Source organism: Perca fluviatilis, chromosome 13 (assembly GCF_010015445.1).
Source record: "Perca fluviatilis chromosome 13, GENO_Pfluv_1.0, whole genome shotgun sequence".
Classification (NCBI taxonomy): Eukaryota; Metazoa; Chordata; class Actinopteri; order Perciformes; family Percidae; genus Perca; species Perca fluviatilis.
In genome coordinates, this window is record NC_053124.1 from 5,591,289 (window position 1) to 5,722,195 (window position 130,907).

At 42.3% G+C, this 130,907-nt stretch overlaps 3 protein-coding genes across 18 annotated transcripts in view; all 3 read right to left on the reverse strand.

The window, feature by feature from the left end:
* Window positions 1-290: 290 nt before the first annotated feature.
* On the reverse strand, window positions 291-63,873 carry epb41a (erythrocyte membrane protein band 4.1a). 16 transcript variants are annotated; one of them, XM_039819582.1, is made up of 22 exons: window positions 63,723-63,873; window positions 49,093-49,415; window positions 47,604-47,891; window positions 45,371-45,475; window positions 45,108-45,150; window positions 44,950-45,025; window positions 43,690-43,908; window positions 43,119-43,206; window positions 39,280-39,432; window positions 39,045-39,142; window positions 38,751-38,926; window positions 37,337-37,584; window positions 35,149-35,223; window positions 32,406-32,453; window positions 28,765-28,827; window positions 28,605-28,652; window positions 25,682-25,852; window positions 8,329-8,457; window positions 7,323-7,439; window positions 6,526-6,606; window positions 6,172-6,291; window positions 291-2,098 (listed from the first exon to the last, which is right to left on the reverse strand). In XM_039819582.1, the coding sequence occupies exons 2-21, from the start codon at window positions 49,405-49,407 to the stop codon at window positions 6,193-6,195; spliced, it is 2,640 nt and encodes an 879-aa protein (XP_039675516.1). In that variant the 5' UTR covers window positions 49,408-49,415; window positions 63,723-63,873; the 3' UTR covers window positions 291-2,098; window positions 6,172-6,192. The 16 variants fall into 16 exon arrangements, with proteins under 16 accessions (XP_039675516.1, XP_039675517.1, XP_039675514.1 ...); XM_039819583.1 differs by having other exon boundaries at window positions 7,323-7,424; window positions 35,149-35,226; XM_039819580.1 differs by having other exon boundaries at window positions 291-2,056; window positions 35,149-35,226.
* Window positions 63,874-90,957: 27,084 nt separating this feature from the next.
* Window positions 90,958-106,284, reverse strand: ccn2b (cellular communication network factor 2b). The gene is made up of 5 exons (XM_039821129.1): window positions 106,132-106,284; window positions 99,262-99,478; window positions 97,154-97,405; window positions 94,381-94,637; window positions 90,958-92,136 (listed from the first exon to the last, which is right to left on the reverse strand). The coding sequence occupies exons 1-5, from the start codon at window positions 106,183-106,185 to the stop codon at window positions 91,831-91,833; spliced, it is 1,086 nt and encodes a 361-aa protein (XP_039677063.1). The 5' UTR covers window positions 106,186-106,284; the 3' UTR covers window positions 90,958-91,830.
* Window positions 106,285-130,571: 24,287 nt separating this feature from the next.
* Window positions 130,572-130,907, reverse strand: part of stx12 (syntaxin 12) — a 10,767-nt gene continuing 10,431 nt past the window's right edge. The window contains exon 10 of the mRNA XM_039819270.1: window positions 130,572-130,907. This exon is cut by the window's right edge and continues 390 nt beyond it. The gene's annotated coding sequence lies outside the window, so the exon portion shown is untranslated.

The following is a 130,907-nucleotide window of genomic DNA, read 5'->3' on the forward strand; positions in this document are numbered from 1 at the left end:
GTAGATGTAGAAAATTAAAACCTTAGGGCTTAGGGCTAGAGATTTAGATATTTTAATGGAATGAAAAGGGATTTTATTAATATTTTTCTTTCCTCGTTTGTCTCGGATTTGTGATTTTTAGATGTTCTGAAATGTTAGTGTAAAAGTTACTTCAACTTTAGCAAATTATAAAAAAAAGTTTTAGAAAACTATCTACATATTCAACCCTTCTGTCCAGTATGAAATATATGTAAACCATGAAATAAAATTAAAGAATGAGAAAACTAGCTAGACACACAACACAACTCAAATACAATGTCTCCATTTGTGTTTATTCTGTGCATGATGCTCTTTTATTAAGTCTTCCTGTGATGGTAAAGTGAGGGTTCACAATAAAAAAAAGAACTTAGAAACGCTGGCTTGCATGTTTCCAACAAGTCAAAGGAGTATCATGGGGCACAGTGAAAGAACTACAACATGTTGAGCTGTACAGAATATTGTGTTCTAAAAAAGCATCATGTTTAAAAATTGACAAAATATAAACTACATATGCCATATTAAATATGTCTGATTTAAATGGGCAGTGTGTACTCAAGAGGAGGTTAAATATGGCCACCCAGACTTATTTATTGTTATGTTATCACCAATGTAATGTTTGCAGTGTGTTTGCATGAACTCAATATGCAGACGTCCTCACCCAGAAAACGGCTGACCATTCTTTAACATATACACCAGGATTGGGTTGCACAAACCCATTTCTAAGTTTAAAATGCTACAATAACTTATAGAAATAATGGGCAAAACTAGTTAAGTTAAGCTGGATTCATCCTAAAAGCTTTGTGCAGGCACCTCAAATTCACTCGATGGCTGAATGTTAACAATTAATGAGTGCCAATAACTATATTACCCAGATAACCTTGTTAATGTGTTGATGTGACAGTTGAAATAACTGGAGTATTGCCTTAATCAGGTTATAATCAAATTACAAGGGTGAAAGTAAGGGCTTCATGATGCATATCTAAGCTTATGCAGTTTAATGAGGAACTATTATCCTGTGCTCCTCGCTTCACTTCTCTCCACCACTGTCATGTTTGAGTTTACTTTCATTTGAATTCCCTCTCTGTAGATGAGTACACACTGCCCATTTGGTAGAAAAGTAGAAATGTGAAACATGTGCAGAAATGCAGAAATACTGTAGATGCTGATGTCATGCTCAGACTAAAACTGTATCTGGAATGCTCTCAGTACAAAATCCTGAAGTTACATACGACTGTGTTGAGTAGATCTAAAACATAAAGACACAAACAGAAGACAGAGGTGGGAATAAATAAAGTCAGAGTCATTTCAGTACACTGCTGTCTCCTGTTCTGGTGACACGAGCACGACAAGAACAACAAGAACGACTAAAACAATCAAAAGATGGGAAGATCACCCAACAAATCATTGAGTCAGAACTTTAGACACGTTGAAAGGAGTAACTGCCCCTGTGGTTTGATAAAATCATTCTTTTTTTTATACATAAATTGAAAAAATATTTTTTTCACATTGAGAGGGAAAATAAAATATTTACTGTACAAGAAATGACACCAAACTTGCACTAAAATTTGAGAGGGACCCTCGAGTCCTGACGAGTATAATCCCAAGAAAAATCACCCACAATCCCTTTGTCAATGCTGTTTGGAACACACTGTTAAAAAACACTTGACCTTCAAGTTATTGATAACCAATTCAGATGGTAAGAAAAGCTGTAGAAAAATAAAGTACCAGTAATCTCAAGATTAAAAGACCAAATGCCCTTGGAAATTTTCCTAAACTCCCCAGACAAATTGGAGAGGAATAAACCCACAAATGCTGTACTTTATTTTCTTTCTTTTTTGTCTTTAAAAAAGTTTTTTTTCATCAGTCCAGCGGTTGATCTTTAGTGGAACCAGAGGGGATTGTGGGGAATACCGGGACGGTTCTCCTTCAGGCCAAACTCCGCACTCGTGGAGGGTTAAGGTTCAGAGTTCAACATCGGAGCTTGTTCCCTCTGATGGTCTGCTGGTTCATGTCCAAGGCAGGGCAGTGGCTGTGATGGCTGGGGGGGAGGCGAGGGGGAGAGTAGGGGCAGATAAGAGAACTGAGGCGTGGTTGAAGAATTGGTAGATTGACAGAAAGAGAGATGAACAGATGGCCAGAGAAAGAAAAGAAAGATATTTTTAGTGGATTTTAACAGCCAAACATCAACATATAAATCACATATTCAATTTCATTTATAGTGTCAAGTTATCTTAGGACACTTGAAGCCCAGTTTAGACCAAAGATTCTAGACGAGACGAAACCCGTTTTAGGAAAAGTTTCAGCGGTCTGACATCACCTATTTCAACAGCCAATAGAGAAGTCAGATGGACGGAGGCTCATCGAGCCGCGAGCACGGTATGTGGTGGAGCGAGCTAGAGAGGGACTGAAGAGAAGGAGCTGCATTAGAACAACGCAGAGAATCAGAGAAATAAAACTTTTTCTCGGTTTGATCTCTACTAGAAATGCAGCGTTGGCAAGTATCTCACATCGCTATCCTCATTCATATTTTAAGTTGTTACAGATGGTATCCAACTAGCCTGACAAGCCAGACCCACATCAAGATGTTGGGTCTGGGAACTCACCATTGACATGGCTCAATCGGAGGGGCGGGATAAACGGTTGTCTTTCAAAATCCCTCTGCATGCAATAGGATAGCGCTACAACCAGGCAGAGCAACGAAGAAGGTATCGAAGCTAGTTGATAGATTAAACTTTTGCCGTATCCGGTCGGCAAAACTCCAAACACATCTTCCTTTTTAAAGAATGAAATCAGTGCCGTTCTTTGTTCTTTTCTCAAAGAAAAGCTGAACTCCCAAGTCTTCCAGAAGACCACTGTTCCCAGCAGCAGCAGCAGCAGCCATAAGCCCCGCCCACCGACTCTATACACGATGTGATTGGCCTGATCAGAGTTTGGTTTTTCCAGCTCGCAAGTCAACGGAGAGTGCCTAGACTGCAAATTAAATTTGCTGCCGCTAGGGTGCGTCTAGATTTCTAGACTAGGTATCCAGCTGCAAAAAAGCCTGAAAAGTCGGACATTAGAACGGAAGTACAAAGAGAGAGGGGTTGCTCTGGAGATGATACACCGTCTCATTAGTGTCTCGTCTCATTGGTGTGAACTGGCAGCTTACAGAACGCTGCAGACCAGAGACTCATCATGAGTCTTTGGTCTGAACTAGACTTTACAGACAGAGGAGGTCTAGACCACACAGTATAATTTACAGTATAATTTACAATGACCCAACAATTCCCCTAAAAGCTATTATTTGGTTGGACGTATGTGAGCATGTGTTTTTGGAACAGGAACTGTGCAATGACAAATCCACAAGAACAGACAAGAGCACAAATTGAGAAAGGCCTGTAGGCCTCTATCAGGGCCAGACTGGGATAATTCAGACCAGGCCACACATTCACATGTTAGCATGTTTCTTTACTTAAAACACTAACCATGTCCCTTTCTCATAAATATATGTGTAGTTTGGCAGCATTCAGCTGCACGGTGCTCCAGGGTTTTTGTCCTTTCAATGCGCTCCCTCTCAGCTCCACCTGTTTCTCTCTTGTAAGGCTCTGGCTTGTAGATGTGTCGTATGTGTACATGCGTATGACCAATCACATGATGACAGCCAGGGATCATACAATGTAGCTGTCCCGTGTTGTTTTTACTTTGATTTACCCATTTCATTTAGCATTTCTAACACTGACTGCCTGTGTGAACCGCAGGATTACACAGACTACTATCGCCATTACTTTCCTACTTTTACTTTGGCAAGTTTGCTCATTACCATGCCTTCCTGGTCTGTCAAACTAACTGAGGGCTTCAACCCCCACCTAGACTGGGAGGTGTGTTTACATAACAGCCTGTCAGCCGGCTAAATGGCCCCACTTTCCCAGCATGGATCCATTTAAACCACATAAACAGGCTGACAATAAAGCCACATGGCCACCATTATGGAACATACGTCATGCTTGATGTTGGCACAGACTGTTACCATACAGATTTACTAAGAAAATGGGGGTGCCCAAATGTGCTGCAGCTGTAATAAGTTTGCAAATACACGGAACACGAAAATGCGAAATAATCTGCTGTGAATATTTTGTTGTTCAATAAAAGGTTTTAGTAACGGCTGGTTAGGATGTCGGTAGGACAGCTTGAGGTCCTTCTGGGGACGCTGCTGAAGAGAGAGAGAAAGTGACGGGAGATGCGTTGTGGGCGGACGAGAGAGAGCGATCGGAGCAGAGGAGAGTTAACGTTTAGCGGAGAAGATATCGAGTGAATGTTCAGTATGTAGAGTCTGCAGTTGGAGCTCCTCCAGACAAAACTAATCCTTTTTACCGAAATCAGTTCCTTTAATTTCCAACATGGCGTCAGTTTCTTTGTGACACAGTCCGTTATAGTACATGGCCTTTGACCTGCAAAACTCCTCTCCATTGCATCACCAGTCATCATGTATCAAGTTTACAATAATAAAGATAAAACATGAGTTTGAATTTCATGGATTCAGCATCCCACTGACTGTAAGAAGGCCATGTAAGCTCAACATTATGTTACAGAAATGTCACTGATCCACGATCAGCAAGTGATGTGTTGTTGTGTCAAGAGTTTGAGTCAGACCAGAGGCAGGATGGTGAAGGTGGGTTCAGTGTGGACAGTGTCACGGCACGCTATCTTCCTATTGGCTGTTCTGCATGGCTGTCAGGGTGGGATAGGTGGGGCTTACCTGGTCACAAAGCCACTACAGTTTTGAGGAAGGGAGACGTGTTTGAGTGCCGCCAGAAAGTCGATGGAATCCCCTTTTTCCTCCATTAAGTTGTGTTACAGTTATTGTCCGCTTCTTAAAGGTCCCATGACATGGTGCTTTTTGGATGCTTTTATATAGACCTTAGTGGTCCCCTAATACTGTATCTGAAGTCTCTTTTATATAGACCTTAGTGGTCCCCTAATACTGTATCTGAAGTCTCTTTTATATAGACCTTAGTGGTCCCCTAATACTGTATCTGAAGTCTCTTTTATATAGACCTTAGTGGTCCCCTAATGCTGTATCTAAAGTCTCTTTTATATAGACCTTAGTGGTCCCCTAATACTGTATCTAAAGTCTCTTTTATATAGACCTTAGTGGTCCCCTAATACTGTATCTGAAGTCTCTTTTATATAGACCTTAGTGGTCCCCTAATACTGTATCTGAAGTCTCTTTTATATAGACCTTAGTGGTCCCCTAATACTGTATCTGAAGTCTCTTTTATATAGACCTTAGTGGTCCCCTAATACTGTATCTAAAGTCTCTTTTATATAGACCTTAGTGGTCCCCTAATACTGTATCTAAAGTCTCTTTTATATAGACCTTAGTGGTCCCCTAATACTGTATCTAAAGTCTCTTTTATATAGACCTTAGTGGTCCCCTAATACTGTATCTGAAGTCTCTTTTATATAGACCTTAGTGGTCCCCTAGTACTGTATCTGAAGTCTCTTCAGCCTTGGTGCAGAATTACAGCCACTAGAGCCAGTCCCACAATGAGCTTTCCTTAGGATGTGCCATTTCTGTGTCTGTAGCTATTGAGGAGGAGAGGGGGGGGGCAAGGTGGAGGGTGGGGGTGTGGCCTTGACCAACTGCCACTTTGCTCGTTTGAAAGCCATGATGTCTCTCTCTCATGGGCGGGCCAAATTCTCTGGGAGGGCAAAGCAGAGAAAGGGGAGGTAACCTTGCTCCTTATGACCTCATGAGGAGAAGATTCCTGATTGGCCCATCTGAGCTTTCATTTCCTCAAAGGCAGAGCAGGATACCCAGGGCTCGGTTTCCACCTATCACCATTTCTAGCCACTGGGGGACCGTAGGCAGGCTGGGGGAATGCATATTAATGTTAAAAAACCTCATAAAGTGAAATTTTCATGCCATGGGACCTTTAAATGTCTACACATGAACTGTCCATGGAGCACCGACTAACCAGTGTCGGAGCACGGAGAGCGAGCAGATCGAGTTGACGGATCGGAGCGGCGCCGGGCAACAAGGCGTCAGGTAGGCCTTTTTCACCTTACCTTTAGCCTGGCAGCCCAACGCCTATCTGTGGAGATTCATATATGACAAGTAATGACAGGATCAAGTATTCCCAGGGTTGGGGTTTATGCCGTGACAACGCTCACCTTCCAAAGGATCAGTGTGTCTTACTCTGGGCTGATCTCGGTCTCCTGGTGCACGACCACTTTGGTAACAGACATGTCTGGGTGCTGCTCCTTCGCCTCTTTAATGGCCTGAGCCAAAGCCTGAGCAGCGGAGGAAGGACAACAATGCAGGCTAGTTAACATGATTAATGAGTTTCATTAAAATGACTTCATGCAGAACAGATTTACTTGATATATGAACACAATTGCTCTATGAGGCTAATTAAGCCAACAAATAATTCCCGCTTCGCATATCAGGTACATATGCATTTCAGCCAGAAAATCTATAAAGCACCTGCTTCCTGCAAAGCTTCTCCCATCATTTACATTCCTCACCTTGTCGTGATCAATTTCAGTGTCTCCAGTGATGACGATTCTCTTCTCAATGCGAGTCTCAGAGATCCCTCCCTTCACCGTCTGCAACAGTCACATGATGACACAAGATAAATATCTAGAAGCTAAGAAAAACACGCACACATTCAAATCCGTCTTTATTATCCCTCTGAATTTTGGATGACAACAGAATCCACCCTGGCAGAAAAGCCTGACACGACTTGTTGATCAGCCGTAAGACCAGAGTCTCTCTCTGAAATAAGGTGGATCCAGGCACAGGTTTGGAGGACGATGCAAAGGAACATGGATGTATGCAAGACGCGCACAAAATATACCAGTAGAGCAATGACATATGGCCCTCTAATCTATCTATTGTTCATTTGACTGCAGGTTTTTAGGATAACTCATGTTGCACCGTGTAGTTTTGTGTCTTTCATGGAGGTTTCTGAAAAGCTGAGGCATGCTGCTGGGTGTGTCTTTTATTACCCAAACGGACAAAATATCAGACTAAACAAAGGAACCTCAAGTGTATTCTTGTCTCAAACCCCTGAGTATAATATGGACAAAAACACACAACTACGTTTCAAATGTTCACATAGACATCCACAGGAAAACCCGTTGGAAGCGAGTGGAACAGAGGCTAGCCGGCAGGGCGGGACACTCTCCAGCAGGGACTTACGCAGGGTGTAGTGAAGGGTCAATAAGTGATGAAACAGGGATAAGTAGCGTACAACATGGTGGTGAGTGGCTGTGCCGATGTGTGCTGAGTGAGTGCGCGGCTGTTGGTGAGCTTTGCATACCTTGGTGATCTGGGTGGTGGTGGTGGTGCTGACGGTCTCCGAGGTGATGGTCTGGGCACTCAGCAGCACTGCTGAGTCCCTCTCTGCCGGGCTGTCCACTGACTGTGGGAGAGACACCTTTTGAAGGGTTACACAAGAACCTCAAATCAATCAATTGAACATACTCAATGGTCTCCTATCTGTCATGTGTATGTGTGATTGATGTCATTGAGACATTCTAATCCTACTTGCCTGGGTATTGAACGGTTTTGTTATCAACCAAAACAATGCCGGCATTGCTGTTTTAAATTGGTTTTCTTCTTTACTCTGACATTTTCTGATTTAAATCAAACATTTCTCATTATGGGCTGGATTTAGTTCTTGTACAGCTGCTTGTGTTTAACTACTTACATATTTGAGATTTTTGTATATATATTTGTATAAAAACATCTTTAACGTTTAATTAGGTACCAAAAAATAGCGTTTTGGTTCTGAAACTCACGTAAAGTATTAGTTTTACCAACTGGGCAAACGGGGCACCTGTCCTGGGGCCCCGGACCCTCGGGACGCCCAAAGGCTCCAGGTCCAATGGTAAATGGCTGCATTTATACATCACTCTTATCCAAAGGGCTTTACAGTGAGTCTCTCATTCAGCCATCCATACTCACACAGTGATGGCAGTGAGCTGCTATGCAAAGGTTCAGTGTCTGGCCCAGGGACACATTGACGTGTGGACACTTTAACATAAGGACAGGAGTAGCCACAGCCGCCCCTTGGGCCTTTAGTGGGCTCATCTTTGGACATAATATATGACCGTTTGTACCAACCTAAAGGAGCCATGGATGGAAAAAGTGTGTAATGTTCCTGCCTGTTGATTGGCTGAGCTTAGACTGATTTCAACAAACTGGCAGAGGTCCTCAACAGTCAACATATGGAAACATGTTTACAAGCACGTCTTTACAAATAACTGCATTGCATACAATTTAGACTTTTATTGCATTTAATCAAAGCCCAGAATTCCCCTTACCTGTGCTGACTCGTATGTGATGGTCTTGGTCTCAGTGTGAACTAAAGGGATGTCCTTGTAGGTCACAGTTCCTCTCAGGGAGTTGGTGACGTCTGAGATGGTGATTGTCTGGGTCTTTAGCACAGGAGACTGGAGGGATCAGATCAACAGTCACAAACTAACTCTCTGAGGGCTCCATCAAGAGGCAGGAAATCTAGATTACTCATGAAGTTACTATTGTAACTTTAGTTATGGACTACATACAATGAGTTAGGATTTATTTTACGCTGATCTTTGTTCAAGTGTGTTAACAGCACGTTTGACCACTGTCTTTGACATTATGTTGTGTTCATATGAAGCCGTCAGCGGGATAAGCTGCACTTGTCTTAACGTTTGTGGTGAATCAACTAGTCATCTCTAGTCATTAAAACCATTTGAATTGTAGATTGATCTGCCGCCTACATCAATACTCAAGCTCACTAAGGAAACTCTGATCACCAGTGTTGGGAGTAATGCGTTACAAAAGTAACGTAATTACAGTAATTTTACTGTCCAACACTCAACACTGCCGAGAAGTTACTTCCTTCCAAGCAAAAGGTGCTGTGTGTAGAAACACGGAAATTCAGATGTAGGTAAAGTAACAACATTAAAAGCAATTTCCAAGCAACTGGTGACAACATACACAATTAACACACAGAATACTGTTTTAAGCTACAAATATATGATAGAGTTTTCTGTACCTTAAGATCAGATCTGCATTATTTGGCTACATAAAGAGTAGGTGGACAGAGCAACCTGTAGCAAATGGCAGAGGTTGTATCAGATGTACACCAAATGGGTGACAGCAGTGACTTTCACACATGGGGGTGTCATGTGCATACCCAGTACACTCTAGAGACATCATCATAGCATGCATGCAAGACAACAAACCTATAAATTGGTTTGTTCTGACCAGAAGACCACAATTGTATTATACACATTCAAATGTACACGTCATGTACACGATTTGATGCATTTATTATTTTATAGTACCTATGACAACCTTACTGTAGCTCTAAATAATATTGGAAAAGTCACAATATACCAAGAAAGATCAGATAAGTAAGAGAAAGTCCATCAGTAGACAATGAAAAACAACTAAAATGTTTCTTTAGTATCACAGTGAACAGTACAGGCTTATAGATTCAGAATGATCCAAAAGTCCGATGACACTGAATCATCAGCAGCTCATACAGATGTGCACACACCCTCCTATTGGCTAAGTATGTGTACTAAACATGCGCAGTATTTTATGGATTTATTTAGTTGAATAGCAGTGTTGTAAAAGTAGTAAAGACACATTACAGCTTGTATTATGTTAATCCCACCAACATTTCAAAGGGTAAACATTATACTTTCCCAGAGTTCATTTAGATCCAGTCACACTTTGTCAAAAATATGCAAATGGTCAACATTTCCTGTCATCATTTGAAAGGCTAAAACAAAACCTGAAACATTTCTCAGGAAACTCAAGAGACGTTTGGTTTGGCCTGATATTGTGGAAGTCACACAGAGCAGAAAAATGATCAGGTGTAAGAGGGAACTAAAATGACAGATGAAATGGTCCACTGAGATGACTCTACTTATCTTAGTGGACCACACACAAGTGCATCTACATACAGTACTTCCAGCATTAACAAACAGACCACAACAAAACTTCACCACATGTACTGTAACCATGCAGTTAAAGATATCCAACGGTCTTTCAGCGTCCTGAAAGACTGTGCTGTTTGGACACATACACAGAGCAGAGCTAAAGCTAAATATGCAACTTTTCAAAGAAATATAGCTACTGTTGGCAGAATGAGAATCACAGTATCCTGCAGCATCCACCATGTGACAACGTTGCTACTTTCCAAAGAAGCCAATAACTGGATCAATAGTTAAGAGGAGGCTGTGAAAACATAGCCAAGAGAGCCTTTATTGTAAGCAGTGCCAGAACAATAACCCAAAATTTGGTGCAGTTACCACAACAACACTTTTTTTATCTTAATGTTTTACTTTTACAAATATGAACATGTTTTTTTTTTACTAAAGGTTTTTAGAAGTCAAAGTTCTAATTGTTAAATACAAGCAGCAATACTTGGACGTTGTCTTAATAAAAAAGTGTAAAATTAGCAAAATTGTGATTTAAATCAGGAAATATCTGATCAAAGAATAAGCAACAAGGTTTCAAATCTGACTATACATCCAATGACAAGTTTCAGTACTTTTCTGTAGTTTTTGCTATTTGGTGCCATGGACACATTAATGTCTATATCACACTGACACTGAACATTAAAAAATGTCATGTTGTAGTTTCATATCGTAAAATGTAATTGCAGAACAGGACCTCATGTGTGCTTGGGCTGCTATCTGTAAACACAACAGATCATATGGTGTCCCGGTTCTGCCTGCTTACCATACAACAGGAACAAGAGTAAAGGAAGAAGTAAGAGAAGAGATCAACCAGGCAACTGATAACTCTGTCAGCTAACTTTTTTATGTAGCCCAAGTTCACTTTTAACCTCAGATCATATGGCTGCTGTTCTGCTGCTGTTAAGTTTTAAATGACTTCCTGTCTCAGACAGTATCTGGAATGTACTGTATTTATGCAACGATATGTTGGACAGCAGCAGCCGAGTTGAGTCAGGCCGCCTGAGTATACAGCTTTCTAGTACTGAAGCGTCTCAATAGGGTACACATAGAGCTATGGAATGGTAAGCCCCAGAAGGAAAGCATGCATCAGTTAGTCACCACCTGCACTTCTTAAGTTTGTCAGCCAGTAGCCAGGAGAGTTTGTAACACTGTTTAAGGCTGTAACGCTTCCATTTAGATGACTGGCAGTTAGCTGGTAATAACAAAAGCTGAGTAGATGGGAGAAGGCAGGAGCCTTCGTCAGTGTAGGAGTGCGAACATATGGCTATTTCCTGGAGGTAGTACCAGTGTAGACCCGGTGAGAATCAAACTTGCCAAAGAATCATTTGTTTATTTTTAAAGCCAGTCCTGTTACTGCTCGCTGCTGGAGACAGAAACTACACCAAGAAAGTTGACTTGAAGCCGTTATTCTTGTGCAACAGTTCCACCTGCACCTTACTGCCTCTTGTCACCAGTATCAAGACATGTTGTCAATGTCAAACATTCTACTGGCCAAAGACCAAACTCCAGTGGTAGTTCTCTTTAGTTCTCTTTGGTCTACAGTAGCAATTTCCATTTTGGGAGATTATAGTTACACTGGTCACTAAGTATGTACAGTCATGTGAAAAATTAGGACACCCATGCTAAAGTTGACTAAAAAGAGGAATAAAAAAAATCATCTTTTGGAAATTGATCTTAATGCCTTAATTAAAATAAAATGAGTAAAAATCCAACCTTTAAGGACACCAATATTGTTTGTGAATGAATAATGTATCGTAAATGAATAAATGTTCTTCCTTAAAATACAGGGGGCATGAGTAAGTACACCCCTATGTTAAATTCCCATAAAAATTCCCATGGTTTTATGTCAGTTAGCCTAATAGCTGGTTTGATTTGCATTGAGAGATGGAAAGTACCCCATTTCAATTCCAAAGGCCAAGGGAACTTTATCAGGATGCATAGTATCCTGGATCCATGAAATAACTGGCCTTTAAAAGTAAAAATCTGCCTGCCTCTATGGGAATTTAACATAGGGGTGTACTTACTTATGCCCCCTGTATTTTTTAATTAAGGCATTAAGATCAATTTGCAAAAGAAGATTTTTTTATTCCTCTTTTTAGTCAACTTTAGTATGGGTGTCCTAATTTTTTCACATGACTGTAGTTATTATGGTGTTTCCACACAGAACGTTTACATTTTTTTAGATAAAAGTGCATTCAAAGTAAACTGCGTTAGTAGACAATGAACTTAACCTGTGTCTTTAAGAATCCACGTCATAAACATACAGAGACTAGAGGAAATTAACAGAAAGAACTGGAGTTTCTGGTGAGTTCTGATTAGCCTGATCGCTATCGCTGTACCATCGCTACATTGGCTGTTGCGGGTGAATAACACAGACTGCACAAACAGTCCAGTGGTCAGATTTGTGTTAACAACACAAGGTGACCACTCATTTTATGTTTGGTCTGAACATCTCTATTGTCGATCAGTTAATACTCTGAGCAGGTTTAATCAGAATTGGATCGGGTGACAGTTAATATGATGGGTTCTTCCTTTCTGGACTCTCAATGTCTCTGTTCCATTCCATTCCAGCTCTGTCAAGATGGTATACAATTGTTAAACAGCACAAATTTAATGCCAAAGATCACCAAAGTTGACTTTGCTTCGCAATAGGATCTGCTGATAGTCGTTATTTTATTCAAATTAACTGAAAAATCAAAAGTTTTGCTGTCATGAATGCTGACACTTAGATGAATCATGAGTCTTTGGGCAGGATTTCAACAAGCTCAGTCTGTGCCAAAGAGAAAAGTTGCATATTATAGCTAGGCATGCAAGCAACACTTATCCTGTTAGGCTCACAAAACCCTTTCAAAACCCACTGAATTATGTCAGAATTACAACTGCACTCCCAATACTATCTTCTTATCTGTAGCCGTGAAAGACTAATGGCTCAGTAATTACCTAAACTACAGGCACAAAGCAATTTCCAGTCATGATCACTGTTCTCATCCTCTGGAAGACTACAAAAAGAAGGACTCTGCTTTTATTATCCCATTCTGACATTGTTGTATTATCATCTCAGCATCACATCATAGTTGTGTCTACATGGTTGGCCCAATCATGGATCTGGGTTATGAAGTCAGAATCAATATGTGTCCCTCGACATGTTACTGGAAAAAGTATAAAATTGTTGTGATGCATTCCTGAGTAATTCCTTTTCTCCACTAATGGATTCTTAACTTACACTTGGCCTGATTGTCTGCTGATACTTGGTCCAACATTAACAGGGCTAACGCATATCAGTCTCTACTAAACTGCACAAAGATTCTTAACAGAGTCTGAGGGCCAGATGAGAAATGATTCTGATGCCAATATTTGTAATGTAGCGAGGAGTTTAACAACTGCTGGAATGGAATGTGAACGCTGAGTCGGAGATTTTATGTCATCTTTGATTTCTTTCAGTAACTGTAATATTGCATGGCTGCTTAATCTTTAACGCTTAATGATTTTGTGTTCACTCAACTGAAAAAGTGTGATCCTTGTGGCAAAAATCTTTTCAGCTCGTCTCCTTGGCCTATGTCTTGGTCTTGCTCGGATTACTGCCGCCATTTCACCAGGAGCCATATGCGAGGAAACCCGCTTGCGGCTGGTTTACACCTGCTTTTAAGAGGCATAGAATTTTCACCGCAAAATAGAGTGGCGCTTTCACGGGCGTTTTTTGTACATACATAATTAAGCGCACTACGCTTCTCCTCCCATCTCTTTATGGGAAACTCCCACTTTTCCCTTGACCCTCCCGTGAACACATATGCATGACACGGAAAAGCTCATTTTGCCATTTTCAGTTCCCACGACAGGCAATCTGCATTTTTACCTCAGTGCGGCCTGTTTGTACATACCTCGCTACGCTTTTAAGCGCACGTTGCGATACAAATACGCCTGAAGTGGGCGCACAAGCGTTAGCACATCTGGCCCTCAGAGCTTTGGTCAACTGACTGACTATATATATTTGTTACCTTGCCACTTAACTAAGAGTTGTCCAGGGGCTGCATAACAGAAATGTCCAACGTGAGATCTTAGTATACTATATTTTGAAATTGAACATGCAACTTACTATGTTGCTGTAGTACACTCACTGGAAATCTACTCAACAGCAGAAATGCTAACTCCTAAGGAGAAAATATGTACAATGCAAGCACTATATGGAAGGTATTAGTAACAACCTTTTCCTTTTCCTGCACAATGCTATCGTGAAGGTTGTATAATCATGTTTCATTTACGAGAACACAGGGAAAAAAAATATTTTGCTGATTTCTTTAAGCGAGACAATGTAACTTTTGAGATAGGAAATATCACTTCCTGCAAGTAGCAAGTCCTGGCAATACATGTTTAATTCACTTTGCTTTAGGGCTTTAGCTGTTACAGTCTTACTTGGTCTGGTATGCCCAGTAGCATTTGGTGGTTTGGCAGGTCTGTTAACCTTTGGACTCTCCACATGATGAAGCAGAGTGGTCAAGGCTCTAGGAAGAACCATACTTCATATTCAAAGAGTCTGGAGGATGTGTAAAGTTTTTTCTTTTTGTTTACCAACCAGAAACCCAAGTAGTGTACGACTACTGGGTGTACTAGGCTACTACTAGGTGCCCCGACTGTAGTGCGCTTCTCAGTTTACTTTTCGGCGCAGTACTACTAACCAGAGCGAAGTAAAATTCTGCCGCTGCTGAGAAACTAGTCCCTCAAAATGTAATGCGATCATTGAGATGCATGGGTAGTTTTCTTTCTAACATTATTCTATCAACAGACCTTTACATCGATAGTCTGGCGTTATAATTTATTTGCCTCGGGTGTACTGTGGAGTGTGTAAGACTGCTTTTAATGGCAGGCTAGCAGATAATGTTGACTTACATTAGCCTAGCACCAGCGAACTCTGCAACTGGAAAGACTGGGCGAAAAGTGTTGAAAACGGTCTCCACTGATAAATAACACACTGGCCAACTTGGAAATGAGGTCCTATGTCCAAAATTCTGAACCACACCTTTAAAGAGATACTTTGCCGATTTGAAACCAGCTCTGTGTCATCTTTGTGTGTTTGGAAAGTGCTTTGCTGCTCTGCTTCGTGCACTAGCGCCACGCAGGGAAGCCAATCACCCTTCATCTGCACACACTGCTATGACACAGAACCGGATTTAAATCAGAAAAACATCTCTTTAACTACATTTTGTTGGGTAATAGGTTATATGAGAAAAAAACATCCTGCGTGAGCTGGTCCCAGATGCAATGGTATCTCTGTTTGTCCCTGTCCTGCTATTTGTTGTATTTTGGAAAAATGTAGTCCTCATTCCCAGAGCCTGTAGGAATTAATCTCTAATAACTCATTTTCAAAGTAGTACTCCCCTCACTCGTGACTGATGACAGTATGTTACTTCCTTGATGAAAACTTACTAAAAAAAAAAGAATCTATAATAATCCGATAACCCTGTCCAAAATAATAGGCTGCTAAGCCATGAACCCTACAGATAGTGATTGTATAGGCTAGTTTTGTACTGAACAAAATGTGACCAATTGGAGCAGCAACACACTGAATGTACTCCTGAAGTGAAGATAGTCAGAATCAGTGCAGAATGTTGCGGTGGTGTGAACGGTTTTGACACTTGCACTTGACTTAGGGGAAAAAAGGGAACAAAGTACACAATCACTGACTGTGAATCTTTGAACCAAACTGAACACAGTGATTTGTAATTTCTCTACAAGCCTCTGTGTTGCTTGTCCAAGTATGTTTTTCTATAGTAAGCAGATTAACAGGGTTATGTTAGAACAACATATCAAGCTGTACTGTATTGTCAGGGTAACCATCTACTCCACAACACAACAGCAATGCTACTCATTTGTTTCTATGTCTTCTACAGGGTTCAATACCTGCTTAGGATGCTGACTTTTTGCCTACGACTAGCTTCAGGTTTTGAGCATGATACAGTATTGTGTATGTAGGTATGGATGTATCCTTGGTCAAAAAGAAGTCAGCAGAAGACACCACCTCAACCACCTCAGGTAAAGTTCATCAGTGAGCCTGCTGGAGCGGATCAAATCTGCCTGGGACAGTTGTCATTTCAGGCGGCAAAATTGACGGTTTTGGTTAAAACTGACAAGACTGATGTGCATGTTGCTCTGTTGTAAAGGACCCGCTGTCTCAAAAATTACTAATGACTATTTTCAATTAGAAATCTGCCTCCATTATCATTGAAAAACGCTTGATAGGCGTGGCAACAGTAACTAAGCTGGGGCGGAGCTTAGCAACAGTCAACTGCCACCCGTGGCCACAGTGACTGTTGTCCAGGAAAAGTTACATAGGCTCGCTTTAAAGACTCAAATTTATTGGTGCCATTTCAGGCTGAACTGAGGCACATGAAGGCTAAGGAAGGAAACTGCGCATAGAACCAATAGAAATAATGACTTCAAGGTAGAGGAACAAAACAGAAGTTGAATGAAGCAGTCTGTAGGTGGCTGAGGGCACCTTGCAGGATAAATGTTCAGGGATCTAGGGACGCATTTGTCTTTAAATGAAGGCGAGCCACAGCATGGTCAGGGCCATCACCAGCAGCCCTGACAGAAAGAAAGACATCCGGGAATGCTTGAGCCTGGCTGGGTTCAGCTCACATGGGTTAACCAAGCTCCTCCGCTCATCTGGCACATTGATAGCCACCTTTAGAGTGTGACCATGAGCTTGTTCTTCCTCCTCCTCCTCCTCCTCCTCATCATCATCATCATCAACCCAATCAACTTCACTGTCCTCATCCTCTTCTTCCAGCAGGCAGTCCCGTGCGTACAGCGGGGGTCCCACTGGCGCTGGGGACAGACTAAATGCTCTTACCTTGTGTCCGAACAGAGTCGGCCTCCCTCGCTGTGCTCAGCAGCAGCAGCAGCAGGCCAAGAGAGACAGATAACAATGAACAGACACGTGGGATATGGTCAATTGACAGGAGAAGGAGGAAAGGGGATAGAAGGATGAGGGAACGGAGGAAGGGGATGAGGAGGGAAGGAACAGGAAAGGGATGCGCTGAAGGCTGTGTAGCATGGGGACATGCTTTGGCAAGATATCCCCTGCAGCTTTTAAATGAAGTTGTTTGTGGTGTTGTCTGAAAGAACAACATTAACATGAACAGACAATTCACGTCTCAACGCAGTTACTCCGTCTGTTAGCTTTGAGAAGTCAAGTAAACTCAAACTCACATTATGACAAGGTTATGATGCTGGGTGGCTTACAGTCCTATCGAACTAAATACATCTGGTTCTTACTTCTATGTGTTACTACTGTGACAGTAGTGTCGCAGTTGACTGCTGAACTTTCTTTTCTTTTCAGTTACACAATTACTACAACAGAAACAGGATTTTTAGAATGTCTTAAAATGCAAGACTAAGAGACATTTCTGGTTTATATCAACTTGGATCTTATTTCAGTAGCTTATTCGTAGTTATTCTATCAAAAAACTTTGTACACCCCAAAGTAATTTCCAGAATCTAAGAACATTGTGACATTGCACGAAAAGAGCCTGAAAGGGCAAGAAACATCAGAAGATTAGACAAGTTACCAACAAGCCAGATTATCCAAACCACTTAATGTGTCGGTAAAACAGAAAGGATTAGCCATGCCCTAACCTTCAAATAGGGGTTACCCAGGGTAAAACCCTAATCCTGACCTCGAAATAGTATTGTCGCTAATAATTCCTTTTTGCACAGTAAAACTGTGAGTGTGCACTACACACTAGGTCAAGTATGGGAGGTCTGATTACAGATTTACAGATTGTAAAGCCCCTTGAGTGATATTGGGCTGTACAAATAAAATTGACCTTACTTGAAAGAACCAGAGAGTCATGTCTCTAAACTATAATTGTTTGCAATTTGTATAATAATTTTACAGATGATGTATGGGTTCTCTTCTGAATAAATTTGGCTAACCTTGTGGTTTGTTTCCAACCTGTCTGGTCATCTGACAGCTTCTATTTCTTGACTTGTTAGACTCTTTTTTAGGCCCCGTTCATAGATCTCACCAATTAACTTGTTGAATACAAAGTTGTAAACTGGAATTATGTAATTATATGAAGTTGTTTTAGGATTTCAGGCCCGATAAGCTCTATTTGTTAGGCTACAATTACATCATTTTTCACATGCAACATGAAACAACAGTATGCTTTCAAAAATGTCATGTATAGGGTTGGGTAACAAGACCCGGTGCTAATACGGCACCGGTGCCTTAACGACCGGTATCTACCGGACCTAATAGCGGCGGGGTTTTCTGTGCCTCATTTCAAATGCTTGCTCTCCTCTCTGATGCTCCGAAACAGACGTTAGAGGGAACAGAAGCATCACTGCATGTCACGCTAGTTAACACAACACTTGGCAGCAGGTAATGTTAGCCTAACGTTAGCTAGCAGCTACGTTAAACACGGTTAAAATGCTGACAGCTAAACGGTGTGAAGTGTGATTGTATTTCACTGTAGAGGAGTCCAACACTGGGACGTTAACAGCCTGCAGCTGCAGCTGTCGAAAAACCACACAGACGGTGCGTTCACTTGAAACTCGCCTCACCAGCCTTGTGGTACATTCAAAGTTATTGTAAAATACACTTCTCTCTATCTAGTCGTTTTTTGTTGTTGTTTACCAGCAATTTACTAGTGAAATAAGTTTTGACCATATGGCCTTAGCAATAAACAAGCCCTTCTTAAATGTCACGACTGTCGTTTTGTGGTCCTTTTTAAAATTGTACTTTTTAAAATCTTTTTTTTTGTTTTAAAAGTATCGTTTTAGCACTGGGTTCGGAAAGAAATCCAAAAGATACCCAACCCTGGTCATGCATTTTCTTTGCATTATATTTTTACACAATCTCTGCTCTTGTCCCATGGCATAAGTAGAAAATCATCTTGACTCTTTGGTAAGTTGATTACCATAACCATTTTGCTATTTTGTTAGTAAACGTGGACATTTCCTCTCACTATGTTTTCTTTATTTTCTTAATTTAAAGTTCCTACATCAATTAACAAAGACGAGTTGATTTGTTTGGATGAATGTTAATTACTGAATGATGTACATCACCTGATTACTGACCTGAGTATTGACCTGATTGGCCAGTTTGAACTGGAGAGGCGGGCTCTAATCCTGTTTGTGTGAGTGGAGTGAGGGACTGTTTTGTTTGAAGAGCAGCACCAGAACAGTTTGAGCAGTGTAAAGAGGAGTTCCCTCTCTGTTGTTCTATGTTTCATGTTTTTTTGAAGACTGAAAGTAAAGGTCTAGCAGTTTTTCGGAGCAAATCTTCCTGCCAGCGTGATGTTTTATCTTCTTCGTGATTTCTCTGAGCTACAACACAACACAATGCACATTACAACATAGTGCAAGAACTGCTGCCTGGAGAAATAATCCTGCCACAGAAGTTCTTCTGTTTCTGTACTCGCCAGTTAGGTGGCCAGCTGTGAGTTAGAGCTGGTTGATATGAACTGTGTTGAGTAGCAAATAGGTAAGATATTTTTTTTATTTATAATGATATTCTATGAACACGTTGGAAAGCTGCCAGGCAGATTCAATAGAGTTGCAGAGGCTACCGTTGGGAGGGGTTAAAACCCTTTTCATTCCATGGGTCACCTGATTTTGAGGGTACATTAAAGACCATTTGCTAAACCCCTCCCATAAAGAGCGATTGTCCAATCGCAGTTAAGCAACTGGGTAAGACTTTAGTGTACTTGAAGGGGTGTGCATAAGACTGACATGACACAGTCACAACTATGACATGACACTGGACACATGACCACGGATGCTACTATATCAGTATTTAAAGTGGCTCTGTCGGACTCTTACCTAGATGGCATTGCTAAATGTTGATTCATCCTCATTCTCAAAGAAAATCATATAAATGATGTCTAATAAAGCATAGATGTAATCTCTGTGTTGCTTGTGCAAGTTCTGCTTTGTGTTACAAAGAAAAGAAACTGATAATAAGATTGCATTTTTTTTGTTACTATTTTTTGTTCTATAATATTAGGACGATCTAGCTCTAATATGCAGTAAAAAGAACAATGTTGCTTCTTGATTTCTGTGACTTCTACATGGATTATTAACTGGTGAGGATGCTGACTTTTTGTCTGGGACTTTAAACCTTTAAAGGACAACAGCCACTGAAGGATTCTGTCGTTTGTAAAACGATGGTAGAGACAGTCTCCAATCACTTTTGACAGAAAATCTGCTCCATGGTGGGAACAGGAAAGCCATTCTCCTGCAGCTAAAATGCTAGCTAGTGCATTCCATGTTGGCACTGCAAAGTCTTCTAAATGCCAAAAGGAAGAAAGACCATAACATTTCATCTGCTTTATAATGTGTCAATTATCTTCAGCATATTAGATGGCAGGGAGTATTTTTAAGCTAATTCTGCACTGGACACAGTGTGGCTGATGGGGATGTACTGCACACAAGGTAAGAATCTGAGAGCTCAGGGAGAATCTGGGAACAGATGATGATGCAATGGAGACTATTTCTATTTTTCCATCTTATATGTCATCATAATTCCTAGCATTCAGCAATAATATGAAATTACTAAAATTGTGCCTCAGGCTTTCAGCAAAAAAGTGCTGTTATGGCTGGATTCTCGAGTATTCAAAAGGAATATGTGATTATTGTGCAGGACCTAATGTCTGGGATAGAAACTGTGTCTTCAAGTTGTGGGTGGAGGAGAGCCGAGAGCCGGAGGGAAATACTTGCAGGTCAGAGGACTGAGATCCTCTCTGACCGTCAGGGTCATTGTCTGAACGCACAGGGAAGGGGGGAGGAGGCTGTGGGGAAGAGGAGGGAGTCGGTGGGGATTTGACTGGGGAAACAGGTCCAGACTTTAATGGGGAAGGGGAAGAAGATGAGGACAGAGGTGGCAGAGAAACAAGACAGAGACACAGAAGAACACATAAAAGACATCCAGGGAGGGTTGGAGGGTGGGACAGATGAGGGGAGGAGGGGGGGGTCAGTGCTACTAATCATTGGTCTTTAGCTTGTTTTCTTGTGTTCTTTTGCTCTCCAGTCTTTCACTGATCATCTCAGGCACAAGAGTCATGCAAATACATTTTCAGGATTAACCCAGCAGATGAAGCAGGATGACGAAGCTCGCAGCAGCCATTCAGAGAGCGAAGGCAGATCCAGCACAAAGGCGCCAGTATGCTTCAAACAAAAGCGGCTGTCAGACTGTTTACCGGTGCCACTTTCCAATGTGGTCCAACAATTTTTGTAAGTTTTCCAAACCAACAATCACCACTTCACAAAGCAATTGTACAGGTGTGTGTAAGTAACGGAAAATGTAGGATTTACATTCCTCACAACCTATTTATTTTCATTTTTTACACGAGCACATGAACGCCAGACTGTCCCAAAGTGTGCGCCCTTGTCCCCGTTGATATGAACATCATCCCATGTCTGCTTCTATGGCTGCGAGCTTTACACCGTGGAATGTCAAAGTAAAAACACTTTATACGCAGTTGGTTTGAAGCATACTGAACCCTTTAGGTTGCAGCCAAGCACAATCTGGTAATACTGGAGAGCTGTCTGTTAAGAGAAGGCCATGGCCATAGCCTCAGGGTGCCATTCTTTATATTGCTCATAAAGAAACGCTGGACAGTGTCCATTGACTGCAGCCAGACTCCAGTAGCTTTACCTCAGACATGCCCCCAACCACTCTGTGTGCAGGTACTGAGGACATCCTCCCCTGCACACAGACGCACACACCCATACACACACACACACACACACACCATCTCCACATCAGCACATTTAGAAAGATTGTGTGAAAAGGTGTGTGTATCTCTGAGACTACACTTCCAGTCATGCTACAGTAGTGGAATGATATGGAGACAGCCAACAGCACCACTCAGTGGACACTTCTAGATGATGAAATGCATTGTGGACATCTGCCATATTCCTCATGGACAACAAGATATTTCTTTAGTTTTTCTACACATATGTGTGTGTTTTGCCTATAATATTCTTCCATGCAACATATTAACATTTAAAATAGAGGGAACATACAGTGTGACTCCTGATAACACCTGATAACTAACCATACAAAGTAAGCAACTGCCCCTGGGCTCCAGACCTTCAGGGGCCCCAGATCTTCTGGGGCCTCAGACCTTCTGGGTCCCTGACCTTCAGGGGCCCCAGACCTTCTGGGTCCCAGACCTTCAAGGGCCCCAGACCTTTAGGGGCCCCAGACCTTCAGGGGCCCAGAAGGTTGTCTTTGTGGTGATAACTGGGTGGTAATTTGATGAATTACATGAATGAATACATATCTGTCTATATCACATGTGTCAAACTCAAGGCCCGCGGGCCAAATCCGGCCCCTTGCACATTCTGATCTGGCCCGCATATCAATTTAGGTTCACAATAAATTTTGGCCCACATAGTTGTACGCCAAACCAAAAACATGGGAAACAGTTTTTCAATTTGCAATTACGTAACACTCATAGCAGAATTTGGCAAATCTGCCGACTTTGAGAATCAGAAATCAGAAATTCCCCCAGAACCAGAGAGTTTTCATATTCAGGCTGTGAAAGAGCTTGTTGTGACTCGGCTGTGTGGTAGCCTACTTAGAAAATGTAATCATTGTTTTGCTCGATTTGCTAAATTCTAGAATGGCTTTGGAACTTTTTTGCTCACTTTTTCAGGGCTTTATGTGGACCAAACTGTAAGTAAGAAGACTATATGATACATGCAATAATTGAGTCAAAGATATTTGACTTTTTCAATTAAATAAAAGCATGTCAATAAACTATACATGTCTGGCCCTTGGTGTGATTCTCTTTTTCCAGTGTGGCCCTTAGTGAAATTGAGTTTGATACCCCTGCTCTATATGGTTCATTCTGTATATCCATATTTATTCTGTTTTTATCATTATATATTCTGTTAATACAATGCATATATCTATATTATATTATTCTTACTACTAGTATAATGTCAATATCTGTACATGTTGTTCATACATTGTTCATATTACATAGCCATATTTATTCTGCTCTTATAACACTGCAATATATTTCTGTCCAGCCTATGCACCACCTGTCTATCACATTACACTTTTCTGCTTTTTTTTTGCACTTCTGGTTGGATGCAAACTGCATTTCGCTGTCTTTGTACTTGTACTCTGCACAATGACAATAAAGTTGAATCTAATCTAATCTAATTTTCACCAAATCTTGAAGTACAATTTTAAGGAGGGGCCTTGAGTTCAAATTGAACTTGAATACCTTAAATATTTAATTTGATATTATGGATATGTGTGTTTAAAGGCCCTGCGCAAACACAAACACAAACACACACACACACACACACACACACACACACTCACTCTCTCTCTCTCTCTCTCTCTCTCTCTCTCTCTCTCACACTCGCTATGCACACACTAGCTACTGTTACAACAGGGTGGATTATACTGAAAGCATTTCCACAGCCCTGTGAGCTTTAAAGCTTGCGCGTGGCATCTTACAAGTAGTTTTCTTCTCCTGCTCTCATTGGAGTATGTCACAGCAGCGTAGGGCACATAAAGCCCACAGGGCCACGAGTTTCCAACCCTCACTGGGTTACATTTTGTAGCATTCAAATAAATTGCTACTTTGAGATTTGAAAAATGTGTTCTATTACATTGTAATATCAAATTGAATTCCATTCAGCCCTAGCAGACATTTTGACAGTAAAAGCCCAGGTGCTACTAATAACATTACCGCTGGCTCTGTTCTATTCAAGTATCCCAGTAAGCCATGACTGTGTGAGCAGCATGCATAACAGCAGGATCCTGAAACTGATGCAGCTAAATGGAATTTGTTATTCGTTTGATTATGTACCTTTGTGCTTTTCCTGTGACATACAAATGTCAGTAAATCGACTTGACTTGTTGAGCGGCTTCAAATGATCCCAGACTACCTACTGACTCACAGTACACTCAGGGCAGAGCAGCTACCAGCGCAGAAATACTGCTCGGTTCCCGGCGCTCTGGGCAAAATGGGTTGGGGGAATATTTGGTGACACCTCTTGTTCCTGAGTTAAGTTTAAATGCACTAATTAGCTGTGTTTACATGGACCCTAATATTCCACTAATAACCAATAATAGCCCAATCAAAATCAAAATACCTCATGTAACAAGCTGAATAGGAAGAGACTGGCCTGAAGGGTTTAGAGGGGTGCCTGATACACCTTCAATATGAAAATATTAACGCCTAATAACCATGTAAACGCCTAATCCAATGTTTGCCCCATGTGGGTGGAACATTAGTGACGTTGCTTCTGGAGAGACAGAAACATGGTGGGAGCTAAACTAAACTGTTGTTGGAGAACGATTTAAGAAAGATTTAAAGTTCAACAATCCTTAAAGAGCGGGTTACATGCACAGCCAGTGGAACCAAGTCAAAAAAGTTCAACTGTTATGAAATACTTTGTGTAAATGCATATCTTATCGATCACTTTATCAAAACTTGAAACACTTTTATGTAAACAGTTCAGTTGGAATCTCTAATCAGAATGATTTTAATGGGGCTGAAGGAATATTGTCCATGTAACCACAGCTATTGTAAGTGGCTTTGGGCAAAAGCATCTGCGGAATGATTGTAATGTCAGGAGTCACAGAGCTCAGCAAGCATTCTTTCTTAAAAGATACACGGCTGGATGAAAAATCCCGGAGATCATTTAACTACACTGCTCTGAAGGCCCTCTATTTGTACGTCCAAGACTGCTTTACTTTTTAAATTATGGTTAACATTATACAAATTGAGCAAGTCAGGGATAAATCATCAGGCATTTATCTTTAAAAAAAAAAAAAACAGATGCTATGGCCCCCATGGCTTATTTTTGTAAAGGTAAAAAAGGGGAGAAAATCTGTGAGCACAGACTATTAAACCAAATTAATATACAAATTAATAAAGTGAGTGTACAGATTGGCTCTGTTTAGGAATCGGTGTGCATGTACTAAACTGTGCAAACATACTGCCAACTGAGCTCTGAGTTCAGGGGAATCCCTGAACATCCAAACATTTTTAAATAATGCAATAAAGTATTACATTTGATTGCATTCATTCTTGTTATTATTTTCCCCTACTACAATATATGACCCTCAGAGGGGTCCGTGTAACGCTTACCAGTTCAATTTTCTAAGCACAAACAGACATTTGGAAAAACAGAAAAATGGGTTAAAAAAATTGGATCTATAACCTGTTTTTTACTATTTTATGTTTTTATTCAGAGGATCAGAAATTTTGAAATTTAGAAAATTTCCAAATGTCCGTTTGTGCTTAGAAAATTGAACTGATAAGCGTTACACGGACCCAGAGGGATCTGTCCAGGTTTGATAAAATGCATGAGACACTACCTAGCTCCTACTGTGAGCCTGATGTCTATCTCAATCACTGTCTCGGTCCTAGTGGGTTTACTTCCTGGGAATCTAGCTAAAGCTTTCATTAGTGGGGAATTGGCCGCTAGTTTGTTGGCTAGCATACAACGTCAGGATCAATCTGACATTTAAGCATGTTAGCATGAGTCAGATGAGAAGAATGTGTCCAGCACAGAGACAGGACAGGGCTGTGGAAGCAGGGGAAGCTGCTAGCTTAGCATATCACACCAACAGACACAGTGATTTCAGTCTACACTCTATGTGATTCCCTGACACCGTGGATGCTATCAGCAATGCATGTGCAGCGTGTGTTCCTGGACTCACCGCTGGCTGTAGCTGGCCGTTGATGCTCACCGTGCGGAATGGCGAGTTGGTGGACAGGCGCTTGTCCCACTCACTGGGCCGAGGCTCCGGCACCGACTCCATAAAACTCCTCTTCAGCTCACTGACGCTGGTGTGGTGACGCATGATCTCGGTCTGGGTCTTATCCAGGTCCTTCAACCAGAACGCAACAGTCAGAAGAGGAAGTGGGAACAATGACGGTAGGATGATAGACAATGATTGAATCAGATGTGAAAGAAAGTAAGAGGGAAAAGAACATAGGACCATATCGAAAACAAACATATACAGTTTATGGGTAAAGAAAGGTGACAAAGATTGGAAAAAGAAGCCAGGACAATCTGCCAGTCTTTTAATATGTTGATAAATGATTATGTGTGATATTTCAGAAGTCTGGACTTAGATGGAGCCTGTCTATTCCCAATCACATGCTGAGGTTGTGGAAGAAGACATTTTTTCAGACAAACCAGAGTGTCTCCTGTCATCCATATAGTTTGGAGTTTCTTAATCTCCCTTGTCCGGGTCATGAGATCAGAATGGAAGCAGCAGAGGTGCAGAGGATCCTGATTACTGCTGACCTCCCCGGCTCACAGATTATGGCTTTCATCAATGTCCACAACGACACAGGGAACACAGGAGCTCTCCTTTATGGCCTCAGATTTGTGTCATATATTGTGAGTGCGATAGAACAAGCTCAGGAGCAAATTATATTAGATCATACGCACATATATTAGTCCTTAACGCACCTATTCAACAACCCAGAGTTGTACAGGCAGCTGTGAGCGTAAAAGAAAACAGGAGAGAGAAAGAATGGCGCCTGCATATATAAAACTAAGCATCATGCGAACAGAGCAGCCGCCAGGCGTCATAGAGTGTCTGCTATAGCTGTCAATCAAGGTAAACTAAGGAGGTCTGTGGGTGAGATTGCCTTGAAAGTGACCAATCATAAGAGGGCCAGTGCCTCCCTTGGTTTCTGCCCCCAAAGTCATTTCCATTTGCGTCAGGTGACATTCTTTGCCTCTCCTGTCTGTGTCTGGCTCACAGCTGCCTGTACAACTCTCAGTTGTTGAATTGATGCACGAGGACTTTAATCGTGTAAGTGGCTTTAAATATCTGCTCATGTAATATCATTTGCTCGTGAGCATGTATTATTGCGACATATGACACAAATCTGACGCCATAAAGTGTTTCTCTGAAAAACCTGCTTATAAAGAGTGAGTGCGTCAGAACCAAAGCAGGGAAAGTGAATGGTGTGCACAGCCGGACAAAGGCAGCATGCCAGGGAAAGGACAGGCAGTCTGCACACTGAATACTGCAAGCTCACAAAGATTTCTGAAAATTAAGAAAGAAAGTGCAAGAACTGAAAACGCTGTGGCTTTTAACATATAATCCAACATTATACAAATTTATTTCCTGCTGTTTTCATGGTTACATATATGGTGTTTAGGCTCCAGTGTTTAATTGTATTGTTATTTAGCCCCATGTGATCTCCTTACAGCAGACAGAGCTACCATGTTGTCTATATTCTGTATACGCCCACTTTGTATTCACGTGGATGTTGACCTGGTGAAGTTTGCTGTATTCAATGTGCAGACTTCCTCTTCTTCCTCACTGAATCATAGCTATATTCCTATGCTCTTCTTAATGATTGAACAGCTTAACAACGACTGAATGCTCTGATGCAATCTTGCTGGAAGCTGAGCTAGGCTTAAGCCGTCCTGGAGCGCCAGAGAGAGATACAGCAACATCTCTGTACACAGAGAGGAAACTGATCTGTTCTTCAGAGTTTGATGGTTAGCAGGCTATTTCCCAAAATGTTGTTTTAGTCGGAAACAGCAGTGTGATAGTGGGTAAACTACTGCACACTTCAATGACTTTTTTTATAGGTGCTATGCCGGCAGAATGTGTGGCAGACTGAACTGGAGAAGCAAACAGTACAGACACATGAAGAGAGGGCTGACATGGACCAGTACTAAAATGATTTAAACCAGCACAGGATGGCACACAGCACAGACACACACACACAGACACACACACACACACACACACACACACACACACACACACACACACACACACACACACACACACACACACACACACACACACACACACACACACACACACACAACGAATCCAGTAAAGCATTGCAGGGGAGTTAGGTTCATGTAGCACATTATTCAAATGAAACTAAACTATAACCATGAGGACCAATGAGAAAGACTCTGTAGGTGACATCACAGACATACATGAAAATCATTCCCCCTGGCTGATGAGAACCAGTAGTTGCTTATAGCTTATATACATTTTGAACATCTACATACATCTTTTAAAATTGTATGTTTTTGACCACCATAAGGCTTTTGTATTTGTCTTAAAGACAGATGGAGTGCATTCAGTGTTTCCCCTGGAAGACTTAGGTGCACGTGTTCAGTGGGGAGTTTAAGCATCCTACCTCAAGAAAATGTTACGTTTTTTTATTTTAAAAAAGCGTTTTCACATCATTTTGGACAATAACTATTACCATATCTGTGTTTAAAACATTGGAAAAGCTAGAGCAGATAATACATAAACAAGACGCAAAAAGCTTAAAGCCAAAACTCGCTAAAGAAGTCCACTGGGGACCGACTACAATCATTAGATCTGAGGAAAGTCTATTAGTATGTCACGGCATCTATCTTCCTATTGGCTGTTCTGCATGGCTGTCAGGTGGGGTAGGCGGGGCTTACCTAGTGACAAGGACTGCTAGCTAAGAGGGAAGGATTGAGAGCAGCGGTGTTGTTTGTTTCATCACCAAGCTGCAGTACCAGTTTAAAATTTTTTAAAAAGAGACCTTTTCCAATTATGTTTCATGAAATGAAAACATGAAATGACAAAGACAATGTCAATGTGAAGTAAAGCTACTTGCATGAGAATCAGAGAGGAAAATAGTGCATGCCAAGCCTTTAGGGTTAAGCTGGAAACATGCAAGAAATGAAAAGAAAACAGACGTGTCAAAGAAAAAAGGAAACCAACAGCGGCATGCAGCAAACAGCCAGAACAGAGATGTGAAGAGTGAAGATACCAACCTCCAACATTAAATTGCTATGTCTGATATAAATAGTTTCACCCTCAAGTTTCTTAGCTCTTTTCTGTGGAAAATCAGGAAAAAGGAAGAGCTGGTTGGAAATATTGCAGAATTCATTCAAACATTTGAATATTTGATTTGCAATGGACTCCAATGGCATGAAGCACACAAAATAAAAGAGCTGTGGGGCTGCAGTTCCCAGTGTGGCCAGCCCAGTGGGGGAAGGTGAGGAACTCAGCCACACACACACACACACACACACACACACACACACACACACACACACACACACACACACACACACACACACACACACACACACACACACACACACACACACACTCGCTGATGGAGTGGAGTCACATGCTGTGCATGCACAGTCTGCTGCAATGTACAGGAGCAGCGCTGTGTATCTGCTATCACTGCAGGAATTGGATTCTTTAAAAAAATATATCACATTCCCTTTCCCTTCATTATTTTCACATTTCAATTAGGGGTCTTTCACTTTTCATTTTTTTCAGCAGGGACAGCAATGCCACATAAATAGCCACTAAATGGCAGAATGGTATACAACATCAGTTTGAATTTCTCTGAGTTTTATTTAGAGGCGCAATTGAATGCACCATTAGTTTAACGAGGGTCACATGACTTCAGAGAAGCAGGAGGATCTGCAGAGAGCAATTCAGAGATTTGATCTGCGGAAATCTCTGCGTGCATATCACAGGAAAGTGAAGAGGATTTTCTGCAAGAAACGTGAGGAGATTTTGTGCTGATGTCCGGGATTAGTTTTGATAGTTTGTATTTTGTTTAGATCTTGTACACTCTGAAAATCCTTAATAAACAGACCTTGATAAAAAAAAAAATTTAAATCGTGACACCCCTAATTTTAATATGATGACACGATTAATATTATCATCCAAATTCAACCTGCAAATGCTCAGTTTTAGGCTGACATGGTCTCTTATTCCCACAGAGTCATTTGAGTGGTGAAACACGTGGTGAACGGAGCATCAGCTGCTGAATGTGTTCAACTGTCTGGACCAGCGTGTCTCTTCAGTTCATCACACCATAAAGCTACTGTTGGGGAAAAAAAGTTGTGACATGTTGAGAATCAAGTCAGAATTTTTCCAGAAAAAGACATAATAATAATAATAATTACTTAATATAGCTTCTGATTTTATATTTCAAGAGTAGAACTGTGTATGATATGCTTAGATTGGGTCCATTAGACCAGTGGTTCCCAAAGTTGGGTCCTCAGCTAAAAAGAGAATACTTTTTTTACTAAAATGTTCACTATAATTCCATCTATAAGTAAGACAATGACAGAATGTATGACTATCATGGGTTTCATCACCTTCTGTAATAAAACATCTAAAGCATGGTGATGGTGGCAGTAGCTCAGACCGTAGGGAACTGGGTTGAGAACCGGAGGGTTGCTGGTTCAAGTCCCAGTACGGACCAAAGTACAGAGTGTGGATTGGTAGTTGGAGAGATGCCAGTTCACCTCCTGGGCACTGCCAGGTGCTCTTGAGCAAGGCACTGTACCCCCCCCCCAACCCTGCTCAGGGTGCTGGTCTATCACTGGCAGCCCATTCACTCTGACATCTCTCCATTTGTGTGTGTGTTTCTGGACTGTGTGTAGTAAATTATAATTTCCCCACTGGGGATCAATAAACAGTATAAATTATAATTATAAAGACCCTGGGATGGTACGTCGTGGTCTAATCTGTGTCAGTTGAGGGGTTCTGGATGTGTTTAGTCTAAATGTGCATTCCTGACTGTCCACGTCTACTGCTATTTTTACAGCCAGAACACATATCTGAGGAACAATAAATCACTGTGTCTGATACAATCAGTCTGGGCTGTCTGTCTGCTCAGGGTCTCCAGGCTGGGACAGTGTCTTCAGGCTGAGACCGTGTCTAATGTCTGCTCAGGGTCTCCAGGCTGAGACATGTCTCCAATCTGGGACAGTGTCTAGTGTCTGCTCAGGGTCTCCAGGCTGGGACAGTGTCTTCAGGCTGAGACCGTGTCTAATGTCTGCTCAGGGTCTCCAGGCTGAGACATGTCTCCAATCTGGGACAGTGACTAGTGTCTGCTCAGGGTCTCCAGGCTGAGACATGTCTCCAATCTGGGACAGTGACTAGTGTCTGCTCAGGGTCTCCAGGCTGGGACAGTGTCTTCAGGCTGAGACCGTGTCTAATGTCTGCTCAGGGTCTCCAGGCTGACAGTGTCTCCAGCCTGGGACAGTGTCTAATGTCTGCTCAGTGTCTCCAGGCTGAGACATGTCTCCAATCTGGGACAGTGTCTAATGTCTGCTCAGTGTCTCCAGGCTGAGAAAGTGTCTCCAATCTGGGACAATGTCTAGTGTCTGCTCAGGGTGTCCAGGCTGGGACAATGTCTAATGTCTGCTCAGGGTCTCCAGGCTGGGACAGTGTCTAATGTGTGCTCAGTTTCTCCAGGCTGGGACAGTGTCTAGTGTCTGCTCAGGGTGTCCAGGCTGGGACAATGTCTAATGTCTGCTCAGGGTCTCCAGGCTGGGACAGTGTCTAATGTGTGCTCAGTTTCTCCAGGCTGGGACAGTGTCTAGTGTCTGCTCAGGGTGTCCAGGCTGGGACAATGTCTAATGTCTGCTCAGGGTCTCCAGGCTGGGACAATGTCTAATGTGTGCTCAGTTTCTCCAGGCTGGGACAGTGTCTAGTGTCTGCTCAGGGTCTCCAGTCTGGGACAGCTTCTCCAAGCTGGGACAGTGTCTCCTTTTCGGATGCCATAAACATGGCTTTCATTGAAAGCCATGTTTATGGCATCAGAGGTGCCCTGGTGCATCGCCCATGATGCACCAGGGCACTGCTGGAACTAAAACATTTGATTTCATTCCACTATCCTAATTTATGGCAATAAAATGACTGTCACCTGTCTACTATGATGGGGAATTCAAATAAACCTCTTATTCTGACTTAGCATAAAGTTATGACTTTATGAAAATATTGCAATATTCTTGTACTGTTACGGCTTACTTCTCACACCATTACGATGTTGATCACAGCAGACACATATTTATTAACTCTGGGAGTTCTATGTGGAATATACTGCTAGCTTATAACTATAAGGCACCATGAAAACATCAAGTGTTGGCTTTATTGTTATCATTTTCCAATTTGGATAATGTTCCTACAGTACAAAGGTACAACCTGCCTCACACACACAAAGCCACAACAACATCATTTATGGTCACAAATTCCTGGACGGACCGATTCAATCAGCTAAAATAGCTCTTTTCTTAAACAGAGATCCAACACATGAGAATGTGACCCGAACAAAGGTATGCTCCCTCTTACCAACCCCATGTTGTGAACAATATAGCTGCATGTTTGCTTCTGGAGAAGGAGAAACCATGTTTTAAACAAGAAAACAGCTGCAGGGAATGGCAGTGACACAATAATAACTTGCACAATGGATTCATTTCTCTATGGTTTGGCCAGGCTCTTGTACATGTATGGGACACGAACAAGCCTTCACAGAAAGACACACAGCCAGAAATCATAAAGCAATCAGGAGACTAAAGCACCGATTGTCTCTGCAATGGAAGAGCAAGTGAAAATTCTCTTCATGTGAAAGTGATGAAGGGATGAGGATGATGCTAACCTTCCTCACCCGCACCATCTCCGTCTTTGTTCTGTCCTGAGGAGAGTGCTGCTCCACCATCACAGGAGAGACACAGTTACTGTTTGTTAGGCTCCCACCCCAGTCCACTCAGCAACAAAGCATTTGTTACACAGTAAACACGGCATAGACTTCATTCACTATGGACAACTGATGGAACATAGGACTTCATCATCTCAACTATACTGAAGACATTTTGTTTTTCCTTCAGTTTTAGTCAAACACTGATATTCATGCAAAAACATTTCCAGTTGTATAGCATAAATTTTAAATAATGGCCAGATGACCAACGTGAACAAATAAAGGCGGGTTCTAAGGTACTAAGACTGCTTATGATAAAGTCAGCATAATGGACATTTCCACATCTTTTTAGCATTTCTCTTTTTAGATGAATTCCAGTCACTTCTACTTTGCCCTTCTTTTGACTGGTGTTAAATGGATACTTTTATTCAACCAGTTCTGTATCATAATGTTGGTAGTATGTGTAAATGGCCAATGGTTAACTTCCATCCATCTTACCAGGGCCCAGGCCAGACCTCCCCGCTCACAGGACAGCACAACAACTCTGTGGGCCTGTTGCTTCAGACAAACTACAGACTGGGCTTCAAAATATGGACACAAAGAGGACAGAAGTAGATCGAGAGAGACAGCTGCCCGCTCTCTCAAAATATAAACCAAGATTCTGTTACTGTACTGCCTACAGTATTTCTCCCCTCTGAGGTTTGCTAGGGCTGCAACTAACAATTATTTGGATTAGATGTTTTAGTCTCTAAAATGTCATAAAATGGTAAAAAATGTGGAAGATGACGTCCTCAAATGTCTTGTTTTGTTCCACAACTCAAATATATTCAGTCTACTGTCACAGATGAGAGAAGAAACTAGAACATATTCACATTTATCACAATGACATCACATGTTTATACATAAAAAAATGACTCCAACTGATTAATGGATTATCAAAATAGTTGGAGATTAATTTAATAGTTGACGGAAATATATTCCAGCTCTTCGTTTAACTGTTACATGAGACTGATGGTTACCAGCCAGCCACCATTCTGTGTCAATACAGACAGGCTCGATGTATTACGATGGGTAACGTCAGCCAGCAGCGGGAGCGTTACTAGGCAGGTGTGGTGCAGTGCATTCTGGTAGTTGTAGGTTTTCTACCTTTTGATCATTTAAACGTTTCCGTTTATGTGCAAAGGGCAGGCAGACGTTGGAAGCCCCTAGACACCTAAAGCTAATGTCAGGTTTTCCAGAGTTGGGGTTCTGCCATTCTGTCATTAAGTTATAATAGTGTTAATTCTCGCAAAAGAGAAATATAACATAGTATATAACGTGGTAAGAGAGTATTTAGATATTAACATAGTTCAGTATGGTATGAGCTATGATATATAGTGTAAGCTGTAATGTAATACTAACTGTACTTCTTCTCATACTGTACTATGTTCAATATGTTATTTTTCTTATTTCATTTTATTTTGACGTCTCTATTTCCCTGAACTTCTTTCTGTCTCTGTGCTGCTAAATGTTCCCTCTGGGTTCAATAAAGGCTTATCCCATCTTATACTGATCAGAAAGGATTTATGGCAACATTAGATGTTTAGATTATTTTACATGAATGAGATCTTGCACTTTGATTCTTCTCACATTCCATTTGCTGGATTTGATAAAAAACAGACATTTTGTCTGGCCAACAATAACTGAACTGACTGCTCCAGTAAGATGTATTATATCACAATATATATGCTGATGTCAAGATATACAATCACATTTATGGTACTTTAGAGTTTTATCCATACTGCTGACTCCTCTGTAGCAGGGGACAGATTTTACGCTATGAGCCACCGGAAGGCTTTTAATGTGAAAAACCTGCGCACAAGTAGGCCTGTCACGATAACAAATTTTGCTGGACAATAAATTGTCCCAGAAATGATTGCGATAAACGATAATATTGTCGTTCTGAGACCATTTTCATCTAATATAATGATAATGGCATAATAATGCAGGTACACCTTTTCAAAGATCAATAAACTTTGATTTCTAAAGAATATTTAACACTGGAACTGGAAGATATTTTAAATATCCACAATAAATGAACAAAACAACCAAAAACAATAAATAGAATGGACTCTCAGTCTCGGTTAACATAAAATGCACCGGAATAAAAACCAAACGTAACCAAAAACAATAAATTTTTTCCGGCCATGATAATTTCCATTTAAAACTTATCGAGCTCATTTTTATTTATCATGCGATTAATTGATTTATTGCATATTGCGACAGGCCTATGCACAAGGTATTCAAAGCGATAAAAAAAACAGCAACAAGAAGCACCTGGAACTAATGAGCAGAGTAGTGAGTGTGGCAGGGCTCTGCTGTGGAGATGAACATTATGCTGACTGCAGCAGTCACCGTGTACATGGGGAAACATGGAGGGGGGGAGGCGGAGCAGAAAACAGGGAGATAAGGTCTTGATTCTCTCTGTATTTCTTAAATAAAAGGCCACTATATGATCGTTTACAGTACGCATCATACATAGATTTCTCTTTCTTTGATGCATTTACCTTACTGAGTTAAACTCTTTTCTCCTGTGTTACCCTCAAAGACACAGTGCATGCTGTTTTGCCAAATATTCTGGCTCACTATCCTGTAGCTTTAGTTTTGTCTAGATCCAAGCGGTTCCAACACGGTTTCAGGCTGATCATGCATCAAGCAAACAAACCTGGCTCTTTTTCTCTCTCTTCCCGTTGGCGGTGGTGACAGAGGGCGTGTGTCTGCGCTCTCTCCGGGCCACTGTCTGCTAGCACAGACAAAGCTCACACATCAGGATCCATTCCTAGCACAGCCAGGGCTAAAAGCTGTCCTTTTGGTCAACACCGGCTACACTGACACTAAATCATATACAGAATGTTCCTCCCATCATATACACTACAGTGAGGAACAGGCTCCATGTGAACACTTAAAGCAATAGTTATAGTTAGCAATAGTTCAACATTCTTTTGCAAAGAATGAAATGAGTGCATTTATCAAAATGCGGAAAACTTGCTTTGAGATCAGCCATTAGCTGTGACTTGCTAAAAAAAAGAGGAAATGTTAAAAACCTGTAGCAATGAAGCAAGAGTTACGTATGCAACTACGGTTCTATGAATTCTGGATGACCATCAGAGGCTTCCATGCAGCCCAATCCAGTGCAGTGGCTGCTTGTTGTGAACTGAATAATTGTGCTTTTTTTATGTATTTGCATCTTTTAATCTTTCTATCTTTCTTTTATTTCTCAATTGTTTCTCTCTTCAAAGACAACATGTTAATGGAGAGCGAATGCATGCCTTCACAACAGAGAGCAGCCAACTGCTAAACAGGGTGAGCAACACTCCGATCCAATCAGCTCCTTCAGTAACCAGACACCGGTGAATAGTTCTGCTGCTACACTGACAGAATGGGCGAGCGAACGATGTGGAGCGGCAGTCGCGACAAAGGAAGTTTACCCACCAGCAATTACACACAGTGGGGAGCATCTGCTCTGGAATCACAACTAAGAAAGGAAAACGCTTTAACAAGTGAAAGCAATCGTCAGGGAGACATGGACTTACTATAAAAGAGGTTGTCTACCACTGAGGGAAAAAATAAATAATTTCATAAATAGCCGGCTCCGGCTAATGTTTTGCCGATCACTGTAGGTGCTAACACTTCCACCTCAAATTGAACTTACTTTAAAGTGCTCATATTATGCTATTTGGCTTTTTCCCTTTCCTTTATTGTGTTATATATCTTTTTTGTGCATGTTATAGGTTTACAAAGTGAAAAAGCCCAAAGTCCACCCCAAAGGGACTTACCATCTCCAACAGAAAACACTGTTCACAAACTGCTCCAAACAGCTCTGTTGTAGTCCAGCCTTTACTTCAGAGACAAACGTGGTCACTTTGTAACACATGTTATAATGCTCGCCTAGCTGCTAGGGTGGCACGCCCTCATACTCTGCTTCTGACTGGCTAGTAGTCCTTACCTAGCTACTGAGCATCTGCGACTCCCAACAAAGATGGAACAGAAGTGAGATGCCTCACTCTGTAGCTAAAACAGAGAGCTCAACGCACAGGGTGAAAAGAGGAGCTGCAGCAATGTGCAGTACAACAAATATATGGTGTTTTTTGAAAATTAAACCATGTAAACCTATTGTGATATAACCTATAAATACAATTACTGTATGAACCTGAAGATGAGCACAATATGAGCACTTTAAAACTAAGAGAAAGAGAATACTTAGTGTTCCAGTTGAGTCAGTGTAGCCGTGATGGTCTAATTGCAGCCTTCAGAGCATGAAACCGTAGCTCCAACCACACTGTTACAGGGCTACTAGCCCAGAGTCTTTCCAAAGCTTTTAGTTTCATCCTGCAGTCCTGGATTATTGCAAGAAGATACAAGGGACATCTTGATGATGGCATGGGCTGCCCGACATCATCCCAAATCACATGTGACGTTGTTGATATTAAATACTTGACCTACGCAGGATGGGTAACAACTATAGTGTAAAGCACTGCCTCTGGTGGTCAGGAAGAATTCATTTTTAGGCAAATTACATATCCGTAAATGGTAGCCTCACTTCACACATGCAAAACCACAGGACTTTCCTTCTTGCTGCACCTTCAAAGTCAAACTCAGTCACTCCCATTGGGCCAGGCACATTCCTTACATTTTACTGTAAACATATGGCACCCATACAGTGAGCATACATAGGACAATTGTATATTTGCATGACCTAATCTGACCAGTGGGATTGTATTTCTTTATTAATACCGTCTTCTCTGTTGGTGATCAATGACTGCATGGGCCCTGTCCCCTCCCCTTTTTGTTCAATAATGTACAGAGTGAAAACTTGAAGCCCATGTGCTGGCGTACAGGCGTGTGTCCCCTACCTTGATGTCTGGAGTGGCCTCTGGTCTGGGGCTGTGGCTTTTGGTGTGTTCGGCTGGCTGACCCTCTGCCTTCCCCGCTGCCTTCCTGTCTGCAGAGCGCTGGCCTTTGGTTTTGGAGCCGTCATGGTGGTCAGAGCGTGGCAGGGCGGGCAGCAGCGGCAAGGGACTCCCCTCCCCCGGAGACACCGCACACATAACAGGGGCGCTGACCGGACGAGTGGATTTATTGTCGGGAGTGGATGCCATGGCTGGTGTGGACGGAGAAAAATCCAAAAGTTATCTCTGCCCAATAAGTGGGTTAGGCTCATTTCCAAACATTAACAACTGATCATGTCCATCCATTTATTTTCAGACACGTATCACTGCTGTTGGCCATGTGGCCCAGTGAGACAGATTCACTAAACCCATCTGGGAGAAATGTATGGTGGCCCCTGAGACTTACCAGGCTACATGGGCTATATGAATGAATGAATTAAATGTTTACTTTGTTTTACATTATAATAAACAAAGCATGACCATTTGTTTGAACATGCGATTAACAAAAACATTATTAAACACGTTTACACCAATCCATTTCACACGATAAAAGAGGAACAGGCTTGTTCCATGCAGTGTTCAGGTGTTACAGTTGACTTCATGATAATATGTAGATATATTATTCCAATCAAATCATAATTTTTTTTTCTTCTAAATTAGTTGAGCTACTCCACGATCTTTCTAAGAACCCCCTGGCAACGTTACCGTTAACAGCTAAAGAGTCAAGAGCCGATGTTTGCATTTACAGTGAGTGCACTGATGATAACGTTACGTTAAGACTAAGAGGCAAAACTCTGCATCATGTCACTGATGTTACCACTTAACGTTACTGACTTACTCCTCTTCATCCATTATGGGACATAAATCTCTCTATCGCATTTATACCTTGGCAACATGCTGCGAATCTCCCTGTGACAGGTGCATCTTGTCTAGCAGCTCCTCCAACTTCTAGACACACCAGCTAGCAGGGCCAATTCTAGCTTTTTGAGAGCCAAAAGCACAGCACTGTTGTTGCCAACTGGGCCTTTGTTTGTGGTGTGACTGATTCACCTCTAGTCTCTTATCTTTTCAGATGAATTTAAATAAAAAGGTTGATGATTGATCATATAAACGTTTTCAAAACATTCAAACTACTGTGTTATTTCTGTTTCAAAAGGCAGCAATAAATAACACATTAAAATTAGCAGTGAAATTAATTAATGTATAATAATCATGATAATCGTGAAACCGTGATTATTTTTCAGACTATAATCGTACCAACAAAATCTATAATTGTTGCATCCCTAGTCTGAACTGGGCTTAAAAGAACACAAGATCCAGGGGGTAGCCATGATGTCACAGGCCTACACCTGCACCAACAGCAGGGGGAACAGTGTACCTCCATCCAGGCTGCGGGAGTTCCTCTTGCTGGACGAGCGCTGGAACAGAGGAGCCGGTCTGTCGATCAGAGAGCTGGCCTGTCTGCTCTGAGCCTGAGTCCGGCCGCTGTAGCGGAACTTGGAGCCCAACGCCAGGAACTTCCTGGGAGTGGTGACCATCTCAGTGGAGGTCAGCCTACGGACACAGATCATTGAGACTGATCTTCTGAGCTGACTCTGGGTCAGAGAGCAGCAAGCACATTCAGTTCCTTCAACTCAAACACTGCACAGCCATGGGAACACACAACACCTACCTGAAGAAGGTGTGATGCTCCACACACACCTTCCACAGCTTCTTGGCTGCCTTGTAATTGGGTAGTTTGAAGCCAATGGCACTCTCATACTGTTCCACCTGTTGAAATGAGAAACACAGACCTGCTAGAAAGATGACTGATGAGATGAGCGGTATGGTTCCCTTCATGGTTAGGGCGAGTTGAGTGTTGAACAACGGACTACAGATTTGACAGGTGATAGGAGAACATGCTGTACCTCGGACGGTCGGATTTTGATGAAGAAGCTGCTGCGTTTGTATGAGACCTTGAGGACTTTGGGCCAGGGGAAACGGTTGATCCTCAGTTTGTCTTTGTAAACCATCAGACCACTGGAGCAAACCCCCAGCATGATGTCAACGCCGTCCAGATCCTGGCAGAAAGATGTCCATTAACAATCAACAGGATAAGGCACACTTCATAAAGCTAAGAGCCTTTAAGGAAATGACCGACAAAGATAAAGAAAGATCTTAAATGGGTGATCAATAAAAGGAATTAATTAATGTGTGCTTCAGACTGTTGGAGGATTTGATCCCGGTGGTGGATAGCGCTGTCTGAAGAACAACGCATGGCATCGCAGGTTGACCTCAGAAAGCAACAGTTTTATCACGTTTCCTCCATGGATCAACACATTCTGGCTACAGTCCCTTTTAAACTTTTCTGTCTGTTTGATGAATGTGATCAGTGGTTCGCAAACTTTTTCTGCAGGGCCCCCTTTTTGTAGATACAAATATATTTTTTGAGATCAGCTGTTTCTCCGTAAAGGGGCGAGAGAGAGAGAGAGAGAGAGAGAGAGAGAGAGAGAGAGAGAGAGAGAGAGAGAGAGAAGTGTGTTTCTCCGTGTAGGGTGTTGAATGAGCTTGGTTGAAAATCCAAAAAACAGCTAAGACTATACTCCTGCTTTTTGAAATATATTTGTATTAATCCAAAAAACAGCTAAAACTATACTTCTGCTTTTGAAATGTGTTAACCCAAAAACAGCTAAAACTATATTACTGCTTCTTGCAATTAGAATCTTGCTTTTGATCTTGGTTTTTGATTTTTGAGTTGCTTTTAAGAATTATATGATTGCTCAGAAATATAATCATGCTAAACGTTGTGTTACTGATATTATTATAAACATGCTTAGAGACATCTTAGTGTGAATTACTGTGTATAAACTGTCTGCTTGAACCTGCAGCTGTAGAGAGGAAATGTCTGCAAGAGGCCTTAGATGGACAAATTGCATTGAGTAACTGTCTGCTTGAACCTGCAGCTGGAAAGAGGAATTTGGGTTGAGGCCCTGAGTGCACAAAGGGGAGAGAAAGGTGGCTACATTGACCTGGTGATGAACTGTTCCGTTAGATTGTATGTTAGATAGTAAATGCATATGCATATAGGAAATATCGTCACATGAGATGTTTTTACGTATGTCCAGCCTGACAGCTGCATTAAGATTGTATTGCCATGTAAGGTAAAATAAGATGGTAAAACACACCTCACTGTGATGTGGGGTTGAACTCCATGAAATGTGTATATAAATATGGGTGCTTCGCCAGCAGGGAGTGGCTCTTGGCTTGGTGTCTTGGAGCATTTTGAGTGATTGAACTTAGTTCATTTTTCCATTTATTCATTTTTTTGCTTATTTGTTTTATCTTGTTAACTTTTTGCTTCAAATAAAATAAAACCACCTGTGTTCGTCTTGAACAAGGGGACCCAAAAAATCTTTTTTGCCTTTTTAGAAGACTTTTTTTTCCTTTTCCTCCACTTCACCCGTGTGAGCGGGGGACACCCCGAAAGGGGAAGTCGAGACTCCTCTTCGTGTGGTTTGCAGCAACCCCGGGGACCGATCTGACAAGCTGACCTTTGATCTTCCAGCTGAGAGGAAGCTTCTGTGACCAAGGCAGAAGTGGCTGTCAGAACGTGAGTAATCAATTGAAATTATTTGGTTGTAAAGATCTCCTGTGTGCTGTGTATTTCACATACGGGAGACATCTAGGTTGTCAATCAAAGCCTTCAAAACGAGGACCCTTTAACACGGGTGTGTGTGTGTGTCTCTCTAAAAATAACCTAAACCATAGGGAAGTATCTGAAATAACTCCTTTTAACATAGGCTTAACCATCCGCCCCGCTGACAGTAACTGGTGTTGCTGTACGGCAGAAGAGGGCATAGAAGCGGGGGTTATCGAGAGGGAGAAAAAGGGGTTGGCTTTAAAAGAAAAAGTGATACGAAGTCTCGATAACTGTCACATCGCTCTACAAGGGATAGTCAACGAGACAATTCGATTGGACCGGGTGATTAGCAGTGGGCTCCTGAGATGACCTGTGGTCACCACTCTCTATTCTCGTGTCTTTGTTTGGTAGTTGTGGTGTTTGGTGTGGCTTCATCGTCTGCTTCATGTTTCCCTGCCAGTCCTTTCACAGCCTGGTCCATGCAGCAGAACCATGCAGCATTTATTCTTTCATTATTATTTAGCTTCAATTAACAAGCATCAAATAAAGTGTAACCTTGCAACAAGGGTGGAGTGTGTTGCACTGAAATTGGTAACTTCATTTTTTATTTTCAACTTTTACCATGCATTGGTGTCTAATGGGAATAAGAGTATTTGTAATTGGTCCAATATGGAAATGCGTCCACTAAAAGTTCAGTTTTTGCCGCTGACTGCCTCAGATTATTATTCTAAGTGTCTGACAACATTATGGAAAGGATCCCTACAGAGATAGACCTTTTTGTTAAAGAGTAAGATCAATTTTGTTTAACATGAAACAAAAAGGATCGCCATCACCAAACGCACCAGACTCCATGTAAATAATCAGGACTTTTAGCGTGTATAGAGCCAGCATATCTCCACATGTAAATGGGTGAATTAAGGGTTTATTTCACCCAAACCAGAGCGGTGATTGTTGGAACAGTGGAAAGATGAACCAAAACGGCTTTTTATTTTGTTTCTGTCCACTTTGAATGAAGTGTGTTTTACCATGCTAAAATAACTGATTATGTACATGGAGTCTGGTGGGTTTGGTGATGGTGATTTAGGGGCTGCTTCATGTTCATAAAATGTGCTGTTCAACTTTATAAAAGCCATCCAAATAATGTTCATAGGTTTACAAAACAATTATGAACAACTATAACAAATTATTTATAACTACATATCTACATTGGTTTTACATTACATTAAACTAAAATAACAAATTATAGCATTACTAATAATTAGTAAACATTATTAACCATAATTTCATTGTTTGTTAACAGTACAATAACTATTAACTAAAGTTTAATAACTATCAATTTGCCAAATTAGGTTGTTATAAAGTGTATTTTTATTTACACAAATACATTTTACATTTGAAGCATTTATTCTCAGACTCAGTCAAAGTGTTCCTAATATACCAGTGGTGATCAGCACACAGCATGTGTTCAAAGTGTTTTCTATTGTTAGCTCTGTGGGAGGAGAGAAGTTGTACTCTGCTGTGTGTGCATGTTCAGCAGCTGTTTTATAGTGCAGTGTCAGCATCCTCCACCGGGGGGCAGTACAGCCCTCTACCACAGGCGCTTAAATCCCTCTCTGACATAAACACATTGACCTGATTTCCACTGTAAAAGCTCATAAGTCACATGTCTTCCTGCTTTTCCAGGCCAGGTGTGTATGCTCCTCTGATGCATGAGTGGTAAAGTGCTAACAGACATCTATGCACTTAGTTTTCATGGAGCATTGGAAGACTGAATCCTATCACACCCAGATTAAGTGTAATGTATGTTGTATTTGAAGCACCCAGAGAGTTTTTACAGTGGGGAGATTGGGGGGGTCCGAGTATGGCCGACGATAGCGTACGGCTAATTCACCGTTGTTAGCTTCCTGTTGCCGACTCTTGTAAAAACAACGCTAAAGTAAATAGTTAAAACCATATACCGTTAGAAAGGTAACACCATTAACTTAACTGAAAACATTACAAGATGATTTATATTCGTATTTGAACCGATAATTTGATTGAACTTTAGCCAAAACGTGTCCGAGTCTGGACGCAGTTCCGTTACTTTGAGGCACTTTGTCGAGCATTTGAGAGCAGCTGAAGGCTCACCTTGGCCTGGTGCAGGTCCACTCCGTACATGGACAGTTTCTTGGCGTTCTCCAGGAACATCAGGTCTGCCTGGGCCGGACTCATTGACCTGCACAACACCACAGCACCAATCACGCACAAGCTGGAGTTACTGAGACTGTGGAGATCATTTACATCGAGGAATCCAGACAGGAACAATCAGCAACCACAGCACCTCCATTCAACCAAACCTCTAATTCATCCTTTATTTAAGCCTCTCTTGTTAATAATTACATGGAGTTACTTATGTGAATTAAAGTGCATTTACATAAGCGCTGTCATTTTTCAAAATGACTTAGTGACTCCATTTATGCTTTAAAACCTCTCTTTGTACTTCACAACATTTATCTTACTGCCATATTTAGTTACATTCAAATTTAAATTGGATTTACACATTATAAATGTGGATGTATTAGAGATTGAAATTAAGGTTTTTAAATGTTGCTGAAACTATAATGAACTATACTCATTAGTAATTTTACTTCAATTTATGTACTTTTCCTTGTGTACATTTTGAATCCAGGGTAAAGAGAGAGAAGCCCAGTGGTCTGACCTGTAGGTACGGTGCAGCTCCATCATTTTGTCCTCCAGCTCCTTGGTCTGACCCTGGGCCATCTTCATCTCCTTAGCGTAGTGGCTGCCGTGCACCTCGGGGTCGTACTCGCCCAGCTCCGACTGCAGGGCGTAGGAGCCCAGCAGGGACAGGGTGACGAAGGAGCAGGGCAGGCGGCCCTGCAGGATGTCCTTCCGCAGCTGGAGACACAGGTAGTACCTGCAGAGCACAAACATCTGTATGGAACTCCGCATTCATAATAACAGATAGCTGTATACCAAACTAATAATCAAAAGGTCAGCAATGAGCTTTCATGCTCAATTCCTCTCTCAGCTGCACATCACTCTAATGTTGGATTCATCAGGGTTGGTTGGGATCTTATATTTAATCCCCCTGGACGAGTCTGTCCAGGTCAGGTGTTGGAGCCTGAACAGTATGGCTCTTTTTAAACAAAGAGAAACTTTACAGCAGTGTGGCCTCTGAACAAAGAAAGGCCTATTTGGAGAAACCCCAGACTGAAACGCAGGACGGTGAAGTAGTCACCCAGGTGCTACTAGTTTGAATCCAAACACTGGTGTTCCCTTGGAGGGAGCTCAAGGAAACCACAGGGGTCCCTAACCATGTGACCCAGCGGAATAAAGGGACACCAGGACATCTCTGTGTCTTTCCACTGCGACTCCGTCACTGAAAAGGCACACCACTCTGCTAAAGTTTGTACTTTTAATTAGCAGATTTCACCTCATTGACAGATAGATAGATAGATCTTTATTGTCAACGCAATTCTGTTGGAGCCATCCTCTCAAAAATAGCAGCATAGATAAAAATATAAAAAATATATATAATATATATATATATATATATATATATAACAGATTGTTTTGTGTTAAATGTAGTCTATATGGACAACGTTCCATTTCTAGAAATTCTGCCGGATGCCCCTCATTTCGGCCGGATGTCGGTTGGGGGTCGGTTTTATTTTTATTTACTTCTGTATATAATTTGTTGTGTTCTGTGTTGCTCTGGTTTGGTTGATATGTTTTTTTTCTCTGTTTAAATCCAAACTGTACAGAATGAATATTTGCATGTAACTTGATTCAGTTTTCAATGAAATATGTTGCAAAAAAGTACATGCACTCTTAAAATCACATAAAAATCACAATAAAATGCCATTCTTTCCTTTCCTATCCTCCTCTCATCCTGTCCACATTGGGCTTCTGATATAATACAAACTCTGTTTTTAGGTAGCAGCTGATTACTTACCTGGTTATGTCTTCAGACAGCTGGGCCGGGTCTGGTGGGTAGAATTTCACATTGAAGGTGAAGTTATAGTTGGCCCCTGTGGGAGAAAAGGAAGATGTGATGACTACATGTAAACATGTATCAGAAACTTGAAAATGAGAACAGAAAGTTCCACTCACCTCGTACCTGCCGGCGGATTTCCTTGGTTAGGTCCATCCACGTCTGATCGAGAAAATTAGGGATTGATATCGTCAAACACTGTTCAGTGTAACAAGTTCTTCCACACCACAGGTTGATCTCATCTCATCTAATCCCATCTAATCTAATCCCATCTAATCTCATCTAATCTAACCATTGATGACATAAAATACATAGTCTTAATCAATGGCTGAGGTTGGGATGTTGTCATACTAGCTAATGACTCATTATTAATCCAGCTGACCTTCATGGTGGCTGTCTCCGTGACGACCAGGCCGTAGTAGTCTTTCTCCAGCAGGTTGAGGTGGTCACACACCTTCAGGAACAGCTCCTGGCCTTTGGCATGTTTCTGACATACAGAGAACAAGACACATTAAACACCAGGGAGGCTGAAAAGTGTGATACACACTCTCTGGTCCCCCTTTTTGAAGAGGGGAACCACCACCCTGGTCTGCCACTCCTTTGGCACTGTCCCAGACTTCCACGCAATGTTGAAGAGCCGTGTCATCCAAGACAGCCCCTCCACACCCAGAGTTTTCAGTATTTCTTGGATGGATCTCGGAGTTGTTTGACTACATCAGTCACTTCCACCAGGGAAATTGCCCCTCCAGCTCAGCCCTACCATGGAGTTGGATTCAGTTGAAGTCAATAGCGTCCCATACTTGTACACAGCTTAGCTGGTTCCCTGTTTCCCCCTGCTGAGGTGGCGAACGGTTTTCCAGAAGCACCTTGGTGCAGACCAAAAGTCTTCTTCTCCATGTCTTCTCCAAACTTTGGAGCTGCTTTGCCTCTTTCACAGCAGAGGCTGCAGCCCTTCGAGCCAGTACCCTGCAACTGACTCCAGAGTCCTTTGAGATAACATACTGTATCTCGGGGTAAACATCAACGTAGCGTTGCTCAGCTGGGGGCTTGTGAGTATCCCCACACCCGCCCGGCATGTCACCCTGGGCAACTCCGGAGAAGAAAAAAGTCTGAACCCCTATCCAGGTGTACGGTTACAGAACCTGTTGCACTAACTGCATGCTCTTGGGGGGATTGTTAATGATTTGGTCTAAATTTTAGTAATTATCTGTAAAATTCCTTGATATAACTGTTGTTATGATTTGCTACTATGAATAAAATGGAATTGAAATGAATTAAGACTGTGCGTAAAGGGTCTGGGTCTGGTCCGTCGAGGCCCCTGACCTTCACTGCCACCCGTGTGGCAGTGCACCCGACTCCAGAAGTTCCGCCCACAGGTGGTGGGCCCATGGGATGGAGAGGGGGGTGCCACCAGGCACTCGCTGAAGAGCCCTCCATCTGGGCCTGGCTCCAGATGGGGGACCCGGGCTTCCTCCGGGCAGGGTAACTCCTCCTCTTCCTCGATGATTCATAAGCCATTGAACCATTCTTAGTCTGGCCCCTTGCACAACACAGCCCTCAGGTTCACAGGAACACACAAACCTCTTCACCACGATAAGGTGATGGTTCCCGGACAGGCGTACATGTGATATAGAACCTTTTGTAACATTTCAGCTAACAGGAGCATGTTAACATTAAATAACAGAGGTCCAAGAATCGACCCTTGCTGAACTCCACACATTGTTGGGGAATTCTCTGATGTAAAGCTATCAATCAATACACAAAAGTCTCTGTCTTGAAGGTAGGATTTAAACCAATTCAACCCAGTGTTCAAGTCGGTCTATTAATATATTATAGTCAACCGTATCAAAAGCTGCAGTAAGGTCCAATAACACAAGGACGGAGACTTTACCAGATTAATGTCATTATTACCAACAGTCAGAACCTTGACAGAAGCAGTCTCAGTACTTTTTTACATTCAAAGCTTCCGTCGAGGATTTTGAATGAAGCTTTGAATGTCTGTTGGCATATTTATTACATAATCACAAAAAAATACATCCAATGAAGCACCAAGCGAATGTAGATACATAATATGATCTTGATTTTTTTGACCGTGGTGAATAAAAATGTGCATAAAAGTGCGATGACTGTGAAAAAAGTGTTTATTGTTTTAAGCCCCCAACATATCCTTCCAGGCAGCACTGCCTGCAAGGCACTTGGATTAGGCAATGGTCGCAGCGCTGCCTGGAAGGAGACGTTGGGGGCTTAAAACACCATCTAGCAAAAAAAGTGCCGTCAACTTGCCCTGAACCTTGGGCTCTGATTTGCTCCTATTCTTTGACAGACACACTCAACAAATAACCCATTGACCAAGAAAAGTAAGCAGAAATAATCATAAGCTGCAGGCCTAATAAAAATGATACATACATTAAAATAAACCCGCCTAATCGTGCTGCTGGAACACTAGATGCTTTATAACGTGTATATGACCATTTATGACATGTGAATACTTTTAAACTGATATGTCCTGATACTTTTGTTCATGTATCAAAATAAAATCATTTAACCAGCTGAAATGCAATTTTCCTTTTGAGTGTGCATAATATCTGAAAGAATAAAAAATAAAGCGCTCTTACATCCAGCTCACACTGGTAGAGTGTGTCGTCCAGCAGCGCGACAGTGATCTGCATGCTCTTGGCTTGGCGTGGAGCTCTGGGAGCTTTGGCCTCGTCCTCGGCCATCTTCTCGCCCTCCTCCTCCTCTCTCTCACCGCCACACTCCTGCTCCTCCTCCTGCTCCTTGGCCTCCTTCTCCAGGGCAGCTTCGTCTCCTTTCTCCGTGGCGTTGTCTTGGTCCTTTCCACCCTCCTCCTCCTCCTCCTCCTCCTCCTCCTCCTCAGCTTCTTTCTTCTCTACCTGCACAGCCTGACAGAGACACTGTGATTAGCAAGCAGCCTACACTCTAATGATGTGTCCTTGTGGCTGATTTAGTCTTATACTGTATAGATATATTTAGAATTAGACTATATGTTACCATTAAACTGGCATACATTCAGTTAACAGGCGTTTTGTTGACCTGTCCGCACTTTATTTAATTTTTTATGCATTACTTTATAATTTCAATTGTGCACTGTGTTCTAATATGTATCACAATGTATGATTTATTTTAAGCACTTTTAGATTTTTATCTGTGAAAATAGCTATATAAATACATTTTATTTAATTACTTACTTACTTACATGCATATGTACCGGTCCTTTTAACAATGGTTGTTAAGTTATTATGGACAGTAGAGATCACATAGAAACATTGATTCAACAGCTGCTGCAGCTCTGACACATTCATCAATGGATGCATGACCATTTGGAACTATTTTGGAAATATCGCTCTTATTAAATAAAAATCAAGGAAAATTGGCCGATTGTTGTCCTGTTACTTCTGTTGGATGATCCGACGGACGGCTGGGACAATGGTTTCTGCTCAGCCTCATGAGTTGTGGCCCACACAGATCAGGGAACAGAGAAACGCTACAGCAGCACACTGCACCTTCTGTTCGCTTTCAAATTGGTTTTTTAAATTTGAATTGCCTTTGTGTCTCTTGTTTTGGGGAAGTAACCTTTTTCTGTGTTCTCTAAGAAGTGGAGAATAAAGACGTAGCCTAATTTAATGGGAATATGATTATGAAATGACCTTTTAAGATTTACCACTCTCTTTCTCTTGTCTAGATCAAACTGTGAGGTCTGCTCTGTCTTTATTGAACAGATAGAGATGTGCGGTGGAGGAAAGACAGACAGGCAGACAGAGAGGCAGACAGACAGACAGAGAGACAGAGAGGCAGAAAGACAGACAGACAGAGAGGCAGAGAGACAGACAGAAAGGCAGACAGACAGGCAGACAGAGAGGCAGACAGACAGACAGAGAGGCAGAAAGACAGACAGACAGAGAGGCAGAGAGACAGACAGAAAGGCAGACAGACAGACAGACAGAGAGGCAGAGAGACAGACAGAAAGAGACAGACAGAGAGGCAGGCAGGCAGGCAGACAGTCAGACAGGCAGTCAGACAGACAGGCAGACAGGCAGACAGACAGACAGAGATGCAGACAGACAGACAGACAGACAGACAGACCTGAAGCTCGGCGCTGCTGACTGAGTGCTGGTCCAGCGCTGCCTCCCCCTCCGTCCTCAGCTCAGGTTCGGGGTCGGCGATGGGGGCTTTAGCTTCTTCTTCTCCCTTGTTGTCCTTGTCTCCCGCCTCGCTGTCACACTGCGAGCGCCTCTTCAGGAAGGAGGAGAAGAGGCGGGAGAGGCCGCGGCCGGCAGAGTTGCGGTTCCGAGGCCGGAACGGCTGCTCCTCCGGGGAGGGGGGAGGCCCGGCGTCCTGGCCCGCTTCCTCCTGCTGCCTCGGCTTCTTCTGCTGACTCTCGGCCTCGTCTGTTGTCATGGCAACAGCTGTGGAGACACAGGACAAAAATCATGACTGGACCCAACATGTCCTCCTACTTTACTGATTAGTCTATTCCACCATTTCCTTTCAAATCACACACACACACACACACACACACACACACACTTAAGGTGAGCGCAGAGAATTTGTCAATAGACCTCATTTACATGAAATGATACCTCATTTTGGAGTAAAATAGGAAAACATTCTCAATTGTTTTCAGTATAATTACGATCAGAGGAATATAACTTTTGGATTATATCAGACTGGTATGTCAAAGTTTAGCCAAGATATCCCCAGGTCAAAATTAATTAAATTAATGCAACTTTATTCACAAAAAAACAGAACGCAAACAAAAAGGACAAAACTATTTCATAGTATAGTATTGTCTTGTCCCCATGAAGGGAAAGACACATCCCAGGTTGACTGCAGCTGTAGCTTTGGAGTGTGTGTGTGTGTGTGTGTGTGTGTGTGTGTGTGTGTGTGTGTGTGTGTCTGATTGTATTGACCTGTTTTCCATCATGGCCCGATCAGCATCACGACTGCTCCTGTGGTTAATGTGTGCTCCCATTCACAGTCCAGGCGTGTGCACACTCACAGACCCTTCATCTGCATCAGCTGACAGCTACAGTACGTAGGCCAAATTTAATTTCAGGATTTGGATATTCTTTTATATGTTTTTTGACTCCTTTTTTAAATTCCCTGCGTTTACACGTGTTTTTAGGATGTACAAAATATGTTTATCATAAAGACTTCTTCTATACAGATCATAGCGACATTGTGAAATATTGGTCGTTGGCAAAAAAGCAATATTAATATCAGTTATCATTTTGGCCAACATTTTCTCTCTGTGCATCCCTAATTTTAGGGGTGCACGATATATTGACTCAGTATCGTTTTTGCAATATCACTTTTGAAAATGTCCCGAAAAGTATTTGATATTCCGTTTTCCACTTTGTGGAGAGATGCGCCGATCAATTTAGAGCCCTCACATTTCATAGGGCCAGTTGCCCAGTCACAAGTGCACAGTTCAACAGTGTGAGTGAAGAGGGAGATAGAGAAAGTGGGAGTGAAGTGGGAGATAGAGACAGCGTGAAGAGGGAGATAGAGACAGCGTGAAGAGGGAGATAGAGACAGCGCGAGTGAAAAGGGAGATAGAGACAGCGAAAAAAGTGAAAAAGTTGTGCAAGCAAGTGTGTGGAGCGAAAGGAAAGTGAGAACATGAGTGTGACTTAGGGAGACGACGAAACTATGGAGACTGAAGAGGAAACATTAGTATCCAACAATAATGCCAACAGATGTTCAATATCGATGTCAATATCGTGCAACCCTAGTCTGTTTGTTGGATTAAATCTTAAATCCAAAAGTGGCAACACATGACAGCTACAGCAGCTTGGGAAATGGCAGTATGTGGCACTGCAATTGATGAATTCACTGTTTATCAGACCACGAATGAGACAAGTACCGTCCCCACTGGAGATCCACCAACTCTGTCACACAAACCAAAAGATGGGAGAATAGGTACTAAAGAAAAGAAAACATTGTTGAAAGGCCCAATGGCGTCAGCTCTGTGCTGTTGTGTGTGATGCTGCAGGTCATACTCTGCTCACACACACACTTACGTCATCACACTCACTCCAAACCAATGGTGTAAATTCATCACTCACTCAGCAACAGAGTGATGGAGTTTCCCAATCAGAACAGCCTCAGACCCAACAAATACAAGTGTTTTCTCACGAAACACTAACCCTCACTGGATCATTACTGCATCAGGCGGCAGCTTGAAAATAATATTTCTAAAAATAGATGCAAAATAGCACATTTGACAGCGCTAAGAGTCCTGGTTTAGTGTGGGTTCAAGCTGTTGGTCATCTATCTAGCTGTGTGTGGTGTGTGTGTGTGGGGCTGGGTGGGTTCTTGATGCTATTAAAGAAGTGCTAAAGTGTCTGGTGGAGCTAGTGGTAAATGTCTTTTCATGACTGGGATGGACTTATGGTCCACACAGCCCTTCCATGCAGCACGTCAGCCTGATTTAACACACAAAAAAAACAACGTGGGTAGATTTGTAGACGTGTCAAAAAAGAAATCCAAGCCAAAGACAAAGTGATAATAAGCAGCAGCTGAAACGGAGCGGCAGAGACACCCAGTGGACACCGGGTCCACTGGGTGTCTGCAGTTTACTGTTTCTCTACTCCCTAACCCACCAGATGGAACCGTGACATCATCGTGTGCATAATGCTGCTCTAAAACAACACATGCAATCCATTTTTCAAAACATAAGAGATGACCCTGTGTTGATGGTGAATTCAAGTGTGCAGTATGGGTCTATTTGTCTGCTTGTGTGTGTAGGAGTGTGGTACTAAGGTACTGTACAGAAAGGATATATATATATATATATATATATATATATATATATATATATATATATATATATATATATATAGTATGAACAGAGAGAGGACATGTTTTTTTTTCTATTGGCTGTAGGGAGGCAGATGTTTTTTTCTCTCCAGTGTTTCTCACAGATTTATATTTTATTTCATCCTTCTCTTGTGAGGTTTATTGTCAAAAAATAAAACACAATTGTTCCTATTGGCCGCCAGGCTGAGGAGGGTGTGACATTCACACAGCCTGCGTTGGCTGTCAAGACGCAGCGGCCTGCAGCGAAAAAGTTGAGACTTACAGTGCATCTCATGTTGCATAAATTGCATCCCCGAGTCCTCCACTTTCCTCCCTTCCTCGCGCCCCACCGAGGAGGCACGGGAGAGACGCACGATAATCTTAGGAGGAGAGAGGCAATGAGCACATGTGTTTTAGAGGGATGAGATGTCCTTTTCTCTGAAGCGTTTTTGAGGCGGTGTGAGTCCCGTACAGGAAACAGGAAACATCACTGCCTCTATCTCTGCCACAAGAGAGTTTTAAAACACCAAACACAAGCACTGAACTGCCCAGGAGTTTGTGGAACAGCTGTTCAGTCCCTCAGTCCCTCCGTCTCTTTTCTTTCTCTCTTTCTCCGGGAAATGAAGCTGCCTTCGAGTGCGCTCGGAAACGTTCAGATCTATAAACCATCTGACGGAAAACAGTAACTGTGAAATACAAAGTCTACTTGTGCTACATTGAGGGTTAAAGAACACAACAGGACGTCACACAGATGTTTCCTGTCTGAACGCAGCCTAACCTGCGTCACAGAGCAGCCAGGAGTTTACAAAGCAGAAGTGGAGGACAGATTGAGGAGAAGAGTCGGAGGAGGAAAGACATTTGTTGCTGAGTGTTGAGACCAAGAGTCCCTCTCCCCCCATCAGGTTGTTCTGGTGTTTGATGGCCGTGTCTTAGGGGTCTACGAGTGAACTGTCAACGGAGCATTGTGGCTGACCGGGACAAGGAGCGAGCTATTGTACAGACGGAGCGCAGGTAGGCCATTCCACCTTCACCTTTAGCCTGGCGCTTAGCTCTGGGGTTTAATGTGCACGGCTGCTAGACCTGCTGGACGGCCCTAGACCTATCCATAGTACCACGTTTTCCCAGGGTTATTCTGTGACAATAGACCAAATCACTAATCTATTCATCCAGAAAATAATCCACAGATTAATCCACACTAAAAATAATAGTTAGTTGCAGCCCTAGTTAACATTATCTGTTGTGTGTGTCATTTTCCCACATCTTTGTTTATGTCCTATAGGTGATGTACAGTATAATAATAATAATAATAATAAATTGAATTTATATAGCGCTTTTCATGGACTCAAAGTCGCTTTACAGGGCAGGGTAGATTATAAAAACATAACAAAACAAAACGAGCAAACAAAACAAGTAGAACAAAACAAGATACAGATGAAAAAGGGAGGGGGGCAGGTGGACTATGGGTAGGCTGAGGTGAAGAGATGGAGTATGTGTATCAGCTGAGCGTGAGACCAGGGCTTTGGGCCTCAGTAAGCTTCAAGTGTGCGCACTTATCTCCTTTTGTACCATTCATCATATTAAGATAAGTGCTGGGACGATATGTTTTTGTCACGATACGATTCTTTCCTAAACATGGCTGTCGATTGGATTTGTTTTGCAATTTTCATTTACAGTGATTCTAGAAGTATTGCGATTCGATTTATTGAGTATTGGGATTTTCTTTTCCTTCTTTAACAAAAACTAAAGTTGAATAATACCCTTCTAGAGACAATATATCATGAGACATTTTCTAAGAAGAATGCACATCACATGTGTCAACAATGTCAGTCTGACATTTATTTACTTTGTAAAGAAGAACATAACATGTTTCTGCTTTTTCTGCTTTCGCTCTGTTTCCCTGGAAACGGATATGATGTATAGTCGCTGTCGGCAGTGGCGTATAAACAGGAAATATTAAGGTCAGTCATTGGTAAAATATCAAATAAAAGATACTGTATCTGGGGAAAAGAATCAATTTGAAAAATAATCACAAACAAAGTCACGAGACATATGTGAATCGGTCCCCTCCCCCACCCCTACTAAGATAACAAAGAGCAGATGGGCAGTGAGACAAGGACAAGGCCATGACTTTGAGTGGGACCTTCCTTAACAGCTATGAATACTATAGACCTTTTTCACGGCAGACATGTTGACATGTCATAGTAGGAAAAGCACAGGTGTATTCAAAACCATTCATGATGGCTGCATTCCACTTAGGCTACGTTTACACGTGGCTGGCTATTTTCATAAACGGACATTTCACCCTCTCCGTTTTTAAAAATAACATTGTGCACACCTTTCAGTTTTCAGAAAAGTGTTTGTTTACAAGAACCGTGTATATGCTGTCAAGCGCATGCCAAACCTGTAGGTGGCAGTGTAACGAGAAGCTCAAGCCCACGTTAGCCAATCAGAATCCTGAAAATAACAACAACAGCAGCAAATCACTTCCTCTTTCTCTTTTGAACAAAGATGAAACCTCAGTTTTTTTCTCAGTTTTCATGCAAACGAAGTTTTCCAAAATCTCTACTTTGGCCGGAGTTTTTAGAAAGAATAATTTTCAGAGGCAAATTTTCCGTTTGCGTGTAAACGAAGGGCACAAACGAAGGGAAATGTCTCCGTTTTTCAAAATAACCATGTACATGTGAACGGGGTATTAGGAGAAGCCCTGGTATTGTGCATGCTGACTCACTGAAACAGCTTACAGGGACACTTGATGAAACTGAGCCATTGTTAAGGTTATCAGTTTCAGCTGTGCTTTTCGGAAATTCAAAGCCAGACTGTCATGGCGGCCGTTCAGAATACGATCTCATATTGTACTAAAATAGTCCATTGAAACATGTTTCTGAAAACATTTTAAGCGAGAAATAGGCCATGCAGTTGCTGAATCTGTCTTCATTTCAGCTCAACAAAGGGCAGTTGAAAAGATTTTCCTCAGATTTTGAGAGACTAAAGTCACCTCATTCCGCTCCCCATTTCCAGGTGAGTCCAGACTATGACAAGTCAAAATATCTGCTGTGAAAAAGGTCCATTGCCTTCAGACGTGGTGCAGCAATATTTTGTGAGCCATTACTGTGTAGCTGAACACTGAAATGTTTCATATGCTCAGGCACTGATAGGATGGAAGCTGTGGCGGTAGAAACACAGCTCGCCACCACATGAAGTTAGAGACGCTGCTGGCAGCGCGCAGTGCTGAGTGGACGCTGGCACAGCCGCACACTGCTGACAGGGCAGAGAACAGGGAGAGCTCCAGGTGTACCAACGAGTGCACAACAACAACTTCACCTACAAACAGCAATGTCCACCTTCTCACGCTTCTCCTTTTTACCTGAAAGCAGAACTGCAACACTTTAAATCTTGTTTTTTACCAGATATGTGCCTATAGGTTTCTTTGAAATAAATCATTCAGCAAGAGAAAGGATACAAATTGACTAATCAACCAATTAGTTGACTCATGGACTCAGAGGAGCAGCCCTACTTGTTATGGATTATGACTATTATATTTCTGTGTCATGAAAGAATAAAATGTGATTAACTATTCAGCTGAACTATGAAGTGTTTGCAGGCAGGAATCTCTAACACAGAAACGTTCTAAGTGCTAGTCGAAGGCCTCCGTTTTATTTCGGGCGGATGCTTCAAAGCCATTACTGCACCTTAACTAGAACACGCCAAAAAAATCACAGGTTCAAAATAGACTCAATTTGGGTTAGCAAGTTACATTACAGAGCAGCTGTCTCACACAAACTCTATTACAGTACATGTTACACAAAGTGCACACAGGCTGCGTAGGAAGAGCGGAACGTCTACAGGCAGCATTATCAAAGCGTTTCACATAGGGTTGGGTATCTTTTGGGGATTTCTTTCCGATACTGTTGCTAAAACAATACTTTTAAAAAGGGGCCGGTGCCTAAACCGATACTTTAAAAAGATTTAAAGGGGTGATAGAATGATTATATAGGGTATTTTACACTGTTCCTTAAGGTCTCCTAATGGGGTATTTAACACTGGTTGGGCTGAAAATTGCCCGAATGCTATTTTATTAGGCCCTTAGCTACCCTGTGAATATGGCTCTATTTGGAACAAGAGCTTTTCTTCCAAATATGGTATGCTCATGAATATTTAGAATGAGCTGCGCGCTGATTGGTTTGAGCAAACCACATAGAAACACATGGGAGACTCGACAGCAGGTCTCATATTTCAGACACTGCAAAGTTGTTTGTCGGGCTATTTCGTTATAAAATTCACTTCTGAGACTTTTTTAAGCGAGAAATCAACTATATAAAGCTCAAATATGGGCCGTTTCACGAAAATTGATGGCTAATTGCATATTTGGTAAGACTGTGTGTCGGAGTTCAGCGGCCGGTGCTGCCTGTGGTGCTGCTTCGCCGCCTGGCCTGCATTCTTTCACAGACCCCGGCCTGCTTTGAGCTCGATTGAGCTCCGTCGCGGCTGGCAGCCCACAGCACTCCATACCCGCGCAAAGTCACCCTTTTTTGGGCTAATGGACTACCAAACGTTTTTATTGAAATTCATGCAGTTCAATGTCTCATTGTACTCTGAAATGTAAGAATACAACAAATGAACAATTTAAGTTAAAAAAGAAATCATGGAATCAATTTATAAACCAAAATGTATTCTAAATTTTTAACTCATCAAAGTAGCCCCCTTTGGCAGATATAACAGCTGAACACACTCGTGGCATTCTTCTACAATGGAAATCAAATATTCTTCAGAAAGTTCTTCCCAACTCTGTTGCAGAAGTTCCCATAAATGTGTGGCACTTGTAGGTTGCTTTGCTTTCACTTTTCTGTCCAGTTCATCCCAAACCAGCTCAATGGGGTTTGGTTCTGTGCAGGCCACTCCATGTTTTTAAGCTTACCATCTTGTTCTTTTTTGCTAGGTATTTCTGGCATAGCTTGAAGATTTCAAATCTTCAGTCTTCAGTAGTCCTTTGACAATGTTTCTTGGCCCAGGCAAGCCTCTTTTTCTTATTCTGACGTCTTAGCAATGGCTTTCTTGCTGCAACTTGACCTATCAAACCTGCAGCTCGAAGTCTTCTCTTTACAGTTGAAACTGAGACTTGCTTATTACGACCACTATTAAGCTGTGCTTGAAGCTCTTGTCCTGTGAGCCGCCTATCACGCAAGCTGTTGACTCTCAGAAACTTGTCTTCTGATTCTGTTGTGGCTTTGGGTCTGCCAGACCTCTTCCTGTCAGAGTTTCCCCCAGTTTCTAAGTGCCTTTTGATGGTGAAGAATACTGTACTCACTGACACCTTGACTTTCTTCGCAATTTCTCTGTAGGAAAGACCAACATTCTTAAGTGTTATGATGGTCTGTCTCTCTACCACTGTTAATTGCCTTTTTCCACCATTTTTATAGCAACAAACTGCTTTCTGCAGTACAATACTGTTCAAATAATGCTCACAAGGGTATGGTACCACAGTGCGTTCCAACAATACTTTTATACAAACAGAGGGGGTTGTAAGTAATCCAGACAAGTTGGAACACCTGTGGGAATTGGTAGCACCAACTTTCAAAGCTTGATCAACCTCCATTGCTGCAGAACAGCTTTACATTGTTAACCCATTTCTTGTTCCCTGAAAAAGGCCTTTTTGTAAAATTCTGAAATGTACATTATTTTTCAGTTTTGGGTAACCTTACTTTTTATTTACCCTCAGGCAGTTCACCACTTACCTTTGTACCATTTCAAGCTATTCATTGGACTTGAACTGGTGAAATTTCAATAAAAAACAAAAAAAATTGGGGTGATCTAAAACTTTTGACCGGTAGTGTATATATATATATATATATATATATATATATATATATAGACTCGTCAACAACTTTTTTCATGCAATTATTGCTTTTTAAATCTAAATTTATTCATGTATTTCTATTTTCTTTTATTGGCGCATATACGTTGGGGAAACGTATGACGAGCTGCATGTCCCCTGCCCTTTGCCATAATGTACAACGTAACGCATGCGCTATGCCTTATGTGCACGCACTCAAATATACAAAAATGCATTGATAACAATAACTTCTAACAATAACTTATTTCAGCAGTAAAGTAAACAACAAAAACAACCACTGTAAGGGTATTTTACAATAACTTGAATGACTTGAATAACTTGTTTGTGTGGTTTTTTCGACAGCTACAGCTGCAGACTGTTAACGTCCCGGTGTTGGAATCCTCTACAGTAAAAATACAGTCACACTTCACACCGTTTAGCTGTCAGCATTTTTTCTAAGTTTAACCTAGCAACTAGCTAACGTTAGGCTAATGTTACCTGCAGTCAAGTGACATGCAGGGATGCCTCTGTTGCCTCTAACGTCGGAGCATCAGAGAGCAGAACAGACATTAAAGTGACACCGAAATGAGGCACCAAAATCCCCGTTGCTATTCAGTCCGGTAGAGCCCGGTCGTTTATGCACCGGTGCTGTATTAGCACCGGGTCTTGGTACCCAACCCTAGTTACACACACAGACAGTAAAAGAATGGACACAGCGACGCCATATACTTCCACGGAGACCAGTGAAGTCACTTTTCCGGTGATGGTTGAGCGTGCTGCGCAGCCTCCAACTGAGAGAGACGACGTAGATGTGACGTGAGCAACCTGTCTGAAAGTTGGAAGTCTTCTGGTAGCTAAGAGAATGCCAAGAGAAATCTCAATCATTCCCAATCTTGCAGAGACGAGAGCATAGGTATATGTAAGAAGATAACATAAGCACAGGCTAATTATTGCTAACTAAAATGCTAGTTAACATCAGTAATTAAACTTAAACAGCTAATGTAAGTCAAAACTGCCTGCGAACTTCTCCTGACTATACGGTAATTTATCTACTGTGCGACAGAAAGTCGCGTGGTTATGACACAATCGTTAGCCTATTTTTACAAAAACGTCTGCTACGGGGCCATAACGTGAGATACAAGGTAATGGAGCCTTTTATACATTGTCGTGTTTCTTTGGAAATAAACAATGGACAAATAGAGTCTTTAAACGCTTCAGATGTAAAGTTATTCGCTGTCAAAGTGATGCCAAAATGAATGGCAGTCAATGGAATGCTAACGGCAGGTGATGGCTTGTTAGCTTACAATCTCCCCATAGGAGGTATGCTTTCCAGATGCTTGCTTACCCCCTTGGTTACACAGAGCTAGTCTGTGTCAACAGAAGTACATTTCCCCTCCCTCTCTCTCTGTGTTTCTGTTCTCAAACTCTCTTCAGGAAACAACAAACTTCGAGCTAGCAAGCTACACACTAAAAATGTAAAGTTTTGAAGAAAATGTGGATGGTGCAAAAAGGCAGGCCTGCTTGGTTCTTTCGGGGAATGATTGTAAAGATTTAGAAAGAATATGCTTAGGCATAGGCGCGGGAAGTAGGGGTGCTGGGGGTGCGGCAGCACCCCTTATTGGCGGCAGCACCCCTTGTTGGCAAACTGCGATCAAGCCCGTATTACCCAATGGGCATTAATCATTATGGTGATAATTATCCAATCAGAATAAAATAAAAGTTGTTTAATGTAATGATTGGGAGAAGGCCGCATGCACTGTGTAGATTGGCTAAAGATAAAGGTGGGTGGGCATAGAGCAGGTTGTTTACATCGCACTGATCCAAGATCAGCTTTCTAAGAACGAGTTGAGATTGAAAGAGTGGAATTAATTTGTAACTGATCCCCGGTCAGATTGGGTTGTATCAGCGAGTGAAAGTTTGGAAAAGGGAGAGAAAGAAGCGGCTGCTATAAATCCCGCGAATAAAGAGCTGGGAATGGAGGAGGATGCGAGAGCTAACGTTAGCTTGAAGAATGTGCCTTCTACCAGCTACACTCAGCCACAGCTAACGGTGGCTAACGTTAACTAGCGAAGTTGTTGTGGGGAAAAAGACAGAGATGAGGCGGGGTCACAGCAGAAATAAAAAAAGAAACCTAAAAAAAAGAATTAATTTTATATTATATAAATAATAAGAAAAAAACAAATTAATAGAGGATAACACCCCCCTGCTGGAAAGACTTCTCTGTGCTTAGGGTATTTCCTCTCTAACTGGGACGTTTTGGGACCGATTGGTGGGATTGCTGTTGATGAAGTACACACTGGTAAGAGCCAATGAGGTTTAACCATGTATCAGCTAATTTAAATAGCTCACGTTACTGTATTGTGTCAACTTCATTTAATATTGTATGTGGCGTTTTATTTTGCAGGGTACAAATGTTCCACCAAAACAAGTTCCTTCCTGAGACTATTTAGCAGAACTACCGCTGCTGCGTCTGGAGATTAGCGCCGCCCAAGACTATTTGGGATTGCTTTAAAGTTTTTTTTTCCTCCTATCCCAGAATGCATCTCCAACTGTGTAACAGACAGCAGACTGACAGTTTTGCTATTCTTTAAGGCTTATAAGTGGTTGGGCTGAAATTTGTCTAGAAGAAAACAGGTCAGCAAAATCGAAAGTATTTATGTATCTGGGGACCATTACTCCATAACCAAATTCCATGACAACCTAAAAATGTTGTCGAGATATCTGGACAGAGAGACACACTGACTGACCACAAGACAGATTCTCACTGATGGAAGTTAAATAAAGCAGCTCTGCTGCTCCACATGCTAAAGGTTAAAAAATGTTTTTTAAGCTGCTGTGAGGTCAGGAGTCAGTCCGTCTACCCAGCCCTATACACACATCCACAGAGCACACAACACACATCACTGCTTTCCGTCTTTATCCATCCCCACGGTTAACATTCAGACAATCTTCTGACACTCAGCTGATGGAAAAGATATTAATTTCATCATTGAGCACCAAAATATCCAAACCCTCACTGGCTTTCTGGGGTCAAAGTAGCGATGTGATGACAGTATCTGATGAAGGCCAACCAGTTTTAATATTTCAAATCGATTCTTAGATTTGGACTTAAAAGGTTCAAAGGTTAAAACTAAAATGCATTTGTAAAAAGTGAAAACATACTTAAGCATCTGTATTTCTAGCTGCATGGTTGCCTGAGTCAGAGTGCTGGAAATGAGCTTAAGGACTGAAAGCGGCTTTAAAATTAATCGGGCCCTGTGTGGGATTAAAGGCTGCTGCGGAGGCCATAGGAAGCTGGATGTCTATCAGTCACCACTGGATCCACACAGCAGCTCTGCAAACAAGCCACAAACTGAGTAGGCCTGACCCACATGAAATCAGAGGTGGGGATATTTGATGAAAGACACGAGTAAAGAAAAAAGCCCTAAAACACAAAAACAGAGGGCTGAGGCCTAACACAACATCTGTGCCGTGTCACCCCTCTAACTAGGCCTCAGGGATTCAGATGTCCTGTGATGGAAGCAATCAATATCCAGAGTCTACACATCTGTGTTTAAAGAAAAAATACACTGAAAGATTAGGGTTAGGCAGTTTTAGGGAACCATTTGCATTCTGACTAGCTGCTTGCAGCCATGTTATAAGGAGAATACCAAAATACTATCTTATTGCCATTTAAAGCAACTATTTTACCTTAAAATAACAGCTTAAAAATCAATGTGATGCTACTCTGACAGGGCTTGCACCCTCTTAGTCAACTAATCACAACCGATTAGTCAACTGAGATTTAGTCGATTAGTCATTTTTTTATGATTTTCATGCTGAATGATTCATTTCCAATAAACCTATGAGCACATCTCTGGTGAAGGGATAACCTTGTCTGATTGTTCAAGAAGAGCCACTTTCCCAAACTTGGAGCACCAAATAGTTTCGAGACCTGGTGCAGTGTGAAAGTGGCCGATAGTTAAAAGACATGTGAGATACCCAGGAAGTTTGTCACAAAGTGCTTTGTAAATAAATAGAATGCAGAAAATGACTCCAGGTATTTATATAATTTGATAGCTTATAGTTACTTGTAGAAGCTGATTACTTTGCTTTGATGGTAAAATCGGAAAAAAGCTCAGTAAAGTAAAAAAAAAAAAAAACATTTTAAATGTGCATTAGTCGGTGTTTATGCAATAAAGAAGACCTTAATCTATGATTTAAGTCAGTGGCTTCTAAACTTGGGGGCGTGGCGACAGAAACATTGCTTGCGTGGACGAAGAAAGAAAAAACTCTGTGGTTTCATACAGTATAGGTCTACGTTAAGATAAGACCTGCTATTTTGCCAGTCAACTGTGCATTTACAGTAATAATAACAATACTAATAGTTTATAAAGAAAATTAGAACGTTTATGTTAAGGATGTCACAAGAACCGTTACTTTGGTGCCAACTCGATACCAAAATTCTGAAAACGTGACTCGTTTTTCTACAGTACCGTAGGTACCGGGAGATGTGATTCTTCCTGTTCTACACGGTACTGTCCAACAGAGGACAGGACTGTCTGTGGACATGTTGTTACACTGTTTATATGCACAAAAAACAGCGTAATGCGTTGTTATATACTGGTATTGCTAACAATGGGTAAACCTGGCTAAAGCTAACCCCACGGTGAAATCCGACTTGTTTTAATGGAACGCGGTCAACTCAGGTGTAGTTTATATCCACGAAGTTCCTCTTCCGGGATTGCTCCATTCCGCTGGATTTCACTCATTTAGGCCGGATGTCCGTCACCTTCCTCTTTCTTTGTGTCGGCGTTCTAACCTCCGGTGGATTTCTGAGGACTATGGTTAACTTCTCCTCAGATCTCTGCAGGGTAAATCCAGACAGCTAGCTAGACTATCTGTCCAATCTGAGTTTTCTGTTGCACGACTAAAACAACCTTTTGAACGTACACACGTTCCACCAAAACAACTTCCTTCCTGAGGCTATTTTGCAGAGCTGCTGTTGCTCCGTCCGGCGCTTAGCACCGCCCAAGATGATTGTGATTGGTTTAAAGAAATGTCAATTAACCAGAGCACATTTTTCTCCCAACAATAAGGCAGAAAGAAACAGCCTAACTGAACATGCTTGCTGTCTGGGAGTTTCAGGTGAACTCGTGGAGAGGTTAGCGTACGCTGGCTGTGTGCCGAGGTCAGGCTTCAGAGCAGCGGGCTGGGGCTCCAGAACACTGACCTTTTCTTCAGATTAAAAAGGAAATCTCACTCTCCTGCCCCCTCCACTCCACAAAAAGGGTGACATGACACTGTCCCAACCCCCCCAAGTGTTATCCTTGTTATCCTAAAATAGTTATAGAGTTATAAAAGGAGGACATGGGAATTATTGTTTTTTTTTTTTGTACCGTGGTATCAAGAATCATGAAAATGTACCTGGTATTTGTATGGATGACTACATTTCTACCATCATACCATCCAGAGTTGCCACTATTGTTTTTTTTTTTAATAATGTTCAAATGTTTAAATAAAGGAATTCATGTTTAAGTAGCCTGTTATTGTTCTTTTTTTTTTTTTGCACGACTTTAGTATCGAGTATCTTGTGCTTTTGATGGTATGATTCCGAGTAGATTGTTGGTATCGTGACATCTCTAGTAGCCTATATATCGCAATATAATAAGAATCAAAGCATGGCCGAGCGACTAGAAGCAGCCCTGCTGACTGTCCACAGCCAACCGTCTCCGTCAGGCTTCTACCGTGCGACTGCCGCCCCCTCCATCGCTGCTGGACAACATGGAGAAAAAACAAAAAACCACCCCCTGTACACCTTATGATTTCTGATATAGCCTACCAAACCATTTACAACGTTAGCTACAATTTATTCTTTCAATACATTCATTTTGTAAGAAAAATTATGAAAATCCTCGCTGTACATATAAGATGCATTTACAACACTTTATCCCGGGTTGCGGACGGGAATGGAAGCAGTGCGCGTGAAGAGTGGAACAATAACAGTGGCGGTAGGTGTACCTGTCTGCAAATGGCGCTGAATGTGAAAATGTCAACAAACGGAGCGTGAGCAGCTGCCAGCGTGCTGGCCGCAGACACTCACCCTGTGTTCAGAAGAAAAAGATGCTCCGCGGTCACTAGTCCCGTCCGGCTTCAGACGAACAGAGCGGGGATTCACGAGCGGTTCCCAGCGGCTTTAACAATGTGTTGAGGTACCAGCCGAGCAGACGGCGCGCGGTGGGTTCCTGCGCCCTCAGTGTTGTCTGACAGACAGCCAGGAGAGGCGCAATATAATCATAATGCATGAACCCTCCCTAGCTGTGCTCAGCCGCTGAAGCTGCACACTATAGTTTTTCTCAGTGATAGTTAATAGTGATAAAAAAAGATAGTAGCCTAATTGAACCTTGAGTTCAACTTTTTATTTTTTTGTCAAACTCTTGGTTTAAAGTGCTCATATTATGCTTTTTGGCTTTTCCCCCTTACCTTTATTGTGTTATATATCTTTTTTGTGCATGTTAAAAAGTGAAAAAGCCCAAACTCCACCCCAAAGGGACTTACCATCTCCAACAGAAAACATTGTCCACAAACTGGTCCAAACAGCTCTATTGTAGTCCAGCCTTTACTTCCGTGACGAACGTGCGTCACTTTGTAACAAAAAGACCCAGAAGACGAGGTCATAACAGTTCACCTCTTGTTAAGTCTTTATCCATGACGTTCCACTTCCGGGATTGCGCCGTTGCCGACGGAAATCCCACCGGATTTCACTCATTTAGGCCAGATATCCGTTGCCTATAGGCTTTCTTTGTGTTGGCGTTCTAAACTGCGGTGGATTTCTGAGGACTAGGGTTAACTGGTCCTCAGATCTCTGCAGGGTAAATCCAGACAGCTAGCTAGACTATCTGTCCAATGGGAGTTTTCTGTTACACGACTAAAACTACTTTTGAACGTACACATGTTCCACCAAAACAACTTCCTTCATGAGGCTATTTAGCAGAGGCACCGTGGCTCCGTCCGGTGCTTAGCGCCGTCCCCAAAACGATTATGATTGGTTTAAAGAAATGCCAATAAACCAGGGCACGTTTTTCTCCCATCCAGGAATGCTGTGTGGGCTAGCCAGACCCTCCTCCGCAGCGCTGTGAAGGAAGGTCTGGCAGTGCGAGTCTACCTCTTGTGATATTAAATTCAACACGTTTGTAACAGTAAAATATTATATATATATCTGATCTGTGGACTGAATCACCAAGACATTAGTGATTAAAAATCACTTCCTGTAGAGAAATGGCTGAAAAATATGTGAAATCAGCAAACTTGTTTCTTTCTGTTGTCATTTTCAGCCGTAACTGTAAAGATATTCAGTTAAACCCGTAGGTCCAACCTATCTGTGGTCTCTGCTGTCTTATTTTCTGTCCCGTGTTGCTTTGCTAGCGTCTTTGATAAACCAAATCAAGTTTGGGTGGTGTGATTTTCTTTAGTCTGTGGACCAACAGGTAGATTAGCTCTCCAAGCTAACGTTAATCCAAGTGTTGACATATGAAAGCATCAAACATGCCTTTTAGGCAAGGCGAGGCAAGGCAAGGCAGCTTTATTTGTATAGCACATTTCAGCAACAGGGCAATTCAAAGTGCTTTACATAAAACATTAAAGAGCAGTTAAAAACAAATAAAAGCAGATAAAATACAAGAATAGAAGTTACAGTGCAGTATAAGAAATTAAACATTAAAGAGCAGTTAAAAACAATAAAAAATATAAAACCAGATAAAATACGAGATTTTAGCAATCCTTGCCGTTCCCGTTTAGATGAACTAGTGCAGTGCCCGTTCAAAATGGCCTCCAGAAAGTTGCAGGGAGCTAAACAGATCTATTGCTGCTTGTAACTTTCTCCAGAAGCATTACTGTGAAATAACTTACAGAAGGCTCTCAAAGCAACCCACCCATGTACTACTACTGACTTACTGAGCACTTCTATTTCAGAGGAAAACATTGAACTACTACATTTACCCAACACAGAAATATTACTGTTGTGTTGCAAATTCAGATTTTACTTACAAAATATCACAATTAAAATATGATTATTATTCATTAAACTATCCAGCATTATATTGGAGTTGAAAGCTCCACCTTGAACAGACGTTAAGTACATTTAAGTACATTGTGCTGATACACAGCAACAGGCGGCTTTCTCATACGGCATAGGTAAAGGGCCTCGTGAAGTTGTGTGTAGTTTATTTTTTATAAAACTCAAGCTGTAACACGCTCATCTAGAGATTCGGCGTGCCGCTTATTTTTTTTTTCCCGTGTAGCCGTCACACATCCAGGTAGTATTAGGCGATGTGACCCGGGCCGGGGGAAGCAGGGATCCTGGCTCAGCCTGCTGGGGAAGCCGCTACAGCGCACGGAACGGCCAGAGACATGTGCACAACCACCGGCAGCAAAACAACCTGGAGCTGGAGAAACTGTGCTGGTGAGCTCGAGAGCCTTGGCGTTTATCTCCCATGTTTGTGTACGTTTATTTTCAAAATTTGCATGTAGGGTAGTCTGTTGTGAAGAGAGTAGCATCTTATAAAGTAATGTTAAAGCATGGATATAATTAGCAGAGGTATTTTGTAACATTCTCAGTGTTATAGGCTAAGTTAGTTGGCAAACTTACAATTTGAATTGGCAGAGTGACGATGCACCTGACCTGGATATCCAATTGTGAAGAAGAGTTTGGGTGTAAGGTGTAAGGCTATATCCGTACGGTCAGAACCACACGGGTGAAATATGGAGGTATTAATTTAAAGCCTGCTGGAAGATATCCTTGATTGAACCCAACTCCCACAGCTGCACACAGAGGTCGCTTAGGATTTTTGTAAATACTTATGTGCATGGATATATTAAACAATAGAAGGTCCATTTGTCATTATAAAAATGTGCTTCAGCAGTATGTAGGCTATACACTGAAAAGGTTTCCAATGTTTCCCACTTGAATGTGCACAAGATTTGAGTATTAGTGTCTTTTCTAATACCAAAATCCTGGGATGGGTACAACAGCTCTAATAGGAACAAAATAGCCAAGCTGATGGATGCAACATCCAGCCTGTAAGACAGCGCGTAGGGCATACTCACCCTGTTACACACCCTTTGGTTTCCCTTCATTTGCACAGGAGGCAAGTGTATTTGTGGAAGCAGCCAATGGGAGCAGTGCAGGGAGCAGCCTGCTTCAATCCCAACTCAGAGCTGCTGTTGATGGCAGATCCCCACCATCAGTAACCAAGGATCCCTGTGCCATAAAAATCAATGCATCCATTTTCACTCAGCATCAGTGAGAGAGGAGAGCGTGTAGGCGGAAGTCATTTGAATTAATTAATTTAAATGTGAATTCAGGTCCCCGTTCAGTCTTTAGCTGTTATGATTCCACAGCGAGGTACAATCCCACTCGTGTTTGGCCGCTATTTGTTACATAACAGACTGTAGTAGGCCTACATTCTGATCAGATCTGGCAACACTTAGAACCTTTAATGATTAACAAGAATGCAATCTTTTAGGAAGAGGTTGTTGCTACAGCATTCTGTAGAGGAGGGAATTACCCAGGTTCTTAAAGGAATAGTTCAATGTTTTGGGAATTATGCTAATGTCTCTGTGAGAGTGAGATGGATGTGGAAGGCTGCTGTGTCTCGAACTTCTCCGCAACTTTGCTCTTTTTTGTTTCCATCTTTTACTTATTTAGAGTTTTTTACAACATGCGCAAAGCCAAAGCGAGCACTATCATACGGTATGATAGAGAACTACTTTTGCACATTAGATCGTTGGTTGACAGCCTTTTTTTCACCACGACCAACAAACAATGGGGAATTTTCATGGCTGGGATTATCTGACACCAGCCGAGCGAGATATCACCAACACATCAGTTGTGCTACGCGTGGAGGTAATACGCTCCACCATGTTTACACTCCTTTCCAAAACGGATATGAGGCCCTCCCCGGCCCTCCCGTCGGCAAATCAGATCACGTCTCATTTCTGCTTTTGCCTTCCTAGGCAGGAACGCAAACATGACCCAGTGGTGGCACAAACCATTCAGCACGGGTCCGGCCTATAAGACTCAGCTCTACGACACTGCTTCAGCATGACAGAGTGGTGTGTGTTTAGGGACAACACTATAGACGCATACACGGAAGCGGGTTTTGGCTACATCGGCAAATGAATCAATGAAGTTGTACCAAGAATTACTGTACGGACCTTCCCAAATTAGAATCCCTGGGTTAACAGTAAAGTCTGTGCCCAACATAAAGCACGGACCTTCAAGTTTGGACTTAAAACTTCAACACCAGAAACATGTGGGCTGAACTAAGAACCATCACAGACTACAAAAGGAAAATCAGCAGTGCTGAGGTAATGTCTGCATCTCTCCCAGATGAGCTGAACAACTTCTATGCACGCTTTGAGATCAACTCTGCAGCTGAGAAAGTACAAAAGGCCCAGGGCCGCTGCTCACTAATCATATGCAGGATGGATGTGTGCAGATCTTTCAAAAGGATGAACCCACACAAGGCACCTGGACCTTATGGCAGCTAAATGTACAGCTAAAGTTAATGTTAGCTGCCCTACAGCTGTCAGAGTAGCTTTGACTTCATATATTACCTTCTAACAGCTGTATTCTCAGTAAGGTGACAACCTGCAAGAAACAGGTTGTCAGCCTTGTGGCTAACACTTTTGTTACTTAGTTTATGACTAATCGTTTCAGATGTGCTTTCTGACATGATGTCATTGTGCTAACCGAGCACCGTTAGCCTTTACAACAGAGCCGCTTCAATACACTTGTTAGATCATGTTTCAGTCCAGAGTTCTCTGTTGATTTGTTTGTGTCGCTGTGTGCTCGTGGTGGAAAATGATAGTAAACAGAGAGCAGGAGTCGGAAATGCAATGCGCCGTGACGCCTACCCTACCATACCCTTTCAACGCCAGGCTAATGTGGCCTACAGAGCTAGCGGACAGAATGTGTAACAACAACCACATGCTTATAGCGGCATTGACAATGCATAAGCCTGAGTAGTGTAGTACATATTAGTAACAGGCTGCATTTGAGCATTAAATATTTGAATATTATTTGAATAGTTAAAAAAATAACAAATTAAATTCGAATGGTATTATAGAAGAAGACTGACGCTCTACTTCACAGACATTTTCAACCTGTCACTGCTCCAGTCTGTTGTCCCCACGTTTCACTACTATTGTCCCTGTCCTAAAAAATGTGTCTCCACCACATCCTCCACTCTGACTCTCAACACTGGCGCGCCCCAGGGCTGTGTGCTCCGCCCTCTCCTGTAGTCCCTGGTAACGAATGACTGCATGGCCTCACACAGCTCCAACACGTCATAATGTTCACTGACAACACGTCCATCATCAGCCTGATCGACGACAAGGTGGCCTACAGAGAGGAGGTCAGAGCCCTGACATCTTGGTGCCAGGACAACAACCTCCATGTCATCGTCAGTAATACTCAGGAGCTGATTGTGGACTACAGGAAGCGACAGAGAGAAGGGCACGCCCCCATCTCCATCAATGGGACTACAGTAAAGAGAGTCAGCAGCTTCAGGTTCCTCAGGGGTCACATCAGTGAGGATCTGACCTGTGCTCACCCCACCGACACCATCATCTACTGCTAGACAGCAGCTATTCTTCCTCTGCAGGCTGAGGAGGTTCAGCATGGACTCCAGGATACTCTGCAACTTCTACTGGTGCACCATCAAGGGTTACCTTACTGGCTGCATCACCGCCTGGAACCGCAGCACTGCCCTCAACCAAAGGCTCTCCAGATAGTGGAGAAACAGTTCATCACCAGGATAGAGCTGCTATCCAAGGAGGACCTCTAAACCAAGCGGTGCAGGAAGAAGGCTATGCGGATTATCACATACCCAAACCACCCCAGCCACAAACTGTTCTGCCCGTTGCCGTCTAGCAGACGATACCGGAGCATCCGGTCCTGCAGTCCTGTCTCCGCCCATCCCCTTATATGGTTTGCACTTCCTCTCTTGTTAGTTTCCCCAGAGCCTGTCTATGGAGAGCCTGTTCACTCCCTATCTCACTCCCTATTAGCCCCATTGTACCAACCCGGAATTTTCCAGAGTGGAAGTTCTCCCCTTATTAGACATTCTCTGTTTTCCCTCCAGTTCTGTTCTCACCTGTTCCCAATTGTCTCGTTAGTTGCCCTCCGTTTCTGCTCTCACCTGTTGCTCGTTACTGTTTTGTCCAATCCTCTATCTTTCTGTCTATTGGTCTGTGTATTTCTACACCTCTGTGTTCCTTTGTCTCTTGTTGGTTTGTCTCACTCTGTTTGTCCTGTGAGAGTCCTGTTCGTTTGTAGTTGAGAGTTTGTCAGTTGTAGCGTCAAAATAAAGTGTGTTTGTTCTGCACGTCTGCCTAGAGAGTCTTGCATTTGGGTCCACCTGCTGAAACCGTGACACTTTACTTAAAAACTGTTTAGTATATAAAGATAAAGTGAGCTATATGTGTGTATGTATTTATGTATGTATGTATGTGCCTGTTTTGATCCCACTTAGTAGAAGGGGATGTTTTTGCAAGCCTTTATTTTCCCACATTCGAGGTTAAACACAATTACATTGTTACATTAAATTGTAACATTCAACTGACCAATGTACTTGTACAATGTGTCTGTTGCTGTAAAGCATGAGCTTCATTGTTTTGTGATGAGTGCTTGGGATGTTTAGTTAACCTTTCCAAGTGGAAAGTGTTACATTGTGTTAGTATTACCAAGTAATGTTACATTCAGGTCAACAGAGATGGCACTGGTCAAGGTATTAAACAACCTCAGGTGCAACTATATGAAAAAACTCTGTGTTAGTATTACTGGATGTTAACTGCTGCTTTTGATACAGTAGATCACTCAATTCTTTTAGATAGACTTCACAAGCAGGTTGGCTTCTCTGCGACTGTTTTTAACTGAACTGAATGTTCATCAAAATGCTATTAAATGGATTGTGGTGTTCCTCAAGGTTCAATTTTAGGACCAACTATTTTTAATATCTACATGTTGCCATTTAGACACATCATCAGGAAACACAGAATACAGTTCCATCGTCATGCTGATTATACACAGCTCTACATTGCCATGTCTCCTGATAACTCAGAGCCAATTAATGCCCTTTTAACTGTATTTTAGATATCAAGTCATGGATGGCAACGAACTTTCTCCAGCTCAACCAGAGAGAGAAATAGAATGCAAAACTGCAAATGATGGCACTTTTACCCAGCCAACAAGTTACAAACCTAGGGGTTATTTTTTATTCAGCTTTATTAGCTTGGAGCCACACGACAGAAATCTAACAAAAACAGCCTTTTATCATCTGAAGAACATTGCCAGAGTGCCTCCATTTATCCATTATTTAGTATTTATTCTATTGTGATGTCTTACTTTCTGGTCTTCCTAAGACAAATATTGCTCAATTACAATTATTGCAAAACTCAGCTGTACAGGTTCTGACGAAGAACAGAAAGAGAGCCCACATTACACCCATTTTAAAGTCTCTGCACCCATGTGCCTCAGAATTGATTTTAAGATCATTTTATTGGTTTATAAAGCTCTTAACGGTTGCGACCGTAGTTATTTATCAGATTTGCTTTTATCTTATGAACCCTCAAGTCTTCTGGAAGTGGTCTTTTAATAGTCTCAAAAGTCAGAACGAAAGCTCACACGGTGAGGCATCCTTCTATTACTCTGCTCCACATATGCCTGAAGACCTGAGAGTTGCAGAGAATGCTGATATTTTTAAAGAATTTTTGTTTTTTGTTTTTAGCCAGGTCTTTCATTTAACAACTTATTCATCCATTTATTTATCTATTTTAGATTTGTATCTATCTACTTATGGCCTATTTATTTATATGTAGACTGTTTGTTTTTAGTTGGTTTCATACTTGATATAATTACATTAAAATCAGCAGCAACATGCACAAATTAAGCACAAAAGAAACTCAGAGCCCAGCAGCCCATGGGTACAGCCGTCTGCATCCAGCAGCATGTTGTAATGGGCATATCTAAGCCCCTCGCAGGGCTTTGTCTGCTCAGCAACGCGCTCGCTGCACCAGCAGTCTGTACAGTCACATCTCCTCACACATTCATACAGACACTCCTTCCCCCATCAATACACAAAAGGCCAGCTTTTGCCCTCGCAGCCCCTCCCCCCCTTCACTATCACTAGTAGTCCCCCCACCCCCGGTGTGAAGAGCAGGTGCTGAGCCAGAGCATCTGCTGCGCTGAAGGAGCACAGAGAAAAGCAGCCCCCTCCCTCCCTGCTGTCTACCCCACCTACATTTAAAACATAAGTGATGCCAGGCAAAGATCACAGCAACCCCCTCAGTTAACCTTTCAGTTAAAGTTACCAAATTTGTCTGTATATTGGGTAAGCCTATTGTGTAGATGTAAAACTGGCTGGACCCGCCTCCAAGCGGTTAGCAGTGATGTCCCGCAGACCGTGGCCATCCCATAATGATCCACTTCCTCCCTCTCATGCTGCGAGACACAAGTCATGTCTGTGCTGGAGACGTTTGTAAAAGTCTGTGTTCAGCTCTCAGTGCTGTTCTGAATCTCAGTGGTTTGAAGTTTGGTTACTCTCCTGTGTCCCTGTTTGTACGTTAAGATGTCAGTTTTATTTTAAGCACTATTACCTGAGAGGTGTGTGTGTGTTTTACTTCAGTGTTACAGACCATGATGCTGGCCGCATGCTCCATAGAGATCTTTCCCCAAACTGAATATAAAGCGCACATGGAAACACAAAAAACTGCCTTGCCAGCTCAACCTTGTGTCTAGACACACCTTCAAGCAGGCGGCCATGTTGTAATGAAGCTTGAATGAAGACTTTTTTAAATGTATTTATTTATTTTATCAGGACAATGCACATTAATCAACATTTCTGTAAATGTGCCAGTGTTAGCCTGACGACAAATTTTCAACTGTAGTCCTAGTTACCCAGCATGCATGTCTTTATGGTGGGAGGAAATCCACGCAAACATGGGGGGAACATGCACTCTCCACACAGAAAGGGATTGAACTGATTAGGGCCGTTTACTCTTTTAGTCAAACCAACCACATTTAGCCACAATCTCTATCAGCTAATCACATCATTGCTGTCAATATTTAAATGTTCTCCTCCCGTTGCTGTCAGCTCTCATTCTAGCATGAAAGGTCGAGACCCTCCTCCTCCCCATTCATCTCCAGCGCTCCCGTCTGAGCTCCTCCTCTCATCCAATCAGAGCTCAGCCTCCTCTTCATCTGTCACCAACACCACCAGGGTCTAGACACCATCAGGGTAGCCTACACTACTCACACCTTCTCAACCCCCTTCAAAATATGATGACGTCATGATGGGAATTTGAGGACATCACGATGGGGACTTTTTTTTTTTAATCTGTCGTTTTTGAGGTCTAACCTGGTTGAAATGGAAATGCAAACCCCTGCCATGCAGAGCCAAGCCAGCAAATGTATGTGACACACCATAAATTCAGAAAAAGAAGTGAGCCTGAGGAAAACCCTGCAGGGTTCACATATGAACATCTTATGTGTTGACTAAAGGCCTTTTTATGCTTCTACGTAGAATCGATGGCGTACCCCCGCAGACTCCTCTGCGTCTACGCCGGACCCTATGCCGTAGCCTGACGTGCGCCTTTCGAAAAGTTGAATTGAGCTGACTCATTTCCTGGTTCTCCTTCTCCATAAACAACATGAAATCAAGGAGAGGGTTAACATTTCCTGCTAAAGATTTCCCACTGTGGTCAGAAAACACAGGGGAGACACTTTGATTCTCTCACTATGACTATAGAGTCGGTACTCGCTCCGAAGTTAATCGCCGTCACTCTCTCACTTCTCCCTTGCTCTACACACTCCCCCCACACACACACATGCCGGCTCGACGCACACACCAGTGCACAAGTGTAAGCATCAGGCCACTACATGGCCCTGTGAGCCCCACTGACAAACAGCATCGGGCATTGTGGGTGATTTTGCCGTAGTGGCCACAGTCGGTATTGCAGGGTCACATGATGCACTATAGCCCAAACAGAGCTGAGAGCTGTAATGTGTTGGTGAGTCAGCAGGAAATCAGCCAGTGAAAGACTCTAATGTTTATATTATAATGGAGCCAAAAACACAAAATGAAGTAGTTTTTTTCAAAAACAGACCAGGTAGTGGCGCACTACGTGCCGCTGCTTGTTAGGCTCATTGCTCGGTGATACCTGAAGCTGCTCCTCTCGCACTGTAAAACAACACACTGTGCTTTACACTGGCTTTCCCCAGGCAGCTTCAACAACAGCGCAGTTTAATTCATTCCTATGAGAACAGCGGTATGAGCAAAGACAGTGGCAAAAGGAGTGAGGTCATTGGTATGCATGGCTCTGGGTTGTGACCCAGGTCACGTCTGAATTGTCAGGACCAAGGATCAAACCGTGTTGACTGGCTTGGTTTGAATTTACAAAAGCAGGGTTGAACACAGGTCAGGCCCTGGTAATTGGTGTGAAAGAGGTATAAGTGTGATGTAAATCACATTTCCCCATGTGTGAACAGAGCAGTGATAAAGAAGCTTGTGCCCTTCCTCCCTCTTCTATTGACGCGTGTGTTTGTGGCCTCCAGCTGAGCTGAGCGTGTGCTCCCTGGACTTCCACTCCATTCTCCCTGTGCCAGCAGGCTGGTCACAGCGCCACCGCGACCACAGACAGTTTTATGGTTCAGGGTTTAGCTTGTTGTAGTCTATATCCACGACGATTTGAATCTTTTCGGCCGGATGTCCGTTACCTTACTCTTTCTTTAGGTTGGCATTGTAAACTCCGGTGGATTTGTGAGGACTATGGTTAACTGCTCCTCAGATCTCTGCAGGGTAAATCCAGACAGCTAGCTAGACTATCTGTCCAATCTGAGTTTTCTGTTGCACGACTAAAACAACTTTTGAACGTACACATGTTCCACCAAAACAAGTTCCTTCCCGAGGCTATTTAGCAGAGGCGCCGTTGCTCCAAATGATTGTTATTGGTTTAAAGAAATGCCAGTAAACCAGAGCACGTTTTTCTTTCATCCAGGAATGCTGCGTGGACTACCCAGACCCTCCTCCGCAACGCTGTGGAGGAAGGTCTGGCTATGCGAGAGCTTGTTGTAATAACTGATTCAATGACATTTCCATTCCCAGAGATGTCTTACTCTAACAGCACTGGATGCCTTATTTAATCAGACAGAGTCTTTATGACAGTACAGTTGCCTAAACAAAGATAATCTCCAAAATTTTCTAAGGGCACTATGACCTCATTGCATGGCCAGGATATTCTGATTCTGTCTCTAATGTGACATCAGACAGTGTTTGGTGAATCTGCTGCTCAGCCCTCATTACAACATCTGCCAGAAGCCAAAGGATATATTCAGTCCATTCTTTGGATACCAGCTTCCACCTGTTGCCTCTTGTTTTCCTGTTTCTTTGATTTGAATGAAACGTGTCCTCACTTTTTCATGTTGTCAATATGACAGTATACTTTCTATATTCTGTGACACTGTTCACACTGGGAAAGAACAAAATGGCTAACACTAGATTTAAAAGTCATGTGTACATCAGTCATTTGTATCATTTCCAATTCATAAGATACTCAACAGTGCATTAGCTTCTTGTATACTTACTGGAGCTTGACCAGTAAACCAGCTGAGCCCATATGATTGGCTAATTTGAGTTTATGACACATATATTAGCATTGGTTTCAAATCAGCTAATGCATCAATAACAATAAATTGAAGTTCTTACAGGACAGGTAAAGGCTTTGAGGATACCACACAAACACTTACACTTGAAATACAATCATAAACAGGACTCCCTGCTCCCGTTTTCGACAAAATTCCTCCATTAGGAAAACCCTGCAACGTCACCAACGCAGATATCACTCCCTCTGTGCGTTACCCTGGCAACGTAAAAAGCTTGGATACGTTGCTGCTACTGTGGAAATGTTACACCTGTAACTGATGGAACAGACCATCACTACAGGATGCTCCACACAGAGATATGACACACACACACACACACACTTGGTGAAAATTATATTGGTACTAGTAACAATTATATTTGAGATATCTACATATCCTTTTAGAACTAGTCAGAATTATCAGATATCAGAAAAGGAATTCAAAATGTCATTGTAGATATCTTCAATGACATACGTACATATCCAAAACCAATACAGTCATTTCAAAGTTGACCAATGGTTTTGTTTGTATCCACATATCCAACATGGTTTGTTGATACGTCGGACATATCGGAAATGCAATTGTTGATATCAGAAACTGGAAACTACATTACCACTACTCACATGTGGAAAGTCAACTGTACATACTGTACTGTATGTGTCATCAGTATAATAATCATCATTCTTGCTAGTAAAAAAAGAAGTAAAATCAAAGATATCTGCAAATCAGTTTCAACTAGTCCAAATGTGATTTCTACAGGTGAAAATATATAAGTTGTTTTACAGTTATTTTAAATGACCATTCTAACGAGTCAAAATGACATTTTGTGAAAGGTAAATCCCTAGTAGTCGGCCGTTCTGATGAACTAACTCAAGGGCCCTTATTAAAACTCTTTCTTTATGTTAAAGGGTATCACACATCCATATTGGCATCAGCCTAACAATCCAGCATAGTTTGAGCTCTGTAAGTAGTGCACAGAACTGACTGTATTGTTTGAGGACCAGGTCACTGAATGTCTCCATCATGCGTGTGTTGGTGTGTTTCTACATCTGCATGAAGGCTGCACGGGAGCAAATACTCTTGCTATACCCTGCTCTCTCCGTGCCAGTATGGGATCAGCACGCAGACATTAGCTGATGATAATCCCCGGTGAGTCAGAGAGCAGCTGTCCATCTGTCTGCTCTCTGCTGCAGTCTGCTGGACACACTGAGGACAGACCGGAGGAGCAGGAGACACTGGGACAACACACACTCTCTAAACTGCTCAGCTCAATGCTCAATTTCTACATCTTTTTCCTATACATTGATACAGTGGGGTTGCCAAGCTGCTAGCTGCTCTAGAGCGTGTGTGCTCTGTGGATATGCTCATCAGTTACCTGCTCTGTCTGCATTGAAGGAAGTCCAGGTTCTCCAGATTGCAGATCTGGAGATCCACAGGATATGAAGGCATGGAGTGCTGTGTGTGTCTCTCTCTCTTACCGCCAGCGCCTGCGACCCTTTTGCTTTGCTTCTTTTATATGTTACTTATCTTTTACTTCACAACACCTTACACTTCATTACCTACACACACATCCACATAAAGACTACTGATGCCACTGACTTAAAGGTCCAATGGCATGAAAATTTCACTTTATGAGGTTTTTTAACATTAATATGCATTCCCCCAGCCTGCCTATGGTCCCCCAGTGGCTAAATGGTGATAGGTGTAAACCGAGCCCTGGGTATCCTGCTCCGCCTTTGAGAAAATGAAAGCTCAGACGGGCCAATCAGGAATCTTGCTCCTTATGAGGTCATAAGGAGCAAGATTACCTCCCCTTTCTCTGCTTTGCCCACCCAGAGAATTTGTGGCTGTAATTCTGCACCAAGGCTGAATTTCGGGAAAGAGACTTCAGATACAGTATTAGAGGACCACTAAGGTCTATATAAAGGAGACTTCAGATACAGTATTAGGGGACCACTAAGGTCTATATAAAGGAGACTTCAGATACAGTATTGGGGGACCACTAAGGCCTATATAAAAGAGACTTCAGATACATTATTAGGTGACCACTAAGGTCTATATAAAAGAGACTTCAGATACAATATTAGAGGACCACTAAGGTCTATATAAAAGAGACTTCAGATACAGTATTAGATGACCACTAAGGTCTTTATAAAAGAGACTTCAGATACAGTATTAGAGGACCACTAAGGCCTATATAAAAGAGACTTCAGATACAGTGTTAGAGGACCACTAAGGTCTATATAAAAGAGACTTCAGATACAGTATTAGAGGACCACTAAGGTCTATATAAAAGAGACTTCAGATACAGTATTAGAGGACCACTAAGGTCTATATAAAAGCATCCAAAGAGCACCATGTCATTGGACCTTTAACACTCCTCCAAACCAAATTTGTTCTTTAATTTAAATGTATAGTCTTTTGTTATACTAAAAAAGTTATTATTTGGCATCCTGTGTCCGTTCAGGTTTTGGTCATGGCCCACGAGCCGGGTTATGACTAACAGCAGCTGAAGTCTAGTGCAGTGATGTAGAAGTGCAGCATCATTGCTAATGTGGCTATGATGCAACAGAGCAGAGACTTCCAACCTTCATCCAGAAGGAATCTGTGCAGCAGTGCTGTTCACTTGTTATGCAATGGCTTCAGCACTCATCCATGGTGGTTACTGCTCCTTTCTGAGTACAACACGTACACGGTATAATACAATCTATCACAGCAGCCCTGCAATGAAATAATCCAACACCTGACACAAATACAACACTGACCACAGAGCTGAATCAACAACACAAATAATCATGTATTCCCACAGTTGGTGTTGGTGTCAGGGTGTAGCTCCTTCTGGAATCCCACAGTGCTCAGAATATCGACCTAGTTCCTAGTCCGTCTACGCTACACGCTCTCTGACGTCTCAGTACCTAGATCAGGTGTACTTTTAGGCAAATGACATCAGCAGGAAATAGGACAGTGCAGTAACTGTGTGCAGAGTTCAGTCAAGTTAAGTATACACTACAGGCCGTCATCACAACAGCCGCGACGTCCAATCGGGCCAATGGAGTAAAGTCGGGGGCGCCATGGCTCCTTCCCTACTTCCTACCCCCTAACTCCAGCGACCTCGCTCAAACCACACCCACCTTTATTCTGATCTAAACCACACACACCTGTAAAGGTTCCTGACTGCCCTCCTGGTGGTTATAATGCTATCATGGTAGACAGACAGACAGGCAGACAGACACACACACACATGCAGTCTACTGGAGACAGACCATATACAGACTGAGATGTGAGGTTTTACTCAACATAAAATAAATGTGTACATATCAAGTCAAATGTCTGTAAACTCATTCAGACTGTTACATTTGCAATAAAGCCTTTATATTACTTATTTGATTAGCAGCACAAAAGAATGACATACATATTACACAAAAAAGTCTGAATTCTGAGGAAAAACAGAAATTAATGTCAGGATTCTAAGGGAAATAACCAGATACGTATTACACACAGAATTCTCAATTCAGCCAACCTTAGACTTTAGTGTTCTCTCTCTCTCTCTCTCTCTCTCTCTCTCTCTCTCTCTCTTCTCTCTCTCTCTTTCTCTCTCTCTCTCTCTCATAGATTAGATATAATGTTACTCACCATTAAATCAGAGGCAGAAGTTGAGAAGATCAGCAGTCATGGGTCCAGTAGTGTGAGAAATTAGACCAGAAACAAACAGACAAAAGGTTAGCACAGTATGAGCAATAACACACGGACTGTTTTTGAGAACCCAACTCTTTTTCTGACCTCCAGTCATCATTATTTTTCCCCAATCAACAATCATTATTACCATAGCTACCCCATCATTTTTGTCATTTTATCTACTTGATATTGTCATTTATTTTAATTTCACTATTTTTATGTCTGTCTCTATTTCTAGTTCTCTTCCTGAAGTTTCTTCCTTTAATTGCCCCATTAAAGAATTGTTTGGGGGAAGTTTTTTCTTCATGTAGAGGGTCATACGTTGTAGTAAAGGTCAAATTTGGGAGTTTTGTTTACTATATATGTAAATAAAATTGACTTGACATATAGTGGCCTTATCAGGCGTGTAGTGCTGCCGTAGCACACCGAAACAAAGCTTCCCCACTTTATGTGTTCTCAGTTTGCATAGTCCGGTTGAAATTCATATTTTCTAGGCGCTCGAGGATCCAATAATCACTAAAACTGAGCTTATGTCATGCAAGAGAGACAAGAATAACAAAAGGAATGGTCAAAGTTGTCATGACATTTAACATTAGAACCGCCACAGCCCACAGCAGTACTATATCTCTGTATGTTGTGTATCCTTTTTTCTATACTTCATACTGTGAACTTTTGCATATTTCGGCGCAAAAAAAAACAGCTTCTAAAAACTGCTCAGTTCCTTCATTTAATTAACTCAATATGCTGTGATGCACTTTGGAAAGTACTTAAGAATTTTGGCTCAGGCTTTACCAGAATTCCTGACTCTTTGCACAATGGTTAGGATACAAAAGGTTCATGAAGAGATTAAAGAACATTCATATTAAAGCATATGTTGTGTATATGGTTTGATACCACAACAGCGCCAACCTACTGGCAACAGGAATTCAACCTCATGTGACAAACCATCTGATTTACATGACATTTCCATTGTGTGGTCTACACTTGATACAGAGCAACATAATACATGTTAAGTGGGTGTTGTCTAACGGCATGATGGCCATTTTGTGCATTACGCTATGAAAATGGTCAATCAGAGGCTCCCCTACAGTCTGCACTACAGGAAGCAGTCTGCAGCATGTTCAAGGACACCACCTTCGACATCACCGATAGATTCACGAAGTCTGTGGTGGCAGAAGCAACTGTACCCAAAACTATAAATCAATCATCCCGCAACCAGAAACCATGGATTACCAGAACCATCCGGGAGGCCATAAACACACACTCGCATACAAGTTAGGACTGCAGTCCAGAAACATGGACAATATAAAGCAGCAGCCTACTATGTGGGAAGAGCCGTAAAGGAGTCAAAAAGGGACAAAGGGAAGAAATGGAACTACAGTTTCAGGAGGGCAACCCCAGAAGCATGTGGCAAGGTCTGCGAACTGTGGCGGATCACAAGCCCACCCCCTCCTGATTGTCAAGTGCTGATGCGTCTATCGCAGGCGATATATACGCATTTTATTCTTGCTCGGCAGCCAACAAGCAGAAGCAGCTGAAGCAGAGGTTAATGGATCTCCCTTTCTGAGCATGACGTCCGGAGGGCTTCAAGCATGTGAATACCAAGAAAGCAGCAGGAGTTGATGGTATCAGTGGGCGGGTCCTCGCACTGTGTGTGCTGACCAAACAGCAACAGTATTCACAGTGATATTCAACCTGTCACTGCTCAGTCTGTCACACCCACATGCTTCAACAAGCCCACCATCATTCCTGTGTCATAGAAAACAAGACCATCTTGCCTGAAGGACTTCCGCGCAGTGGCACTCACCTGTGTAGTAGAGATGCCCCAATCACGGTGTTTTTGTCGGCGATACCGACTGTCGATCATTAATTAGCCATATCGGATGATTAAAAGGCGATTCTGATGTTGTTGTTGTTTTGTTATAGCAGCTGGGATAGTAACTGTAGTTGAGATCAGTTTGACTGCAGTGTAGTGTATTGCGATCTCCACCAGGTGGCAGTGAAAGATACAGGCAGCATTACCTAGGCTAAAGAGAATGTGAAAGCAAGCTGTATTGAATTTTGGTCAAGGGCGCTATCTTGTGTTCGCATTTGTTGTTGTGTTGCTGATGTCAGTTCGCCTACCACGCCAACAGATCAGTAGACGATGCGGTGGCTACAGCCTTACATCACACTCTACAACAGCTGGACAGCGGCAGAACGTATGTCAGGATGATCTCCCAGGATTACAGTTCTGCCTTTAACACCATCCGGCCAGGCAAGCTGATTGAGAAGCTCACAGACCTTGGCGTCCCGACTCCCACCTGTAACTGGATCCTAGACTTCCTGACTGAAAGACCACAGGTTGTGAGGATGGGACGATGAGTCTCTGCTGAGCTCACAGTCAGCACAGGATCACCACAGGGCTGCTGCCTCAGCCCCAAACTCTTCACCCTGTACACCTATGACTGGGTCTCCAACCAGGACAACATCCTGGTTCATCAACCATCATCATAAAATATGCTGATGATACCCCCATCCTGGGCCTCATCCTGGGGGTCATGTTACAGGAGTCTGGTAAAGGACATTCTTGTTTATGGAGAGGAGAACGACCTCATCCTCAACAGGGACAAGACAAAGGAAATAATAATGGACTTCAGGAAGAATTCTCTCCCTCTGCATCCTCTCACCATCAGACGGACTGAGGTGGAGAAACATGCATGTAACATCTGACCTGAGCTGGACCTTCAACACAAATGTCCCAGTGAAAAAGAGCCAGATGTGGCTGTACTTCATCAGGCTGCTCAGGAAAGCAGGACTGAGTCATCGCCCTCTGACCCAGGCCTACAGAGGACTGATAGAGAGCTAATTTATTATTCCAAATAGCCAACCGATGGATTCCTTGTACTAATGGACGCCGATGAATCGGCCAAATAAAGGCTGACAAAAGCAACGGTGAACACTCCCTGTCGGCCCAAAATGGACCGATGGCCGACAATCTCCTTGGTGTGTCAGGGCCTTAATATGAAGCAGCTACAGCAGGAATCATTGGGGTTAGCAGTAACTTAACACAGCTCAGTACAGCTGCAGGCCATCAGTGAACATCTGGAAGTACAAACAGGAGCAAGCACAGAGCATGGAGAGCTGGACACAGAGAGACTTCTGGAAACAGAGCTTTTTTCCTAGTCTCCAACACACACACACACACACACACACACACACACACACACACACACACACACACACACACACACACACACACACACACACACACACACACACACTGACGGATAACCAGACAGCAGCTCAGCATTCCCAGCTAGGGCTGGGCCCTAAAATAATATCACGAAAGTTCAGGGTTTATCTGCGATATTGATATACTTGATATGACAAAATAATAAACAATATTTTATTAACTTAAAGAACATCCAATTGCAAAGAAATAAGTGTTATAGTAGTTTAATATGTCAGCATAAGCACTAAAGACTAAAAACCAATATCTCAGTTCTTTAGTTCAGTTCTGAGATTCAAATTCTGTATAAAATATAAACAGTACAACAAAGTGCACATCAGAACGTTGCCATTATCACAATATGATTTTTTTTCATATCCTGTCATGATATGAAACATATACCAGTAACTGCTGTCATCACAGGCCTCGCCAACCCTCCCCCCTCCACCCCCCCACCATGCTGCAGTTGTGCTAATTAGTTGCAGATATGACATGAAGTACATTTGAACTTTGTTTTTCTCTATGCATACCATGTACATCATAAACTATTCATCCTCCAATAATGTAAAAACTAAATCCACATGCCAGTCGTGTAAATAATACATGACTTTCAGAAACCATGAAAGAAAACATCCCATGTAGTGCAGAGCACAGCTACGATCAGGCAGCCAGACCCTGCCCAGAACAGCTCTGAATCATGGGATATATCTAGCCAATCAGAGGAACAGAGAGACCGCATGTTCAGCCATATTTGTGGGCTCCCTGTCCTTTTTCCAGCCTTTACATAACTTAAGACAAGTGTTCACCTTTGCCGTTGCAGACAAGCGTCAGGGAAACAGCACCTAAAAATAAATTCCTATATGTTATTTTTATGGTTTAGGAAAGTTCAGCAGTCTGAGGCTGAGCCTCGTAGTGCTGCCTGCTGAATAAAAATAGTCGGTATCTGTGTAAGGACCAGGTGTGAACAAAGGTTCTGAGGAAAAAATAAAAGACACCATGGACACTCTGTAGCAGGGAGTGGTGGTAATGCATCACCATAAAGCATCAGCATCCACTAGGCTCTACAAACAGCTCTACTGTAAACTCAGAGTCATGGAACTCAGAACAACCTGGTCATAAACTTCCCCAACTCTGGTGGATTATAGGCTTTACCAGATGATCTGTGAGCAGGGTCTTACTACACATCCTACAGCAGCCTGTTCTGATCATCAAGCACTGGTGCATCTAGCTGTGAAAAAAGTAAAGCACTGTAATTGGTATGTATTCAACATTTTTACTACTGGCTCCTAAAACACAGGGCTTTAAAGCTGGGGAGCAGAGTTCATGTCCCGGAAGAAATTAAGGAGAAAACACAAGACTTTCACCCAGGAAACGGGTGATCATGTCCTGGAAGAAGGAGAAAACACATGACTTTCACCCAGAAACGGGTGATCATGTCCTGGAAGAAGGAGAAAACACAAGACTTTCACCCAGGAAACAGGTGATCATGTCCTGGAAGTTAGGAGAAAACACGAGACTTTCACCCAGGAAACGGTTGTTAATGTTCTGGAAGTTAAGGAGAAACACAAGACTTTCACCCAGGATAAGGGTGTTCACGTCTTGGAAGAAGTTAAGGAGAAAACACAAGACTTTCACCCAGGATAAGGGTGTTCACATCTTGGAAGAAGTTAAGGAGAAAACACAAGACTTTCACCCAGGAAACAGGTGATCATGTCCTGAAGAAGTTAAGGAGAAACATAAGACTTTCACCCAGGAAACATGTTCTTGTCCTGAAGAAGTTAAGGAGAAAACACAAGACTTTCACCCAGGAAACTGGTGTTCATGTCCCGTTTGAATCCAAATCACAATCTTTTTTCTAATCCTACCTATTAGTTTTGGTGTCCAACTGTAAAGACCGTGTCATGTGACCGGTCGCCACGCGTGACCAGCCTAATCTCGTAGGATTTTATACAAAATATTCGTACTCAGATCCTGCTTCAACTTCTCCCATTTGGCAGAAGATATAAAGTGTAAATGAAGCGGCATGTATAGTTATGTGCAGTAATGTACACATACATTGTATCATCCTGTTTTTGTGTTGACTGTGTTTGGAAGTGCAGCATGAGTCGGCCTGCAGAGAGCAGCCTCCTCAGCACTGGGCTTTCATCATAATCACCAACAATAAATGATATTTCTGCTCAGTCAGACTCACAGGATTCCTGTTCTCTACACAGGCATGTGTCAGAGCTGTTTATCAGGACCGTGCTATGGGAGCCCCCCACATTCTGCCATTTCAGGCGTACACACTCACACTTACACAGAGCCTCAGTTCAGTACAAAAATAACACCATTTACAATCATCTTAAATGTTGTTTTCAAAAAATGAAAGCACCAATATACTGCACACTGCCATTCTTGAAGTTGAGACATATATTTAATATGTTTCTGTTTTGACCTGAACAAAGCAATGATTCCTAAGTGTCTTCGCTGAGAGGCAGAATGATGGAAGGCTTTTTTTGGCTGATTTGTCAATTGAGTTCGGCGAGGTTTCCCCACATCAGTGACAGCATTCAGCTGTGGCACATGATAATATAATGAAATTTGCTTTTACTGCAACGCTTTTGTCAGAGAGACCAAATATTAATAGTCATAAGATCTAGAACATTCTACTGCCTTCCCATACAAATCCAATTAGACAGGCTGCCTTCAAACTCCTGCAGCAGTGGCAGAGGCGTACACAACTCATGTGGCACATAGCCTACTGCATGTACAGTCAGACAGTCACATATGGATCATGCACACACTTACAGCAGCTGAGCGCGTGCCCGCGGCCCTGCTCCGCTCACAGGTGTCGCTCTTCCATCCGCCTGCGCTGCTCGGACTCCCGCTGATATCAGACCGACATCAGGCCGACAGCAGGCCGACAGCAGCAGCTCTGCAATCCGACACCGCCCGCCACGCGCCGCGGAGCCGCGGAGGAGTGGCCGCCTTCGGGCTCCGGAAATGCTGCGTCAAGCTGCCTCAGTCATACCGGAAAACATGAAGCCTTCAGAGCCGAGCCATCCCAAGAAGATTGTGTAATGTAGCCTACACAAAGATCACAGACACGTGGGGGAAAGATGTGCTCCTGTAAATTGTCACATCTGTGCACAATCACAGAAAATAAAAGTCATGATATTGCAGACATATTATCATTTAAAAAAAAAACAACTAGAAACAATAATATATTAGCCTAAATAATTAGCTTACCGGTCATTTAATTTGCAATATAATGACGCATTAATACATAAATAACTGAAAAAGATTAAATCTGTACCAATGATTCCATTTCCTTATTTGATCTTTAAATGATCATTACCTATTTATATTTGAATTAGTCTATATCCACGACGTTCCACCTCCGGGATTGTTGCGTTGACGACGGAAATTCTGCCGGATGTCCCTCTTTTCGGCCGGACGTCCGTCCCTCTTTCTTTGTGTTGGCGTTCTAAATCAAGGGGGGTAAGCCTCTCTTCAGAACTCGAACCTCCTATGGCGCCATTTTGATGCTACCAAACGCTCACCTCCCATTAGCATCCCATTGACTGCCATTCATTTTGACGTCACTTTGACAGCGAATAACTTTACATCTTAACCGTTTAAAGACTCTATTTGTCCATTGTTTATTTCTAAAGAAACACGACATGTATACAAGGCTCCATTACCTTGTACCTCACATTATGGCTCCATAGCAGAAGTTTAAAAAAAAAATAGGCTAACGATTGTGTAATAACCACGACTTACTGTCACATAGTAGAGGAATTACCGTATAGTACAGGAGAAGCTCGCAGGCAGTTTCGACTTACATGAGCTGTTTAGGTTTAATTACTAATGTTAACTAGCATTTTAGTTAGCAATAATTAGCCTGTGCCCATGTTATCTCCTTACATATACCTACGCTCTCCGTCTCTGCAAGATTGGGAATGATTGAGATTTCTCTTGGCACAGCTACCAGAAGACTTCCAACTTTCAGACAGGTTGCTCACGTCACATCTACGTCGTCTCTCTCAGTTGGAGGCTGCTCAGTAACGCTCGGGCGCTCACTGGAAAAGTGCTTCTAATATCCTAATATCCTTCGCTGGTCTCCGTCCAGAGCAACGGGATCTGTTGGTCCAGTTTATATACTGTCTATGTTCTAAACTGGTGGATTTCTGAGGACTAGGGTCAACTGGTCCTCAGATCTCTGCAGTGTAAATCCAGACAGCTAGCTAGACTATCTGTCCAGTCCAGTGAGTTTTCTCTTGCACAACTAAAACAACTTTGAACGTACACGTTCCACCAAAACAAGTTCCTTCCAGAGGCTATTTTGCAGCGGCACCTACAGCTGGTGCTTAGCACCGCCCAAGATGATTGTGATTGGTTTAAAGAAATGCCAATAAACCAGAGCACGTTTTTCCCCCATCCCAGAATGCCGTGTGGACTAGCCAGACCTTCCTCCGCAGCGTCTCAGCCGCTCTCGATCCCGTTCTTAAACCTTTCTACCACCAATGTGTTGCCCTTTTGATGTATGCCCTCCTGTTTTTACCTCTTGTTCGTTTCTCCTAATGTCAGTTGTGCATATACTTTACTTGCACATACATATATATTTCACTTGCACAGGCATGCATAATGTGTAAGTATGTATATGTGCATAAGTATTTACATGTGCATGGGTGGCGGTTGGCGAGGATGGAGGTGCACATAAACACAGAACTTTCACTCAGGAGGTCAGAGTTCTAGTCTAGTTCAACACCATAGGGCAATTTGCTGACCTTGTTACTTATTTATTATTAACTTAATTTTCGTAACAAACAAACCTATTTATCCCAACTTTGTGACGTTAACTTGAAGTTTCTACAACAAGGTGCCAATAACATAAATGAAGAGGTTGAGACAGGTGGAGGTGCAAAATGCATTAAGGCAGTTTGTTACGAAAGTCAAGTAAGTAAAGTAATCATTAAATAGGTCACTAGGCAAATTGACCTATGGTCTTGGACGGGACTTAAACCCCGACCTCCTGGCATGGGGGTACTTTCCATAAGATCATCTCTCAATGCAAATCAAACCAGCTATTAGGCTAACTGAAATAAAACCATGCCAATCTCTAGGTATGGTGAAGGGCATGTGATGATGTGGGGGGGCTATTTTAATTCCAAAGGCCAAGGGAACGTTATCAGGATGCATAGTATCCTGGATCCATGAAATAACTGGCCTTTCAAAATAAACATCTGCCTGCCTCTATGGGAATTTAACATAAGGGTGTACTCACTTTTGTTGCCAGCGGTTTAGACATTAATGGCTGTGTGTTGAGTTATTTTGAGGGGACAGCACATTTACACTGTTATACAAGCTGTACACTTAATACTTTACATTGTAGCAAAGTGTAATTTCTTCAGTGTTGTCCCATTAAAAGATATAATGAAATATTTACTAAAATGTCAGGGGTGTACTCACTTTTGTGAGATACTGTATGTGCATGTGAAGTATATATGTATGTGCAAGTGAAGTATTCAATTCTGGCCTAGGCGGCTTCTCAAACAGGACTGTTCCTATGCTTTCTCTTTGCTCTGTCATGCTATGTCTATACCATTATTGCATGGGAGAAATGTTGACTTACAAGATGATAAAGGGAAAAAATGAAGTTTTCACTTCTACTCTCTGTATGTTGATCAGACACACTGTACTTTAAGGTGACATGTGATGTGACTGCACCATTGGAGCTAAATAACTGCAGTCTCGCCCATGCATTATGGACTTGTATTGATATTCATTCTCATTATCAATTTAATCATATTTTCAGTTGGTTTTATTGCAGCATGTCTGTAATATTATATTCGTGTCCAATTTGATCTGTATCAACAGCTACATAAAGTTTGCTTTGACCAAATATTTATTTATTATTTAACTGTGGAAATGATAATGGTAATGATGGCCACTCGTTTCTCTTTACTTAGCTGATTGGTTCTTGCCATAATATGAATTCTAACAGTTGTCCAATAGGGCTGTCGGCTGTGTATCAACCTGACTTCTGCACAACACAACTGATGGTCCCAACCCCATTAATAAGGCAAATTCCACTAATTAACCCTGACAAGACACACCTGTGAAGTGAAAACCATTTCAGGTGACTACCTCATGAAGCTCATTGAGAGAACACCAAGGTTTTGCAGCACTATCAAAAAAGCAAAGGGTGGCTACTTTGAAGAATCTAAAATATAAGACATATTTTCAGTTATTTCACACTTTTTTTGTTAAGTACATAATTCCACGTGTTCATTCATAGTTTTGATGCCTTCAGTGAGAATCTACAATGTAAATAGTCATCAAAATAAAGAAACACATTGAATGAGAAGGTGTGTCCAAACTTTTGGCCTGTATTGTACATATGAATATAAATATTAATATATCCAAGACACATGCCATGATCATGTCATGCAGCTGCTGAATTAGTACTAGAACATTTTTGGTCCAGTTTCAGCCACTCACTGCTTCACAACAACTCAGCTTCATTCAGTAACATGTGAGCCCAGTAGGAACTCAATGCAGTTAAAACTCCATTTGGTACAGATTATATAACAATGCAGTAACTGCCTAAGTAGATACATGTATTGTATTTATATTGTATTTAGTGGTGCAAATTCACAAACAGAAATTTGACTAACAGTGAACCTGGGCCTAGGGCCGCTGCACAGGTGGTCATCCAAAACTGTGTGTGTGTGTGTGTGTGTGTGTGTGTGTGTGTGTGTGCTGCTGCTGCTGTTTTTAGACAACAACGAGCACAAGCAATCTTTTCTCAGCTACAGGAACAGACCGACATGCAGTGTTTCTATAAAAAAATAGACTTAGTTTATTGGAACAAAGGCAAAAGTGCAACAGAGAATAACGCCATCTTATCTCAGTCAGGTGGTTACAGTGAAAAAACAAAACAATATGATACAGAACTATAACTGGGTTGCATAAATTATAGTACAAAACTGTACACAGTCTTACAGTATTTACATAAGCCATATTTGCCAAACGCCAAATTTGTCCGTCGTTCTTTTCTTTTTAAATATACAGCAAATAATAGCATTAATAGCAAATTAAGTCATGTTATGGTTTTTTTCCTCCATTTGTCTTTAGGCCAAACTGTCACCATGGAGACACTAACCCACATTACTGTCGGAATAAAAGCACAATCTCAAATTAAAGTCCAACTGAAATAAATAGCCTTTTTGTCTACTACAGCACACATATCTGCTCTATAAAGCCCTTTTCCTTTTATTGATTGATTTATTGTACAAAGACACTGTAGTTTCACGCTGGATTAAAAAGCTTCTGAAAGGCCTACAAGTGACCGAATCGTTGCATTTCTCTGCTAAGCAAAAAGAAACACAAGTCTCTACACTGTATTAATCTGGAGATATAAAAAAAAAAATGACATAAAAGGAATATTTTGATGTCGTAACCCAGGTTTTTTTTAATACATTCAAAAAGCACACTGACTAAATGTGATTTCAACTGGACTTTAAAATACACATCCCAAGATTTCTTGAATCGTCATTACCTTCAGAAATATGTAATACATAAATATATATGTATGTGTGTGTAATACAAATAGTTGATGTCAACATGTAGCTCAGGTGTCCAGTAGCATTGCTGAGGCTGTCAGAGTGAAGCTGCTGCCTCGGGACACACAGCTGTTCAGCAACTGTACCTTTAATGATCTGGTTATCTCACGTCGTAAGTTGTACTGTAAAGTGTCTTCCAGTTCATCTTTAAAGACTTGTACTTCTCTCAAGATAACACACAATGGTCATATTGTCATTCTTTCAGTCCTGTCAAGATAGTGACAAACGTATAACGCTTTAAAAGCCATTATTCCAAGATTACAGACAAAATCAAGCTCTTGGCTTTCGTTTAGTTTATGAATATTTGAGTATCTATATTTGCAGCCATGTCTGCTCATTCAACATGCTGAATCCTATGAAATAGAAAACCAAAACCATTGCTGCATTGTATTCTGCTCTGTTGTTAGTAAAAACACATTTATCTTTAGGCATCAAAATTAATTTTTCATCTTTGGAAACCATATTTGTAACAAAATAATCTAAACTCAAACGTGCGGAAGGGGATGCCAGGCTTTTTTCCAGCAATGTACATTACACCACTTCCAGCAATTCACAGAGAACAACGAGGGCAAAACAGCATCACAGATCTGTTTTAACCGAATATTCTCTGGTCGAGCTCAGCTAACAACGCTGTTTGTATCTAGCAGGCTACCGACAATGTTATCTTCACTTCACATGTTCAACTGACTTTAGCACTGTCGATAACATACACTTTGACTGTCCTGCTGTTATGACAGACGTGAACTAATCGCAGACACTTGCTTCGTTCATGGACTCATGTATTAAAGTGCTCATATTATGCTCATTTTCAGGTTCATAATTGTATTTAGAGGTTTTGCCAAAATAGGTTTGTGTGAAAACACCATTTATTTGTTGTACTGCACATTGATGCAGCTCCTCTTTTTACCCTGTGTGTTGAGATCTCTGTTTTAGCTACAGAGTGAGGCATCTCACTTCTGTTCCATCTTTGTTGGGAGTACGCGCAGTTGCAGAGTATGAGGGCGTGCCACGCTAGCAGGAAAAGTAAATGCTGGACTACAATAGAGCTGTTTGGAGCAGTTTGTGAACAGTGTTTTCTCTGGAAGATGGTCCCTTTTGGCTGGACTTTGGGCTTTTTCACTTTGTAAACCTATAAGGTGCACAACAAGATATATAACACTATAAAGGAAAGGGGGAAAGCCAAAAAGTATAATATGAGCACTTTAATATGCCAATTGGAATAATTTAATTATTATTTAACAGTGCTAGAACGCAGTTCTGGATCGTTCCGGCACACTTTAACCCCTGGTTGTATATGTTTGGAAATGGTCTCTGGCGTCAATGAATGTCCTCCATCTTTCTCCTTCCATTGATGCCAACAACAGTTTTGAACAGAGGTGTTATGCAACTCCCTGTTATCACATGGGAATGTTATGGAAAAGTACAAGCTACAAACTACATACTAATCTTTGTTACTTCATGATACATTTCTCTGTATAACTGTTGACCAGACCTGGCAGCTGGACTACCCCAACTGGGTTTGGTGAAGAAGTTAAGAAGGCCCCAGACCCCCACTGACACTGACTCTCTCAACCCCCTCATTGTTTCGCCAAAATGTAATGTCCAAGATGAGTCAAGATCTAATGATGAATGTCCTCCAGACTAATTTGTGTAAATCTTGGCTGGATTGGGGTTAGCTAGGTTCAATTTGATTAATCGAGTTGAATCGCCTCTCTGTGGATGTTTTCCAGACCAACATCCCAATAGCAACACTGGCTGGATGACTACTCGTCTTTTCAATTGTGTTGAAAAAATGTTTTTTTTATCTCTCTGAAAAAGTAATGAATTACTTACTTTTTACTTTAAGGTTGGATTACACCGAAGGTTAGATGTGTAGTTGTAAGGGTTTAGGGTAGAGTTGGGTGTTAGAATGGTGCAGTCCTGATTTGTGTGTGTGTGTGTGTGTGTGTGTGTGTGTGTGTGTGTGTGTGTGTGTGTGTGTGTGTGTGTGTGTGTGGGGTTGTTGTGTAACCTTTCATCACATATCATTATCATAGTCTCCAATCATCCTCCGAGTGTTGGACGCCAGGAAGATGTCATTGCTGTGTGGACAGTCATGATGGCATGAGCAGGTCTTGATGAACATCATGTTCTTGGTGAAGACCTCTCCCTCTGGACAGTGGAACTCCACCGGGGCTGTGATGGTGGTGTGCGGCGTGCAGCAGCGATTGTCTGTGCAGACACCGCAGAACTTTGGTTTGTACAGCCTGGCGCTGGAGCAGCCCGACAGCTCGAAGCGCATCCCCTGCTGGGCCTTTGGCGTCCGGACACATTTCTTCCCCTTCTGTGGGACAGAGACGACAGTCAGTGAATGATATGTCATCATGGGGTCAATGTACTTAGTCATATTGTCGCTGTAGTGATGTACAGTATAACATGGTACAGAAACAGCCACAATAAATCAATCAATATGTTAATTGATTATAAAAAATTGTTGGCAATGATTTTTTTTCAGATTAGTCTGACAAAAATGTTATATTGTTACATGTTATACTCCTGCCGGTGCAAGGAAGCTTAGCTGTCGGTCAGATATTTGATATATTAGTATATATAAATCCCTCTCACTGGTCATTTTGTTATAGAACTGGTCAATATATCGATATTATATCGATATCGTGATATGAGACTAGATATCATCTTGGATTTTGGATATTGTAATATGGCATAAGTGTTGTCTTTGTTTTTTTATAGGCTGCATTACAGTAAAGTGATGTCATTTTCTGAACTTACCAGACTGTTCTATTATTTGCCTTTACCCACTAAGTCATGCACATTACTGATGATTATTCATCTAAAATCTCATTGTGTAAATATTTTGTGAAAGCACCAATAGTCAACACTACAATATCGTTGCAGTATCGATATTGAGGTATTTGGTCAAAAGAATTGTGATATTTGATATCCTCCATATCGCCCAGCCCTATTTTGTTATGGTAATGAGGCTCATGTCCCACTTGTTACCAAAGGTTTTATGTTTTTTACATGCTTTGCATGTTTTTTTGGCAATGTTTACTGTAGGACAGGAACTACGTCACTTGAATTCTTCCTCGTCGCTCTTACCAGATTTTCCTGGCTAGCGCTAGCTAGCTAGCTAGCTTGGTTAGCAAGGCACAACCCTATGCTGAACAAGACATTTTTAGGCGACCAAAATGTAAAAACTAACTCTGATGAAGTGAAAACATACAGTGAGATGGTTAATGTTTTGCTTTATTATATTATATTCTATTTTAAAATAAATGGGACTATAATTTACATGATGAACACCATGCTGTATTGAAGAAGACTTGAAACTAGCGATTGAGTCTATACATTTGTTAGGACAATGTTTACTGAGGTAATATCAAATGAGTAGGAGACTTATTTTCTCAATCACACTTCTTTTTGGAGCCAAGCAGAGCTCTAGGCACTGAAGCCAAGACTTGCAATGCTAACATCAGCTAATCAACCAACTGCAGCTAGTTTGTGGGTGCTGAGTCACAACGTTTAATGAGAAAGAGAGCATGCATTTTACAACAATCTGACAAAAACTTCTTGCGTCAGGATGGCTCACTCTGTTGACTTTGCCCTTCCCAGAAGGACAGCATCAGTGAGTTCAGCAAGTAGCCTCAACCCAAATCTGTTCACGTTCAAGTGCCAAAGATGACGAGAGCAGAGGAAGTCAGGAGACGTTGGGTCAACTAAAAAACCTCCAACCTTAACCATGTGTTCATTACTGTAACCATGGTGGAGTGGTCATCTTAGCCCAAACCATGATGTTCCCTTAACTAACCAAGTGGTTTTTGTGCCTAAACCTAACTTAACACTCACATTCCTACAATCATAAAACAGTGATTTGTAGCAGGTTTGAAACACTTCCATGGGATGTTTAGGAAAAACAACAAATTTTGTCTTTTAATTTGGAGGAATTGTTGTCTCTGACTGGGGTCTTTTATAGCAGTATGCATGTGGAGAGACTGGTGCCGTGGTCTACCGCTAATATGTTCTGATCTTTTGCATTTCAACTTTTAACACCCAGCAGTTCTTGCACGACAGAAAGTGTAGACAGTTCGGTTGGATCATAAACACTAAAAACAACCCTGCACATTAAAATTCAGTTCATGAATTTGACCTTTTGAAGGCCAGAGGACTGAAACATCATAAATAAAGTAATTCAGTGTTTTCTATTAACATCATAAAGCAGTGGTTCTCAAACCTTTTCACGTCAAGGACCCGTAAACTGACACAAATTAGACTATGAAGCCCCATTTGATAAGATTCTGTCCAAGGTTCTCAAACTGATAGGAATTAGTTTTTTGATGTTTTATTACAGAAATTGTATGAAACCCATTGTCAAAACAGTCCTACAGTACATTCATTCATTTAGTAAATTATGAATAGAATTACAGTGAAAATAAATCATTCCCCTTGTTGCTGGGGATTCCCCTAAAGGACCCCACTTTGAGAACCCCTGCCCTAAAGAAATCAGAACATGTATGGAAACATGTTGTGGACTATTGTTGGACTTGTGTTCGTTAAAGGGAACACTGACCTTGATGTCTTTGTGCTGCTGGCTGCTGCAGGGTCGGAGCATACAGATCCTGCTCTGCCTCTCCAGCTGGCAGCGCTGGTTGTCGTTGGTGATGCGAGAGGAGACGCCCATGTCGCAGGTGGCCGAGCACTCACTCCACTCTGTAGTCTGGACGATACAGTTATCTCTGGGACTCTCTGCCTGTGGTCCATGAGGAGACACTCGTCTGAAGACTGAGGCGGGATTGGAAGAGGGCAAGGGACGAATCTGAGAGGCTCCTGCAACAAGAGTAATGAGACGTGGGGAGAGAAAAGGGATGAAGGAAGGCAAATGGTGAGTGGTCTTATGTTTTTTACAAGACAGTGGGTGACCGAGCTGGCAGGCATAAGGAGTCACTGCAGACATTTTTCTTCCAGCTTCCCCTGCAATTTCATCTAGTGTCATCATCAGGTCAAAGGTAGTCCCACTTTGCCAGACCTTCCTCCACCGCAGCGCTGCAAAGGAAGGTCTGGCTAGTCCACACAGCATTCTGGGATGGGACAAAAACATGCTCTGGTTTAATGGCATTTCTTTAAACCAATCACAATCGTCTTGGGCGGTGCTAAGCACCGGAAAAAGCCATGGTGCCTCTGCAAAATAGCCTCGGGTGTGTACGTTCAAAAAGTAGTTTTAGTCGTGCAACAGAAAACTCAGATTGGACAGATAGTCTAGCTAGCTGCCTGGATTTACCCTGCAGAGATCTGAGGAGCAGTTAACCATAGTCCTCAGAAATCCACCGCAGTTTAAGATGCCAACACAAAGGAAGCCCAAAGCATTGGATATCCGGTCTAAATGAGTGAAATCCGGCGGAATTTCCGCCGGCAATGGAGCAATCCCGGAAGTGGAACGTCAAGGATATAGACTAGGTCAAAGGAGACTGTCCTCCCTTTAAAAAACAGCGCCATAGGTCGGTTGTTCCAGCATCATTCTGACCCATATTTAGGTTTCTAGTGGCAGCGGCCTCTAGTGGCCTGTAGTAGTTCTGACGGAAGCAAGGCAGGAAGTAAGGTGAGGAAGTATAAGAGCGCCAAATGTCCTGGTAGCGAATTATTTTTTTGCAGGGTGGTAGGGGAAGACTCATGAATATTCATTAGGGAACTCATCCCTGAATGGCTAGTACTCGTTGCCTGCTCTGGTTGGGTTGGTTCGGTTTAGGCACGAGGAGTGGGATTGGTTATGGTTAGGGTAAGAATGTCAGGGCGAGCTAATCAGGGATGATACTTCCCCTACCACACTGCAACACAAAAAATTGCGTCCTGGTAAGGAGGCAGGTTGGGGGGGTGGATGGGTAAAACAAACACAGGACTTGTCCTGTTTGAAAAGAAAAGGAAACAGAGAATCTTTTTTTTACTTTACGGAACAAATGGAGCTACGTAACAACATTTCACAACATTAACAACATGTTTAAAACCACAACCGTTACCTTCTCTAGTTTAGATATGAGGACAGAAAATGCTCATTGGGTCGTATTAGAGTGGAGGAATAAAACCCTCTATTATTGTATCGTTTGGAGGACTTGTTGGGTCCAAAAATACAATTTGCTCAATACTTTAGTTTATCCTCTTACAGTTTGGTGTTCTTTACAATTAGCAGGTACAGCCTCACAGAGCCACAAAGCTAATAATGTAAAATCTCCAGCGGTGGAAGAAGTTTTCAGACCTTTTCCTTAAGTCAAAGTACTAATACTACACTGTAAAAATACTCTGTTACAGTAAAAGTCCTGCGTTGCAAATGTTACTTAAAGGTACTCTAAGTGATGTGACGCGTTTTTTAGGCTACACATTTTTTTGTCACATACAGCAACCATCTCCTCACTATCCGCTAGCTGCCTGTCCCCTGAACACACTGTAAAAAAAGCGGTCTCTGTAGACAGCTCAGGCTCCATAAACGGCAACAAAAACAAACTGCGCCAACCTGCCCCACGAACCATAACAAACAGTGTTCCAGCCAATAACAGACAAGAAGGAGCTGGTTGAGCCATCGCTCCAGCAGTGTTAGCACGTAGGCTACTTCCACAATGTGTATTCATGACTCAACCAGCTCCTTCTTGTCTGTTATTGGCTGGAACACTGTTTGTTATGGTTCGTGGGGCAGGTTGGCGCAGTTTGTTTTTGTTGCCATTTGTGGAGCCTGAGCTTTCTTCAGAGACCGCGTTTCAGGGGACAGTCAGCTAGCAGATAGTGAGGAGATGTTTGCTGTATGTGACAAAAAATTTTGACATTTGAGTCTGTAAGTATCATCAGGAAAACGTACTTGTACAGTGTAGTATTTTTTACATTTTAGAAAGTGTAAAGGATCCAAACAGTTGTTGGTCTAATCATTTTAGCTGGACTTGTAGGCAGTTATATTGTTGGCTAGTTTCATTTATAATCAAACATCAGATTTTATAAACTACATGTGTTTTGTGTGCAGAAATCTTAATGTGTAAAGTAACTTGTAACCAAAGCTGTAACAGATGAATGTAGTGGAGTAAAAAATACAATAATTCTCTCTGAAATGTAGCGGAGTAGCAGTAGAAAGTGGCATAAAAAGAAAAGACTCAACTAAAGTACAAGTACCTCAACATTTGGACTTAAGTGCAGTAAATGTACCTAGTTACATTCCACCACTGAAAATCGGAAGCAGTGGTTGCAACACATTCTGAAGGCCACTGACCAAACGTACTTATTTTACGAGTTCGGAATGAGAACGGGTTGGATGAGTGTAGTGGTACCAGTTGAATCAGAAGTGTGTGTGAACCTGGGAGCAAACTGACCGGCCAGCACTGACTGGTAGTGGCGGTCCGGAGGCGACTGCTCACACAGCCACTCCTCACAGCAACGCCCAGGGATGTGGACCCGGCGGGGGTACGGGCAGTCAGGGGAGGGCAGCAGGACGTCGCTAGCACACATCGGCACACAGCCGATCTCTCCGTTCATACACACACAGTGGTGCTTACAGCTGGGATGGAAGGACTCCCCGCTGCGGTAGATCCGGCCCCCCAGGTCACACGTCTGACCCTCCTGAGCTGCAGACAGACACAAGACACGCAGCACTCTCACTCATACATACAAGACAATGCATACACAGCAGGCACATGTCACTAACAGCTATATAGGAGGACTTAGAAGTATGCAGTTTATCAGGCACACATTAAAGGTATAATATGTAGGATTTTCCTAAAAACAATGTATAGACTAATACAAAAGTAATGCATATCAATCATCACTCATTACCAGGGCCACATGGAATCTATGGCTGCAGAAAACTCATAAACTCAGAATGTAACAAAAAAACAGTTTGCAGATTTTCATTCTGGATCAAACACAACTCAAAACAAATCTGCAGATTCTGAGTGCGGGACGTTTGTGGGCGGTAACAAAGAGCCTTTGTGTTTATGAACAGTTAGTGATACTACATATTATGTGCTTTATTTTTAAAGTGAGTTTAATACAATAAAATAGATAGCAATTTTTTTCTTTTTCTTTCAGTATAAGTTATATAGTTATAAAAAAACATTTCCTGGTAGACTTGCTAGAATTGAATTTCTAGCCCACATCTTTTTGCCCTGCTTATACTTAGGGCTTTTTCACACCTGTAGTTGGTTTGCTCTGGTCCATATTAGTTGATGAGTTTGTGAACTTGAAGCGTTTCCCCAAAAATCCAAGCGAACCAAATTGTATCACTACAAACCAAGCAAGAACGATTACTCTGCTTATTGTCCAGATGTGTCTGGGGCGGGACGAAGAAAGTAAATACAGCTATAGTTCCTGTGGCCTGATCACCTGTTCGACCAACATATGAAATTTGAGTCGCACATAAAGAAAGTGGTCCAATCGTCTTTCTTCCAAACAAGCAACATTGCCAAAATTATACATCGATTACAATACACCAGTGGTGGCCAACCTGCACTGGCCGACTATATAGTGCTATACTATTTTAAAATTCTTTTTATCACCTAGAAAGCACGGGCTGGCCCCACGTTATATTTCTGAATGACTGTGTCCGCTGAGATCTGCTGACCAAGGTCTTCTGGTTGTACCCAAAAGTAGGCTTTAAACCAAAAGAACAGTTTCCCATCCTCTGGAACAGTCTCCCACCCTCTGGAACAGTCTCCCACCCTCTGGAACAGTCTCCCACCCTCTGGAACAGTCTCCCACCCTCTGGAACAGTCTTCCTCTAGTTATAACAAATGCAGCGTCAGTCGATGGTTTCAAGAAGCTGTAAAAAACTCATTTGTTGCGTATGCACTTTGTCCAGTAATGTATGTTGGGCCTCCTGGATGGTTTTTATTGTGTTATTGTTTGAGCCTTTTTTTCTAGTTTTTATTATTCTTATTCATGTTAATTAATGTTGCTCTGTACAGCACTTTGTAACCAGGTTTGGAAAGGTGCTTTATAAATAAAGTTTATTATTATTACTATTATTATTATTATTATGAACTATTTGAGTCTTTTTTTTCTTATTGCAATCCAATGTTCTGCACTTTAGAATAGAGCAGAAGGACATTCTAAATGACATAGTTAATATCAGTAGAAATGGCTTTTTTAGAGTTTGATCAGTATGGGTGTGGATAAAGATGTTAAATGGTGGTGCGTGTGTGTATGTAAGGGGAAAATGGATAGTTAAATGGCAGTGTGTGTGTGTGTGAAGGAGAATGGATAGAGATGTTAAATGGCGGTGTGTGTTTGTGTGTGTGTGTGTGTGTGTGTGTGTGTGTGTGTGTGTGTGTAAGGGAAGAATGGATAAAAAATGTTAACTGGCAGTGTGTGTGTGTGTGTGTGTGTGTGTGTGTGTGTGTGTGTGTGTGTGTGTGTGTGTGTGTGTGTGTGTGTGTGTGTGTGTGTGTGTGTGTGTGTGTGTGTGTGAAGGAGAATGGGTTACCCATGCAGATGCCAGTCTCACTGTCACTCAGCAGAGTGTAGTCACAGTAGAGCTCCTTGTGATGGTCGCAGGGCTCCAGCAGGGAGCAGGGCTCCCCCAGCTGCCTGGCACACACCTTACAGCAGCCACAGCCATCCAGGACCAGACTGGTGCCCAGCGGGCAGAGGGGGGGCTCTGCAGAGCAGGCACAGGGCTGGGAACAGTCCTGGCCTGCTGTCTGCAACACAAACACACACACACACACACACACACACACACACACACACACACACACACACACACACACACACACACACACACACACACAAAGCACAGGTTAATGAGTGAAGATTAGAGATGGACACCCCCATCAATGCCTAGATAGAGTGTGGTTGAAACTGCGGGAACTTGCAAAAACTGCGGTTTGATGAAAAAGAGAAAAAAAAGTGATTCCCCCAAAATCCTGCTTTTCAGTGATGTTCGCGTCGCGTAATTACATCAGTTCATAACGTTCCCATGACAACAGGGGAAAATGGCTGCTCTTGTGTGAAGTAAATGCAACATTTTTCAACTTTCTTCTAAGATATATGTGACTTTTTTTAAACGGAAATGCGGGGATTATGAAATCATACAAGCCCCGCATATTTTGTGCGGAAATCAGCAATATTTGCGGCGAAAGTGCAGCGAATTTGAAAAAATGTGGCTCCCGCATAAATATGCGGACTTTGGCTGATGCTTATGCATTTAATTATGTGATTGCATAATCGCGTTTTTCTGGAGGGACTGTGTGAAACGAAGTCTGTATGTTTTATTCATGAAGTCACGGAGAAGTACTACACTATCCATAATCCTAAGTGTAGCAGTCTGTCTGATTGGTGGAGCTCGCTGTTACCATGGAAATGTTTACTGAACCCGCCAACGGCTATAGCGAGCTGCCACCACTGAAGTCTCTGATCGTTTCTGTACAGTCTTGTTCCTTTACCTCTTTTGCAGTTTTCAAAATGTTCTTTTGCGCTGACTCAAATGTTTTATGGTGTTGGAACCTGAACCATGTGGCCCTTTCCAACAAAGAGAAACTCTGTAGCCATGCGGCTCCTGCAAGAAAGGAAAGGGGCCTACATGTAGGAACCACAGCCTGAGGGGCTAAAACCACAGACACTGGGGTCCACGCTCATGGGCTAACTTTAAGTCTGAATCCAAACTCTGGCTTTCCATTTGAAAGGAATCAAGGAAACCCCAAGGGGTTCCTGGTCACGTGACCCAGAAGATAAAAACTAACGCAGGTCACATCTCTGTGTCTTTCCCACTGCAACTCACATTGTTACAGGGGACCTACTACTCTGCTAAAGTTTGTACCTTTAAATAGGCGTTTTCACCTGGCTGGACGAGTAACTGACTGTTTTATGTTCATGGTAACACATCTTTGAACTGGTGGAAACACTATCCAATCAGTGTTCCATTTAACCTGCAGAAGGAAGAAACAGTTTCTTCACAGAGAAGGAGGAGGACAACACCGTAAACGGCCCTTTTCTTCATTTAGTCGACAGCTGTTTCCCTCCGCTGCCATTCGGAGGACCCGGCAAACTGACGGACAAACACGCCAATAAACGCTTTAGGAGAAGCATCTAGAGGCAGTCTAGTTCTGGGCAGAGATCAGTTAGTGTGTTATTTAGTTAGCTCTGATGTTGTGTAAGTCTTACTGTATTAATGTGAATCGGGCCACTGCGTCCTTGAGTATATTGCTGTTAAGAGCCTTGCTCACTGTGTTTGCTGTTTTGTTAAGTTCACCTGTATGGCTGCATTCATTGTGTCCCAGGCTGTTGGGACGGGCTAGTCACACGCTGCTGTGAGGTTAATAAACTTTCAAAAGTTCAGAACTCCGAAATAACGGAGCTAAGCTACTATTATTATGGAGCTAAAAGACTGATTATTTTGCCCGCAAGGAGTTAAGATGTTAGCCTAGCTCCGCCCTCCTACGTACTTCTGCTCAATTTTCCTTTTCCTTCAGTACACCGTCTGGGTTTGCGGTATATTCTTGGGTCTTCTCCGGGCAAATCTTTGGCGGTCCAATCAGCGAACAGAGGGAGTGGCTGAGAACGATGGCGTTGAGGTTGTGCGCTAGTTTGAGTTGTAGTTTCGTAATCGCGGCGGAGAAAGATGCGAGCGAAGCCATTCGGTCTGTTGTGGCAACGCTGCCGAATATTCAGAAGTTAAAGGCCGAGCAAGAACAATCTTTGCTGAGTTTTGTTGGTGGCCATGATGTTGGGGCCCTCCTCCCCACGAGGTTTGGGAAAAGTTTGATTTTCCAGCTCGTTCTATTAATGGTGACGGAGTGGCTAATAGCGACGCTAAGCCGACGTCACGACCAAACGTTAGCGATTGGTTATGGCAGATCCAGAGTGGCTCTGGGCAGATCCAATAATTTTAAACTTCAACAGAGTACCTGCCTTCAAGGAAGTTAACACTTGTCAATGGAGAGTGGCCAGACTTTCTGTACAAATGAAATGGACCAGTCTGGTAGGACCAGGCTAGTGGACCAGAGTCTGGTAGGACCAGGCTAGTGGACCAGAATCTGGTAGGACCAGGCTAGTGGACCAGAGTCTGGTAGGACCAGGCTAATGTACCAGAATCTGGTAGGACCAGGCTAGTGGACCAGAGTCTGGTAGGACCAGGCTAGTGGACCAGAGTCTGGTAGGACCAGGCTATTAAGATGTTGCTTGCCTTGGCTTCTGTGTCTTTCCTGTCCCCTTTTCTCTCACTAACCAACACACACACACACACACACACACACACACACACACACACACACACGCTTAAAGGCCTTGTGGGTATATACAAGGTGATACTTAGTTTAATTCCACGCCATCATGGCGCCACATTAGCCATTTTGTACCCTTTGTCTATGGATCCATTTCAAAGAGTCTCAACTCTCGCGGTTTCCCTGCCATCTTGGACTCTCCACGTGGTCACGCCACCATCGTCCTCTCTCTCTCTCTCTCTCTCTCTCTCTCTTTCCTCTCTTCCTCATTCATTTACACACACACACACACACACACAGTTATAGTTGTAACAGGATAGTAGATGTTTATTGATTGAAGAAATATTGATCATTAATCAGTATAGCTGACGTTAAATAAATTCTATTAGACTTTAAAGAGCAGTTGTCTGTGATTATGTGTGTGCATTTTGTAATCACAGCTGGTTGTGCAGGTCACTGCTCGGATTTCACTCCTTCACTGTTTACTTTATTAATATGACCTTCATTCATTAAGCTAATTCATGTTTTTAGAACACCACCTTCTGAGACAGTATCCACAGTTCAGTTATTGGTCCGTGAGTTCAGGGTGGCGCCCCGTTTACTATTTATTCAAACTGATAAGGTTTTCAATAGTCATACCTTTATATTGATAAAATACTTTTGGTAATTGCTAATAACTAAATCTCTGCCTAATAAATTCCCGACAATGGTCACGACTCATCTCGTAGCTGGTTGGCTTGGTTCCAGGCTTCGACTCTTTGTATCAGCATGAAATTAAACGTCAACGGAGATATTGAACGGGAAAAAACACTTCCAGAACCAGAGGCGTTCAGAAAGCACAAAACACACCAACTGATCCAGTATTACTCCACCCACTGCAAACCTGCTGCCTGGTATTGTAGCGGTCCTGCAGTGTGTGGACATACAGTAGCAACCAACTCTCCCTGCACTGTGAGATCAGCAGCACACAGCGGGTACAGCACCAGACACACAGGATGTCCACGGGGGCACTGAGCACGCTCCTGGTGCTGTTCTGAAGAGAGGCACCAATGGTGGAATGTAACTGAGTACATTTACTCAAGTACTGAACACATTTCAGGTACTTGTGCTTTAGTTGAGTCTTTTCTTTTCATGCCACTTTCTACTTCTACTCTGCTAAATTTCAGAGAGAAATATTGTACTTTTTACTCCACTACATTCATCTGTTACAGATTTGGTTACTAATTACTGCACACATGTAGTTTATAAAATATGGAAGAGGATTAGGGCCACTGGTGAAAAATGTATTTGAGTTAAGAATTCTGACTTTATTCTCAGAATTCTGAGTTTAAAGTCAGAATTCTGAGAATAAAGTCAGAATTCTGAGAATAAAGTCAGAATTCTGAGTTTAAAGTCAGAATTCTGAGATTAAAGTCAGAATTCTAAAGTCAGAATTCTGAGAATAAAGTCAGAATTCTGAGTTTAAAGTCAGAAATCTGAGATTAAAGTCAGAATTCTGAGAATAAAGTCAGAATTCTGAGTTTAAAGTCAGAATTCTGAGATTAAAGTCAGAATTCTAAGTTTAAAGTCAGAATTCTAAGTTTAAAGTCAGAATTCTGAGTTTAAAGTCAGAATTCTGAGAATTAAGTCAGAACTCAAATACATTTTTCAACAGTGGCCCTAATCCTCTTCCGTAATAAAATCTGATGTTTTATTATAAATAAAATTAGCCAACAATACAATAGGCCCACAAGCAAAGCTGGATTGATAAGACGATTAAACACTTTGTTGATTGACACAACTGTTTGGATCGTTTCCTGTTTCTAAAATGGGAGTACTTGTACTTTTAAATAGTTTAACTACATTTCCCTGATTATACTTACAGACTTTTACTTAAGTAACATTTTCAATGCAGGACTTCCACCACTGAGAGGCGCATATTTTTTTTTTGGAAACACATATGTATATAGTTTGATTTTATCTCAATTTGTCCTTTAATCTTAATTTGCCCGCCTCCCACACACACACACACACACACACACACACACGTGCATGCACACGCACGCGTACACACACACACGGGCGCATGCACACACAGGCATACACACACACACACACACACACACACACACACACACACACACACACACACTGGGATTGCCAGGCCTATAATGTAGCTCTCTAATTATGTACACTAATAGTCCAGTCATTTTAAGCCAAAATGGGGGTCAACCTAGAGCAAATTGCAACAGAAGCAAACTCAACTGATTTTGTATCCTCAGTATGTCCTGAATAAGGAACAAAAAGTCCCGAAGAATCCCATTAGGGGAAAGTTTCGAAAAAGACCCAAATAAAGCCTATTCATTCTTTTTCTCACGTGAATAGGGTAAAAAATGTAACCTTTAGATATCACCATGAAAATTACTGAGTTGATTACTTACATCAAGACAAACAAAAAATGGCTACCCATGAACATTAATACATAGAGGCAGGAAGAAGTACTCATCTCCCAGAAACAGTCCCACGGACCCAGCCCCAAACCCCATCTCTGCAATAATAATTAATAAAGGCTGGTTTAAAGTACTTCATCTGGCATCTATGTATTAATGCTCATGGGTAGCCTAAATGGGTTCCATTCAGACCTTAACATTACATCTTTTACTGTTATATGTCAACAAGATTCAACAAGACATTTCACCTGGCTATACCCAATGTTTAGATCTGTTGTGGTATTTATGCAAATTAGCACACGTTTATCCACGTTAACAACCAATTTAAAAAAACTTGTAATACATTTTTTGTTTGTCTTAATGTAAGTAATCAACTCTGTAATTTTCATGGTGATATCTACAGGTTACATTTTTTACCCTATCCACGTGAGAAAAAGAATGAATAGGCTTTTTCGAAACTTTCCCCTAATGGGATTCTTCGGGGCTTTTTTTTTCCTTACTCAGGACATATTGAGGATACAAAATCAGTTGAGTTTGCTTCTGTTGCAATTTGTTCTATCTTTTTTCATGAAATGACTGGACTATAACTGTTCAGAAGAGTGCAGCGGCTGTTTTCAGTTAAATCAGCTCTGATAAAGCCAGTGTACACTTCCTGTCCAGCAGCAAATAGCAGTTAGAGACAGTTAGAGACTAGCTGGAGAACATGGTGCTCAATATTGGCTCACATTCATCAGATGGACACAAACACGACTCCAAATGAATGCTAGTGGTGGTCTGTCTATGTAAATAGACAACTATTTGCTAACCCATTTGCCATAACACCTGTATATGATACGCCCGGTGTTGTGTTTGTTGTGATGCACTGTCCCAAAGCGGCCAAAAAGAGTCTTTCAGGCGTGCTCACTGGGCTGCAATTTTTCCTATACGAGGTGTGATTACCTTCCAAAACAACACATATAACACACCATTCTCTTGCACTTCTATTGTTTGGGCGAACAAGCAGCCACTTCCTCATATTTATCACCACTTGGTCAAGTTTAGGCCACTAAAACTACTGTCTTCTTTGTCATTTAGATGAGGACATGTTACAATGTACAGCTTCAAATTGGGTTCAAGCCTCCATGTGAATGGAGTGGCAAACAAATGTATTTTATACAACATACCATAAAAATAAGTATGAATATATCAACTTGCCACATGTAATATGAGAACGCACTTTACATAGAGAGCAGATTCTTTGTTGTAGCAAATGTATAAAGGCTTCTGGAGTTGTTTTGGTCTGGTTTAGTAACGCCATAGAATGCCACAAGATGGCGACACCAGACTGTGATCACGTTGGCCAGCAAATATTTTCCATGTTTTGTTTCCTTCTCACTGTTGAGCATCAGCCCAGCACAGAGGGAGCAGGTTTGGAGGAAAAACATGACAGCAAAAAACAAAAAAAAATATATATATATATATAGACAGTGAAGAAAATACTTTTGTAAGTAAATGTAAGGTGGTGCCAGAAGCAGCAGGAGCTCCCTACATTTCTACCCAAATGCAACAATCCCAAGCTTTATCATCAGAGGTTCAGTTCTTCAGGGTGTAATCTAACGACTCACATGCTCTGAAGATTTCCAAAGCAGCACAGCATCTCAATCTTACTATGAGTATCCCCAAATGGCTTTTTAATTCAACAGTCTTTGTTAAAAGAAAACTTACCAATGAGATAATAAGCAGGAGAAGAGAGAATGTGGCTGAAGTTTCCACAGGCATGTTTGTCAGTAGTACTGGTTCCTGTCGCTCTTGTTATTCTCCCCTGCAGCAGACTGATGAAGTCTGGGAGGAGGATCGGACTTAAATACCAGCCCTGTGGGTGTAGCCCGAGAAACCAGAGCCATGCCACTCTGCTCTGAGAGGCGCAAATATTCCAAATCAAACGGTCTTCTCCCAGACTCCTCGGTTACATCATTAGTTCATAGGGGTGTTGGTGGACAAAATGGCAACTAACAGGCTTGTTAACTTTGAGAGAACTCAAAGCATGTGACTGTTCATATAGAGTCTTCATTTGGAATTTTATTTGCAGTGTGCGTCAGCCTCACAGTGGCTCTGACAGTTACTGCAATAAATGAGTATTCACAGCGGACAAACAGTTTGAATTGGAATTTTCAGGAGTGATTTCAGATTTCATGTAGCGGATGAGATGATTGCAGAAAAACACTTTAGTGGCCAGTAGAAGTTCAGACACACACACACACACACACACACACACACACACACACACACACACACACACACACACACACACACACACACACACACACACACACACACACACACAATGCCTGTAGCCATGACTAAGACTTCAAGTACAAATGCCTTTCAGACATAGACTCTGTAACATTGTGTGTTCATCTTTTTGTTATGGCTTTTTGGGTTAGATACCGTAGTAGATCTTCATTATGGAAACTTTTTATACTGACACAACAGAACAGAACAAAGCCACGATGTGTGTGCTATGTTTGTGGTTAGCAGGCATAATGATGAAACATATATATTGTATGAGGTGAGAGGTTAATACTGCAACATGCTTCTAAGCTGAAAGTAGGTAAAGCTTTATTTATGTAGCAAGTAATGACAAGGTTTTGAATAAATCTTTAAAGGGACATATTATGCAAAGTGCACTTTTTTTTCATGGCTTATCAACATTAACATGTTCCTGGTGTGTCAGGAGACCCCCAAAGTGTGAGAAAGACCCTTCTCTTTCTTTTTCTCCTGCTCCTTCTGTCAGGAAATGTGTAACGAGGAGCGATTGAGATGTGATGCTGGATATGACATCCTCTGGGGATCATGTGCAGGGGCGTAGCACAAAATTCTGGGCCCTGTAGAAAGGCATTTTCTATGGGCCCCTCCCCTCATCCACAGCTATTCATTCTAGCATCTTTTTGGGCCCTCCTCACATGAGGGCCCTGGGTACTCAGTCCCCTTTTTCCCCCTAGTCCAATGCCCCTGATCATGTGCCATACAGGTTCTGGGCTGGAGCTAGTGTTGCCCAGAACCTGTATGGCACATGGCAACTTTCTCACTAGATTTAGCAACACTTTAAACCATCTTAGCGACGTTATTTCTGAAACGTGCCGAGCCACAAATGTATTGACTTATTCAGCCCATCAGGGAAAGGCCGGACATTTATTCAGATATAGTTTATTGTGCTTCATTCCCATGCATGCTGCTCAGAATCATGGCCGTGATCATGGCTCTTGCTCCGTGCCCATTAAACATTTTTCCAAAAACATCAGTCGGTGCGTTGTTATTGTCACATTTTGTTATTTCTCTTTTCTTTGGCTTTCAACACCAGGTAGAGTGTTGCTCTTATGTGTATAAAAGTGTATACTTGCATATTTTTATTGTGTGCGGGCAGTGCATTTTTTATTTTTATTTATTCTACTTATTTAATTTTATTAAATTATTATTGCTTTTTATCTTTATATTGGGTACCTCATCCTTTTATTGTGCTTTTATTGTGTTATCTATTTTATTCAGTTTTATCTTTTTGTGCAGCACTTTGGAAACCTTGTGTTTGTTAAAATCGTGCTATATAAATCAAGTGGATTGGATTGGATTGGATTGGAATGAAGGTTTCTTCTGCTCGGTTGTGGAATATTATATACAAACATTATTAAAAAAAGTGTACTTGAAAACAGGGTTTCGTATCTTTAAAAATCACACCAACATGACGCAGACTAAGCCGAGAAGAAGAGGATAGGGCACCCAGGTTCTACCGTATCACTGACTGAAGGTTATCAGGGGCAAAAATCTGAACCTCAGTTTTGTCTGCATTTGCAGCAGAAAATAGTTTGCCATGCAGCTCCTAATAGCATTTAAACAGTTCAGTAAGTATATGTTGTTATATGAAAGATACAACTGGATGTTGTCAGCGTACAAGTGATAGATGTTACCAAAACTACTGATAATCCTGAAAATGCCCAGGTGATATAGCCTGTTGACTTGTTGACAGTATCAAATGCAACGCTAAGGTCCAATTAAACAAAGACTGAACAATCTCCAGCATCTGCAGCCATCAAAACATCATTTGAGACCTTGAGTAAAGCCGCTTCAGAAAACAGTTTACGAAAACCAGATTGAAATTTATCAAACACCCTGTGCAGTTCAAATATTTGAACAAGTTGCTTTTCAACAACCTTTTCTAAATTTTTGGAAGTTTAACTCCTAGGCAGACTTTGATAACATTGGTTCCTAAGAAAGGTAAAGACCGAGGAGACTGTAAGAATTACTGCCCAATTTCCTTAATGCAGTTAGATCATTTCAATGCAAGATTATTTCAAATATTTTGGCAAATAGATTGAATAAGGTTATTACTTCTTTAATTCATCTTGATCAGGTGGGGTTTATTAACAGGCGTAGCTCGTCAGATAATATCAGGCATCTCATTAATATTGCATGGTCTGTAGCTGACAGACCGTTTGATATGGTTGAATGGTAGACTGGGTAAACCCAGCCCGATCTGCCGGCGATTTGATTTCTCCCTGCAGCTCAGGCTGGGTACCTTCTTCTATCCTGCTTACAAATTTGCGGGGACCAATCACAAACTGGCTTATCCACCTGGTGCACTATTGCCGGGTTTAACGCGATGACGATAGAGAAGCGAGGCAAGCATTCAACATGGCGGCCACCAAAGCGCAGCAACCCGTTGATGCCGCTGTCGTTGCTGTTTTAAAAGATTTCAAAGGCAAGTTTTCTCTGAAAACTGAATAGAAACTTGCCCCGGAACAATTCCTACAAAAGAAGGATGTGTTTGCCTTACTACCGACCGGCTTCGGTAAAAGCCTAATTTACCAGCTAAAGTACATCACCCTGATCGTTGGTCTGATTGGTTGAAGGACTATCCAATTGCGTATCCAATACGAGTCTTTTGAACTATGCCGGTTGATTACGCCTCTTGTGCAGTAGCAAATACAGAGCAGACTCCCCAGACTAATGTTCAATCTTAAAAGATTGAGCTTGGTCTGGTGATAGCCAGACTAGTTGAATAGAGCTATATGTTAACAATTTTGGAAATGTATGGGTTTGGAAGCATTTTTATAGAGTGGATTAAGGTGCTGTATAAAAACCCAGAGGCTGCGGTACATACTAACGGGTTCATTTTGGAATATTTTTGCTCTTGGAAGGGGAACAAGACAGGACTCACCTCTTTGTCCAAAATGTTGTTTTGTTTAGCCGTAGAGCCTTTGGCTGCAGCCATAAGGGGGGAGACTAACTTCCCAGGTGTTATGGTAGGAGTGGTTTTGCACAAACTTATGCTTTATGCGGATGATATAATATAAACTTTATCCATCCATCCATCCATCCATCTTCGTCCGCTTATCCAGGGTCGGGTCGCGGGGGCAGCAGCTCCAGCAGGGGACTCCAAACTTCCCTTTCCCGAGCCATATTAACCAGCTCCGACTGGGGGATCCCGAGGCGTTCCCAGGCCAGGTTGGAGATATAATCCCTCCACCTAGTCCTGGGTCTTCCCCGAGGCCTCCTCCCAGCTGGACGTGCCTGGAACACCTCCCTAGGGAGGCGCCCAGGGGGCATCCTTACCAGATGCCCGAACCACCTCAACTGGCTCCTTTCGACGCAAAAGAGCAGCGGCTCTACTCCGAGCTCCTCACGGATGACTGAGCTTCTCACCCTATCTCTAAGGGAGACGCCAGCCACCCTCCTGAGGAAACCCATTTCGGCCGCTTGTACCCTGGATCTCGTTCTTTCGGTCATGCCATAGGTGAGGGTAGGAACGAAAATTGACCGGTAGATCGAGAGGGTAGGAACGAAAATTGACTGGTAGATCGAGAGCTTTGCCTTCTGGCTCAACTCTCTTTTCGTCACAACGGTGCGATAAATTGAATGTAATACCGCACCCGCTGCGCTGATTCTCCGATCAATCTCCCGCTCCATTGTCCCCTCACTTGCAAACAAAACCCCAAGGTACTTGAACTCCTTCATGGAAATGGGGAGATCAGGACGGCCCAGCACCAGGTCTAGGTCGGGTCATTGGGGAGCTGGGCGAGGATGGCTGGATCAGGGTCCAATGGGATACTAGCACTACCAACTCCTACAGAATGGCTAAAGAGGGCAAATATGACCTTAAATTGGCAGAAACCCTACCAGCTGCCCAGCCCCCGACTGAGGACTCTGACACAGAGGATGACACTGGACTAAAGTAAGGACTCATTTCCTACCTGGAGTAGGCACTCCATCGGTTTCCTGCTGAGAACCATGGCCTCAGATTTAGAGGTGCTGATCCTCATCCCAGCCACTTCACACTGGGCTGCGAACCGATCCAGTGAGTGCTGAAGGTCGCAGGCCGATGATGCCATCAGGACCACATCATCTGCAAAGAGCAGCGATGAGATCCCCAGCCCACCGAACTGCATCCCCTCCCCACCCGACTACGCCTCGATATCCTGTCCATAAATATTACAAACAGGATTGGTGACAAAGCCAAAGTCACCAACCCTGTTTGTATAAACTTTTATATATAACATAAATTAGATTACATCATCTGTGATATTGCCTCATATATGAAGAAAGCCATCACAGTTTGTTTCCCCTGAGGCTAAAACTGACAGTGAAGATGATGGTGAAGATGACCTGGAAAACAGCAGCTTGTAGGAGGAAATAAGTGAGGACTACCGTATAATGTCATTGCAGCTTGTTGGGAGAGATGGACTAAAGGAGACAAAATTCTGCAGTTTACTCCATTCTACTTGTGGACTGAAGGAAGCATTTGAGGCGGAGTATGGAGCAAATCGCAGCATCCCCTCAGCTGTATCCACACGATGGAACAGAACTCTCTGCCTTGTGGAGGCAGTCACTGACCTGGATCCCCAAAGCCTAATTTCTCTCCTGGAAGCCAAAGGACATAAAGGCTTGTGCTTATCAGCCGGATAATGGAGTCAGCTGAAAGAGCTTGTGGAAATTTTAGCCCCATTTCTTCAAGCAACAGACCTCACACAAGGGGAGAAAGTGGTGACTGTCAGTGCGGCTCTTTGTGTACTCTCACTCAACAGCCACCTCATCCATATGCTGAATGTATCTCGTCACCTGCTCTGCTGCCCAGGTCTGGCCCCTAGAGGCCCCTGACCTTAACTGCCACCCGTGTGCAGTGCACCCGACCCCAGTGGTTCTTCCCACAGGTGGTGGGCCCATGAGATGGAGAGAGTGGTAGCTTCTTCGAGCTCCGTGGCAAAACCGGTCACCAGGCACTCGCTGACGAGCCCTCCATCTGGGCCTGGCTCCCAACGGGTGCCCCACGATGACGCTCGCGGGTGAAAACGAAAAAATATTTTATCGGATGTGCCTTTCGTTTATACGGCGTTTTTGGGGCTTAAAAACGCAAAAAAGTGAAACCACCCTCCAGAGTGGAAATCTTAAAAACGCTCCACCGTCGCATTACTGTCTAAAGGGTAAAAACGATATCCCCCCCAAAACCCTCGTCTAAACGCAGAATAAAAAGTGAGAACGCAACGCCACTTTTGCATTTTCTCTTCAGATCGTTTCCGTCTAAACGTATCCTAAGATGTGTCTGCATGTTATTTATTTACTAAGGTGTGTATGGTTTGAGAGCTATTCCTTCAGATTTCTGAGATCTGTAGTTCTTAACAGAGGGAATGGCTTTGTGATTAACTGACTGGCTGAGGTTGCACGTGTTCTGGTCTTGATGCAGCAATTTTCCTATCTCCAAAGAAAGAAGCCTATACCTTAAATCCTCCTTGATCTCCAGTCCAGGCTGCACCCAGGCAGAAAAACACTTCCCAATCAATATGGAGTCATGGAGAACTTTGTTGTATAACTTTCCATGGTGATCAACGATTCTTTGACCTCGGAAACCTTTGGTGTTCATTTGCACTCAGAATGAAAACAACCCACCTGACTCCACAGCTTGTTAGTCACAGCAGGATATGCAGAGTTAATTACATCCTGTGTTACGGTACACTAGCTGAAGTAAGTGAAGGTGTTTGCCTGGAAGTGCTCAGCTTGGTGCTTTTGGCTGCAGCTGAAGCCGGATGACTCAGTCCACACAAAGCACTGAAGCTCCGCTCAAAGACTCACCTCACCTGATTACCAGCCGCGACAGTCATGCTGCTATTGTTTTCACCTGTGTGTGTGTGTGTGTGTGTGTGTTGATCATGTGATTGCAGTTTAAAAAAATCTTCTAGACATTTTTACCAGGTCATTAGACATGTCCATTGCTCTTTACTCCGATTTTTTCACGCTCCGCTCTGCTCAAACTACTACTACTCAGTTTCTCAAACTACATTTGGCTTGGTTCTTCTTTAGTGTACAGCATTTTATTTTGTTATATATAAAGGTAACTCTTTTCCCAAGCTCTGTTTCCCCAGTAATTCTGTAATCCTGTGTCCTTAGGTTTTGTGAAAAGGCGCTACATAAATATGTTATTATTATTATTATTATTATTATTATTTATAATAAAAATGAAATTGGGGTAATTGCATCGATAGATCACATCATGTAGAATTTAAAGCTATAGTGCGTAGTTTCTGTCACCCCCATGAGCAATTATAAATAATGACAACAACACTGCCGGCACGGCCACATGATACGAGCCTTCCGTGATCGCGCAACACCCCCCACACGGAGGATTAAAGGTCCCATGACATGGTGCTCTTTGGATACTTTTATATAGACCTCAGTGGTCCCCTATTACTGTATCTGAAGTCTCTTTTATATAGACCTTAGTGGTCCCCTAATACTGTATCTGAAGTCTCTTTTATATAGACCTTAGTGGTCCCCTAATACTGTATCTGAAGTCTCTTTTATATAGACCTTAGTGGTCCCCTAATACTGTATCTGAAGTCTCTTTTATATAGACCTTAGTGGTCCCTAATACTGTATCTGAAGTCTCTCTTTATATAGGCCTTAGTGGTCCCCTAATACTGTATCTGAAGTCTCTTTTATATAGACCTTAGTGGTCCCATATACTGTATCTGAAGTCTCTTTTATATAGACCCTAGTGGTCCCCTAATACTGTATCTGAAGTCTCTTTTATATAGACCTTAGTGGTCCCCTAATACTGTATCTGAAGTCTCTTTTATATAGACCTTAGTGGTCCCCTAATACTGTATCTGAAGTCTCTTTTATATAGACCTTGTAGTCCCTAATACTGTATCTGAAGTCTCTTTTATATAGACCTTAGTGGTCCCCTAATACTGTATCTGAAGTCTCTTTCCGAAATTCAGCCTTGGTGCAGAATTACAGCCACTAGAGCCAGTCCCACAATGAGCTTTCCTTAGTATTTGCCATTTCTGTGTCTGTAGCTATTGAGGAGGAGAGGGGGGAAGGTGGAGGGTGGGGGCGCGGCCTTGACCAACTGCCACTTTCTGCTGGAGTTTAGAGCCATGGTCTCTCTCTCATGGGTGAGCCAAATTCTCTGGGTGGGCAAAGCAGAGAAAGGGGAGGTAACCTTGCTCCTTATGACCTCATAAGGAGAAGATTCCAGATCGGCCCATCTGGGCTTTCATTTTCTCAAAGGCAGAGCAGGATACCCAGGGCTCGGTTTATACCTATCACCATTTCTAGCCACTGGGGGACCATAGGCAGGCTGGGGGAACGCATATCCCGAACGGGGCCCCGAGCTGCTGTGTTCAAACACACAAACGCTCGTCTTGTTTTTCTGACAGAAATCAACATATTCAGAGATTCGCATGTACAGTATGTCGACTCCTTCCCTGCTCCCATGTCCCAGACGATGTGTGAGGCCCGACAGGTTTATAATCCACTTCCTGAACCTCCTGCTGAGTCCAGGTCACGACCTTACATCACTCTTTATCTCAGCTGACTCATATTTCCTGCTGCCATGACCTCACCTGTTAATGCGCTGACTGGTGTTATTGGAGCTAGATTAGCCCAGGACCCAGGAGGGTGGAGTGCTGGCTCCAAGTGTGATTGGGCCAGACAAACTGATTACATTGGGGAACTTTCCTGCTGAAATATCAGAAAGTGAAGGCAGGTCCTGCACTGTGGCTTTTCTTAATGCCTGTCGCCCTGAGAAGAAACCCCAGAACGTTTATAGCTATAGCCCTGAATCAAGGATCAAGATTGTTTCATTATCAACTGTTCTTGAGACAATTTAATGACATGTTCTATATCAAAACAAGATTCTTTGAAGCTAAATAATTGAGGTCAGACTATCACTGCTGGCAGCAGACCCTTTAGTCGCACCATTTAGATATCCCACCAAGCACGAGACAAATTACTAGGGATAGGCCAATTATTTCATTGAATTTAAATGAGAACAGAAAAATACTTTGCACATCTGTAATGTGAGACAGGTGTATTAGAGGGGGGACGAGTAGTTCAGGAAAAACATTTAGCAAAATATTTGGCCTTTTATTAAGATGTCATGAATGTATAAGGTACGTTTGACGACAGGGAATACCGTACTGAGGTGATTTATGGAGTTTTGGACAGATAGCTTTACTTGTTGCTAAAGTAACCGCTAACGGCTGCTAAATGAAGCTCATCGTAAGTTCTTACAGGAAGACTTCATATTCCTTTTTTCATTACTCATAATGATCAGCTGTTTCATGGTATGTCACTTGTCAGTAGTAAATCAGATCCAGCTGTGTCGTTGTTAGTTAAACCAATCAGAGTCGGCCATTTGTCACGAGCCTATCACAGCATGACATCCTGCTTTAAATCTGATCTCTCCTCCGCGGTTGGCAGTTTTCGTTTCAGGAATAGAGTGCGTCCCGCCTCCTCCCCTTCTGCCACAGGTGGTCTCGCCCACGGCGTCAGGTATCGTCTGTGCTTGGCTTTAATGGCTCCTCTGCTCCTTCATCACCACCACCAATGTCTGGACTCCATCGGGGGATATGTTTGGGTTTCATTAACCCTTTATGACAGTTGGTTTCGATGGAGTCTAATCTCCAGAATTTACATGTTTGTCTGTATAATAAATATGTTCATAATTGCAAGGAAGTCTCTCCTGATTGAACTATAGTTAGCTGCTGTTAGCTAGTTAGGTCGGTTAGAATAATGTCGAGAGAACAGGTGGACATCTTCATAGAAGAGATCATGTGATGAAGTTCTGATAAAGTGATGTCATTTATTTGTAAATGTAATTTTGGAATTTAGAACCTCAGTGTTCTCATTCAACTTGTACAAGCTGTTTAATAAACTGACTAGATGATAAACTTTACCATTTACTGTTACTGGGTGGCATTTTGCCAGGCATGTTGCCGATGATGGTCTAATAATGAAACGTTGCCAGCTATTAATTATATTTTTGTAAGTTAGACAGCGTGCATTACTTTCTTTGCAAATTGAGTTTAAATGAAACATGATGAGCACAGCTGTTAACATTTTGGAACATTAATATGATCCGTTCAATAATACAGAACATGCTGTAATCTAATATTTGTGCATCTACCATAAAAGTAAGTAGCCTACAGAGTTAAATGGTTTCTTCCATTTCTTCCATTTATGAATGACATGGATCAAAGATTTGTGGCTTTGTTTAAGTTGTTAAAATAGTGTAGTGATGTGATAAACAATTGGGAGTCTGCGCAAGGAGTGCCCTTCCACTTCCTGTGCGGCCTGTTGAACCCAACACGGCTCTGTCAAAAATAGACCCGATGCGTATTTTTAGAGGATGGAGAGAGCGGAGAGACGCGTCGTGGTTGGTGGAACCACAAGCATTGTCTTGAGTGGCTGCGACGCCGCTGGAACACAGATCAGACGTGCGTGGTGGAATCCTGGTGGGGTTAGAGATTCAATTTCACCTTATAATTAATATAATGTATACTCTTTATTGATGCCCAATGGGGAAATTACAATTTACACTCTTTTGTTATTACACACAGAGGCCTGAAATACACACACACACACACACACACACACACACATGTCAGAGTGAAGGGGCTGCAACTACTGAACAGGCACCCTGCCATCTCTCCAGCTACCATTCGACACTCCGTACTTCTGTCCGTATGGGGACTTGAACCAGCGACGCTCCGGTTTCCAACCCAACTCCCTTCTCGACTGAGCTACTCACACCCCCTTATGCCTAGAACCAAATAGGCTGCGTGCAAAACTAGAACTTTGTGTTACCACGAGAGTGTGTGACGCATACAGCTGTATCCCTATCTGTGAGCAGTGACTTCATCTGTACCAACACGTATCATGAAGTATGTTGTATATTGATATTTAAAGTATGGAGGGTAATTCACCTCTGGTTCTATACCCATGACCTGTTGCCAATTCGCCACCAGAAGCTTTGTTCACCTGGGTCGAACATTGGGAGTTTAGTAGAGTAGCGTTATCAGCTGAATAGCTTAGCGCGCGAGGCGGACCGTACGCTTGTATCGTTTAGTAAGTTACCCCACTAATAATGCCTGAAATGATACCAAACGTCTACAAGTAGTACAAATAGGTTATGCTCTCATAAAACGATGGATTGGAAAGTTTGTAAGTACACCAGAGGTTTATGAACACTTGCCTGCTCTCTTCAGCTCTCTGTTGCTGCTGCTGCTACCTGCAGTTAGACGAGTGCTTAGGGCCGTCTACAAATTACTACACCGAAAAGAATTACAACAAAAATATTTATTAATTCAATGATTAAATAAGGTAATGTCTCCATACTTACCTCAATTATTACTTGTCTCCTGCTAGTTATACTACAGCACTTACTTAAAAAAAAAAATTTAATTAATAAATATTTTTGTTGCATCTCTTTTCGGTGCTGTAATTTGTAGACGGCCCTAAGCACTCGTCTTACAGCAGCAGCAACAACAGCAGAGAGCAGAAGCCAGCAGGCAAGTGTTATTTACATAAACTTCTGGTGTACTTACAAACTTTCCAATCCATCGTTTTATGAGAGCATAACCTATTTGTACTACTTGTAGACGTTTGGTATCATTTCAGGCATTATTAGTGGGGTAACTTACGAGATACAAACGTGGGTCCATTAGCCCCCGCGCTAAGCTATTCAGCTGATAACGCTACTCTACGCTAACTCTCCCAATGTTAGACCCAGGTGAAAAAAGCTTCTGGGGGGGTGTTTGGCTCGAGGTCATGGTGCTAAGGACCCTAGGGTGAATTACTCCGAACCATCACTTTAATGGTTCACAGTGCACACCCTCTGACACAGTAGTGACGTTTCCATATACAAATAGTACACGGACAACTGATGTTTCAATATCAATACTGTTTACTGAAGTGCTCTGGTCAAGACATGCATACAGCCAGCGGGTATCGTACTACTTCTCAAACTAACCACTCGCTACATTACTGCGCATGACTGAAAGCAGTCACTCTACACTTTGAACTTTCACCGTAAATCATGTCAATATTATGCATGTAATGAACAAAAAGGCTGCAAAAATTGACTCAGGAAAACATATGTGTAAGGAAAGTGCAAAGGTTTGGGGATTTAGGTTGTGCTGAGGTGATGTAAACTTCTCCACCTCCCAGACACAATTTCAACACTTCAATCTTACATTATATCCGAATATTTATTATTGTCTAGTCCGTAACATGGGACAGTAGTCTTCAGCCCCCTCCACATCCGTATGCGTCCTGGCACCCGGCTTTGCTGCTGTTTTTGTATGACATGATGAAATAATGAAAACAGGACTTCTAGAGGCGTGTCCCCAGTGAGCTAATCCTCTGGTGGGAATGTTTCTGCTGATGGCGCTGATCTAAGCACCTGTTCCCATATCACACTGACACTGGACTGGAAGCATTTCCCCTCTCATCTGTCAGACATGCTTCCACAATTCCAGATTAAATCGTTTTTCTGTAGTTCTAGCCGTCATTCCTATCTGCAACATTTACCTCACCAAGGTTATTGTTATTGACATATGGAAACACAGGGATATTGCTGATTAAATGCCTCATCGTCCTGTCACACCAGCACTTTAAACAGATATTTAAATGATGTCAACGCAAATGCCTTATTGCTTTTATCGCTAGTAAAGAAAAAAGGTCACCCATGCTGAACTTTTACACATCAAAGCTATAGTGTATAGTTTCTGTCTCCCCCATGAGGAATTCTAAGTAATGACAACAACACTAGCTATGTTTCCATCCACACGTTTTTATCTGAATTAAGTGATATCGAATGAAAAATGCCTTATGGAAACAGTAAAATTCGATAGAATTTCATGAATATCGACTCAATGTAAATACGTTCGGTCTCATCGGATTTTATCTTGATCAATATACGGCTTATGCGATAAACGCTGATGGAAACATTATTTGCAGAATAAATTAATGAATTGCGATTAAGTTTAAGGTCATTTTATGGTTGCAACCCGCCACAAAACGAAGAAGAAGAAGTTTTAGTTAATTTCCGCCCAGTATTTCCACTCTGTTTGCACACATGACAGATGTCAACAAAGACAGATGTAAGTGGACGAACGAGGAGACGAGAGACTTTTTGAAGTTAATTTACGAGCAAAATATAACGGCTATTTTAGATAGCAAAAATCTAAGAAATGCCATAATTTATCAGGAACTCGCGAAGGAAATGACCAACACAGGTTACGACAAGCCGAGGGACGTCCTCCGGAGTAAATGGACGGCGCTAAAACAGCGATACATGTCTCAAAAGAGAGAGTTGTCTCAAAAAGAGAGTTGTCTCGCAGCGGTGCCGGAGGGAAAATAAAAGGCAAGTTCCACCTTTTTGATGAGCTGGATCAGATCCTCGGCTAAAGGCCCATCGGAGCTTCCTCGGCTTCTAATATTAACAACAACTACTTTTGTCTAGCAAAACTTTGTTCGCAAATGTTTGCTTGAATGTTGTGCAATTCAGTGCGAAAATGAATAGGAAACACCTTAAAATGTCTCAAATCATTCGATATTCCAATTTAATTGCAAAACAGCATGTGACGTCATTACGCAACAGGTTTTTAATCGCTTTAAAGCCGTTGGATGGAAACACACTTTCACCAGTTTTATTCGCATGAGTTTTTTACCGAACTTCAGATAAAAAAATAATTTGAAGTGGATGGAAACTTAGCTACTGTCTGCGCATCCACATGATACAAGCCTTCCTCCATGCAGTTGCTAGTAGCCAAGGAGACACGGAGGATTAAAAAAACATGATGGACTCTTCAGAAGAGGTCATTATCTTCACTTGAATTTCTGCACGTGAAAGTTGCCGGACGACACAATCTTCTGAACATAGTCATACTGAGAGATCCAGAGAGAGTTGTGTGGAGCTGATAGTCTTAATTAGATTTGTATCAACTACCTTGGCAATGGCTTGAATGTAACGGGCGTTCATTAATATCAAAAAGTTACGCACTAAAGCTATATATATATATATATATATATATATATGCACTGTTTTCTGTTTTCTAAATCTATTTTTCTAAATTTCCTATTTTGTATGTGTTTGTGTGAGATAGAAGGAAGTGAGATCTAGTTTTGGTGGAATTAGGTAGGGTTTAATTTGGGCTAATGATCTGGACACAGTATGCACCCAGTCGACTTCAGTCAGATGTCCAGAAACATGATGAAAAGTGAGGCTTTTTAATACTTGATTCCAGAGCTTGCACAACACCTCCAGAAAAATAACCTTTAGCCACCCAGAAAAAGGCTAACGGAAAAAGCCTGTCTCTTCCTGACAGATGGTTTGACTTGATGCCAGCGCTGGCCTCTGGGTCACCTGCTGTGGTTACAAAACACCTCGTCTTTAATGAGCTGAGGTGGGGGGGATATAAATAGCTGGGACTCCTGGACTGAACCCTAACCCATAGCTTTTGCACATTCCTCAACATATTTGCACATCCTGCACTGAACCACACAGCCTTCTTTTATTATTGTGAAACAGTTATATTGTACATATTTCATTTTAATATGTTCATGTACGCACAGTCCACAAAGGCAAATTCATTGTAAGTGTTACTTAGTTGGCAATAAATCCTTTCCTGATTCTAATTCTGGACCACAATACTACCTTCCTCCTCTCTTCACTTTGTTTCATTTGATTTGTTTAAGTCTGGTACATTCCTACATTCTTTGCCAGCTTATACTTGCCTCTTCCACTTCTGTCTGTTTTTCCATTGTTAGAAAAAATGTGATTTACATACTTTTCCTCGTTATTTATTAAACTGTTTGCATAGAATAATATACTGATTACTATTTTCTCTCTCTGTTAAATTAAACTGTTGTGGATGTGTGTAGATATTGTTAAGAAACCAAAAAACTGCTTGAACTCACAAGATAACATGGGAGCCATTGTTTTGTCCTTGTCTAAGCACGGTGTGTTCCTGAGGGCATACATGCCCTCCCAGACCAGATAGATGAGACGACATTGTCTCTTACCAGATAATAACTGACGACATCAACTCTCTATCACGATTCTATTATAGTCCACTTGGTATCATAAAAAGTGGCTGTAGAGAGCTTTTCGTTAGGTCACTTCTGTACTCATTCTGTGAGTACTGTAACTGCCTCCATGAACTTTGATATAACTTCTGTTCAGTTCTGTTTATCCTTTGATAATGAAATTATTATAACATCCATCCACCTTGTCATGGGCTGAGAACACCAGCTGTGGTCACACAGTGTCTGAAGCATTGTCTGTCAGTGTTTACAACGACATGACTGGGTACGTACTTGCTAGAAATTAAGATAGTACTTCCCAATACATTACTTTTATGTAGTTATTGTTCATGGCTAAACCCATTTACAAAGGCTTTTTTAGATTTACCTTAGAAACTATGGAATGTTTTTTTACTTAAGTTGAGATATTACATTAAAGCTTACCTGGTAACAACCTACACAGGAAGTTTTTTTCTAGGGTCATGGTACATCTTCATAAATACTGGGTATGTTCGTTAATTTATGATGACCTTCTATGCCAGGAGGTATTGCATGACCCACAGAGAACCACCCCACATTTCCACATTCCATGGGTGGGTGAATGTGTATGAATGTTTATCTGATGAACCGGTGGCACCTTAGATGGCAGCCTTGGACACCAGTGTATGAATTTGATGTGTGTGTGAATGGTGCCTGTAATGTGTAAAGTGCTTTGAGTAGTTGTTAAAGGTCCCATGGCATGAAAATGTCACTTTGAGGTTTTTTAACATTATAATGTATTATAATATGAGTTCCCCCAGCCTGCCTATGGTCCCCCAGTGGCTAGAAATGGTGATAGGTGTAAACCGAGCCCTGGGTATCCTGCTCCGCCTTTGAGAAAATGAAAGCTCAGATGGGCCGATCTGGAATCTTCTCCTTATGAGGTCATAAGGAGCAAGGTTACCTCCCCTTTCTCTGCTTTGCCCGCCCAGAGAATTTGGCCCGCCCATGAGAAAGAGACATCATGGCTTTCAAACGAGCAAAGTGGTAGTTGGTCAAGGCCGCACCCCCACCCTCCACCTTGCCCCCCCTCTCTCCTCCTCAATACCATTTAAAGCTACAGACACAGAAATGGCACATCATTGTGGGACTGGCTCTAGTGGCTGTAATTCTGCACCAAGACTGAATTTCGGGAAAGAGACTTCAGATACAGTATTAGGGGACACTAAGGTCTATATAAAAGAGACTTCAGATACAGTATTAGGGGACCCTTAAGGTCTATATAAAAGAGACTTCAGATACAGTATTAGGGGACCACTGAGGCCTATATAAAAGCATCCAAAAAGCAGCATGCCATGGGACCTTTAAGACCAGAAAAGTACTGTATAAATACAGTCCATTTAATTTGGTTGGATGTAAGCTGCTAAATAAAGACTTCCTGCTGCTGTTTAGAACCAGAATCAGAATGCGGTTTAATGGACAATTAAGTGTGAACACGAACAGGGAATTTGACTCTGGCTTTTGGTCGCTCTCAAAGTACACAGAATTAGACGTACAGATAAAAACAAGGGCAACAAAGCTGAACAAGGCAAAAAAAACATGTTTATACTATGTATAGATATGTTTGTATAGAAAAAACAGACACCTCTATGAGGATTGTAACAGTAAGACACCAGGGTGTAGAAACCTGGGTGTGACACTTGACGACCACCTCTCCTTTACTGCCAACATTGCTGCAACCACCCGATCGTGTAGATACATGCTGCACAACATAAGAAGGACACGTCTCCTTCTAACCAGAAGGCGGCTCAGGTTCTTGTTTAGGCTCTAGTCATCTCTTGTCTAGACTGCCATTCGATCTCTGCAGCTCATTCAGAATGCAGCAGCCTGACCGGTGTTCAACCTACCTGTGACGAAGTGGCTGAGGTCCCACCACTTGTCCCCTTTAACCATCCCCTTCATGTGCAGTCAATTGTTAACCAGTCTTATGTATTTCTTGTTTTAGCTTTATTTCCTTGTGTGTCTCACGCTCCAGCGTTTACCTTCCCAGTGTTTTCATAGATCTCTAGCCCGTATTTTGACCACGTCTTTTTCCCTGCCGACCTTTGCCTGTGATTGTACTCTGTATACAATAAAGCTCCAATACCTTTTACCCTCTGCTCTGAGTCGTGCTTTTGGGTCCACTGTGCTCCGTGACATTACCAAAGAGAAACTCTCCAGCATATGGCCTCCCCTATAACAAAGAGGCCTACATGTCCCATTTGGAGCCTTAAGTGCCCCTTTCAAACAAAGGACAGGGCCTACCTGGAAGAACACAAGCCTAAAAGTCACACTGCCATGCAAGTTTCTGAGAGAGGGAGCCAAAACACAATTTCTTATTGGCAGCTAATCCCCAGAACTCCAGGGGTCCCCTTGTCATGATAAAAGCCAGCACAAAAGTTTTCTCATTGTTCTTATCCAAACTGCGACTTAGTTTAGAGAATAGTTTCATCTTAAACTATTTTGGTGTTCACAGTTAGACTTTCTGGATTCTGGGGAAAGGGTTAGGGTACCATTTTAATCTGCAGAGGAAGTAAACCCGTTTTCTTCAGAGAAGGAGAAGGACAACTTGGACACCGCCTTCCATTCTCAAGTCAGCGCCATTGTTCTTTCCGCTGCCATTCGGAGGAGCAGTTTTTCCATTAGTACGGACTGGTGATAAACAGATCTGTTATATTTTTACCGTGGAGCATCCGTGGGACCAAGAAAAACAGACAAACACACAGGAAGGAGGCTTCACTTCTGGGCAGAGAAAGATAGTTTGTTTAATTTCTAAGTACTATTGCTGCGAAAAAAAATCGTACATGTGTTAAAGTGATTTTTTGGACGGCTGTGTCTTGTTTCATTGCTGTGAAAGTACTCATTAGCTGGTTGTATGCCTGTGAAAAGCCTCAACAACATCGTAAAGATCTGCTCTAAGATCACTGGACCACCAGACCTGAGCTCCCTCTGGAAGAAACAGGTAGTCCAGAAAGCTAAGAGAATCATGGGTTATTCTGGCCATGTTCTTTCTTGTGTATTCTCTGTAATGCCATCAGGGCATGCTGCTGATTGTTTCTGTCTCCCCCATTAAGAATTCTAAGTAATGACAACAAAACTGTGGGCGCGTCCACATGATACAAGCCTTCTGTGATCGCGCACCACCCCCACCCCTCCTCCACGCAGTTGCTAGTAGCCAAGGAGGACCCGGAGGATTAAAAAAACATGATGGGCTCTTCAGAAGAGGTAATTATCTTCACTTGAGTTTCTGTGCGGAAAAGTTGTCGGACGACAAAATCTTCTGAACATAGCGATACTGAGAAATGCAGAGAGAGTTGTGTGGAGCTGAGAGTCTTAAATAGCTTTGTATCAACTCATTTGACAATGGCCTGTATGAAATGGACGTTCATTAATATAAAAAATTGTGCACTAAAGCTTTAAGTTGGATTATGGCTGTATATTTATTTTTTTCCCACTTATTTTCGACAACCTGTGTGTGCTTCACTGATTTTGCCTGGGTTAGCCATTTGTTAGTCTCATATTGCCAGACCTTCCTCCACAGCGCTGCGGAGGAGGGTTCTGGTTAGTCCACACAGCATTCCTGGATGGACTAGCCAGTATCAATGTTATGCTGAAGGCATAGTTGCATGGAGTTGCCAGCTGAAAGGAACCTTGTCCACACTGGCTGGAGCTGAGGACTGTTTTGACTGCTTGGAACTGGCAGAGCTAGACGTGTCCCCTTGGATTTGCACTGGAGCAGGTCTGAGAGGAAATACCTCTGGCAAGGAGTGAGGGCAGGCATGCCTTACCTCTGACAGGCTGGGAGCAGAGCTGCTGGAAGCTGACAAGAGAGGGGATTTCTGAAAGCAATCCCATAGATCCTTTATAGAGTCTGGAGTGGCATATCACATTGCCACCCCCCTCCCCACCCCCCACACCCAGACAGGAGAGGCCCTTGAAGGCCTTCCAGCTTCAACATTTGGCCCGTCTGGAAATAATTAAAGAGGAAAAGGAAGGTGGATGAGGTGGTCAAACCAATTTTCCCAGTCAGTGAGCCCCACCCTGATTCTGCACTGCGTGTACTGTTATTTCCCCACAATCCCCTCGTAACACCATTCCGCATCGTCTGGTTCCCTGCTCTACGTCACACCATCATTCCAGCGTCTGGTTTCTCCTCACTGAATATGTTGTCCAACACTCAGCTCTGGAATGGTCTATAGCCGTGCTTCACTGACATCGCAGGCTGACAACCAAAGGCTCAGATGTGAGGGTCATCCTTGAGCGTTCTCTAGTTGTCCACTCCCTCCTGGTTGATGCGGTCTTCCCAGTGATTGCTGGGAGGGGGTTTGGGCTGGTGTTTCACTGGTGCAGCGTTTCCCTCAGCTGCACGTCTTTATACTTCACTCCAGGAAAACTTCCTTTCAACCCTGTCACCACACATTAACATTGATGTTTGATGAATATACAAAACCCTAGATTATGTCCACCGCAACATTTTTGAAATTCTTTCCTTCTACCATATATACCTTCACATCAACTCTGCATCTCTGGCATGGTAATGGTTATAAAGGTGGTTATGGTGGTGCACTACAGCCCATCCACCACCCCAACCTCCACACCCTCACAGTCCACGGCTCTACATAAAGATCACCTTACATGGACACCGGACATAATTGTGAGCTGCAGATTCATCCAATATGAAGGGAACTCAGAGGTACTGGCTGGCTGCTCTTCAATATATGAATGAGTTGGATGAAGAACGCCAGGACAGCTCTCCATCTTAAAGGAGACTGTGGAGTTTTTGACCACTAGCAGCACCTTGAACCAATGTTTGAATGAATGGCTCCTTGTCATTCTTGTATCTTTTGTACAAGCTGGGCCTTGTTTTAGAAAGCAGGTTTAGTGAAAGAGTTTGTTAACCCTGAGATGTTCCAGAAAGACAGGTAACTGAAGTTGCTTTCACACCTGAGCAGTTTGGTCCCTTTTAACCGAACCCTCATTCAAACTCTTGTGTGGACCAAACAACTGAACTCTGGTCCGCATGAAAACGGGGGTCTCTGTTCTCTTCCAAGTGCTCTATAGTTCGGTCGGTTTAGGTGAGAATGTGTGTGACAACACATCATCATCATCTCTCTCTCTCTCTCCTTCACTCACTTTCTGTCAGCTGTTCATTGTTCGCCTTCTTCTAAAATATTACACTAACACTAAAGCAGAACCAGAAAACTCAAGATGCTACAAATGGTGTGTTGCTCCATTATTTCTGAAAGCCAGTTTCACTCAGATGTTCTGTCCAATTGACAGCATGCATTTCCATCGTGTTCACAATGTCTGGTGTGAACGCTAACCCAACCAAATGAAAAATGCAACAATGATGCAACTTCACCCCCGAGTCTGCCGAACTATAGATGTGAAAGCGCCCCTAATCTCTGGGTCTGTTACCATGGTAACCAAGTCTGTGAACCTGACCTGCTCGCTGGCAGCCTTTTTTCAATAAATCCTGAGCTTCTCTCTGTCTCCTCCCTCTCACAGAGCACACACTCTGTTTAATACCAAGCACGTTTCGAATGTTTCCTGTATGTCAGAACTCAGGACTGTTAGGCAGCATCAGGTCTCCCTCAGCTCTGAATAAAATCTCTGCAGCATCAGGTCTCCCTCAGCTCTGAATCAAATCTCTGCAGCATCAGGTCTCCCTCAGCTCTGAATAAAATCTCTGCATGTCCCTTCCATTCCTCTGACAGCTGTGGCCAGAGGCATCGTGTTTCCATTGGTCTTTCCAGGGTGCGATTTGTGAAGAAAGCAGAGAGGGGGGGATCTGTTTTGATAATGAACAACAAAACATGCAAGAATTCAATCCCCCTTCGAATATCATGGATATGGTGCCACTCAGCCAGCCATGCCAAAACCTTTAATTTATGAACTTCAATATCCAATCTAATCTCAGAATGAAATGGCACAACGTGGTGTCAACGTAAAACACAGCGCTTTCAAGCCGGAGAGCGGAGTTCACACAAAATACTTTCACCCAGGAAACGCTTTTTCGTTCCTCTTTTAATCCCAACCAGGATCTTTTCCCTAAACTTAACAAGTCGTTTTGGTGCCTAAACTTAACTGTCAGCGCGGCATGACGCTCACTTTTTCTGGCTTAACTCCATTACCACGGCCCCTGAAAAGAGCGTCATCTGGCGGTGCCTGTACCCGGCTCACAGTCACCTATTGGCGGCTAAACAACTGCCGCTGGTAGTCGGCGCCCCGGAGCTCTGTAGCGCCTAAATACAACCAGGAACTGCAGCTCGCATTTTATGCGTTCTATGCAAAAACTGTTCACATTAACAATGAACTAATTAGATTTTGGAGGTCAAAGGTCAAGAGACTAGAACTCAAGAATCCCCACGCTAATTATGACACACACATGTCTAACAGGAAAGAATGATGAAGTGATGACATTGTTTATCCAAAAGGTCAAAGGTCAGCTTCACTGCGACAACCTAATGTTTCTGCTATCACTCAGGAACAGAAGGCAGACATTAGGACAGATACTGAGTTGGGGACACCGATCTTAAAACTGGTGATTGTACAGATCTTCTGTGTGTGAAGCATCCACTTTTCACCAAAAAATTTACTTCATACCTTTTTATTAAATTACTTTAAAGTCTTCACTACATATTTTATGAGTCTGGACAGACATGGATTGGGACTGTGACAGTTGGTAGAGTTATACAAACCCAGGGCTGTAATTCTAGTTTTTTTTTATAACACAGACTTTGTTAGAGCAGTTCCGATATAATATGGGGGATCATATGGTAATATATATAGCCTGGATGAGTTTCAACAGTTTTTCTAGGTCTGTTTAAATTAACTACATCAGTTGAAGTAGTTGAAATAAAGCCAGTGAATTCTGTTGAGCAGAGATTTTAAATGTCTAACATTTAAAATCCACTGTCTTCAAATCATGAAACACATGGGGATCAGTTATATACAAATACCTTAAAAAGATAAATTTAAGAAGCTTTGTGAAAATACCCTGAGACCTCAGAGTGTTAACTTATTGACGCTCTGCCTCTTTTATTAAGATAAATGTGCTTAGTCCACATTTACATGCATTAATATCTTTCCGTCATCGCGGATTCAAATGGAGACTCTGCCTTTTATTTACCTGTTGCCATGGTGAATGGTAGTATCCATCGATGAGGAGTCTAAGTCAGAGCTAACATACCCGACTGTGATCAGCTGTTCTGGAACCAAGACTCAAGAGCTCAGGTTTAAAGTCAGAGTGTATTAAAGGTCCCATGACATGGTGCTCTTTGGATGCTTTTATATAGGCCTCAGTGGTCCCCTAATACTGTATCTGAAGTCTCTTTTATATAGGCCTTAGTGGTCCCCTAATACTGTATCTGAAGTCTCTTTTATATAGGCCTTAGTGGTCCCCTAATACTGTATCTGAAGTCTCTTTTATATAGGCCTCAGTGGTCCCCTAACACTGTATCTGAAGTCTCTTTTATATAGGCCTCAGTGGTCCCCTAACACTGTATCTGAAGTCTCTTTTATATAGGCCTCAGTGGTCCCCTAACACTGTATCTGAAGTCTCTTTTATATAGGCCTCAGTGGTCCCCTAACACTGTATCTGAAGTCTCTTTTATATAGGCCTCAGTGGTCCCCTAATACTATATCTGAAGTCTCTTTCCCGAAATTCAGCCTTGGTGCAGAATTACAGCCACTAGAGCCAGTCCCACAATGAGCTTTCCTTAGGATGTGCCATTTCTGTGTCTGTAGCTATTGAGGAGGAGAGAGGGGGGGGCAAGGTGGAGATTAGGGGTGTGGCCTTGACCAACTGCCACTTTTCACCTATCACCATTTCTAGCCAATTGGGGACCATAGGCAGGCTGGGGGAACACATACTAATGTTAAAAAACCTCATAAAGGGACATTTTCATGCCATGGGACCTTTAAACCTGCTTTCTGAAACAGTGAATACTTCATTTCACTGATCAACAATTAGTAGCATCCCTAACTAAAATAGTAGAAAGGAAAGTTAAAGCGTAACTCTCGCCAAAAAAGCAACCTAGGGTCTTTTTGTGAATATACCCGAGTCAAACCTTTGTTTAAAAGCATAATTAGGACAGAAACGCCACTTTTAAGATTGACCGTATTCTCGTTTTCGGTCAAATGGCCTTTTGAATGGGAGTGCTAGGGGCACTACTATGCTAGCCTCAAAATCGCTATTTTTAAGGCTCAACACAACATGAAACTTTGCTCCAAGTATCACCAGGGGCTCTCCACATGAACTCCAGCATTGAGAACATTGTTTGTGTACACAGAGTTTACTAAAAAGAAAGGTTTTGAACAACTCACTTTAGCGGTTCGTTTTTCCGCTTGCCGCCATCTTGCCAGTCCAAAAGAATCGATCTCCGAATGCGAATGAACGGACTCCCCAGGAGGAAATGTCATTCTTATATCAGGCTCCTTTTTCACCTACAAGATCAATATTTAGTTTTTCACTAATGACAAAACAAGGAATTATCCGTGCATTTATATGGAACTAAGCTTTAGGAGCTTTTCCATCTTTACTCTCCTCCCTGTTACGTTGCATTCGGAGATCGACACTTTTTTACTGGCAAGATGGCGGTGACGGGAAAAAACAACTGCTAAAGTGCATTTTGGCGAGAGTTACGCTTCAACAAGAGGCAGCCCACGCCTGCCAACTGCAGAACAGGTCATCAGCATGTGTCCATGGACTCTGAGTGAGGAGATGCAGTCACTGGATGCAGCTTGTGTCAAAGCAGTGAAGGTATTCAGTTTTGTTTTACAGCGTATTACCAAACCAGACCTATTCCTGTTGGCAGCGGGACAGGGCGTGTACCAACCCAACATCAGGGACGACTGATCCGGATTCATTACATCTCCACAGGCCGTCCTCCATACATCCTGTCACTGCATTAGAAACTATTCAATCGTCACTAAATGACTCACCTGATTTAATTTGGAAATACATAAGGTCATTTTCATTTCAAGATAAACACATTGTTCTTTCAAACTCACCACATTTCTTAGACCCAACAGAACTAGCACTTCAATCACACTGAGGCTATGTTTAGACGGAAACGATCTGAAGAGAAAACGCAAAAGTGGTGTTGCGTTATCACTTCTTATTCCGCGTTTAGACGAGCGTTTTGGGGGTGGGAATCTTCGTGCATATGATGATGCAAAAGTGTGTGAAATTCAATGTAGTATGCACACCAGACGGCTAGGTGGTAGCGTGAAGCACTGCCACACAACACCACCAAGTCCGCGCGCCTGTGTCGAACCTTCCTTCTACTTCTCTCCCTAGTAGAGCGAAACCAAAACATGGCGAAGCAAAAGCTGACAATTTTGTCTGGACAGACGAGGAGGTGGAGTTATTGCTCCAAACAACCTTAGATTTCAACAGGGCGTGGACTGGGAGTCCTGTCAGTCAACATATATAGACATATGGACCCAATTACTTCAGCAGTATCCTGTACCTGGAGGGACGTCACATCCACACGAGAAAGACGCTATCTGTAAAGCTGAAAGCCATCCGGACCAAGTACAGGCAGCCTGTGGATACCCAACGGTGGAGTGGCCATGGGCGAGTAATCTCTTATATCTATATTTTGATTTATGCAACGAGCAACAAGCCATCTCCCAGTCCTAATGTTTCAGATCTTAGCGTTCACGTCAATGAGGTCAGGGTTATCACAGTGACACCAAGGAATGTGACTCAGCATTAACCATCCAGCCAGAACCTGCTGCAGGACACGGGAACACAACAGTGATGACACGCCCAGACCAGCTGAAGGGTTTAGGACATTTATTATGCATACTGTCAAGAGTCAGAGCAGTCAATTTAAAAATGGTTTGTTTGGAGACTGGACATTATTTATGATCCATAATGTTCTTATATAACGCAGCACTTTGTAATATTTACAGACATGGATTGAATTCATATTGGTAATCTGTTTGAGCTTTCATTTTACAACATGTATATTACAACCACCAGGAGTCATACAAGTCAGCCAGCCACGCCACACACTTTACAATCAGAAGATGTCACAACAAGTAACAAAAACATGACGGCCCCTTAAACCCAGATCACTTTACTTTGACAAGTCGTGGGTTTCCTTACTCGT

Excerpts from the sequence above, each read along its gene's own strand:
- epb41a (XM_039819580.1), bottom strand. The coding sequence starts at position 49,407 with ATGACAACAGACGAGGCCGAGAGTCAGCAGAAGAAGCCGAGGCAGCAG. Across the intron at positions 35,227-37,336 it reads AGGCCACTCCAGACATCAAG|CAGACAGTGGCCCGGAGAGA; the intron begins GTAGGGGACACA and ends TGTCTGTGCTAG. Across the intron at positions 6,607-7,322 it reads CCACCACCCAGATCACCAAG|ACGGTGAAGGGAGGGATCTC; the intron begins GTATGCAAAGCT and ends TGACTGTTGCAG.
- ccn2b (XM_039821129.1), bottom strand. The coding sequence starts at position 106,185 with ATGCCTGTGGAAACTTCAGCCACATTCTCTCTTCTCCTGCTTATTATC. Across the intron at positions 99,479-106,131 it reads TCCTGCTTATTATCTCATTG|ACAGCAGGCCAGGACTGTTC; the intron begins GTAAGTTTTCTT and ends TTTGTGTTGCAG. Across the intron at positions 92,137-94,380 it reads AGCAGCACAAAGACATCAAG|AAGGGGAAGAAATGTGTCCG; the intron begins GTCAGTGTTCCC and ends TCTGTCCCACAG.